Source organism: Caloenas nicobarica, chromosome 36 (genome assembly GCF_036013445.1).
Source record: "Caloenas nicobarica isolate bCalNic1 chromosome 36, bCalNic1.hap1, whole genome shotgun sequence".
NCBI classification, from domain to species: Eukaryota; Metazoa; Chordata; class Aves; order Columbiformes; family Columbidae; genus Caloenas; species Caloenas nicobarica.
The window spans coordinates 572,347-704,029 of NC_088280.1; the positions used below are offsets into that span (position 1 = coordinate 572,347).

At 57.3% G+C, this 131,683-nt stretch overlaps 15 protein-coding genes across 17 annotated transcripts in view; 5 read left to right on the top strand and 10 right to left on the bottom strand.

Moving 5' to 3' along the window:
- Positions 1 to 3,825: 3,825 nt before the first annotated feature.
- CHCHD5 (coiled-coil-helix-coiled-coil-helix domain containing 5) lies at positions 3,826 to 6,445 on the bottom strand. Its single transcript, XM_065655030.1, has 4 exons — positions 6,364 to 6,445; positions 6,143 to 6,283; positions 5,558 to 5,709; positions 3,826 to 4,642 (listed from the first exon to the last, which is right to left on the bottom strand). Coding segments are annotated over exons 1-3 (294 nt in total). The 5' UTR covers positions 6,366 to 6,445; the 3' UTR covers positions 3,826 to 4,642; position 5,558.
- A 113-nt stretch (positions 6,446 to 6,558) lies between these two features.
- Positions 6,559 to 21,851, top strand: ATP13A1 (ATPase 13A1). Its single transcript, XM_065654967.1, has 26 exons — positions 6,559 to 6,883; positions 8,030 to 8,119; positions 8,389 to 8,579; positions 8,904 to 8,976; positions 9,266 to 9,421; positions 9,536 to 9,605; positions 10,202 to 10,308; positions 10,909 to 11,038; positions 11,312 to 11,367; positions 11,915 to 12,041; positions 12,248 to 12,385; positions 12,542 to 12,662; positions 13,547 to 13,704; positions 14,425 to 14,600; positions 14,724 to 14,834; positions 15,340 to 15,465; positions 15,771 to 15,879; positions 16,344 to 16,543; positions 17,202 to 17,298; positions 18,129 to 18,310; positions 18,567 to 18,681; positions 18,903 to 19,099; positions 19,853 to 19,995; positions 20,486 to 20,597; positions 20,816 to 20,959; positions 21,247 to 21,851. Exons 1-26 carry the CDS (start codon positions 6,566 to 6,568, stop codon positions 21,355 to 21,357), a joined length of 3,558 nt encoding a protein of 1,185 aa, XP_065511039.1. The 5' UTR covers positions 6,559 to 6,565; the 3' UTR covers positions 21,358 to 21,851.
- Position 21,852: 1 nt separating this feature from the next.
- On the bottom strand, positions 21,853 to 24,356 carry MVB12A (multivesicular body subunit 12A). The gene is made up of 9 exons (XM_065654981.1): positions 24,262 to 24,356; positions 24,082 to 24,177; positions 23,887 to 23,983; positions 23,658 to 23,784; positions 22,922 to 23,047; positions 22,704 to 22,774; positions 22,269 to 22,333; positions 22,141 to 22,191; positions 21,853 to 22,050 (listed from the first exon to the last, which is right to left on the bottom strand). Exons 1-9 carry the CDS (start codon positions 24,340 to 24,342, stop codon positions 21,988 to 21,990), a joined length of 777 nt encoding a protein of 258 aa, XP_065511053.1. The 5' UTR covers positions 24,343 to 24,356; the 3' UTR covers positions 21,853 to 21,987.
- A 314-nt stretch (positions 24,357 to 24,670) lies between these two features.
- Positions 24,671 to 28,623, bottom strand: DSN1 (DSN1 component of MIS12 kinetochore complex). Its single transcript, XM_065655021.1, is given in 11 exon segments — positions 24,671 to 24,827; positions 24,915 to 25,002; positions 25,092 to 25,239; positions 25,319 to 25,390; positions 25,537 to 25,596; positions 26,010 to 26,097; positions 26,440 to 26,512; positions 26,690 to 26,763; positions 27,116 to 27,448; positions 28,396 to 28,480; positions 28,482 to 28,623. Coding segments are annotated over 11 exon segments (1,218 nt in total). The 5' UTR covers positions 28,590 to 28,623; the 3' UTR covers positions 24,671 to 24,738.
- Positions 28,624 to 28,778: 155 nt separating this feature from the next.
- PBX4 (PBX homeobox 4) lies at positions 28,779 to 40,710 on the bottom strand. Its single transcript, XM_065655020.1, has 9 exons — positions 40,433 to 40,710; positions 36,912 to 36,985; positions 32,422 to 32,663; positions 31,888 to 32,078; positions 31,178 to 31,313; positions 30,799 to 30,955; positions 30,524 to 30,630; positions 30,010 to 30,096; positions 28,779 to 29,623 (listed from the first exon to the last, which is right to left on the bottom strand). Exons 1-9 carry the CDS (start codon positions 40,630 to 40,632, stop codon positions 29,531 to 29,533), a joined length of 1,287 nt encoding a protein of 428 aa, XP_065511092.1. The 5' UTR covers positions 40,633 to 40,710; the 3' UTR covers positions 28,779 to 29,530.
- Positions 40,711 to 47,279: 6,569 nt separating this feature from the next.
- On the bottom strand, positions 47,280 to 56,015 carry LPAR2 (lysophosphatidic acid receptor 2). The gene is made up of 3 exons (XM_065655016.1): positions 55,934 to 56,015; positions 51,263 to 52,005; positions 47,280 to 47,987 (listed from the first exon to the last, which is right to left on the bottom strand). Exons 2-3 carry the CDS (start codon positions 51,993 to 51,995, stop codon positions 47,686 to 47,688), a joined length of 1,035 nt encoding a protein of 344 aa, XP_065511088.1. The 5' UTR covers positions 51,996 to 52,005; positions 55,934 to 56,015; the 3' UTR covers positions 47,280 to 47,685.
- A 6,547-nt stretch (positions 56,016 to 62,562) lies between these two features.
- On the bottom strand, positions 62,563 to 75,647 carry GMIP (GEM interacting protein). Its single transcript, XM_065654956.1, has 21 exons — positions 75,626 to 75,647; positions 71,759 to 71,852; positions 71,600 to 71,675; positions 71,233 to 71,296; positions 70,645 to 70,770; positions 70,330 to 70,394; positions 69,829 to 69,939; positions 69,484 to 69,564; positions 68,856 to 69,044; positions 68,592 to 68,729; positions 68,004 to 68,194; positions 67,463 to 67,584; positions 67,173 to 67,259; positions 66,950 to 67,048; positions 66,724 to 66,863; positions 66,287 to 66,475; positions 66,068 to 66,205; positions 65,789 to 65,985; positions 65,056 to 65,350; positions 63,494 to 63,608; positions 62,563 to 63,023 (listed from the first exon to the last, which is right to left on the bottom strand). The coding sequence occupies exons 1-21, from the start codon at positions 75,645 to 75,647 to the stop codon at positions 62,563 to 62,565; spliced, it is 3,000 nt and encodes a 999-aa protein (XP_065511028.1).
- A 4,097-nt stretch (positions 75,648 to 79,744) lies between these two features.
- NXNL1 (nucleoredoxin like 1) lies at positions 79,745 to 81,033 on the bottom strand. Its single transcript, XM_065654957.1, has 2 exons — positions 80,711 to 81,033; positions 79,745 to 80,036 (listed from the first exon to the last, which is right to left on the bottom strand). The coding sequence occupies exons 1-2, from the start codon at positions 81,031 to 81,033 to the stop codon at positions 79,745 to 79,747; spliced, it is 615 nt and encodes a 204-aa protein (XP_065511029.1).
- Positions 81,034 to 82,420: 1,387 nt separating this feature from the next.
- On the top strand, positions 82,421 to 91,603 carry SLC27A1 (solute carrier family 27 member 1). Of its 2 annotated transcripts, none has more exons than XM_065655033.1 (12): positions 82,421 to 82,723; positions 83,994 to 84,388; positions 84,892 to 85,053; positions 85,974 to 86,043; positions 86,113 to 86,204; positions 87,162 to 87,271; positions 88,051 to 88,260; positions 88,401 to 88,527; positions 89,450 to 89,587; positions 89,891 to 90,055; positions 90,442 to 90,588; positions 90,988 to 91,603. In XM_065655033.1, the coding sequence occupies exons 1-12, from the start codon at positions 82,557 to 82,559 to the stop codon at positions 91,143 to 91,145; spliced, it is 1,941 nt and encodes a 646-aa protein (XP_065511105.1). In that variant the 5' UTR covers positions 82,421 to 82,556; the 3' UTR covers positions 91,146 to 91,603. The 2 variants fall into 2 exon arrangements, with proteins under 2 accessions (XP_065511105.1, XP_065511106.1); XM_065655034.1 differs by having other exon boundaries at positions 89,935 to 90,055; positions 90,988 to 91,080.
- A 155-nt stretch (positions 91,604 to 91,758) lies between these two features.
- PGLS (6-phosphogluconolactonase) lies at positions 91,759 to 94,080 on the top strand. Its single transcript, XM_065654920.1, has 5 exons — positions 91,759 to 92,022; positions 92,169 to 92,276; positions 92,830 to 92,931; positions 93,436 to 93,576; positions 93,698 to 94,080. The coding sequence occupies exons 1-5, from the start codon at positions 91,759 to 91,761 to the stop codon at positions 93,884 to 93,886; spliced, it is 804 nt and encodes a 267-aa protein (XP_065510992.1). The 3' UTR covers positions 93,887 to 94,080.
- A 981-nt stretch (positions 94,081 to 95,061) lies between these two features.
- On the top strand, positions 95,062 to 104,485 carry COLGALT1 (collagen beta(1-O)galactosyltransferase 1; the record flags this gene model as incomplete). The annotated part of the gene is made up of 12 exons (XM_065654908.1): positions 95,062 to 95,340; positions 96,353 to 96,463; positions 96,757 to 96,874; positions 96,956 to 97,090; positions 97,346 to 97,550; positions 98,473 to 98,592; positions 99,385 to 99,461; positions 100,140 to 100,246; positions 100,338 to 100,470; positions 101,572 to 101,699; positions 101,770 to 101,976; positions 104,251 to 104,485. Coding segments are annotated over exons 1-12 (1,833 nt in total), but the record flags the coding sequence as incomplete, so codon positions are not given.
- A 217-nt stretch (positions 104,486 to 104,702) lies between these two features.
- Positions 104,703 to 113,929, bottom strand: PRKCSH (PRKCSH beta subunit of glucosidase II). Of its 2 annotated transcripts, none has more exons than XM_065654919.1 (17): positions 113,877 to 113,929; positions 113,195 to 113,298; positions 112,383 to 112,499; positions 112,199 to 112,294; positions 111,330 to 111,387; positions 110,974 to 111,091; positions 110,241 to 110,370; positions 109,802 to 109,874; positions 109,628 to 109,706; positions 109,457 to 109,543; positions 109,095 to 109,232; positions 108,907 to 108,991; positions 108,240 to 108,309; positions 107,867 to 107,956; positions 106,873 to 106,947; positions 106,661 to 106,760; positions 104,703 to 105,731 (listed from the first exon to the last, which is right to left on the bottom strand). In XM_065654919.1, exons 2-17 carry the CDS (start codon positions 113,286 to 113,288, stop codon positions 105,594 to 105,596), a joined length of 1,548 nt encoding a protein of 515 aa, XP_065510991.1. In that variant the 5' UTR covers positions 113,289 to 113,298; positions 113,877 to 113,929; the 3' UTR covers positions 104,703 to 105,593. The 2 variants fall into 2 exon arrangements, with proteins under 2 accessions (XP_065510991.1, XP_065510990.1); XM_065654918.1 differs by having other exon boundaries at positions 109,802 to 109,877.
- Positions 113,930 to 115,107: 1,178 nt separating this feature from the next.
- On the top strand, positions 115,108 to 126,908 carry EPOR (erythropoietin receptor). Its single transcript, XM_065654946.1, has 15 exons — positions 115,108 to 115,165; positions 115,273 to 115,365; positions 116,204 to 116,518; positions 116,812 to 116,949; positions 117,527 to 117,660; positions 118,658 to 118,949; positions 119,643 to 119,691; positions 120,906 to 121,022; positions 121,467 to 121,596; positions 122,405 to 122,583; positions 122,900 to 123,051; positions 123,725 to 123,878; positions 124,437 to 124,524; positions 124,607 to 124,694; positions 125,446 to 126,908. Exons 8-15 carry the CDS (start codon positions 120,920 to 120,922, stop codon positions 125,839 to 125,841), a joined length of 1,290 nt encoding a protein of 429 aa, XP_065511018.1. The 5' UTR covers positions 115,108 to 115,165; positions 115,273 to 115,365; positions 116,204 to 116,518; positions 116,812 to 116,949; positions 117,527 to 117,660; positions 118,658 to 118,949; positions 119,643 to 119,691; positions 120,906 to 120,919; the 3' UTR covers positions 125,842 to 126,908.
- SWSAP1 (SWIM-type zinc finger 7 associated protein 1) lies at positions 126,854 to 128,953 on the bottom strand. Its single transcript, XM_065654949.1, has 2 exons — positions 128,323 to 128,953; positions 126,854 to 127,690 (listed from the first exon to the last, which is right to left on the bottom strand). Exons 1-2 carry the CDS (start codon positions 128,557 to 128,559, stop codon positions 127,220 to 127,222), a joined length of 708 nt encoding a protein of 235 aa, XP_065511021.1. The 5' UTR covers positions 128,560 to 128,953; the 3' UTR covers positions 126,854 to 127,219.
- A 1,927-nt stretch (positions 128,954 to 130,880) lies between these two features.
- PLPPR2 (phospholipid phosphatase related 2) overlaps positions 130,881 to 131,683 on the bottom strand; it is a 5,687-nt gene continuing 4,884 nt past the window's right edge. Inside the window, exons 7-8 of the mRNA XM_065654948.1 lie at positions 131,241 to 131,369; positions 130,881 to 131,002 (exon numbers count right to left, since the gene is read on the bottom strand). Coding sequence (XP_065511020.1) covers positions 130,970 to 131,002; positions 131,241 to 131,369 — 162 coding nt within the window. The 3' untranslated portion in view covers positions 130,881 to 130,969. The remainder of the gene's footprint in view (positions 131,003 to 131,240; positions 131,370 to 131,683) is intronic.

Genomic DNA, 131,683 nt, shown 5'->3' on the forward strand with positions numbered 1-131,683 from the left:
CGCTTCAAAAAAAGACAGAATATTTATCCTCTGTTTGCCCAAACAGACAAGTTTTAGACCAAGCTGCTGCAGCTGCTTGACTCCCACCTTCCTTGTGTGGTCACCCACCCCTAAGAACCGAACCAGAAAAACTCCTCGAGCCGTATGTTACTTTTAGAGGCTCTTGCACTAGAGACGGTCTCAGTTTAGATTAAATTTTAAGAGAATGTTACAGTGAGCTATGTGCAAATTGATGTTGCTCCCAAATACCAGAGCCGGCTTCACCCACCGCAACCCCACCCTTTCTTCTTTGTGATCTAGTGCTGTGATGTGCCGATGGTTTGGGGGTTTTTTGGTTTGGTTTTTTTTTTTTTTTGCATGTACGTTTGAAAATAAAAGAAAAAACGCAAAAGAAAGGTCAGTGGAAAGCTGCAGGTCGCACGCACGAGCGCTGAGCTGGCTCCCCGCAGTCCCACCGTGCTTGGCCCGGGCTCCTCACCTTTCCCAGGAACAATTGATCCTGGAGCAAAGGAGAACTGGTGCTGTTTGTACCGTCAGAGGCCGCAAACTCAACAGCAGGAGCCACAGGGAGTTGCGGGAGGAGCTAGAACCCCAAATAAATAAAGAAATACAGTGAGGAGCTGTGCTAGACCCGGAGCTGCTGAGGCAGAGGAGTCTGATGTGACAGGAGCTCAAGAGCCAGGGATGAAATTCATACCCCATAGCCAAGGGAAAAAAATCCCCACTTGTTAAATTGCAGCTACTTTCTGATTTTGAGGCCAGATTGTGCCTCAAATGAGCAGAAAGGTGGACGCTGAGCGCCACCGCTGATGCTGCCAGAGCCCAAAACCTCACCGGTTTGCCACGCGAGTCCCACTGCTGCTCTTATCAAACGCCAGAGCTGCTTTTAGTGCCCACGGCCGGTTTATCGGAGCTCGGTGACTGCGGGTGAAGCTGCTCCCAACCGGGAATTCAGTCTCACGGCTGCCGTGGGGCTCGGGGAACGTGAATACTCGAGAGGAAAGAGCAGCAAGAGCCTGAGCTCCGCGGCAGAGCGAGGAACAGAATCACATGCACCTCGCGCAACACCCGCAGGTTTGGGCTTTTTCCCAGAGTCAAGAGACGGAACGATCGCTCTCCTCGAGCGGGACACGCCGCTGGATTTGGGGAGAGTTTGAGACCGCTTGCTGCTCTCCGAAATCCTCCCCTGTGTTTCTCTCCTCCCTTCGCAAACGGGAGAATAAAGGCGAATCGAAACCCCGGCGGGGTGACAGACTGCGGGGTGATAAAAGCACTCCCCTCTGCCCAACGCCGTTTCCCTCGTGCTCACGAGTGGCTCAAAAACCAACTGGACGACAGCCAAGGAAAGCAAACGTGCGCGAGAGGGGAATGCGGGTCCGCACAGCTCGCTGCCCGGCCTGCCAGCGGCACTAAATCTCTCCCCGTGACTGCAAACACCAAAGGAACACGCTGATTTATGGCTCCTTTAAGCGAGAGAAGCAGAGTGTAAAACGAGAATATTTTCTGGATGAAAAATTAAAGAGATGCTTGTGTTAGTTCCTCATTCTGGCATCGGGTGTAATTTGCCTTGTTGGTTCGAAAGTTCCACTTGAAAGGAGAAGTGACATCAACGGGAGTTAAAGCAACAGGCTGAAAAAAAGTCCCGCCGCACTTAACTTCGCATTCGGAGAGATCTAAACCGAAAAGAAATGGAGGAAAAACAAAGCAGAGAATTAACTGACTTAATGATCCTTGGCTTTCTCTTAGTTAAGGACCTCAGAACCCCTTGCATGCATTAATTAATTATCCCTCGTTACCCGCCAGCCCAGGTGTTATTGATGAGTAACCAGAGACATAGAACTTGTTACAATTGGCTTCCAGGGCCACACAGAAAAACGGTGGGTAAGTTAAAACAGAAAACGACCCCCTGACATCCAGTTTGCTTAATGGCAAAACGCGCATTGGACTGAAAACCAGAGTGGAGAAGAATTAAAAGTGGAGAAAACACAGAGCCGGGAGATGGAAACCAAGCAGAGAAGCTTCGTGTGCTTGCTTCCATGAGCTTGTCCTCGCCAAACGAGACCGTATCATAATCCTGCGGTACGAGAAATGAAGAGAACACTTCTTGGGTTCCTAATTTGTTTAATTACTCGGTTTTCAGAGGTGTCCCGTGCCGGTTTACACCTTGTGAAAGATACTGGAGCGGCCGATGCTCCTTTTAGCTTTAATTGCTGAATACGTTTGCAACGGCTGGATGTGGAAACCGCAGTTTTCCCAACACTCACAGGGACCCTCGCTCGCCACATATTTACGGCTTTGCCTTATTTCCAGCGGCCGAGCAGGCCAGATCCACAATTATTGGTAATCCTTGCACTCCGCACAAAGGAAAGGGCCAAATATGCCAGGGCTACGAGTTGATTTAACCAAGAAACTTTTCCAAGGGAGCTGGTAAACCGAGGAAGGAACAATTTCAGGTGTGACCAGCACCCCAATCCTTCCCCCCGCGGGAAGGTTCTGTCCCGTGACGTTATTTTCCACTTATATCAGTAGCGAAAGTACATTCTTTATTCGTATTTTCTCAGAAAGCATTTCTCTCCTCGATCGCAGACGGCAACGGGATGGAGCAGCTTCTTCCCCCTCTCTGCAGTAACAAGTGAACTGAACCCCGGGAGAATTTTGCTCATGGGTGACACCGGCAGCTCGGCGGTTAATAATGTGTTAAAGCAAGAAATAATAGAGCGGCTCAGGCTCCTGAGGAGGAGGAGGACGCAGAACTGGGCTTACGAGGGGGCCCAGCGCACCTTAAACATAATGAAAAATGGCTTTTCTGCTGACAGGCTGACATTTCAATACAATGTCAACAACATGGAAAGCACCTTCGCTCCGTACAGCGGCATCCTTAATAAAGCCATTCGTGGCACAGGCGTTTGTGACTAATGGGGATAAATAAAACCCCAAAGACTCCCTAAAAATAGATTTCTCCTCCTTTTCTGGTAGCACTTGCCCTCTCCCTAAATTCATTTTGAAGCGAAGCTACCGTCACCTTTTTCCTCCCAACTTTTCTGCCAGGGGATAAACCAGCTCTTTGCATTTCAAGCACAAAGGATTTGATAAAAGGGAGCAAAAGGAGTTTTCTACAAGCGTGCATCGATGTTTTCAGACGTCACCCCGGCATTTTCCTTAAGTTTCCGTCGCTGCTGAAATGCAGCCGCTGCCGTGAGACGCCCAAAGCGCCGCCGTTGTAAAATCTCAAAGCGATCGACTTAAATCTGTCGTCCCTCCCCCAGAAGAGTTAAAACTCTGCCCAACTGCAAAATGCCAAGCGGTGTTTGCCAACCGCTTGGGCTTAGGCCTGGCTCAAAGTCAGGATTAATGTGCCCCAAGGAGGGGGTTTGAACCCCTGGGAACCAGGTCAAGCCAAGTTTCCCCATCTGCACCTTGCCCTCTCTTAGAGGTACAAAAAACCCCCTCGTGAACGCGGCAAATCTCCGCTGAACGCTCCGAGAAAGACTCTGCTGGTGCCGTACGTGAGAATTTCTGCTCCCCGCACGCTTCTGGAAACCGTGGGGGGTTTGGTTCCCTGCAATTCTTCCAGAAAACCAAGTTGCTACTGAGGACAGAGGCAAAGCTGCTCCTGGAAAGCTGCTTTTGTACAATTAAGTCGCAGCGGCTCGTTTCTCCTCCCTCAAAGCCGGGCTCGAGTGCCCCAAAGGACTTTGCGAGGTTTCAAACTTTGGCTGGGGGAAGGTTCTCAGCCCCACATCACAGACAAGACATTAAATAACCTCACAGCCCCCCAAAGCTCTCCCTCCCCAGAGCCCCGGGTCTCAATCCACTTGTTAGACCCACCGTTGTTTTCTTGCATTGTTTTAATTTTTCTTGTTTTCCACCAGTTACAGCCCAGAAACTGCCCCTCCTTAGAGCTGGGCTTTATTCCCGGGTGAAAGGACAAGGGAGGTGGTCCCTCCGCTTTGCAAAAATCTCAGCTGCGCTGTGGACGGAGCGGTCGCTGCTCGGAAATCCGCGGTTTTTCTGCCGTCTCCGAGACTCCCTCTGCTGTTCTAAACCAGCAGAAGAGCCGGGGCTACAACCCCGCACGGCACCCCCAAAACCGGGAGCTGCACGGGATGTTTTCAAGCGGGAGATTTACGGGCAAAGAAACGTCTCGGGAGTTGGTTTGGGCTCAGGGAGCAGCTTCTGTCATCGGTGGGAAAAGCCACGAGTGGCTTTGGATCTTGAAAAGTGGGGGGGTTGGTTTGTTTTTAAACATTGTGCTTAATTACCGAAGGAAGCGTCAAATAGACCGCAAAAATAGAGGTAAGGGCTGATTTTAGCTTTCGGTTCTTATTCAAGCACATCTGCAGCTGCTGCTGATCCTTGCGTGTCGCTTCAAGACAGTTCTGTCGTTTATTTACTCCTAAAGTTTTTAGAGGCAACTGGGCAGACAAAACCCAGCGTTACCGGCACACGAGCGCTGACGGGTCAGGAACATCCCGCTCAGCGTCCAGCGCGGCGTGAGCGGAAAAACCAAGAAAACCACGTGGGGCTGCGCTTCGTTTCTCGGAGGGGAAAACCCAACCCGGCCAAGCGCTGGGACGATACTCCAGAGCACAGGAAGATTTTTCGTTTGCTCCTGAGGATGAATTTTAATGCCGAGGGTCCCCTACAAATAAAGAAAAACACAAATAAAAGCATCAGGCAGGTCCGTGCGGGTGCAGCACCCTCGTTATGAGGGACAGGCGATTCCCAACGGCCATTTCTGTACGGTTGGCAACACGTTATTTACTTTAACGTCGCTCCGTAGACATTTACAAGATGCGAGTTGACTTATTCCAACAAAACCGATCCATTTAATTCCTGTACTAAACCAATGACCAGGCTGATTAACACATTTGGACAAAGATCGTTATTTGACCTCCCCAAAGTACTTTCATCCCAGAGCCTTTTGCCGCAGGGTATCGACTTAATCCGACACCGAGAACAAAAATAACATTTAGAGAAAGACGCTGTTGCGTTCACAACCGTAACGGCCCCACACGCATCATGTACAGCCCCTGATAACCCAACGAATTACCGCTTTTAGCCCAGATAAACTGCCCAGCTGCGCTCTCTATTTTTCTAAGACAGGACGGGAAGGCGGGTGGGAGAAAAATAGGGGCCTCTGTGTATTTTAGGCTGAACTGTTCCACTCCAGCTGCTTAAACGAGCAGCTCCCCAGCAGACACGGTTGTCAGGCTCCAGACCGCAGCCTTTCAGTGCTTAAAAGGGGACAGTAAGATGGGGATGGACTTTTAGCAGGGCCTGTTGCGACAGGACAAGGGGTGACGGTTTATAACTAAAAGAGGGGAGGAGATTAGGCTGGATATAGGAAATTTTTTACGTCGAGGGTGGTGAGAGCCCAGGTTGCCCAGAGAGGTGGTGGATGAACCATTCCTGGAGACATCCCAGGCCGGGCTGGACGGGGCTCTGAGCAACCTGAGCTGAAGATGGTGGAGACTGGACTAAATGAGGTTCAAAAGTCCCTTCAACCCCAATTATTCTGCGATTCTGCGAAAACGCCCCGCAGCCCGACACCCACCTCAGGCCGAGCCCTTCACCCGGTCGGCGCAGAGCAGGAAGGCGTTGACGTGGTCGCTGCAGTTGATGACGGAGGCCTCGTTCTCCTTCAGACACTGCTCGAAGGCGGCGAACGGCCCCGCGCAGTCCCGCCGGATCTGCTGCACGATGGGGCTGCGGGAGAACCCCGGACCCTCAGCTCTGGAACCCGACCGGCCCCACGGCCCGGCCCCACCGCCCCACAGCCCAGTCCAGCCCATCCCCACCGCCCCACAGCCCGGCCCCACCGCCCCACAGCCCGGCCCCACCGCCCCACGGCCCGGCCCGGCCCCACCACCTGGCCCCACCGCCCCACAGCCCGGCCCGGTCCCACTGCCCCACGGCCCGGCCCCACCGCCCCACGGCCCGGCCCGGCCCGGCCCCACGGCCCAGTCCAGCCCATCCCCACCACCCCACAGCCCGGCCCAGCCCCATCGCCCCACGGCCCAGCCCCACCGCCCCACGGCCCAGCCCCACCGCCCCACGGCCCGGCCCCACGGCCCCACCGCCCCACGGCCCGGCCCGGCCCAGCCCGCCCCCGTTCCCCCCGCGTCCCTCCCGCACTCACTGCGCGGCGGCGCAGCGGGAAATGCTGAGGCGCAGCCCGTGACAGTCACGCTGCCACGACGCCGGGCTGGCGGCCACGCAGCGCCCGTACTGCTCCATCTCGTCGCGGCAGTAACGCGCCGTGATCTCCAAGGCCGCCTGCCTGCGGGGAGACAGCACTGTTAACGGGGCGGCGCGGCCCAACCGAGCCCGGCCCCCCCGCCGCCACCGCCTACAACTCACATGCCGCCGGTAAAGCGCCGCCGTGCGGACGCGCCGTTTCCGCCGTACGGCTGCGCGGTTTCCGCCGTACGGCTGCGCGCACGCGCAGTCTCGGCGGTGCAGCGCTCTGATTGGTCGCTGCTCAGGCGCCGGACGCCCCGTGCGCCCCCACCTCACCCTCCCGCCGGAAGCGGAAGTGGGTGGCTTGCGGTTTTCTCGGAAGATGGCGGCGGCCGCGCCGGCTCCGGTGGACGAGCTGGTCTCGTCGGTCACTCTGTACCGGCGGCGGCCGCGGCTCCTCCACGGCACCGTGTTGCCCTTCGTGGCGGGGCTCTACCCGGCGTGGCTGTGGCTGTGGGGGCCGCGCGTGTGGGCGGCGTGGGGAGAAGCGGCGGAGGAGGAAGGGCCGGGAGCGGGCCCGGGCCCCGCGCTCCCCGAGGCCGCGCTGCTGGCGCTCGCCGCTATCGGCGTCGTTCATCTGCTCACGGCGCTGTCGGGGCTGTGGTCGGTACACGCTCACTGCGCCCTCACCTGCGTCCGGGTGAGCTCCTGCGGGACGGGCCGCGCCAAGAGGCCTCCGGGGCGGCTCCCGGGGGGCTCCTGCCGCTGCCCCCGGGCTCCTTGGGCGGGGAGGAGCTGCTGAGGGCGCGGGGAGTTCGGGCTTCGGGGAGAGGGCGTTTCTTGTGGCGTGGCAGAGTGGAGAAGGTGCCACGAGGGCCGGTAAGACGCAGGTGCGATGGGAGCGGCTGAGGGAAGTGGGGGGTTCAGCCTGGAGAACAGGAACTGAGGGGAGACTCCATTGTCCACAACTACGTGAGAGGAGGGTGGAGCGTGTCGGGCTCTTCTAAGTGACAAAACAAGAGGAAATGTCCTCAGGTTGCGCCAGGGGAGGTTTAGATTGGATATTAGGAAAAAATCCTTCACGGAAAGGGCTGTCGGACGGTGGTGGAGTTACCATCCCTGGAAGGGTTTAAAAGGATTCTTAGGGACGTGGGTTAGTGCTGGAGTTGCGTTATGGTTTGACTCAATGATCCTGTGGGTCTCTTCCAAGTGAAATGATGCTACGAAACGCTTTGCATGGCGATGCTTCTCCCTCGGGCAGTTAAACAAAACCTTCAGGAAAAGGTTCTTCCCCCGGAGGTGCTGGAGCACCGAACAGGCTCCCCAGGGAGGTGTCACGGCCCCAAGCCTGAGGGGATTTGAGCCGCGTTCGGCCAACGCCCTCGGACGCGTGGTGTGAATTTCGGGGCTGTCGCAGAGACCGGAGTTGGACTTGATGATCCTTGTGGGTTCCTCCACCTCAGGACATTCCGTGATGATTCTCTGGGGGAAGCTGAGTGTTCAGGGCTGGACCCGGCGGCTTTTGCTGGTGTCGATTGTTCCATCTTTTGATGATGGACCAGCCGGTTGCTGTTTTTACCGTTGCTGTTGTAACCGTGTCTCACTGGGAGCTCTGTCTCAACCGCGAGTGAAGCGCTGAATCTATTTCTCGTGGTTGTACGGTACGATTTTGGGGGTGGATCGTGCTAATTGGAACGTTTTTTATGCTGACAACAGCAAAAGCACCTGGCTGCACAGAGCTCTTTTCTCCACGTCTCTCGCCACAATCCAACACGGATTCCTCGCACTTCGTTAAAACCCGGGGCCTGTGATGTGTGTAACGAAGTGTCTCTCGTTTGCGTTGCAGGAGCCTTGCGCTAAGAAAGCCACGTTGGCCAAAGTTGTGCCCACCCCAAACAACGGGTCAGTGGAGCTGGTGCCGCTGCACAGAGACCAGGTGAGGTCGGGAGCAGAACTGACCCTCGTCCCTTGAACCGCCGCGCGGATTATCAGCTTTAACTTCAATAATTAGGGGAAAAATCCATCAAAAGCGTGGACGTTCAAGATCGCGCTGTGTTTCCTGGTGTGCGTACCCCGAGCAGAATCATAAAATGACTAAAGATTTAAGGGGGTTGAGGTTTCTTCCTTTTTTTCACTGCAGCTTTTGAGTGAAGCCTTTGGGGTGTGCTCGACTTGTTTGGTTTGTTTTTCCCCCCTTCCCTGCAGGGTGAGGACGGGCAGGAGGCTCTTTCCTTTGAGTTTCAGAAAATCAAATACTCGTATGAGACAGACGGCAAGAAACAATTTCTTCCTGTGGCTTTTCCCGTGGAACATCCGCTCTGTTACTACCAGAACGCCCGCGGGTACCAGGAGGACAAAGAAATCCGAGCGGCGGAGAAGAAATATGGCACAAACAAGTACGTTTTCCAGAAAGTATCCTGGTTGGTCAGGAAAAACGGTGTTGAACCAATTCCAGTCCTGTTTTTTTTTAAATTTCAATTATTCCCGGCACTTCAAATTCCTTTAAGGACAGAGAGCTGTATCAGACCAAGAGGTTTCCTCCAGGGTGGGCTGTAAATGGGAATTAATTGCATATAATAAATTAACCGAATCGAAGGAGTTGAAAATAGGGAGATTGTGGATTTTCTGGTCTGAGACCTGAGGCTGCAGGTGACTTTTGGGTTGGGATTTTGCGGTGAATCTGCAAAGTTTTGGTTGATAAGGATTCAATCCTTTCCCAGGGCTGAGATGGTGGTGCCGGAGTTCTTGGAACTCTTCAAAGAAAGAGCTACAGCTCCGTTCTTCGTCTTTCAGGTAAAATAACCGAGCAAAAAGAGATGCAAATGCTTCTCCCTGGTAAAAATGAGAGAATTCCTTCAAATCCTGGCTGGAGAGCCATAAATCAACCGGCAGCTTTCTAAAATCTGAGACCGATTTTACTTCTGGGAGTGACCTTGTAGCTTCCTAATGAGTGATTGTGATTTTTTTCTGGCTTCCTACAAGCCAATATTTACCGAGTTAGCGTAAAAATAAATCCCAGCAACGAAAGGCCTTTGTTTTCTGAGGGACGTCGGGGTAATTTCGGCGTCGCGTTCCCCCCCAGGTGTTCTGCGTGGGTCTGTGGTGCCTGGATGAATATTGGTACTACAGCGTTTTCACCCTCTCCATGCTGGTGGCGTTTGAAGCTTCTCTGGTCCAGCAGCAAATGAGGAACATGTCGGAGATTCGCAAAATGGGCAACAAGCCGTATATGATCCAGGTAATCAGACCTGGAGGGGATTGTGCGTGAAGTTTTTGACTTGCTGTTCCCTTTTGCCATCCTTTCCCTCTGATCCTGGTTCCTAAAGTGGTTTTTTTTTTTAATTTCCTACAGGTTTACAGAAACCGCAAGTGGCGCCCGATTTCCAGTGATGAGATTATTCCCGGAGATATCGTTTCCATTGGTAATGGTTTGCTCGATGGTTGTAATGCAAAGCTTGTTTAAAAATCAGGTTCTTTGCGGTGCGTTCAGTTGTGCGGTGATTGAATTAGGTGTAAAATCCTGACGGTCTCGGTCGGGCACTGTTGGGGACTTTGATTCGTAGGTGTCACAGTTCAAGGGTCCAAGAGGTTAATCCGTGTGCTGGATCTCTTGGACCCGCTGGCTGTCTTAAAGGTAAATTCTGAGATTAAATCTGTCTCAGATTCTTCAGATTGTGAAGGTGAAGAGTTCCCTTCCTGCTGACAATATTTTCCTGGAAGGGGACGGGCGGATCTGTCTCTTAACCATTTCAAAGTGGTTTCACTCCCAATTGTGGTGCCGGTCTTTGAAGCCTGAATGACAATAAGAACAAAACGATTTGATTTTATACTTTCCTGGTCTCGACAGAGACCTAATAACCTCCAAACCTTCTCATTTCTCAGCGACGCTGGGGCAGACTTGGGAGGTTCGAAGCTTTAGGGATCTCCCGTCTCTCACCCAAACCGCAGGAGAGCTCTGCCCCGCCACGGCCAAACGCTTCTGCCTTTGAGCTTCTCAGTTTTAATCTGTGAATCGCAGGCCGATCCCCTCACGAAAACCTGGTGCCGTGTGACGTGCTGCTGCTCCGTGGGAGGTGCATCGTGGACGAGGCGATGCTGACGGGAGAGTCCGTGCCGCAGATGAAGGTCTGTGCGACGTCCTCTGCGCCCTCCCCTCGTTGCAACCCGCCCAAGGGAGAATATTCGATCCGCTGCGGCGTTTCCGAGTGCGAACGCATCTCTTGGTGCGAGCGCCGGCCTGAGCGACCCGCTCTGTTTGTTACCGGCTCCCTGTCGGTGATTGATGGGCTCCGGTAAATGAGAAACGGAGACGGCTGGTTCGTCTGGCGCTGTTTCCAGCCCGTGGGTCCGAACTCGGTCATGCGGGCCCTGACATCGCCCTCCCGCGCATTCCCCGCTCTGGATTCCTTCGGCTGGGTAGAGGTGGGAGGAGGAACAAGCGCAGAGCACTTCAAAACCCCAAATCCTCCTTTTTGTGACTTAAGTAATGCTTGCAGAGCCTCTCTTGCCAAATTCAGCGTGCCGAGGGTGAACTAGGCCCTCGAAAGCAGCATTTCCACAGATGCCAGGCCCTAAACCCAGGAGCTGAACGGTCTGTTAAGGTCTAAATTCAGCTTAGGTCGCTTTGGCTGAAGCTGAGAGCGTCACGTGGGATAAAACCAGAAAATAATCCTTTAAATTTGCTTGTTCGGAGCTGTGATTCTGAGCCTGAGCGTTGTCCCGCAGGAGCCCGTGGAGGATCTGAATCCCGAGCACGTCCTGGACATGCAGACGGATTCCCGGTTACACATCATCTTTGGGGGAACCAAAGTGGTGCAGCACATCCCTCCCCAGAAAGCCAGCACCGGACTGAAACGTACGTACCTGCCCGAATTCCCTCGGAGAGGGCGCATTGTGCACTCGCAGATTTATTTCCGACAGCTCGATGCGACTTTTGCAGGGTGTTATCGAGTTATTTTCCTGTCGCTAACAGTTTACTGTCGTTATTTGACTGCCGTGATATTCTACAATATTAAAGTTGACTCCGTCCCCTTGCAAGCGAGAGGAGGGTGCAGCTTTGAGCGCGTCCTCCCTGCGACAAGCCTAGAAAAGATTTGCGCTGAATTTATAATCTTAATTCCCGTTGCAGCCGTCGATAACGGGTGCGTGGCGTATGCTCTGAGAACCGGCTTCAACACATCCCAGGTAAGGCGTGAACGCGCCTTCTCGCCGCAGTGATGCTGGTTGTGTCTCTAGCACTCAAATCCTTGATGTACGGCAATGGGAAATATAAATCAGGGCATTAAAATTACCTGTTTGCAAGAGGAATAGATAAAGTTGGTGAAATAGATACAGAAGCCCAAGGGTTCCTGTTTGTGAGCGGCCACACTCTGCATGTGCTACAGCTCCTGGTTATCCCTGTTTCTGTGATTATAATTGTTAGGAAAGGCCATTTTAGTGTGTGTGTAGAGATTGGAGATATGAAACTGAGCTTTTTCAATTGAAAATCAAAGGCTGCTTTAAAGAAATCATCAACTTAAGTGATGCAGCACAAGTCTGAGGATTTTTTAAGGGATTAATTACCAGCGACTGGGCTGCTGCCTATTAAGAGGATCGCAGAAATGGGAATAATTTTCAGGCTCTGGCACCGAAACACCAGAATGTGCTTTTAAACTTGGGTTTCACCGCTATATTTAACGAACTGCTGCGTGCTGCAGAGCGAGCTTCTTGCCCTCAAGGCTGTTCTTTGCAGGGGAAGCTGCTCCGTACGATCCTCTTTGGGGTGAAGAGAGTGACGGCCAATAACTTGGAGACCTTCATTTTCATCCTGTTCCTGCTGGTCTTCGCCGTCGCCGCTGCCGCGTACGTCTGGATCGAAGGTGAGATTTCTTCACGGCCCTTTCCGGGTCTCGACGTGGGATTTGTACCAAAACTTCTGGGACGGTCGAGGTGATTTCTGAGAGTTAAGGATAGCTGGCTTGGGCTGTGTCGGTGGTTCAGACGAGGTTCTGTGCGGTTCTCGTCTTAGTTCTGGGGGACGCACGGATTAAGGATGAGGGGTACAGGTCTCCATCTCGTTCCGTAGGCACCAAGGATCCCAGCAGGAACCGCTACAAGCTCTTCCTGGAGTGCACGTTAATCCTGACGTCGGTCGTTCCACCCGAGCTTCCCATTGAGCTCTCGCTGGCTGTCAACACCTCGCTCATCGCTTTGGCCAAGCTCTGTAAGTACCGAGCCTAAACGCAGAAACAAAAATAGGATCAACTTCTCGTGTCAGGGATGATGGGAAGGAAATGAGCGTGAAATTACAGCTGCTGAGCATCCCGTCCTGGCTTTTTTGGAGCTGATCTCTCGTGGAATTTCCTCTCCTCTCTCCCAGATGTGTACTGCACAGAGCCCTTCCGCATCCCCTTTGCCGGCAAAGTGCAAGTTTGCTGTTTCGACAAAACCGGCACGTTAACCAGCGACCACCTTGTAGTGAGAGGAGTAGCTGGGCTCAGGTAGGTCCTGCGTGGTTTTTCGTACCTGATTTTTAGAATCATCGAATCGTTTTGGTTGGGAAAGCCCTTCAAGATCATGGAGTCCAACCATAACCCAACCCCGGCACTAAAATGTCCCCAAGAGCCTCCTCTGTTCACCCCTCCAGGGATGGCGGCTCCAGCACTGCCCTGGGCAGCCTGTTCCAACGCTCCACAGCCCTTTGGGGAAGAAATTACCCCAAATTTCCACCCTCAGCCTCCCCTGGTGCAAGTTGAGGCCGTTTCCTCTCCTCCTATTGCTTTATTTTCCTTGTTCTGGGCTATGGGAACCGTGGGGACTCCTCAGACACAACTGAAATCACATTCCCGTGGCGAAGAGAAGATAATCGGGGATTTGGAGAGTGAAATAAGTGGATCAAGCAGGTCAGGACAGACTGAGTGGATCAGGACTTGTAATTTAATTGTGTTAGGGGCTCCTTGCGCAGGGTTTTTCTGTCACCGAGGTCTTCGTGGCTCCTCTGTGCGGTAACATCCTGCATTGTTATTCCGTGGCCATAACGAACCGTCCTCGACGGCTCCACGCCACAGCACAGACGTCCGAGTCCTTTGACTCTAAAGCTACTTCAGTGCATTAATTCAGGCCCCGTTTCTGGTTTTCTGCTCAAATCCAGCTTGCTTTGGATGATGGGCAAAAATTATGGGCTTTGGCGCCGTTCGCAGTTGAGACAGCGCCAGGTTTCCTCCGGCTTTGATCTCCCCGTGAGAAGCTCCGCTGTTTACTGCGTTAGAGCAGGAATTTTTTCGCTGGGAAAAATTCCAGAGTTTGTCCGAGATAATGTGAATGGGCTCCGTCAACACAAATGGTCTCTGTTTGTTTATTTTTTTCCTAATTTTGAACGCTGCAGGGATGGGAAGGAGGTGACGCCGGTGTCTGACATTCCCGTGGAAACGCACCGAGCCATCGCCACGTGCCACTCGCTGGTGCAGCTGGACGACGGGACGCTGGTGGGAGATCCCCTGGAGAAGGCCATGCTGATGGCCGTGGACTGGACCTTAACCAAAGGTAAAACCCGTTTCCAGCTCCGATACCCGAGCCCCGTTTGCGCCGCGGCGGCTTTTTTGGGGAGGCGACGATCGCAACGCTGGTTTTGTCCGTTCCGAGCGGGACGTTATCTGGTTTATGGACATTCGAGGAGTGAATTCCGGCTGGTGCGATGCCAGCAGTGGAAATCCCCGCCCTGCGCGTCTGCGGGGCAGCAAACAGCAGAAATCTGCTCTCAGATCCCTTGTTCTGCAGCTGTTTGGTGTCTTTTAGCTCTCCTTGTCCTGACTCGCTAAAATCAGAGCGTGACCGGCACAACCGCAGCGGTGAAAACACAACAATGTGGGCTTTAGCGTCTCTCGGGAGGCTTTTTGCTCTGCGGTCTTGTCTTTTGCGTTCCTGGGCAGCTAAAGGAAAAATCTGCCACAAATACGATGTACATATCCCGCTGAACCCCACGTTGTTGTGGTTTTTGCTTCTGGATTTTTACCTGTGATGATAATACACGCTATAAATGCACCTTCTGCCCGCCGTGTCGCTGTTCATAGTGACGCACACAGGCGTTCCCATCAGTTATATCCCTTATTTGTGCGCACGAGACTTTCCAGCTCTGTATTATGTCTAAAGAGAGGAAATTTGTATGATCTTGGTGACCTGTGGGTTCCTCAGGGACCCGAAGGGAGGGATGTTGCTTTTGATACCAAGAGACCTTTCAGGATTTCCTGATCTGTTTGTTTCCAGATGAGAAAGTTTTCCCCAGAAGTATTAAAACTCAGGGACTGAAAATTCACCAGCGCTTTCATTTTGCCAGTGCCCTGAAAAGAATGTCTGTGCTGGCGTCGTATGAGAAGATCGGCTCGACTGATCTCTGTTACATTGCAGCTGTGAAAGGGGCCCCGGAGACGCTGCACAAAATGGTGAGCGCATCTCCCTGGGAGAGGAAGGGCCTTTTCTACCTAGTTAACGAGAAACGCTGAAATATCGTACAAAATCACGTCTGGAACTCTATTAACGTGATGTTTTTCCTGCGTCTTTTCCAGTTATCTCAGTGCCCGAGCAACTATCATGCCGTCCACACGGAAATTTCACACGAGGGGGCGAGAGTGTTGGCCCTGGGCTACAAAGAGCTGGGACACCTCACTCACCAGCAGGTATTTCTGTCTCGTTCAGCCTTCAAATCCAAGTCCTGTTAAAGAAAACGGAGATTTTTGTGAGCGGGGAAGAGGGGTTGGGACTCTTTGGGGATGCGGTTGCGCAAAGCTGCTCTGACCACGTTGGTTTTTACCATCTGGATCTTCTCGGTGTTGCTGCGTTGTGCTCCCGGCTTTGAATTCCTGCGCGTTATCGATCAAAACTTCTGTTTCCTCGTTTGTAAAGCAGCGACGGTTCTTTCCTTGTAACAGCTGAGGAGGCTTGATGCTGAAATTTTAGCTGTGAACCCGGTTTTACGTGGCGATGGGCATGTGCAACTGTTTCCAGGGAGCTCTGTGCCAAAGAAGCTTTTTTTCTAGAGCAGCTGCGGATGCTCCGGGCTCGCTCCGCGCATCTCAGAGCACCGGTCGCGTTTCTGGCGATGCTTTAATTGCAACGAAGCGCCCAATTGGGAAAGAAAACAGAGCAGCGGGTAACGCTCTGCTTGCCGATTTGCCTTGGCAGGTGAGAGAGATGAAGCGCGAAGCTTTGGAGTGCGACCTGAGGTTCGTGGGATTCATCGTGGTTTCCTGCCCTCTCAAAGCCGACTCCAAATCTGTCATCAGGGAGATCCAGAACGCGTCACACCGTGTAAGCGGCGGCCTGGGAGCCGTGGACTACGGGATGTGGAATTTCGGGACCGAAAGCCTTTGTGGAGTGAAGACAAAGGCTTCCTCGTGGTGAAAACAGGGAGATTGTGTTGATATGATGTTGGTTTTGCTTTGGGATTTGCTCTGGCCCAAAGAAAAAGCCTTTTGCAGGCGAATTCCACCTCACGGGGAACCTCAGCAGCACCCAAGCTGTGCGGAAATCTTTCCATCCCAAAGAAAAGTCGCCGTGAAGTGCTGCTCACCCCCCCGAGACTGATTTTTTGACCCTTCTCGCTTTCCCCTCAGGTAGTGATGATAACAGGAGACAATCCGCTCACCGCCTGCCACGTGGCGCGGGAGCTGCATTTCCTCCAGAGAGAGCACACGCTCGTCCTGCAGCCTCCCGGGAGCACAGGTAACCCGTCCCGCGCCCAAAACAGCTCCACGTTTCGGGGGACAGCGGCCAAAGTATCCGAGCGATTCCCCGCGTGATGCTGACGGAGGAAACGACTCGCTTGCCGGAATCCCGGATAACCTTCCGTCCTCCCACGCTCTCTTTTGGGGCTTGGGGTGCTGTGCAAGCTGCCAGCTCCGAAATGGAGTTGTCTGAGCACCAAAATCACCGAAATAACAGCAGCTCGGAGGCCTCCTTGCTGCACGGGTTCCGAGGGAAGCCGAGAACCACGTCTGTGATGGCAGAGAAGCCACGTAAAGGCTGTTTTGAGCTGGGAGGTGGAGGTGCCGCCGTCCCGAGAAGCGAAGTGTCTCGCGTCCCTACCACCGAGGGGTTGCAAACGCCAGGATTTGGTGTCTTTTGGGCGGCAGGGAGCGTTTCTCAGGGCCGGGCGGGTTGTCTCGATCTCTCGCTTCTCTCGGCAGGCTCCGGCTGGCAGTGGCGATCGGTGGACGGCGCCGTCGCGCTCCCCGTCCTGCCGGCGTCCCTGCGAGAGCTGACGCAGCGCTACGACCTGTGCGTGACCGGCGAAGGGCTCGCGCACCTCCAGGCTCTGGACAAACAGCGGCTGCTCCAGCTCATCCCGCACGTCCAGGTGTTCGCCCGAGTGGTGCCGAAGCAGAAGGTGAGAGATTTCGGCCGCGCGGAAAACCCCCTTTTCGGAGGGTTCCCCGCAGGGCTCGCGTGGAGCCGCGGAGGTGCCAGCGAGTGATTAACGCTAAAGCCGTTTTCACGAAGCAGCAAGAACCAGAGCTCAGGATGCGTCCTAAGAATCCTGAGCCCCTTCTAGTTCTGAATTCCTAAAACTGAGCCTGAAGGCGAAGCTTTTGGAGGGAGGAAAGGCTGAGGAGCTGGGGCTCTGAGCTGGAGAAGAGGAGACTGAGGGGTGACCCTTCATGGTTGTCAATATGGAAAGGGGGAGCGTCAGGAGGATGGAGCCGTTGGTGACAACAGCGACAGGACAAGGGGCAACGGGTGCAAACTGGAACACAGGAGGTTCCGCTTCAAGATGGGAAGAAACTTCTTCCCGGCGAGGGTGCCAGAGCCCGGCCCAGGCTGCCCAGGGAGGCTGTGGAGTCTCCTCTGGATTCATTCCAACCCGCCTGGTTCTGTGTAACCTCATCAGGGACTGGGCTGGATGAGCTTCCGAGCTCCCTTCCCCTCCCTGACATTCCGGGATTCTGTGTGATTCTGCATACCCAGCGAGTTCCTTTAGAACAGAAGCGCTTGCCCGGGCCGCTGTGCCTTGGAACCGGTTCTCACCGCGCGTCTCTGCTCCGCAGGAGTTTGTAATCACGGCTTTGAAGAGCCTGGGCTACGTCACGCTCATGTGCGGGGACGGGACCAACGACGTGGGAGCTCTGAAACACGCGGACGTGGGTGAGTCCACCCGCAGCCCCTCTCGGGGTTCGGCTGCTGTTCCTCAACGCAAAGCGCTCGTTTCTCTGGTGTTTTGAGGTTTGCGGTCGATTCTTCCTCATCTTTTTTCCCCCCTAAGCTTTACTTCAGCAAACGTAACGCGTCTGAAGTCCCTGCCCTCTGGGTATAAATAGCGGTTGGGACTCCTACTTGGTGAAAATGCTCTGCCAGTGAAGGGATTACACCCCTTTTTCCCTGCAGCTCATGTTTTTACCCTCTTATTAACTCCTTTTTTCCCTGCAGCTCACGTTCTTACCCTCTTATTACTTCCTTTTTGCCTGCAGCTCAAGTTTTTACACTCATTGCACCCCGTTTTCCCTGCAGCTCACGTTTTTACGCTCATTACACTCCTCTTTCCCTGCAGCTGTTTCTATCCTCTTACTACATCCTTTTCTCCCTGCAGCTCACGTTCTTACCCTCTTATTACCTCCTTTGTTCCCTGCAGCTCATGTTTTTACTCTTATTACACCCCTTTTTCCCTGCAGCTCACGTTTTTACCCTTATTACCTCCTTTTCTCCCTGCAGCTCATGTTTTTACCCTTATTACACCCCTTTTTCCCTGCAGCTTGTGTTTTTACCCTCTTACTACCTCCTTTTTTCCCCTGCAGCTCACGTTTTTACGCTCATTACACTCCTCTTTCCCTGCAGCTGTTTCTACCCTTATTACCTCCTTTTCTCCCTGCAGCTCACGTTCTTACCCTCTTCTTACCTCCTTTTTTCTCCTGCAGCTCGCGTTTTTACCCTCACTCCACCCCTCTTTCCCCACGGCTCACGTTTTTCTGCTCTCGCAGGGGTGGCCCTGCTGGCCAACGCTCCCGAGAGGCTCCCGGAGCGGAAGAAACGGCCTCGGGACGGTGCCAGTGACGGGAGATCCGCGTTACCGGCCGCGGCGAGTGGCGCCGTCAAACCCACGTCCCGTGGCGCCAAGCACAGGGTCCTGTCCCAACGAGAGGAGCAGCTGGCCATCCAGAGGGTTGGTAACCACGTTTTTCACTCCTCCTTTCTCTTCGTTCCTCCTCCGGTTTACCGCTAATTGGCGAGAACTGGAAATAACGGCGCGTGCTGGGAAAAGAGCGGCTTTGCTCGGTCGGGCTTTTCCAGCCAGTCCTTGAGAATTCGTGGAGGTTTCTCAGCCTCCCCTTTGAGCGGGGCTGTGGGAGAGGACGGTACAAGATCCCCGTGGATCCCAGGCGCGGTAACCGCCTGGATCTCGCTCTTATTCCCCGCAGGAGCGGATCAGTCAGGTCCTGAGGGACCTGGAGGAGGAACGCGTGCCGGTGGTGAAACTCGGCGACGCCAGCATCGCCGCCCCCTTTACCTCCAAGCTCTCGTCCATTCAGTGCAGTAAGTTTGCGCTGGGCACCCATCCGCACCTTCCCCGCGGGGAGCACATCTAGATTCCAAAAAACCCCAAAACGGAGGGGGCGGGGTGGGGAGAAACGCCCCGCAAAGCCGTAGCGTCGCCCGCTGTGTTTGCGGAGCGGCCCCGGCGACGTTTTTTGGACGGGGGCAAAGCCCCGAAACCAGTTTCATTTTTCCAAACGCCGCTTCCTCTTGCTCCTCAGTCTGCCACGTCATCAAGCAAGGCCGTTGCACGCTAGTGACGACGCTGCAAATGTTCAAGATCCTCGCGCTCAACGCCCTGATCCTCGCTTACAGCCAGAGCGTCCTTTACCTCGAGGGGGTGAAATTCAGCGATTTTCAGGCCACGCTGCAGGGGCTGCTCTTGGCCGGCTGTTTTCTCTTCATCTCCCGCTCCAAGGTGAGGGCAGGACACGCGTCAGGATTGCCCAAGGAATCCCCCTCTCCAAAAGAAAAAAATCGATTTATTTTAACAAGCGAACGGTCCGCAGCGCTGGTCGGGGTGAGGGGGTTTTGTTTGGGTTGGGGATTTGGGTTTGGTTTTTGTTCGGGTTGGGGATTTGGGTTTGGTTTTTGTTTCGGGGTTTTGTTCGGGTTGGGGATTTGGGTTTGGTTTTTGTTCGGGTTGGGGATTTGGGTTTGGTTTTTGTTTCGGGGTTTTGTTCGGGTTGGGGATTTGGGTTTGGTTTTTGTTTCGGGGTTTTGTTCGGGTTGGGGATTTGGGTTTGGTTTTTGTTCGGGTTGGGGATTTGGGTTTGGTTTTTGTTTCGGGGTTTCGTTTGGATTTGGGATTTGGGTTTGGTTTTAGTTCGGTGGTTTATTTTTGTTTTTTTTTTGTTTTGCGTTGCGGTTTTTTTTGTTTGTTTAATTTGGGGCTTTTTTATTGTTGGTTGGTTGGTTTCTTGATGGGTTTTTTGTTCAGATTTGGGAGACTCTCAAACAAAGGAGCAGCTCATGATTTCAGGCTTATTCCTGAACTTTTGTTCAGGTTCTGCGAACGGGTGGGATAAACAGTTTAATCAGGGCTGTCACGAAGCTTTGCGGCGGGGTCTCACATCCACCCAAAGTGAAATTCTCCCCGGCGTTTCCCCCGAAAGGCAAATTCGAGTGGGATTCCGCCTCGAGGTGGTCGAACCCGCTTTTCCTTTCGCAGCCTTTGAAGACGCTTTCCAAGGAGCGCCCGCTGCCCAACATCTTCAACCTGTACACGGTGCTGACGGTGCTGCTGCAGTTCCTGGTGCATTTTCTCAGCCTGGTGTTCCTGTACCGCGGGGCCCAGGCGCGCAGCGGCGCCAGGTCAGTGGTTTTTCCCCCCAAAACGGGACCATTTCAGCGGCAATCGGAGCAAAAGGAGGCCGGAGAGCGGCCTCCCTCACCACAGCGCGCTTCCTGCGAGCGTTTTATCGAGTATTAGGAGCTTCACGCGGTAGGCGCGGCCCAAAGAAGCATTTTTGAGTTGTGCATCAAGCGCGTCGTCAGGCAAAGGTGTGATAAAACCCATTAGAATACATGTAATTTTTCTTTTGTGCAAAAGAACCCTGTGATTAGCAGCGCCCGCGGCACCTGCAGCTCCGCTCTTAGCTGCGCGAGCACGCTGGTTGGGGAGCAAACTGGTTTTACACGAGACTTCGAGAAACCGCGGTCAGCGCCAGGGAAGCTCCGTGTTCTGGGCTGTGCTGAGCCTCGTCCCCCCCGTCTTGTGCCTCGTCCCCCCATCTCTGGCCTTGTCCCACCTCGTCCCCCCGATCTCGGCCTCATCCCCGCTCTGGGCCTCGTTCTCTTGCAGGCAGGAGGAGTTTGTGGATCTGTACAAGGAGTTTGAGCCCAGCCTTGTCAACAGCACCGTCTACATCATGTCCATGGCGATGCAAATGGCCACGTTCGCCATCAACTACAAGGCAAGTCACGCTTAAACTCCCGTCTCCAACGGCACCGGAGAAGCGGTTTTTGCAATTAAGGTGCAATAATATGGAACAAATTGATCTTTAATGAACAAACTACATTTTGTCGATGCTCTGCGGGGGGTAAAACTCTCCTTTTGCACCATTTGGGAAGGGGCCAAGTGTCCCGAGCTGCGTCACGAGCCTCTGCTGATGGTTTCTCGGTGCTGTTTCAGGGCCATCCGTTCATGGAGAGTCTGCAGGAGAACAAACCGCTGCTCTGGAGCATCGTCCTGTCGGGACTCGCCATCGTCGGCCTCCTCACCGGCTCCTCCCCGCAGTTCAACGAGCAGTTCGGCCTGGTGGAAATCCCCACCGAGGTGAGCGGGACAGCGCAAATCTGCGGAAACCGGGTTTGTAGCGGAATATCGGCCAGATAATAACTCGCAGGAGCGCTAATTATAAAAGAGCTCGAAGTGCGAGGGTAGGGCTGCGATCCCGCTGGGCGTTTTTTCTCCAGCGTGCTGTGGAATTTTTTTAGAATTTAGCGATTCATGTGACAGGAGGAGCTTCGAGCTCTAGTTCGGCAGAGGCCGATGGCACCGAGGCGCCAAGACAGGGAGGAAAAAGGGGATTAACGGGGTCGCGTTTTGGTTTTGTTGCCTAGTTCAAGATGGTGATCACGGAGGTGTTGCTGGCCGACTTCTTCCTCGCTTTGTTGGTCGACCGAATTCTACAGTTCCTGCTGGGCAGCGCCAAACTGAAAGTGCCTTCGTGAGCGGGATCCGACTCAGCACGACACCCAGGGCCGCGTTTCGCCGTCGCCGGAATGGTTCTTTCGACAATAATTCAAGTTACCGGGAAGTTTTTCTTCCGAATCACGTGGAAACCACCTCTGCAAACGAGCCCTGACTTTTTAAAATGTTTCTGGGACGTCACACCGAGCGGCAGGGGGTTTTGTACAAACTGCCCTAAACGTTATAAAGGAAACACGCGCAGAATTTGGTAACTAAAAGGAGAATCGCTGTATTTTGAAAAGTGTTTGGAACTTCCTTTGTGGGGGTGTGAGAGCCTTGGGGTGTTTTTAGTGGAGGGAGAGGCTGCGGGGTAGGAAAAAGCCACAATAAACGCCCTCGCGGAGGGAACGACGCTCGGAATAAAGAGATAAAGCGGCTGCGGCGCTGCCGGCCCGTAGAACAACCGCCGAGAACTCCCCGTTGCGCTGCCGTATGCGCCCTGAGTTTCAAAACCATCCCAAAACCACGCAGGCAGGTGAGGAAAGAAACAAATTTATTTGATTCCTCAGCGATTCCTGTCATCAGATACCGATGTGTTTCCTCAGGGACCCTGAACTTGAGCCTGATGAGCGTTTCGGCTGCGGTTTAAACCCTCGAGGTCGAGGCCGGCGCTAAGAGACGCCGGGTGGGAGCCGAGCGGCCGCCGTCCTTTCCACCACAAATGTGTAATTGTACTGAAAACGACCCAAAAATAATCAGTCGGGACAAGATAACTTGAGAAACTCCCCATCCCCGCCATTCGCCACCCCAAAAGAGCCCGTCACCTCTCTCTCAATATCGGCGAGTGATTTAACGCTCAGGTCTGCGAGGAGAGCCTGAAAAAAGGAGAAAACCGTCAGAACCGGGCTTAATTTTGACCGAGGACTAAACAGGGGCTTAAAGAAAAACTCACGTTATTGCCAGAGCTGAGCTTGGGTTCGAATTTGGGGTGTAGGGTGAAGGGGACGCCGTCCATGGCTGGGGAGAGAAGCGGAGACGCTTTAATACATAAAAACCCCATGAAAACACATCCAAAAGAGACAAAAAAATTACTTAATCGCTGCATAAATCAGATGAGCGGAAGGGAACCCCGTAGAGAAGAGTCTGAGCAAGATGATCCAAGCACAGAACAACTTTCAGGAAGGGGAAAAATTCTTTAAGAAAACATCTTAAAAACTGAGCTCAATTCCAGGCTTTCATTTAAAAGGAATTTAATTTAAAATCCCAGGCTCCGCAAAACTCGCGCATGAACCAATTCGGAGCCGGTCTAAGCCTGGTTTATTTTTTTTTAAATACTCTAAATACGGATATTGTTGCTTTACGCAGCTTCCTCGAGGAAATGATTTACCCGAGAGGCCGTAGATGCCGGAGGCGTCGTACAGAGACTCGCGTTTGACGCTTCCTGGAGCCCCTGGCGACCTGGAGCGGGTCAGAATTAATTAATATTGAATCGATTAACGAGCCTCAGATCCGGGGAGCAGAAACCACGAGGTGGCACCAGCGGTTGCGGGATTTATTCCCGGTTTAGGTAAGATCGGTGGGGGATGAAAATGGGTGTTTTTGTACCTGTCGGGCGGCTGGAGCGAGAGCTGGCGCAGGTGGGCGCTGAGTGGCCGTGGTTTGGGGACGGGGGGCGGCACGGGCCGCAAAAACGGCCCCTTCTTACACCAAATGGCAAAACTGCCCATTTCCCTAGGGAAAAAAAGAACAAACAAACCAAGCCCCAGGTTTGGGGGGTCCTATGTGCTAGTCTGAGGTATTTGGGGGAAGCCGTAGCCTGTTTTCAGGTATTGGTGGTTTCCCGTACCCCATTTTGAGGTAATTTTGGGGATCCCGCACCCTACTTTGAGGTATTTTTGGGGCTGCCGTACCCTATTTTGAGGTAGTCGGTGGGGTCCCGAACTCTATCTTCAGGTATTTAGAGGGGTCCTGAACTCTATTTTCAGGTACCAGGGGGTCCTGTACCCCATTTTGAGGTATTTAGGGGGGTCCCGTACCCTATTTTGAGGTAGTCGGTGGCGTCCTGAACTCTATTTTCAGGTATTTAGGGGGGTCCTGAACCCCATTTTGAGGTATTTAGGGGGGTCCCGTACCCTGTTTTCAGGTATTTAGGGGGGTCCCGTACCCCATTTTGAGGTATTATGGGGGGGTCCTGTACCCTGTTTTGAGACACCAGGGGGGTCCCATACCCCATTTCCAGGTCCCGTACCCTATTTTGAGGTACCGGGGGGGTCCCGTAGCCCATTTTGAGGTATTGGGGGGGTCCTGTACCCCATTTTCAGGTACGGAGGGGGTCCCGTACCCTATTTTGAGGAACCCGGGCAGCGTTTTGCTCTTCCCGCTCACTTTCAGGTCCGTCACAACCGTCTCGGCCGCGGCCACCGGCAGCAGCTTCACGTAGACCCGTTTTTTCCGGGAGGCGGCGGCTCCTGCCGGGGGGGGGACACGAGGTGACGGGACCGGAGGGTGTGTGGGGGGAACCGGGGACCGTTCCCGGGGTCCCCCCGACCCCAACCCCCCATGGCACTTACGGGGCTCCGGGAACTCGGGGATGCGGGTGTAACCGGGGGGCTGGGGGCTCCGGTCGCTCAGCACCTGCACGTCGGTCACCACCGAGCCGGGGGCTGCCTGGAGGGGACGAACCCGGTACCGGGACGGGAACCGGGCACCGGGACCCTGGTACCGGCCCCCGGCACGACCCTCCCCGTCCTCCCCCCGCCCCGCACCTGGGCTCCGCCGGTGCTCACGCACAGGTACCCGCCGCCCTTGTGCCCGAAGCCCTTGCCCAGGTTGGCCGCCGTTCCCTCCACGGTACCGGTGATCTGCGGGCACGGGGAGCGTCAGGCCGGCCTGGAACCGGGCACCGCTGCCCCCTCAGCGCTTCCCCCGCCGCCCCCCGCGCCCACCACGGTCCAGCCGGCGGGAGCGGCCTCGGGCGCGGCGGCCCAGGCCACGCCGGTGAGCGGGGACCCCTCCGCCGCCGCCATGGCCGCCGCTTCCGCCTCGGGAGTGGCGGAGCCCCGCCCCTGCTGCTGAGCAACCATTGGACGGGCACAGACTACGGCTGCGGCGATTGGCTGGCGGCTCTGAGCGACGTTCGCGTCGACCACTAAGCGGCGAGCGATTCCCCCTCACAAGGCGCGTTGAAACGCGGAAGTGCGGGGAGATCCAAGCAATGGGTAGGCTCCTCCCCCCTCTCCACTGCTAAGCAACCATTGGGCGGTGCAGGCTACGGCTACAGCGATTGGCCAGTGAGGTCTGAGCGACATTCGCGCCGACCAATAAACGGCGGCCAAAACCCCTGAGACGCGTTGAAATACGAAGAAACCGGGAACCGGAGCCGGTACCGGGTTCCCACGGCCTTTATTGAGAGCGGCACCCCCTCAACCCTCCGGCAGCGGCGGCTTCCTGGGCGGGGTGGTGATGAGCTTGCGCACGGGGGAGTTCTCCAGCTTCCGGAAGGTCCTGGCGGCTGGAACGGGGGAAAAAACCCCCGTTAACCCCCGGTAATGACCCCCCCGGAAGCCTGTACCCCCCGAACCGGGGCTGTCCGACTCACCGAGCTGCTCCGAGAGGCTCCGGAGGTAGCGCTGGCTGTCCTCGCTGAACACCTGCAGCAGCTGCACCGCTTGCTGGAGCTCGTCCAGCTGCAAAACCAAAAAAAAAACCCAACAAACGGAAATAAAATCCCCAAATCTCAGTGTTTTCCACCCCGAAACGGCCACGAGCAGCTCACCACCAGCTCCATGAAGCTCAGGACCTGCCCCTGCTCGTCCAGGATCTGCTGGTAGTTGGGTTTGGTGCCCAGGACGTGGGCTTGAGACGCCTGGAGGGGACTCGAGGGCTCGGCCGCCCCCTGGTTCTGCCTGCGCTCCTCCAGCTGCCTGCGGAAAAACGGCATTTACGGCCCTTTTCTCTTAAAAACACCCCAAACCAGAGAGATCTCGGGGGGGCAATCCCCACCTGGAGCTTTCCTCAGCGCTCTCCTGGTAGTGCAGCAAGAGCTGGTCCCAGGATTGACTCTCGGCCGTGAACCTGCGCACACAACAGGTCTGCACCCGCCGCAAAGCTCAGAAAAACACCAAAAATCATTAAAATCCACCCAAAAGACCCTCTCGGAAGGGGCGTCCAAACCCGTAATGGTCTAAAGAGTTTCAGATCACGCCGGCAGCCGATCCTACCTGGCGATGTGCTCCTTAATTTGGGCCACAGACTCATCCAAAGCCAGGTCCAGCGAAGCTCTAAAGCGGAAATAAAACATCAGCCGGACAGATCTATACATCCCGCTCGTATATCACAGGGTGCTCACGCAGTCGCGCTCAACGCTGGGACTTGCAGGGTATCAAAAAGTTTCCTCAAGAAAGGTGACGGCCCTCAGAATATTCACTGGCCACTGGAAAATAAAATCCCCCCCTAAAAAACCCCCAAATCCTCATTTGCAACAGGGTCAGGTGGCCAATTTAGATGACTGGGTGGGATGTAAAGCGAACCTCCAAAAAATGAACTTCTACTCTACGAGGGATGAGTTGGGCAAGTCCTGGAAAGCCCCCAAAATAACAAACTTATATTTTACGAGGGATGAGTTTGGCAAGTCCAGCAAACCCCCAAAATAATAATTGACGCTCCAGGAGGGACGAGACCGTCGCGTTTTTACCCTTTCGGGTTGTCTACGCAGCTCGTTAACGTCCCATCTCGGTTCAGCTTCTGCACGTAGCGCTTCAGCTCTTCGGAAACCGACTGCACTGGAGACGGAGCACGAAATAAATAAAACGGGATGAAACAAAACTCAGACCCACCGCCTCAGGAATTGCTAAACCAGAGAAACAGAGCCCGAATCTGCAAGAAACCGCCGCGATTCCTCGCCAGGACGTAATCGTAGTTGTTATTTCTAGTGTTTCTAAAGGGATAATTCATCCCCGTGAGCGTTTCTCTTCCTTCCCAGCTGCTGCGGTCACACGCAGCATTTTAAAAACATAATTCACACGGTTTTTGGTGTCCCCGCCCCTTGTGTTGGGTTTGATTTGAGAGGATTTTGGGGGGATTTTTAGGTCAGTTCCCTTTGCTGACACCTGTATCACACTGACCGTTGGCTTTGAAAACCTCGGGGCTAAAGCCATCGGTTTCCTTCAAGATGTCTTCGAATTTCTGTGCTGAAAACTAAGGGACAAAAGGAAAAAAAAAAAGCTCTCAGTGCCCTTTCCTGAGTCGTACAACAAAGTTTGGGGGGAGGATTCGTTATCGAAGGAGAAGGGAGTTAAAGAAATCAGAATATTTAGTGGCAGAAGAAAGGCAAGAGAAAAAGAATTCACTTTTTTTTAAAAGCAAAGACGTTACCTGGAAACTGGACAATAAGAGCAGGGAAAGCCGGTCTGGCTCTGGCAGATCCAGGCTGATTGATTTGCTTAATTCTGAAAAGTCACAACAAAATTGTTTCAGGACAATTAAATTCAGCACCGAGCTGCAAACGGCTGGGATGGTCCTGAGAGACAGTAAAAGCCGATGTTTTATCAGAGCGGGGTTTGCAGGATACAGAAAGAGGGAGAAACAGGGTTCCCAACGAGGAAAAGTCACATGTAATGCTCAACCATGAAAATAAACGGTAAAAAACCCATTAACGCAGCATCTCCCGGACCTCTGAGACCACCCGCATGAATGTCAGTGGCTACTAGGTGGGAATAACACAATTAAGATTAATTACCCTAAACGCCAGGCCACGAAATTAAATTTCAACCGGCTAAAGGGCAGAAGCGGAGCACGTACCGGCAACACCTTGGTGAACGGGAGGGAGAGATTTCCGGCGTTTTGTCCCCTTGAGGCTCGAGCGACGCCAGGAGCGACGCTTGGCTTGAGCCGTGCCGGTGAGGGGTTTTGGGGACAAATTAAAGGAATTCAGCGTATGGTCTTTACTGGAACTGCTTTTCCAGGGAGACAATCGCCCGGGACTGGGGTTTTTCCTGGGGGTCCCATGAGATCTTTTCCTCGTAGCCGCTCTGCTCGTCTCACAGGGACTGACGTTGTTCTTGCTGCCAGCAGATGCGTCAGGCGGCTTTCGGGATTGCGCAGGATCCGCTTGTTGCTCGCCAGGAGCAGATTCTGAGAAATAATAGATACCATCGACACGTTCGCGGGGTAAGAAAAAAGGTTTTTCCCAGGGATTTGAAAGCGCCGAATTTGGGGTTTGCGGTTTGCTTGTAGCTCGGGGCAACGGCAGCTCCCCCGGCACCTCTTGTCCTGTTCCTGGGGAGCAGAACTTGACCCCCCTGGCTGCAACCTCCTCTCAGGTGCTTATAGACAATAAGGTCTCCGCTCAGCTCCTGTTGTCCAGGCTGAACCCCCAGATCCCTCAGCTGCTCCCATCACCCTTGTGCTCCAGCCCCTTCCCCGAATTGCAGAATAGTTTTAGTTGGAAAAGGTCATGGAGTCCAACCAGTAAGCGGCGCTAAAATGTCCCCAAGATCCTCCTCCGTTCACCCCTCCAGGGATGGCGGCTTCACCACTGCCCTGGGCAGCCTGTTCCAACGCCCCACAGCCCTTTGGGGAAGAAATCACCCCAAATTTCCACCCTCAGCCTCCTTCTCCAGCCCCTTCCCCAGCTCCGTTCCCTCCTCTGAACTCGCTGCAGCTCCTCAAGGTTTTTCTTGGCGTGAGGTGATCCCAACAGCCCTGGGGCCGCCGTCGGAGCCCTGAGGTGATTCTGGCGCCATTTGGAGCCCTGAGGTGATTCTGGTGCCCCTGGGGCCGCCACTTTGTGTTTTGAGGTGGTTTTAGTGCCATTTCGTGTTTTGAGATGATCTTGGTGCCCCTGGTGCCACCGTTTTGATCCTTGAGGTGATTCTGGCGCCATTTTGACCCTGAGCTGAGGCCCCAAAACCACCCCCAGGATTCGCATTTTTTCCTCCCCGGTGCCCAGCTCAGGTCACTGCCCTGGTCCCGCTGCCCACAGCGCTGGTGACGCCAGCCAGCATGCTGGTGGCCACCCCCTGGTTCCCGTTCAACACCCCCAGGTTCTTTTCCAGCCGCTCCCCGCCTCCTCCACTCACCTGACACCGCAGCTCCGGCCGGTCCGCCGGGGGAACGCTGAGGAGAAAAGCGATTAGGAGCCTGGCAGCGAGCCCCCCCCCAGCCCAGCCGGGCCCTTTCCAGCGCTCACCTCCCGCTCAGCCCCGCCGGACGATCGCGGTGAAGCGGCGCTGCCGGGCTCGGCGTTTCCCGCCCGCAGCGATCGCTCCGCCATTGCGGCGCCGTTGGGCGGGAAGCGCGGAGGCCCCGCCCACCCGCGCGGGGCAGGGCGGGAAGGCCCCGCCCACCGGGGGCCGCCTCCCGCCTTTCCCGCCCTCCCGCCTTTCCCGCCCTCCCGTGAGGAAAACTGAGAGGAAATAACCCCCCCCCCCACAAAAAAGAAAAAAAAAAGGCTTTGGACGTTTATTATCTTTGATAAAATCTCAACTGAAAGGGGTGGACTCTGCGTTAACACCGGCAGAAATGCACAAAAACCTTCTTATCCGTGGTTTTCCTCACAGAGTTTTTGTTTTCCTCGCGGGGTTTTTGTTTTCCTCGCGGGGTTTTTTGTTTGTTTCACTAGACATTAAATTAGAATTACATGGAATGACGCAGGATGGAAGGTCCTACCCGAGAGCAAAGTCCAGTGAGAGTTTTGGTGAAGCAACGTTCTGATTAATTAGCTCAGAATGGATTCTAGTTAAGAAAAGCTTATTTTCCTATACAAAATTACAATACAGAGAACGCGTACAATTACAATACAGGGGGTTTAACTGTTAGTAGCTATCGACTAGAACAGAAACTTCATAGTAAAAAACTTCATGGAAATTAAAATGAGTCAGTTTTCTCCAACTGTAAAACTTGAGACAAACGCCAAGTTCTAGAAGAGACACTTCCCGATTCTCACCGTAAAATCCAGATCTAAAAAAAACGAATTTGGTTAGGAAAATGAAGCGAGTTCTTTCAAAACAACGTCACATCCCAATGGGAATAAGTAAAAAGAACTGGACTGAGGCTGAGAGGTAGAGAGGTATCGTTATAATCACAATCTTCTATTGGTTCCGGGCTTTGCTGAGGTAATTTGCTGTGTGTCAACTCGTACAAACAACAGTATTGGCAAAACAAGGACAAATTACACTAATGACCTCTTTCCTCTCATCAATAGGTCCTAAAAACTTAATTAGACGCATCCGAATTAACGCTCCCAGGGTCTCCGGTGGGTGAAGTGATGGATGAAGGGGTGGGAGCGTCTTGCCAGCTGCCATTAGCCTGCGGGGAAGAGAAATATAGTCATTAAATCCTTAAAAATCTCCTTGCAGACAGCGAAGTCTGGCTTTATACGCTTACACCTTCTATAAAGACATAACTACGTATCAGCTCTGGCAAAGGAGTCCGTAAATATCCCATAAAACCTCTTCCCCCCCAGATTTTATGGTGTTACTCCTATTCCTTTATGGCAAGAATTAACAGAAGCGCTCACATTTTCCGGTGAGCAAACCAAAATTTTAAATCAAGTCTCTGGGAGGGAACGGCCGGTGGGTTAAGCTATGTATTTTCCAGCTTTTTGCTAGCTGAGGGAAATAAAAAGTCACCGTTTCTTCACCAATTAACCAATCCCGGGCGGGATTTTGCGGTTCTAGCGAGTAACGTCTTACATCGATGCGCTGCGTCGTGTACAAAGGGTTCCCCACGATGGTGTCGTATCTTCCCGTCTGGTGGATGACGTGGTGTAAGGAATCCAGCTGGAACGGCAACGGGGACGCAAATCAAACTAAAGAAACGCAGCAGGATGCTGCGGATCATCTATCGGGCCAAAAATTCTTCCAATCCTGCCGGATTTCTTGCGGAAAGTGCATTTTTCTTTGCGGTTCTTGCAATTAACTGAGCTATCCCCAGTTCGTTATCGAGCAGAATTAGAGCTTATCAGTTAGAGCTTTTATGGCAGGACCGGATTTTACGCAGTTCAGACGGATTTAAAAATCCAGCAGAAAGCTTAAAACGTGGCCATTAACCGTTAACCGGAAATCCTACGCAAAGTTCTACTTGTGTGGAAAAAGATTGACTCAAAAATGAGGAAATACTGATGGATTTCTGTACATTTCAAGGGACCTAACAGCAGTACGTTAATTTAGGCATCAATTATGTATTTTTTTCCCCCTCTTTACTGACCTGGGACTGCACGTTGGGTCCCACTGGGGAGCTCTGGTAGGAACTCAGCGACTGCAAGTTTAGAAACGAATCTCCGGAATTTGTCATCTTGAAAGAGCCAGAGGAGGCTGGAAAACCAACCCAAAACCCGCGTTTTAACGAGGAATAAAACCCACCGCCAACGGTTCGGCGACGAGAATCGCGTGAGTTTAAAAGGAAACCCGCAAACGCTGTTATTCCGCGGTACTAATTGTCACAGAAATAATTAGAATGGACCCTTTGTGGCGCTCGCTCACCTGAATTTGGCGTCGCCGGGGAATTCGCCTGGTTGCCTTGAGCCGCCACGTTCGTCGCATCCACAGCTGTTTTCGCCGCATAAATATTGGCTTCTTCTTGGAACTTCCCCATGTTCTTTTTGTACCGGATTCTTTTGTTACCGAACCAGTTGGAAACCTGGGGACGTTGGATCGAACCGTTACGTTTTCTACTCTATTTGGAAGCTACCAGCAAAGGAGACATTTTAAACTGGGCTTCAAACAAACTACTAAAGCCTTCAGAATAACCTACATCTTACTTAAAGTACAAGAAACTGAAGCCTGTGGCCAACTACGGGGGAAAAAAAAACATTGTTATAGGAAAAAAAAGTGCCTTAATTCCAGATAAACCCCCAGTTACCTGTGAGACGGTGATGCCGCCTTTCTTCGCTAGCTCTTCTTTGGCCTCTTCGCTAGGGTAAGGATTACTCAGATGCGAATAAAAATACTCATTCAGTACTTCCGTGGCCTGTTTGCTGAAGTTACGTCGTTTCCGCCTAGAAAAACACAAGTTGTTCCTGTTTAAATGGTGTTAAACCGTGCGCTTCGGGCTTTTTTTTTTCCCCCCCTCTAAAGTACATTTGGTTACGAGGAGAACTTGAGTGGAATTAGAGATGTCGATGTCAAAGTACATCAAGCAAAATGGGTGGTGAATTCTTAATATTTAAACTCGATCAACACCGGGAGTGACAGACTTGAGATTTCTTATGTTTTGAGCTTTTTTTCCCCTCAAATATATTTGGTTACAAGGAGAACCTGAGTGGAATTAGAGATGGTGACATCAAAGTACATCAAGTGGTGAATTCTTAATATTTAAACTCTATTGACACTGGGACCGACGGCCTGAGATTTCTTACGCTTTGGGCTTTTTTCGCCTCCAAAATACATTTGGTTACAAGGAGCACACAAGAACTGAATGGAATTAGAGATGTTGATGTCAAAGAGCACCCAAGCAAAACGGGCGGCGAATTCTTCACATTTAACCTCGCGAACGACAGATTTGAGGTTTCTCACGCGCTCGAGCGACAAAAGGAGCCGAGGCCTCAGCGCCCGGCGGCGTTTTCGCCGTACCTGGCATCGAGGAAGCGGGAGCGCAGGATCATGACGGCCTCGCACGTGCTCTGCTTCAGCTGCATCTGGATGGTGCTGAACTTCCCGTGGATGATGTTCACCATGCGCTCGATCTCCTTGGGCGAGATGGGCCGCGTTCGGCTCTGCTCCCTCAGCAGGTTCATCACGTGGGTGGTGAACTCGCTGCAGGCCTGAAAACACACGTTTGTCTCGGGAAATGATAACACACCCTCGAGTTTTTTCCCCCCAACGAGAATATATATCGGGAAAAAAAAAAAAAGGACTTTAAAGGAGTTTCCATGTTTATTCTATTTACTCTTTAAAAGGCAACAAAGATAAGCGAGACATTTATTATCTTAAGGTTCACGTCCAGTCCCTCTATCTTCACCTGTAACGCATTTGCAACTGGACTCGGCACCACCTGAATTCATTCTCCCTCCTCTCCTGTTCTCAAAACCGACACCAAAAGGGGGGGAAAAAAAACCGGTTATTTGTAATGGAGATGATAAAAACTCTTCCATGCAGAAAGATCACCTGTTCATATTTCTCTAGCTCAGAGTGGTAAATCTGTCGGATCTGTGACAGCTTGGCCCTGTAGTCAGAGTGCTCAATGCTATTGTCATTTGGACAGCCACCTGATGCTGCTGCTACGGCCACCGATCCTCCTCTTCCTCTTTTCTCGGGCCCGGAGACGCCCTCGGCCAGCAACATGTTATCAAGTCTCATTAGCTGAGCGTCGGGGGGATCTTCTTCCTGAATACCGCGAATACTTAACACTGCATCGACATAAAAAAAAAGAAAAAGGAAGCAAAGCGTTATTTCCGAGGAGGGAAAAAAGAGCATCCGAGCGGTCGCTTCGAATTGCGGCGAAGCGTTTCGGGGCCTTTCGGAGGTTTCGGGAGGTCGAGGAAAATTAAAGGGAGAGTTTGACGACGCGACAAATGTTTTTTGGCGCGACGAACGCCAAAATATAATCATGGGACGTCCCGAGTTGGACGGGACCCACAAGGATCGTCGAGTCCAACTCTCATCCCTACAAGCAAAAGCATAAGGTGACTTTTGAAACGTGCGCGGATAACAAGGCTACTCGGGGTCGCTACATTTAGGAGCTGTTTCAGCAAGAGGTTCTTATGGAGCAGACGCTGGTTTAACTTTAAAAATCTATTTCGATCGATCAGAATCTCAAACGCCGCCAAAAAACGCGCCAGAAGCCGGTTCCCTTCAGCATATATTCAACACACTTAGTCTGTACGTTCACGTTTGATTCCATTTAAAAAACTTCGTTTCCTGGATTTTTTAAGCGCGTTGTGAACTTCCTTCTCTGAACAGCTTAAAAACTCACGAAATATCGAGTCCGTACCAAAAAACGCCAACAGCTTTTTGGCTTTTGACGGCAATTTGAGCTGCGTGAACGGTTGTTCTCAACCTTGCGAAGCTACAAAGCACAAATAACTGTTTCCCCAACGGCAACCGGCAGGTTAAGGGGATATTGTGTTCCCTACCAAAGAGAAACACAAAGGGTCTCTTGTTATGCAAAGATTTGAGCAGGTGAACAACGTAGAGACATTAAACAGATGCATTTATAACCATTTTTCAGCATTTTATGGGGAAAAAGCGCAGCTCATCTTAAAAAATAATAATTTTGAACAGACCGGCAGCCTAAACTTTAAAAAAAATCACATTGCTGAACTTAATGTTTTGCAGGCTCGACAAATTCCGGCACAATTCTGGAGAAAAGGGAGTTTTGGAGCGGCCGCGGCACATCCAGGTCTTGTCCAGAGCGTCGTCGGGGTTTTTGCAAGCGGAAAAGGTAGGAAAAAAAGCAGGAAAAGTGGGGAATTGCTGAGGAATGGGTCGTTTTAAACAAGGGAAGGGTTATTTTAAAGGTTAGTGGCTTTTCGAACTCATTACGGAATTCAAATTAATACCTTTTCAAAAGCCAGCAGACCGACTGCACGCACCCTTTAACGAGTGAACATCACAAGAAATGAAACAAACACAGGAAAAAAAGGTGGGTTTTTTTAATTTGCTGGTGTTTGTCGTTGAAAATCGCTGGTTCTTGATTGCTTTATGGCTTTTTGATCAAACTCACATTAAACCACTCGGGCCGGCGAGCGTCGATTCAGCGGAAACCGGTATTTTGGCGTCGCCTTCTCATCCGAACGTTGTTCTGCTGAACATCTTTTAATGCACATTACGATGCACATCAGGGCACATCGTGCTGAAGTCGAGCTCCCAGCTGCAGCTTAATTTTCTGTCACTTGTCTAATGATGGTAATTAGCCATTAGTTATCATCAATTACACATAAGCTCAGCTCAAGTTGGTGCCGAGGAGCGTTTGTGAAGCACCTTCCAGGGATGACTCCAGATCTAATAAGTCACAAGAAACTAGAAAGGAGCCGACCACGTCTCATAAACTGCATTTCCAACCTCGGAGTTCAAACTTTTACGTTGTAAACGCTCCCAAAGGTGAAGGGAACTACGAACTGATGAGTGCGAGAGGTTCGGTTTGTTTGTCCCGCTCCATTGGGTTGATTTTCAACTTTTGGCGTAACCGCGGCTTCATATATTCTAGGGAAATCAAACCCAACATCTCCTGGAACGGTGCCTTCTGCTTTAACTTTATTTTTACTCCTCGTATCTCCACCTAATATTAGGACAGGGTGCAAGTTACATCAGATTCACTCAAAATTCAGTGGATTTGCAGGTGTTTGCTGCAAGTTGCAGCCAGTTCTGATTGCCAAGAGCAGGAGCTTGTTCATCCACCAACTTTCTAAGCTGATTCTCTCGAAAAACGGTGCAACGGGAGAGCAAAACCAACAAAACGAACCCGCGCTCGCGGCAGCTTCTGCGAGTGTCTTTTGACACTCTGGTAAAACCCATTTCTGCGTCCACTCCTAAAAACTCCCCCAGCAGGAACGTGGGGTCTTGGCCATCGATTTTCTTTGAACTTTCCACGAGTTTAAGAACATACGACAGCTCTGTCAATACATTAAGAGACTGGAGTTGCGCCATACGCACTTCCAGCACATTCGGTGTTTTAAACGTGATTTCAAAAGGAAATCCTTTGCTAAAATCCTTCACGATCCGTCACTTTTATGGATGTTTAGGGAAAAAAAAAACCCCACGCTGGCTCAAAAAGCCCAAAGGGTCCCTGTAGTAAGAACCTGGCACGTCACCTCCCACACGTTCATCAAATACGTCCAATAATTACACCCAGCAAAATGAAATCCGCGTCGTTTCTAATTAATCTCTCATTAAAATACATCGCAAGCTATGGTGCTGAAGCCTCGCTCAGTATGCAAATGCAATCATTGCAATATATTTACATCTCATTAATTAAAGATTTGCGGTTCTGTAATGAACTCTACGAGATCCCCGGAACCAAAAGAAGCGATAAACACTTTGCTTTCCTTTCCAGATTTTCCTTCGTAGGGCAAGCGATGCAGAACGGCGTGATAAACGCATTTATTTGCTATAGAACACACAGAGTTTGAACAAACTCAGCACCGAAGTGTTTTAAGATTTGCTGCATAGATGAAAAATGCTCCAAACGCTTCTGTGAGCCCCAAAAAACCTACAGAGCTTTATTGGATTAGATGCCTCTTCGAATAGTTAAATATTGTCCAGGCACGTATTTCAGACTTGAAAATCAAATAGCTGTTTGTATCGTAACTGGTTTAAAATTTAAAAAATAATAATAATTTGGGGGTGAGGGGGAGCCAAGGCTCGAACGAAATATTAAATCTGGCCCGATCTATTGTAATTTCTTTTTAATTAGAGAAATGGGGGAGAATTTGCCAGCACCTTCAAGCCGGACGGTTTATTTGGAGCTATTGTGAACGACGCCGGCGCCGCAACAAAGAGAGAAACACGGGGAGGGGGAAACGCGTTTGAAACCCATTTCCGAGCCGGAAAAGACGCCCAAAACCTCACGCTACAGTCCGGCCGGGCTTTTGTTCACTCAGAGCCGCGACATCTGCTCCCCGTAATTTAAATAAGGAATAGACGGAGCAACAGACGCTCAAAAAACAACGGCGAGGGCAAAACAAATCCAGCGTCGCCACGATATCGGAGCCTGTTCCTCCGAGTGGGTTTAGCTCGGAGAAGCCCCGGTTTCAATCAATAAATTGATTGCGATGCGGGAAGGGAAAAAAAAAAAAAACAGAGCAAAGAGCCCAAAGGACGGACGGACATAAAAGCGCACAGACCATTTTCCTTCAGAACTTTCAGGAGAACGTAAGATTTGCCACCAAATTCCCCCGAAACGAAGGTATCGGTGATGCCGTTCGGTCCCTCGCAACAAAAAGCGTTGCGAGTTTCGATCCGCTTTTAGAAAAAAGGAATCAAATATAGGTTCGGGACGTTAAATGTTAATACGACTGCGAGTTAACAAACCAAGCGACCCGCACCGTTTTAGTTACAGATAACGGAAGTGGTTATTCTTGAAACAAATGGTGGAATTCTCCATAGAAATGAGATACTCAAACGATACGAAGCATTCTCGGGTGCGGTTCAAACGTGTGCGATCACCGGCCCCGTTTCACAGATCGGCACGGGATGGTTTGGGTTAGAACCTCAAAAATCACCCATTTCCAACCCCCTGCTGCTTCTGGTTCTAATATCCCCAGCCGTTCTGCTTTACTGCCTTGTTTTCTCTGAAATCCACTCATTTATCGGCTTTGGACACTTGCTACCACCACAATTTTGGTACAAATACCTCAAAAAAAAAAGAGCGTAACTACACACCAGGATCCTTCAGGCCCCTCAGAAAAACCTCAACCTATAAATTCTTCACATACAACCAAAAACTTGTTCAAACGAGCAGCGTTTTCCCCAAACCCGCACCCGGCCGGCATTATAAAAACCACATCAAGCCATTTTCCAGCTCACGTGAAACTATTAAGCCCCAAAAATCAGCCCTAAATCGTCGAATCTATCGGGGAAAACAGGGGCCACGTTAAACGAGAGAAAGGCGATGATTGAACGTGGGGGTTTTTTTTGGGAAGCTGAGGCCAACGCACCTGTTTTCTCCTTGATCTCGCAGAGGACGCTGAAAAGAGCCGGTTTCATTCTGTGGCAGTTCAGGGCGTGTTTTCTGAAACGGAACGAGAGAAAATGAGCGAACACCAAGAGGAAAAACCAAAAAAGACGCCGAGACTTGTGAGAACTGGATCAGGACCGGGTTAGTGCACGAGATTAAGAAAGAAACGCGTGAATTCAGGTGATATCTCTCATTTAAGTGCCGTACTCAGGTCAGCACCAGGAGCAAACGGCCGGAAAAAACATGCGGGCCTTAAAATTCAAAATTCCGCGTCGCTTATAGGAGCTGCCAGCGCCGCCACTTCTACCAAAATCACATTTTATACGCGGGGGTACAAAGTTTCTCGCTCGTGTGAAATCAAATCGCGGAATCCAGCCAAAAGGGAGGAAAAAAAAAAGGTGTTTTTAGGGCGTATCGATCCTGACCAGCAGGAACACAAGCCCAGTTTACGCGACGAACGGCCGAGATCGTGTTTAACGGTTTTAACACGACCCCGCGTGCTCGTTTTGCCTTTTTGAAGCTTTTCCTCCCCCTTCTCTCCAGGAAACGCCAACGTCCACCACACCACTCACGCTAAATCCATCCTAATGGCTAATTAAAGCGGATAATTACATCCTGGAGTTGAAAACACACGTGAAGTGCGGTCGGAAAGGTGGAAAAGCAGGAGCTGAGGCTTCCTGCGGTGCGTGGCCGGTGTTTTCACCCAATTGTCGCCGATTTTCAAGGGCAGTAAAGCGCCCGTTGCGCTGAAGTCAGCGGATACAAGTCTCTAACCGCAACGCAGGCCTCGAAGAAAGTCTCTTTTCCTCCTTGCGCCCCTTTTTGTCATTCAGAAATAACATTTCAATCGCTTTCATCGCTAAATTTCAATATATTTCTTATATAAATATGTAATAGGCTTCTGTCTCATGCGCTGGTCGCTCCTCCGGCGACGGCGCAAATTCGACGGCGCGCCGCTGAGAGCCGGTCCTGCCGGAACGCGCGTTTTTCACCAAAATCGCAGGATCTGAACTCGATTTGCTGCCAAGGGGAGGGATGAAACCCGCTCAGCTCCGGAGCTGTCGGGTGATATCGAGCCCGAGACAAACAGGCTGAGAACAAAGGCAGCCGAGCCGGGGGCCGGTGCAGCCCTATTGTCCTTGTTTGCCGAGGGAAAAACGGGGGGAGAGAGCAGGAATTCCGCGCTGCACCCTCCGCTCGGCTCCAAAAAGTGCAATTTAGAGACAGAGACACGAGCCGTGGAGATAATTGCGTAATTAAGACGGCCGCTAACTCCCGCAAAGAGGGCTAAGGGGGATAACGTAGCGGCGTTAAACTCGCCCTGGGTGGATTAATTTCCTCTCGGTGACGCTTGTCACCCAAGTTTTCAACTTGGATTTTAAATATTCTCCTTCCCTGCGCTGAACGAAGCCCCTGGGATCCTCTAGGCGTTAAAATAACGCGTGTGAAAAACGCATCGATGTGCGTTTTTGATACAAAAGAATCAAAGGAATCCCTATTAACGCCGCGTCACCGAGAGGGGCGAAGCCCCGGGTGCCCCCACGTCCCCAAATCCCTCGTGCGATGGGTTTAACCAGGCTCGGCTTTACTTAAGGAGGACTAAGTAAACCCAACAAACTTCTTGTCCGGAAGGAAAAAAGCTTCTTTCATCCAAATCTACCTGAAAACACACCAAAAGTGCTTTAAAATGTGGGGATCTTCAAAGCCGTTGTGCTTCCGGTGGATTTCAACAGTGTTTCTTAAGGAAATCTTCAAATAATTTAGTTTAAATGGCCAAGCCATTTTTCAAAGCCCGTTGCTTAATTATTCTTTGAAACTGAAGTTCCTGGCAAATTTCTCCTGCTCAAAATCACCTTAAATACGAGGTTGGGAGCGAAAACCGTGGCTCATACGCAACATATGGGCAAATCCACACCTATGGAATCCATACGGGAGCTGTGGGCGGTTATTTCCGAGATACAGTGCCACGTAGAAACAAAACCCGTAAGTTTTGGGTCCTGCAAACGCCGCTCGCAGATTTTGGGACCCTACGAGTCACCTGGAAGAGTCGACTTTAAACCCAAATTAGGACGTTTTTAGAACACATGGTTTTTCCTTAGAAAAACTCGAGCATCAGGAATCCATGACCTGTCCTTGCGAGCACAAAAGCAACAGGCAGACCCAAAACCGGCTGAACTTTAGGTAGAATTCAAAACAAATCCAGCCCTGGCCGGGTCTTTTTGGCACGAGCGGGGAAATAAGGGAAAAGCTGGAGCGGCAGCGCCGCATTAACTGGGGAAAAAAAGGCCAGGAACTAATTTTGCTGATTTTTATAAGTGTCCAGTTCTCCCAAAGCTGCTCGCCCAGCGCCCACCGAGGAAGCAAAGTCTGGAATTATGTGGAATTCCACGGAATTCCACAGCAAATCAGGGCCAGAGGCGGCTCCGGAGCACGGAGAACGCACCAGAAGATGCTGAACTCAGTTGATTTCTGGGCTGGTTTTGCCATATAATTATTGACATCGCAATGAAGTCAACAAGAGGGGGGGGGAAAAAACCCCAACTTAATTCTTTTCACTTTAATTATTATTATTATTTAATTATAGAGAAACTCGATGATGGGGGGGACAACCCCCCTGAGCTCCTCTCACTTTCCCTCCTGAGTAAACTTCACCTTTAGGGGGGAAAAATGAAAATGGAAAATGGAACAATCCCGTTTCCAGCGGGACAACCTCGTTTCCACTCGGATAACCTCATTTCCACCGGGACAACCCCGTTTCCAGCCGGATAACCCCGTTTCCACCGGGACAACCCCGTTTCCAGCCGGATAACCCCATTTCCACTGGGACAACCCCATTTCCACTCGGATAACCCCGTTTCCACCGGGACAACCCCATTTCCACTCGGATAACCCCGTTTCCACCGGGACAACCCCGTTTCCAGCCGGATAACCCCATTTCCACCGGGACAACCCCGTTTCCACCGGGACAACCCCGTTTCCAGCCGGATAACCCCGTTTCCACTGGGACAACCCCGTTTCCACTGGGACAACCCCGTTTCCAGCCGGATAACCCCGTTTCCACTGGGACAACCCCGTTTCCAGCCGGATAACCCCGTTTCCACTGGGACAACCCCGTTTCCAGCCGGATAATCCCGTCTCCACCGGGACAACGCCGTCTCCACCGGGACAACGCCGTCTCCACCGGGCTGACGGCTGCAATACCGGTATTTACATCATCCAGGCGGTTGATAACGTGGCGAAAAAGGAAAAAAAAAAAAAAAAAAAAAAAAAAAGAGTCGGAAAATTGGTGCCGAGGAGGCCGAGCATCCCCCCGGGTGCTCGGGGAGGAGTGATCGCTCCCGCCGGGAGGCAAAGCCACGGGAACCGGGAACCGAGCGGGGAATTCGGGGGTGATGTCCCCCCAAAACCCCCCTCCCCGCAGCGCCGGTACCGAGGGTCCCCCCCCGCCCCGCACACCCGCTGAGTCACGGCGCGGGAAGGCGCCGCTCCCGGTGCCGGTACCTGGCCTGGGCCTCGTCCAGGCTCTGGTCGGTGATGGCCATGATCTGCTGCAGGACGTCGCCCGTATCGTGATGCGCGGGCGGCGGCGGCCCCGCTGCGGCCGGATCCCCGGCGGCGGGCGGAGGGGGCGGCGGGATCCCACCGGCTACGGTCACCCCGGCCCCGTGCGCCGCCGCCAGCAGCCGCGCCGGGTCCTCCATGGCGGGAGCTGGGGAGGGGGCGGCGGGACCGCTCCGCCGGGAACGGGCAGCGGCTCCGCACAACAGGGCCCGGCGCCCGCAGCCCCGCCCCGCGACGTGCCACGCCCCCTCCCGACGTGCCACGCCCCCTCCCGACGTGCCACGCCCCCTCCCGGCCGGCCACGCCCCCTCCCAACCGGCCACGCCCCTGCTGGGGTGGGGGGCGGAGCCGCCGGTAGCGCCGCGCTGGGTCCCAGCGCCGCCCGCCCGTTTCCTCGTTCACACAGAATCACGGAATCAATGTCAGGGAGGGGAAGGAGCCTCAAAACCTCATCCAGCCCGATCCCCCCGCCGGAGGAACATCCAGACGAGGTTACACAGAACCAGGCGGGTTGGAACGAATCCAGAGGAGGAGACTCCACAGCCTCCCTGGGCAGCCTGGGCCGGGCTCTGGCACCCTCGCCGGGAAGAAGTTTCTTCCCATCTTGAAGCGGAACCTCCTGTGTTCCAGTTTGCACCCGTTGCCCCTTGTCCTGTCGCTGTTGTCACCAACGGCTCCATCCTCCTGACGCTCCCCCTTTCCATACTGACAACCATTAATGTCACCCCTCAGTCTCCTCTTCTCCAGCTCAGAGCCCCAGCTCCTCAGCCGTTCCCACACGGGAGCTGCTCCACTCCCTCCAGCATCTTCGTGGCTGCGCTGGGCTCTCCCAACAGTTCCCTGTCCTTGGACTGAGGGGCCAGAACTGGACACAATATTCCAGATGCGGCCTCCCCAGGGCAGAGCAGAGGGGCAGGAGAACCTCTCTGACCTACTGACCACCCCCTTCTAACCCCCCCAGGTTGCCATTGGCCTTCTTGGCCCGTTGTTGCCCTCGGGCGCAACCGGCAGCCCTGGCTGCTCCATTTGGGGTGGTTAGTAGGTCGAGAGAGGTTCTCCTTCCCCTCTACTCTGCCCTGGTGAGACCTCATCTGGAATATTGTGTCCAGTTCTGGGCCCCTCAGTTCAAGAAGGACAGGGAACTGCTGGAGAGAGTCCAGCGCAGCCACAAAGATGCTGAAGGGAGTGGAGCATCTCCCGTGTGAGGAAAGGCTGAGGGAGCTGGGTCTCTTTAGCTTGGAGAAGAGGAGACTGAGGGGTGACCTCATTAATGTTCATAAATATATAAAGGGTGGGTGTCACGAGGATGGAGCCAGGCTCTTCTCGGTGACAACCAACAGTAAGACAAGGGGTAATGGGTTCAAGCTGGAACACAAGAGGTTCCACTTAAATTCAAGAAGAAACTTCTTCTCAGTGAGGGTGACGGAACACTGGAACAGGCTGCCCAGGGAGGTTGTGGATTCTCCTTCTCTGGAGACATTCAAAACCCGCCTGGACGCCTTCCTGTGTAACCTCACCTGGGTGTTCCTGCTCTGGCAGGGGGATTGGACTAGATGATCTTTCGAGGTCCCTTCCAATCCCTAACATTCTGTGATTCTGTGGTTTACCAGCAGGGTTTCCCATGATGCCAACGGGATCACATCATCCCTGCCGGAACGTCGGCGCGGCAACCAGCCCTTTCATAAAACTGAGCTGAGCTTTGTGACGCACCGCCTGATTGACCTCTCATTTGTCTAGGCAGACAATAAACAATCTTAACATGCAAATACACATTTAAACGCGGTGCAAAGATTCCGTTCTCTGCCCAGCCACCACTGTGTCTGCCTGTTCCTGATGTCAGGCCAAGCGTCAAACAAACACAGCACTTCAGCCCAGTTCTCTGCTTTTTACCCTCAAAGAGAGCAAAATCTTCCTGATCAATGCTCATGGGATTTCTATTAGTAGGAACTAAGCTGAAGGAAGAATTAAACTCCGTATTTCCTCTTCCTTACTAATAATGTTCATATTTTTGAGTAACCTGAGGAAACTGATTTATTCTGCCCAGTCAGGGCAGCATATGGACCAGAATTTATTTATTCTGCAGCTTCAGAGATTCCAGCATGTTACTTTTCAGTGGAAAAGTTCTGCAGCATCCAACATTTTTTTATTCCAACGTACGCCACAGATTTAGGTCTGGCACAGTCACCCTCAATCGTGACACTGCGCACACACAATCTTTTTCCAGGCTTTATTTTAAGCAGGTTCTTGCATAAAATGGTGGGGCCAAATCCAGTTGTGAGTAACACCCTTTGAAACCCCAAAGAAAGCAAAACGCGGCTCCACACATTCACATTGCCAGGTTTTCACCCATCTTCCCGTGTCACAGGACGGAATGTTTATGACCCTGTGGCTCTGAGAACGCTGACAAATGAAATACGGAGCAGACGCTGCTGAAAAACACACTGTAGCTCTCAGCCTTCTGCTAAAATGATTAATAAACCATCTTTTTGTATTCACAGCCTGACTATAGGGGGAAAGGGAGCCGGATTAAAAGATGACAAGAAATTAAATTGTCTTGCGAAAGTTCTTGCTGATGCAGCCAAGGGAGCGGGCAGAGCTGTCTCCAGCTCGCTGATAAATCGCCCCGTGCGCGTCGATTGGAAATGGACTGGCGTATAATTAGCAAGTGAATTCCCTCCTGTCAGCACAAAAAAAAAAAAGAAAGGAGGGGGGGAAAAGAGTCCAATTTAAAACTAAAGCCAGGACTTGAGATGCCAACTGACGAGTTATAAACAGCCCGCAGCCCACAGAGCATAAATTCCCAGGGAGATTCATCCCCACCGTAGTTTCTACCTTATCTCTGGGCATTTCCACAGCGAGAGCTGCAGCTCAAATAAATGTTTGTGTTGGGACAGGATTAAATTAACGGTGAGACCCGTGATCTCCCCATCAAGAAGCCTGAAGGCTCCTCAGGTGTATTTCGGGGTTCAGCTGGACCAACAGACTGATTTATAAACGCCTCCGCCCACCGGATACGTAAGTTATACGTATATATGTGAAGACACCTGCCTGCTACGCCCGCACGCTGCTCATATCCTTACAGCTCTGACTGTCGCCTGCTGTTGTGTCCTGGAAGTTGGAGTTTCGTGGATCAATCAGACGCTTCGCTCAGCCCCAAAACTCCCAAAGCTGAGGCAGAGAACGGAAAAGGAAGGAAAAGCCAGGCCTAAAGCTTGGCCTACATTGCCTCCTGGTGGACGCTCATCCCCTCCTGCCAGCAAGGGGACTCGAGAGCCACTTCCAAGGAGAATCGTGCACTCACCGTTTCATTTCCAAACACGTTTGTGGAGGTTTCCGTGGGCTCTGGAGAGCGGCATCCTTTCTATTTGTTGAAGCGCCTCCTGGACTCACAGCGATCTGCTCGGGTTTCCAAACACCGGTGGGTTTTACTTTGATTTAGGCTGTGAGCTGAGGCGCCCGTTGCAGCTAAATCAAGTGAATAATAAAAATAAAAGTGATCCAGCACTGAAAGCTGCGTTACACTCACCACAGCCCATGCCAGAAGACATCGAGATCCCAGGGTGCATCTTAGATCTCTGACTATTTGCAATGAACTGTCTGCAAGCACCTTACAAATTAAAAAGAAACACTTGGCCCTGATATTCTGGTATTGCCCAAGGCTCAGAAAAGCACAACTGACGCCAAAAAGCTGAACTTTTGCATTGGCCACGCTCACGGCCCGGCAGAAACTTTGACTTTCATCTTCCATGTCTCAGCAGGTCAGAGATAAACTGAAGTTTAAAAACAGAGGCAGACCCACCAGTGCCATCTTCCCCTTGTTAATCTCATTTCCCCTTTTATTCTGTCTTTGCCCTTCCTGCAGGGTTTTTTTTATTGCTTTTTTTTTAAATTCACTAAAATAAACCTTTGCAGCCCGCCCAATCCCCACAGTATTCGTCTCCAGTGCTCCCCCCCAAAAAACCCCACACCAATAATCCGCATTACTTTTGGCAGCAGCTTCCTGCAGGAATCCCAACCAGCCGACGAGGCACGACCCCTCGTACCGGGGGCCGTCCGGCCCATCTTTAATCGCGCTGGGTGTTCTCCCTTGTCCCACATTTGATCCCTTCGCAACAGTTTTTCGGTGTCTCTTCCTTCCTCTCACCCAACACAAAGTCTGGAACAATCTCATGTGCCTCAAAACAACGAGAAAAGGGCAAAAATCCCCCCAAGACTCCCAATTTTGGTGAGATTTCCTCTTAAAAATAAAAGCTCAGTGAAACCAGGGACGAATTTCAAAGGCGGCTTCATACTGTGAGTTTTAAAAAGACGGGGTCTTGTCAAGCTGAAAAGAGGGATTTTTGCCACGTTTAAACCAGACACACCATAGGCTTGGACTGCGAGTTAAAAACCCAGCTCTGCCATAAACCCGGCAGCATCCAGGTCTGCATAAGCGATCCAGTTATAATTAAAGTCCTCAGAGCAGCGGACGCGTAATGGGAGAACACCACACCCTGCGCTGCAGCGTCGTGTTTAGGACACAAACCAGCAAGTGCACAATACGGTGCAATGCGGTTCCCGCCCCCACCGAGTTAGACCAGGCTTTGTGGTTCCAAATAGAACCAGAAAGTCACATCACGGGAACAGTGAACAGCCCAAAGCTCTTTTTTTGTGTTCTATACACACCATTTGTGTCTCCCGCTCTTCCTTCCCCCCTCTATCATTGCTGGGAGAGCTCTTAAAATCCTCCTTTGCCTCATCGATCCACCATTTCTGCCTAAATCTCACTCAAAATAGCCTTTGCCAGGCAAGTTTCTATGGCTCCTAATTTCCTGCTCTCTAATCTTTTACAGGCAGCTGGGACCAACCAGAAATCCACAGAGAAGAGGAGGAAAGAAGAGGAGGAGGAGGAAAGAAGAGGAGGAGGAGGAAAGAAGAAGAAGAGGAGGAAAGAGAAGAGGAACCTCACTGGAGGATTCCAGGCAGCTCATTCCAGCCCTGCCGTCGCTCAGACAAGCTCCATTCAAGGTTTGGGACTTTTTTTTCCTCCTCCTTACGCTAATCGGTTGCTATTTACCTTCGTTAAATTGTGCATGAAACTGCATTTGTGCATCCGGTCGCCGTTATTCAGACTCTGCTTCTATACAGCATCAGCATCCTCCAGGTAGATGTTCTGCCTGGTACAAACCAGCTGAATCCTTGATGTACTTTCCATCAGCGTTGTGTGTGTCAGTTCTTTAGTATTTATACCAGTTTGACAGTTCGGCTCAATTTAAACAAGCCATTTACACGCACACTCCCCTGTTAAATCAGACTGGTACTAATCCCACAGCCAGGCAATATGAAGTTCCATATTTCCTCCTTGCTAACGAAAGAAAAGCAGAGTTTGGCATGTATTTAATCGTAAAATTAGCTTTGCATGAAGTGGGACTCGTGCACCTCCTGCTTTGGGCTGTTCAGGAAAGCAGAAAAGCTCTGATTTTGTTCTGTCCAAGCTCATCCCTGCCAGTAACAGCTTTCCAGATGTTCACTATCACAATCTTCCTCCAGCTCCTGCTAATTCACCACCTGCTCCCACTACAGCCCACACCTGCATCCCCACAACAGTATTTTCCAGGGAAAGTAGCTAGAATTCTTTGGCAATAAAAATAAAAGCGTGTCTTCTCTTAACCCCACCACCCTCTACACTTTCATGGTGTGAAACATCCCCAAACCAGCCAAGTGTTCACAAGTGATGACCCGAGGCCGTCATCCCTCCCATCCAGCATCACGATGCGCAATGGGAGGATGTTCCTTTTCCCAGGGCTTTGGACTGGGGAAAAAAGGGGAAAAAAATACCCGATCTCTTCTAAAACCCAGGACAAAACATTTATTCAAAAAGTCTCTGGGACACAGAGATGGGAACCGTATTCCGAGGCTGTTTTAGTCGATCCAGGAGACTCGGCTTAACCTGACCGCGTTCGGTGAGAAAGAGTCCGTACACACACACCTGAGTAACGAAGCCTCTGGTTAATTGTCTTCTCTGCAAAGCCAGCAAGGTGGTGCCAGGAAGCTGATCATCTGGCAGAACAGGGCTGCTTTATTTTAAAAAATCCCGGAGTTACTAATTTAGACGATACTTAAAACCTGCTGCCTTCTAACCTCGCCCTGCTCTCACAAACTTAGTCATCGCAAAGTTCATAACTTTGGATTTTGGGGCTGGCACAGACACATTCACACCATTACAAGTTTGACACCATGAAGGTGAAGTGTGGAGAAGTATTTACAGTTTCTCGGCCATGAATATTCATCCGCCAGCAGATTCTCTGCCCTCACAACCAAGTTCTTTGCACGTCAGATGCAGCGAATGGACTCAGAAAACTAGATCCTACGTGCACTGATATTAATACCGCCAATTCCTTACAGCACTTTGCTGAGAGAAAGACATTTGAACAGACTGTCAATGCATTATTTGAACAGTTGAGTATTTAGGTACAACCTCCACTTTAAAACCTAAGGCAGAAATGCCGATTGCCTTGGAATCCAACCTGAGCCCATGCCAAAGGGGTTTGAGTGAGTAGAAAGATGGTTTAATGGGGACATGACTCACTCCACATGTGTGAATAGGCAACGAACTCGTGAACATCACACAGTACCACTTAAAACGCAAACACCTGCAGGTAGTTCCAGCACCACTCTCCATTTTAGGAAAGAATCAGGTGCTCCAAAAGCCCAGAAATTCAGCAAGAGACACTTGGGAAAGCTGGAATCTGCTGCTCAGGCAACGATTCCAACAGGTTCCTCTCGGAAGAGGCCACAAGAAGAACGCGAACCCTGAAGGTGGTGGAACACGACCCAGATCAGACTCTGAGCAAACACTGAGCAGCTCTGTTTAGGAAGCAACACAAAGCTGAAGAGCTTTGGCTCTTTGGAACACGCTCCCACCGAACCACCATTTCTGCCGGCAGTAATACTGAAGTACCAAGAAAATACTTTGCTCGTTGAGAGATCACACGAGATTCCTGTCGCACGCCACGTGCTTCTAGGTGCTGCTAAATCAAATCAACTTGGCATTAGAAACAGCGGTCTTTAATAAGAATACTACTCAGTGTGTTTGTCCTAAACAACGCACCATCCTTAAAAGCATCTCCTCCTTTCCTGACGACAAGTATCTCTGGAAATATTCCTGCTTCAGAAGCAGGTCGCTCTTCTCCGCTCTTCCGCTCGATCAAGAGCTAAATGGAGGAATCCACAGTGAAGTGCCCGTTCTGAGAAAGTGTCCTGCGGTCCGTGGTGTTCAACTTCACCACCGTGGGGGTGTATTTGGAATTCCTGTAACACACGAAGCAGAGGATCCTCCGGAAGGTGCTGCGCATCTCGTTGTCCCTGTAAGAGTAGACGATGGCGTTTATCAGCGAGTTGATCTCCGCCAGCAACAGGACGTATTTCTCCACCGCTAGGACGTTGCAGCTCTTGCAGCCCAGGCCATCCAGGAGGAGCACGACTTGTCCTGGGGTCCAGCAGATGACAAAAGCACCTGGGGAGAGAAGAAACCCCCATCAGAAAATTAACATTTTTAAAAAAACCTCACCAAAAACCCCCCGAAAACCACAAAACCAGGTTCCTAGCCCTGCCCAGTCACTCACCATAAAGATGCTCAATGGAATTGGTTTCTCTCGTAAAAAAAAAAACCCTTAAATGGAGGGGCACGAAGGGGAAACAGTTTCACTCTGTATTTTTGCTTTGGAGGAAGATCAAGGATCCAACGAGCAAATACTAAAAATTGAGACACTGAATTTTTTCCCCCCTACCCTGTTCATTCAGAAGACTTCCAAGCACTTTTCACTCGCCACCCCTCAGCCCCACTGTTGCATTTACAGAGGGGAGATAAAGCGTTTTATTTCCTATTTATGTGCCACTCCCTCCAAAAAGGGGAACAGGCCAGGAAACGAGGGAAGAGTCAGAATGATGCATCTTGAACAAAATAATCTGAGCTCACAGTCGGTGTTCAGAAGAGTCCTGGCCAACGCTGGGACGGAGCCGGACAGGCTCCAGCACCAATTCAGTCGGGCTCACATTATGTTCTTGCCACCACCTGCAAAGCTCTTGGGCAAAAGGATAATTGCTGCTTTGCGTGATGGAGTAGGAGGCGCCCGCGGCTCTTAAAGCCCTTTTTTTTTTTTTTATGGTTGTGATTTTTCAGGCTGACGTCAACGGAGCCCTCGCCCATCGGTGCTCCCGGAGGTCTCGCCGGGTCTCGGATTGCAGGAGCTGCGCCCTGCTGTGCCTTCTGGGAAAGGGCGGAAGAAAACGGCACCAAAAAACTACACCCTTTACCGAAAACCAGCTGGCGGGCGAGTGCAAACGGGCCAGAGGAGCCGCAGCGCAAACCAGGGGCTGGATTTAAAGCCGTTGCTGAGTGAAATGCTGCGCTGGGGAGAAGTCAAAGGCACATGCGGGAGGGATGTTCTGGGTTTTTGGGAGCGCCCCCCATGGACTTTTTAATTTAAAGCGAATCGCGCTCCCGGGTCAGCGCAGCAGCGCCTGGGCCAGGCAGCTTTCCCTGCACTTACAGACACGACTTTACCCCCTTTAAATTTAGCAAATGCACGGAATAAACTCCTGGCTGACATGCAGGAAGGTCCAATAATTCTATCTTGAGTGAGCCTGCAGGGAAGGGACCTCCGCGTTTAGTGATGCAACTTTTTTTTAAGGTTTTTAGCATCCACAAGGAAAGCCATGTTCTTTTGAGACCAGCTCTCAGTGTCACGAAGTAAAACCAGAGGAATATTAAAGATGAGAGGGGGGAAAAACACCAAAAAGAGGTACCTGAAAAGTTTTGGGCCTTTGCCTATAAATCCGGCTGATTTCCTTGCTCCTTAATGCAAGAACAAAGCCCAAACTCTTAAACTACCCAGCGTGGTCGCTAACAACTGCGCTGTGGTTTCATCATCATCGCGCCCTGTGTCGCTCAACTGGTCTGCGGGGAAAATTTGCCGCTGGTTTCCAGGTGTACCTTGGGCTCATTACTGGTTTCCAGGTCAGGTCCTAGACCTGTTCCCAACGCCCAGGACCCGCAGGATTATCCACCTTGGCTCACGCAGACGGTTCCTACCGCACCCTCCACTTCCTCGCGCGCTCACCAGCGGCTACACCCTCTGATGCATCGGGTGCAAACATTCCTCTGTGCAGAGTCCAAGTTTGCAGGAGGCTGGGGAGCAAGGGTGGGGAAGGAATTACACCAGGGCTTTCGCAGGGAGGGAGAAAACCCTCCGCGGCCTCAGCTTTCTGCACGCCGAGTCCAAACGCAAAGGGATTTTCCCCAAGTTGAGCAATTCCCCCCTGCGCAAGGGACCTGTAAAGAGCTGATGCCGCTTCTCTCTGACGCCATCCCGCAGAGGGAGAGAAAAACTCCTGGGTTACAAGATGCAGGCAGGAGGAAAGGGTCTCCCAAAACAAGGTGATGCACCAAATATGAATTGCATTTTCCTCCCTGTCCGGCAGCCCCATTTGACGTTGTGAAGCCCCATAAAACTCAGGAGTCCTGCTGGCACCATGGGGTGACCCTCCGATGCTATTCGGGAAGGAAAAAGGGGAACGAAACTTTTCTCTCCGCTGTGGACTGCGCAAAAATACATGAAGTAAATAACTCCTCAGCCCTGTGCTGCATCTGATCGGCTCCCAGGTGGTAACACAAACCCAGCTGTGCACACGAGGTGGAGAGATTGCCAGGCGGGGAAGGAGACATCACAGCGAAGGCAGGAACAGGCAGAAAACTCCAGTTTCGACGCTCACAAGTTGCAACAGGAGCCGGCAAGCCGGCGTGCCCCTGAGCAGGGACACGCCAAGCGCCGCGCCGGCCCCCCCATAGCTCCGCTTCGCCAGCGGGACTTCACCAGAGTCTTTGTTTGCAGCTCCAGGGTTTCCCTGACGGAGCAAATTCTGCGCTTATCAGGAAAGATTTGCAAGCAAGGGGGTTGCGACCGTCAGCGCAGAGTCGAGCCGGGTTGCGGATTTGTTTCGCTTTAAGGGAACTTTGTTAGACCATTAAAGCACCGCGAATCAGCAGATTAAAGAAATCGTGGAGCGATCAGCTGCTGAAAGCGCGTACCCGAATAAAGCTCAATATCCTGGAGAGGCAGCGCCTGAGCCGCCTCCAGTGACCGAGCGGCACTACAGACAGACGGACACAGCGCTCCATGGGGTTCCTGTGCTCATGGAGAGCAGCTCAAACCGAGAGTTTCCAGGAATATTTACCCCAGCGGACCAAGACCTGGCTCAAAAAAAAAAAAAATCTGAACAGAGTTCAGTGCTTTGTTCCAGTAAACAGGAAAGGAATTTGGACACAACTCCCTCTATTTCTCCGTCACCTCCTAATATCTGCCACAAGCCTCTCTCCATCCTTTAATCAATAAAGGATGCACCAAGTGCTGCTGCTTCTCCAGGGATGGGGCATCTACCACTTCTCTGGGCAACCTGGGCTGGTGTTTATCGAGATTCACATCACCAGCCCCACGCAACCCAGGACAGGGGATTAAAGCATCATTTGGATTGACTACGGCAAGAAGACTTACTTAGGATCCCCTGTCTTGGGTTGCGTGGGGTTGGTGACGGGGGATCAAAGCATCATTTGGATCAACTACGGCACAAGGACTTATTTAGGATCCCCCGTCTTGGGTTGCGCGGGGTTGGTGATGGGGGATCAAAGCATCATTTGGATCAACTACGGCACAAGGACTTATTTAGGATCCCCCGTCTTGGGTTGCGTGGGATCAAAGCATCATTTGGATCGACTACGGCAAGAGGACTTACTTAGGATGATGGTGACCGTCTTGACAAGGCTGATCATGGTCTCCTTGTAGCGGGGGTGGAAGCTGGTGTGCTTGGACATGCGCGTCATCTTCCTCTTGACGTAGATGAAGATGTGCGTGTACACGACCACCATGATGAGGAAGATGACGAGGTTGGAGATGGCCCAGAAGGTCAGGTAGCTCCTGCTGTAGAGCGGGGCCATGCTGGAGCACTTGTCCAGGGCGCAGAGGCAGTGCCAGCCGTAGGAGGGGATGAGCCCCAGGAGCAGAGCCGTGACCCAGATGCAGAAGATAAGGATCATCACGCGCTGGTTGGACATTTTGCTGTGTAACTGCATGGTGAAAACAGTCTGGTGCCTCTCGACGGCGATGGCCAACAGGTTGACCACAGAGGCCGTCAGGCTGGTGTCCAGCAGGCTCTGCCGGATGAACCAGGTCTTGAGGGAGAGCTCCGCGGTCCGGGGCCCCGTGTGGAACATGAGGAACATGTACGCAATGCCGGCGAAGAGATCGGCGGCCGCCAGGTTCCCCAGGAGGTAGTAGATGGGGTAGTGGAAGCGCCGGTTGATGATGATGGCCGTGATGACCAGCAGGTTGGTGAGGAGCACGATGACGCTCACCGTCAGGCCCAGGGCCACCACCAGCACGTCCTTCGTCCTCCAGTACGTGGTCAGCTCTTTGCGGCTGTTGTTGTAGAAGAAGCCCACGGTCTCATTGTAGAAACAGTGCTTCATCGCTGCTGTCCTGGAGAGGGACGAGAGCATCGTTAGCTGCTTGTGCACGCACACACACAACTACCATGAGCTGGGGAGACACCGAGCGCCGCGATAATGCCTTTGACACAGATGGAGCCGGGGAGGAGCTTCAAACACACAGAAACAATCGCGCGAGCAACAGGAAACCACTTCTGTACTCCAGACAAGAGCTACACGTCTCGCAGGCCGAGTCCTCAAAGGCACATTGAGGACGCAGCAAATCCTTGAACGTTCATGGGAGGAGATAAGGTTTGCCAGATCTGATAAAAGATTTTTTTTCCCCATCCGGCCCACGCAGCTTCGTGAGGGTGACAGGCAAAACTATTCTTGTTGTCCCAGATGTCCCACATCGGAAATGTAAAAACAGAACAGCAGCAGAGAAGGTTTATCGCTCAGTTGCTAAACACCACGCTGATGAGGACTATGAGCCTCTGCAGCTGTTGCATCCCCAGGACTGCGGCTTCTGCCCCAGCGAACACACACGGCTCGTCTGTCCTGGGTAGTTTTATTGCTCAAAGGCCACTGTCACGCACAGCTGCTTCCAACCACCCGTCCTGCTCACTCTGCCGAAAACAGGCGCTTCCCAAACTTTGCCAAGAGGCAAAGAGCAGGTAGAGCTGGGCAGAAACAAACTCTCAGCCCAGAGGAGTAAACAGCAGCAAAAGTCAGCACATAAAACCGTGGGGCTGGATCTGGGGAAGAGCTGGATCATCCGGAACCTCCGCAGCGCTTCCAGCGTGTGGGTCAGCACCGTGAGCATCACCTGTGCAACACGGGGAGCGACTCCCTCCTTCCCCTCCAGGCCTGGGACAAGGCTGCAATTCCAAATTTACCAAAATTGGTAGAAAACCCGGAGAGGAAAAGACGTTTAAATCTCAAGAAGGGCTTTTCACGTTTCTTTGACGCACTGGCCATTGCTGGGAGCAAGACCAGACAAGCCATTCGTCTGGATCATAATCTAAAGTCTTAATTTCCAAAGCCCGTATGCCTCTCCGGTAATTAACTCCCCATCCTGCAGACAGCTGAACACGAAGCAGCAGGTTGCGCTAAAGGATGCTTTAACCTTACGGCGTCAGAATTTAAACCTGGTTATTGATGCTTGTGTTATTTGCCCGTGAAAAAAGATGAAAAAGAAAATATACAGCACCACAAACGAACCCAAAGGGCGCAAAGCAGCCCAATCGTTACACCCCCCTGCGGATGTTCACGTTCCTTTCCCAACCGAGAGCGTGGAAATGTCACGCCAGGGTCGGTTTTGTCCCCGTGGGGATGGGCAGACCCAGTTCGGAGCCTCGCAGCACCGAGGCGCTGAAAAATGACACTGTTTTTCCTTCCCCTGGTGCGTCCTGCGCATGGAGTCACCGCTTGTCGCTGTTCTCGTGGGCTCAACCATCATCTTAACTTTAGTCCAAGCTTAACGCAGGCCACGCAGCGCCAGCGCCGTCCTCTTCGGGCAGGGGAAAAAAACCCAGAGCGCCTGACTCACGATTCCCTTTAACCACCCCAAAAATCAAAACGCACCTCAGGGGCCTAATTACTTGCACATTCCTCTGCTCTCCAGAGTTTTCCAGGACGGCTCCGTTTTGCCGGGACGCTCCGGTGGGAGGTCCCGGCACCGCGGCAAACCTGCCGGTGCTGAGAGGGAGGCGACATCGCCACGGGTTTATTGTCACCTGCGCCGCGCCCGTGGTGAGTTGCGCAAACAAGGAAACCTTATCGTACCCGCAGCTGAACTTTTCATCTCCGTCGTCTAATGGGCTCCGTGTCGGGAAATATTCTTTTTACAAACACTGGTGGGGGGAGTGGGGAAAAGGAAAAGGAGGAGAGAAGGAATCAACCTGCCCCAGGGGATGGATTTGCGGGCTGGTACCACCAAACAGCTCCATCTTTCCTCTCTTTTCAGGTCCTGGGATGTCGATGCGGAGTTGTTGAGGAGCTGCGTGGTCCAAACGCAGCGCAGGGGATGGAGGCGACTGAGCGGGTTCTGCATCTGAAGACTTGGCAGGTACCCGGGGACGGTTTTGGCTTGAACAGGGGGAAATTGGTGGAAAAAATGAGGACGGGCTGGGAATAAGAAACACAAACCGCTGTGAAGTGCGGGCAGGTGGGTCTTCACCTGCACCGGGTGCATCTGGGGAAGCACCAAAGGCACCAAATTCAAGGCTCGGCCATTCTTATGTGAAACAGTTTCCGCTAAATATTTTTGAAAGCTTGAATCCCAAATCAAAATGGAAATTGCTGCTGAAGTTAGACGAGACATTTCGCCTTTTTAATACTACGCACGTGGATGCCCGGGGAAGAAAGCGGGGGAAGGAGAGAGACTAAAGCGGCATCGTGGTCCTGAACACCCCGTGCGCAATCCAGCAGGTTTCAAATGCCATTTCATCTCATTCACATTTTCACTGGGGAGTAGGACGTGTTATAAAATTGATAAAGATCGTAACAGAACAGGGACTTGCCTGTGCAGAGTGTAGCACAAAGACAGCTCACACCACGCTTTAATTTTTAAGAAACACTAAAAATACTACAGTGGAAGAACGCGGTGATCGATCTAGGTTGTACTCTCAGTAATTCTTAAGCTGACACCAGCACAAATTAAATCCAGATAAGACCGGCTTTAAAATTACCACTAAATTACAGTGACCAATGTTATTTTGTTGCGAATATTAAAGATTCCACAGCCATGACAGGCCCTGCAAACTTCCTCCATTAGGGTTTCACACTCGCTGGCAAACCGGGAGCTTTTTAAAGAGCATTTTACAGGTACTGGTTCAACGATCTGTTTACTGGGGGCGGGGGGACTGGAGCCACGTAAACCCACAAAGGAGCCGTGTCGTGTGTAATAACCAAATCCAGAAACAGCCCCATAGCATTAATCCCTGTGACAACGCCCAAAAACGCTTCTCTAGGCAAGAGCCAGTTCAGAGCACGATGCGGGGGAAAAGTTGGGGAGTCGCAAATCCCTGGGAAAGGCGCGTGGGTTAGAAATGAAATCGGGGCGATGCTCCGAGCTGGGTGGGGACGGGAGGCACTGACAGGTTAACGCTGGTCCTGGGGCCACTTCGCCGCCACCCTGCAATTAGAAAATTGACCTTGGAGCTGGGCGTGAAGGGCGGCCAAGGCCACAAATCCCAGTTTCGCAGGGCGAAGAGAAACACCCGGCGCGCAGCAACCGGCGGAGAGCACGTCGGGCCGGTGCCATGATGCACAAAGGAGCTGGACGGGTCTATTGTTCGGTGTCCGAGCAACCCCCTGCCGCGGCCTTACGCTCCTCAGCGGGATCTTACAAGATTTTTCCTTGCCAGCCTCGTTTACCGGGTAAAACAAGCCTGTGGTTCCGCGCCGCGGCGATCGAGCTGCCCCTCTCCTTGAGCAATAAGCAAACAGCTCTGATCACGCTGCCTCTAACTCTGCTCCAGCCTCTCCCCCTTCAAAACCCGAGTGCGGCTTTTGCGGTTTGGTAGGAACCACCACACAAAATGAGGGAAGAACGTGTCCTTTCTCCTCCCCGTACGCATTTGCCATCTCCCTTCTTAGTCAGCTAATCACCGCCCCAGGTTCACAGCGAGTTCAGCGAATTTTGCACAGAAAATAAAGGTGGTAAGTGTCCTCCCTTCTCCATTTCCTCTCGCTTGCAAAATGCTGCTGAGCTCCTTGCGAGCCGGGAAGACGTTCAACACTTGGGAACAACCCCCAGCCTGGTGTGGAAGCGAACGGGGACGAACGGCTGAATTTTTTTCCCCCACTAGCAACCACAATCGAGGCAGAACAATGGGTCTAAAGCCTCACAGGGACTCAAACCCCACCTGTTTTACCCACGTCCACTGCACATTTACACAGCCAAACGCCCAAACCGCTGCTGTATTTTTTAAGCCCTAAACAGCGCAAGCTTTCACCCCAACGAGCAGCGTCCTTACCTGGAACCACAACCACCGCATCCGAGCCCGACGTTCAGCACCGACCTCCCCGCCGTGGGAAAGCGGGGCGGCGATCCGGCCGGGAGATCCCCATCTCCGGAGGCGCTTTCCAAGGATTGCAAAAAAAAGAAAAAGCCAAACGCCTCGCAGGGAAGTTTTATCCGAGCGATCCGGCCCCGGAGTCCATCCCGCAGCGCTCCTGGCAGGCAAGTTTGCAAGAGATGGGATGAGCGCAGCCCGTCCCTCCTTGCGTCCTCCCATAGGCGGGTCCTTCCAGGAGCCCCAGGAGCTGTAACCCGAGTCCTCGCCGCCTCCATGGAGGCCAAGAGCCGCTTTCCCAGCTCCTCCGGTTGCGACTGGAACGCGTGAGCTCCGATCCGCCGCCATCGCCCCGGCAAAGCTCGGTCCCGACGCTCCCATGGGGAGGATTCGCTCCTGCTGCTCCGGAACCTCCGCCCCAGCGTGGGATCTTGCCCTGAATAACCAGGCGTGATCCGGCCGTCTCGCCTCGGCACCCAGAGGTGGTTTTCCCAGCCCGCAACCACAGCGCCCGCATCTCGAGGGGCTGTCGGGGCAGGATCCAGCCCCCCGTGCCCGCTGCACCAGCCCCGCTTGCCCGGCGCGATGCAAAAATGGGGAAGGAACAGGGAAAAATAAAATCGTGAGACACAGGGAAACTGAGGCACGGCCTGGGGAGGAGTTTCCCCACTGTAACTTGGTAAAAGGGTGTGTACAGCTAGAAAAGGAGCTCACATTTCTGATGTGTCAGCCTAGCGAGTCCTTGACACACCTGAGGTTCTTAGCGCCGTGCAGATACCAACAGCACGCTCAGTGCTAACAAGCCATAGCTGTATAAATCAAGGGAAAAAAAAAAAAACCCACCCACAGCACCGAGTTTACAACATCCATTGGGTTTGATTTATGCCCCTCGCTCTTGCAAAGGCCCCAGCAATTTCCATTTGACTCCAATTTCCTCCTCTCCCACCCTCCTCCTGCCATCGGCTGTTCCCCAGGAACAATGTTATCACCAGCTCAGCCCTAATCTGCCAGTCGGGACACCGGAGGAGTTTGGCAGAGCAAGCGCTGTGATGTAAAATAGATTTACAAAGCAGCACAAAGGGGAAGGAGATAGGGCCAGAGATCCAAGGACACATTAACAGAGCAGGGCAGCCAAAAAATAAAAGCCGAGCAGTCGTGTCACCCGCAGGAGGAGGATGAGCAGGACAGACAGAGAGCGGAGGGGCAATTATAGAGTCCTGCAAAAACTCAACATTGCACCAGGCTCCGGAAATTCTACCCCTACGTCCTGCAGCCTCCAAAGGGCAAAATCGCGCCAGGAAGCTCAGGAGGGTGACAAAACCTCCGGAAGAACCTGTTACTGGCGCCGCTTACAAATCCTGCACCTTCGGGCCGCGATGCTGCACGCAAGGTGGTACCAGGCACAGGATTTCCAGGTGTGTTTGTAGGAGAAGCAAAAAGTTGCACTAACAGGTATCCCAGAGTCCTTTCTTGGAAAGAAAAAATAAATATATATATTTTTTTGTAGCCAACTTGCTTTCTCATAGCAAAGAACAGCCAAGTTACCAAAAAGTCCGGCCCTAAAGCAGAGAGCCAGAAGTCCTTCCTGCAGCTAGACGGAGTTACAACAACATTACAAGGAGTCACTTCGAATTTGAAGCATCTTCCTCAGGTGACACAGGGCAGATCCTTCACCTTCCCCTGAGCCTTTATTACCCTTTTAGTGACACAATTAAGACGAAAGAGATCCGATTCCCAGCTGCAATCAAACAGCAGCCCCCTCCCTTTTCCCATGGGTTCAATTCTCTGCTCCACGCTGGAGCACTAGAGCAGAATTTGGGTCAGAACACGCGTTTGGCAGCAACTCTGGGCTTCAACGGGCTCCGGACGGTTCTGCGGCCACACGTGCTCCGCAGCTGCGCGGTTTGGGGCGGCAACCGTCTAAAAATCCTTTTTGGTTCACTCGTTCCGTAAAGGTTTCAAACTGGCGCTCGGCTTCCTAAAGAAACACCCGGAGCCATCGGGAGAACAGCCCAGCAGAGCTGGTTTCGGTGTCAACGGTTCATCGCAACAGCTCGGCACGGCAGACCCGGTGAGATCGGAGCACCCGGCGCTGACAAAAGGTCAGAAATACTTTTACAGTTCAGTCCCCACACACACCGGGTTGGGACAAAGGGGGACACGAGGTGTCAGAGCTCACAGACCGTCCCTACCTGCACATGGAGGCGAGAGAATATCGCAGGTTTCAAAGTCCTGACCTTAATAACAGCAATTTTGGGGTACCAAAAAAAAAAACCCACCAGCTTTACTTCTCTGCATAGCAGGAGTTTGGGAGTCTGTTTGTTTTCAGGTTTGGGGGAATATCTGCAGGAATCAAGAGCCAGGGAGTTCATTTCTCCAGCCACACACTACCCAAATTTGGGCCCACGCAGCTTCACCCTTCCAGGGTGGCACCTGCAGAAACTGAAGTCCTTGCACCCAAAAACCTCACATCAGCTTTTGCAACCGCGTAATCACCTTTTAAAAGACCAATCTCAGTTATCCTCCAACAACGATACTTCTGGGAGTGAGTACTGGATGCTGAACTTAATTCTATGATATTTTTTTTGTTTTGCTGAGACCCCTCTCCTGGAATCCCAGGAATGTTAAAAACCTTCTGGATGGAGTCGCGTCATCATCACCCCCCAGCAGATCTCTGCAGAGACCAGTCGCTCCAATTAATACTTCCCAAGTCCCAACCGACCTGGAGATCCCTGGACCCTTGATGAGGAGCACAACAAAACAACAACGCGGCTCTTCCGACCCCAAACAGCCGGAGCTCCCGATGGAAATCTGCATCTACACCAGCGTTAAAAATGCAGGAATTTCAAAACACCCACTAGCGCTGAAACGCAGCCAGCCCCAAGGTGGAGTGGAGCTGTTGTTTGCAAGCCTGCAGTATCAAAGAACACTTTCCAACAAACACACAGGGGAGAAATCCGTGCCCACTGCAGCCTTGCCTACAATAGGAATTTTCTTTCCCTCCAGCGAGCTCGCAACCATTTACAATTACAAAAACCCTGGAAAATTCCTCTCCCCCTTTCACCTTCCCGAGGTTTGGACGCTTAGAATCGAGGCGTTTCCATCTTGTGGACAACACCTTCAGTTAAAGCGGGGAGACCACGGCGACAAAACCTCGCGTTACGTCTTGTCGCCTTTGCCTCGGTGGGCAAGATGGGAAAACAGCTGGGGAAGAGCGCCGGGGATATTTCCTCAAATGCAGACAGGTCGTGGTGAAACAACGTTCTTCCTTCACCAGGTAACAGTCCTGGAAATGGATTTTTGGGGGGGTTAACTCCCTTCTGCGCAGTTCCTGGCTCTCCGGGATGAAAACATTTGTTCTGCAGCAGCGGAGAGCGAACAGCGGAGGGGAGGGACGCCGGGGTTATTTGCTGCGGTGTTTTGTTTGGAGTCGGGATGGTCCAGGGGCCCCTCTGCTGCTGCTCCTCCTAATTCACACAGGAAGAAGGAGATTACCCTACACATAGACCAGCAACCCCGAAGGCGGCAGCGGCAGTTCCGAGGAAGCAAAGCTCGGCCCCCGCGCGATATCACATCACGAGGAGCCACGGCGAGGTTCAAATCGAGTCGGGACGCCGTGTTTACCGAGCGCGATCCGGCCCCGTCCTCACCCAAAGACAACTTCATCTGGCGCTTGGCGCTATTGTCAATAAAAACAAAAACGGGTGGAAATTCCCCTTGTCGGGAACCACATGCCGGCAGCTCCGGCTCTGAGCTCCTCCGATCCTGGCCGGCACCCAGCAGGACGAAACCTCGCTGGAAAAATCACGGAATTTCACAGGCGCTCGAGCGCCGCAGCCTTTGCTTTTACAGGGATTATTCCTAAAAACCGACTTCCCCCCGCGTCTCCGTTTTGGTTTCGTGTCGGCCGCCTGCAGCTTAGGGCTGGAGAGTCATAAAAAGCGTTTAACATGCCTTTCTGCTTAAGTCTCGCAAGAGAAAACAAAACCAATTCAGAAAAAGCCTCCAGCGATGGAACGAGCAGATGCGGCACAACTGCAGCTTTATCTTGCAAAAGTGCATCGGGGACCGACACACAGCGACTCTCCCCAAGCGAGAAAAGGGAGTTTCTGTCACTATTTTCACAGATCCAGGCCCATAACATTCAAGGTTTCCATTACAAATTAAACAGTCTTTTCTACTTTTAATTCCTGAGCTTCTGATAATTTCTGGTGATGTTTTCCAGCTTCCTAAGGCCTTGAGCTTTTAAGTACATTTCTAGTGGGGGAAAAAAAAAAAAAAAATCGCTTCAGATGCTTTCTGCTGTTGCAAAGCAACAAGAAATCCCTTTCTCCTTTGAAGAAAAATATTCCCTTAATTAAGTTATTCTTGTAAAGGGCACGGGAAGTCTGAATGTTCATTTATTAAAGAGATTTGTACTGAAAAATACAACTCGCTTGAAACCAGCCCATAAGATACCAACAAAACTGACCATCTCCGGGTCCCTGGATGCCAAATATCCAAAGCTTGCTGTCTAAGCAAAGCTTGAATTACAGCTCTACGCATCTTTTTTTAAAATAAATGATAGAGGAGAGGAGCCAGTGCCCCAAAAGGCTCTCAGCCACAAGCTGTGGGCCTGGACAGACAGACGTGCGTATTGGATTTAATTTCCTTTGCAAGCGCTTTCCTTGAACGCCCTGAGGTGTGTGACCCCGATGCAAGCGAAAGGACGGAACCACTTCGTAACTCGGCTCCTTCAGCAAAAATTCCCCGAGCAAAGCGTTTGCTGAATTGCAAACGCGGGAGTTCGCGCTGATCGGAAATTCGTACGCCTGGTTGACTTTCTCTCCCATATGGCAATAGATACCACTACTCTTTATGTTCACAAAGCCAAGAATATTACAAAATACACTGGGTGGGGAGGAGAGAGGAAGAAAACAAAAGCTGCTTGTCCGCAGCAGCAGGAGCTCTCGGCAGGACGCGCAGAGGAACTCGGCTCTCAAAAGGAAAATAAAGCAAGAATGCAACGATACCGACCTATCTTCTACCCCGCAGCATTCCAGATGCGTTAACGGCCAAGGTGCGGGGAAGGAATGATTTCATTTGACTCTAAACAGCAACGTACTCAGCCACTCCTGCTGCTAAACCACCTGCTATAGGGCGAGACAACAAAACGGCTTCAGAGGAGGAAGAAAAGTGAGTTTGGGACCTACTGGTGAGCGCTGGATTAACTAAGCGGAACATAAGGGCCTAAGCTGAGAGTAACGGGAACGAAACCTCCCGCCCCGATGCCAGCCGAGGATTTAAGAGGTACCAACAGCTCTGTAACATCTCGCATTTCGAGAGATGAGTTTTAGGAAGTAACACAGACTCTCTAACGTCCCACATTTTGAGAGGCACGGCCTGGTAACCAAGCACATCTTCCCCTCGGAGGATGGATTCTGCAAAGCAGAAAAGCCCAAGGAAACCAGAACTAAACCCCACTGACCTCCCACGTTCCTCCCCAAAGCCTCAAGCCCCCCAACAAGCCCCTCGTCCCCTCTTTATACCCCAGGGATGCTGGTGTGAAGGCTGAAGAGCTGTTAATGCTTCAAAAGGGAGCAGCTGTGAATGAAGCAATTTCCAGCTCACAAATGGCCTGAATTCTCTTTTTCTTTTTTTTTTCTTTTTTCCCAGACTCTCCTTCTGGGGGTGATTTCCAGAAATATCTGACAGGTGTGTTTTAATCTCCATTTACCTCCTCCAACTAGATAATAAGAAACAACAGCACAAAACTTCAGGTTACCAGGGTTCTCATTCCAGCTCTGCTGGTTCCTCAAATTATAAAGTCTTGTGGGCGAGCGTTACCTTTGTTTTCTAGACACCTGAGTGCCCCTGGCACTGTTCACAATAGACCTGTATTTACTCCAGCCTTCCCTATTCACATGGAACCAATACAGGATCAGCTTATAATAAAACACCCCGTAGTTTATTTACAGAAGTTCTACAGTAAAAGATAATGTAGAATTCAAGAATTCGAAGCATTCTATTAACAAATATACATCGCTCCAGAGATGCAAACTCTCTTTAGCCTGAACTGTACAAATACTAAGAACAGATTCGTAGCGTTTCTTCTACAACTTTACGTTTTGGTCCGGTTTCTTAACAGCCTGTTGATGAGACAAAAGAAACGCGTAGATTGTTCAACCTCTCGAGCTGTTTGGGGAAAGCGTCATGTTTTCTGTCAGCTTTTAAATTCATCGGTGCTTGTTGCGGCTGCCAGAAAGTGGCCCATTTCAGAATGTCTTCTGTCCAACGTCCTGTATTTCGGCTGCCTCCACCTTTCCAGCAGCCAGTCCGTGTTTCCCCTGCTTCTTGCGTCGTCCTTCACGCCGAGCAGGGCACGTTCCAGAGACAGAGCCCTTTGGTTCGCTTCTCGTCGCTCCTCTGGGTTCGCTCGCGAATAAAACCCAAATCCCGCGTTAGCTGCAAGCCCGCCGGGCTCCACTCTGCGTGGGAAATACAAACAGGTCGTTTTTCTCACCGCATTGCTATTCCTTCGGCCAGCAGACTCGGGATTTCAGCCCTCTCTCCCTTCCCATCGCTATTTTCTGTTCCCCTCGGGGTTTTCCCTACAGGTACGTCCCCTGGTTGAGCTCCTCCGCTTTCTCCGCAGACCCCGCGCTCTCCGGAGAAGGCTCGGGGGACGCGGAAGCGTCGCCGCCTCTGAACTTGGAGACGATCCTGGCGGTTTCCTGCGTGATCTCGAAACGTTTGAGCTGCTGCCTCCCTCCCAAGCGCTGCCGGATTGTGTCGGTGTCGGCCGAGCTGTCCCCGCTCCCGCTGCTCTCCCCCAGGACGCCCTTTGCCGTGGAGCTGCCGGCAGCGCCGCTTTCTGCACCAGGCTCGGTTGCCACGTTGGCTAACGTGGCGGTCCTGGGGATGACCGCTTTGATTTTCGCCTGCGGTCGGATGTATTTTACAGGTTGCCGGCTGAAATGGCACCGGGGCTGGGTCCCTGGGACTGTGTCCCCATCGCTGTCTGTCTTTTCCTGCAGCTCGTCCAGCTCAGAGCCGATGCTTGTATTCATCTCTGAACAAAAAAATAAATTAGGCAGTTATCTTAAAACGGTGAGACAAGGTTACTACGGCGAACAATTTTGGCTGGTGACTTCTTTTCGTGTTAGAAACGATATTGAAAACCCTCCTGCTTTAACAGGTTAAATGCCTCCCTCTAACGGCTTGGTGAATCGCAAGGTGATGCGTTTGAAAGAGGTATAAGGTATTAATCAGGTTTATATTCTTAAAGCTGCCCTGGATGTGTTAAAGCCAGGAGAGCTGGCAGCAGAGGGAAAACCCTTCCCGAGAACAGCGGAAAACGCGCTCGTGCTTCCACGCGGTTGCTCTGCAGCGGGTTGTCTGCGCAAAGCTGGAGCAGCGATGCTGAGGAGAGCCCAGCTCCGTGTTCTCTGCTGCGACAGGCAGGCAGGAGGGGTGAAAACCGGCAAGCACGGCATAAAACACCCCATAACAGCGTCCCCGTGACAGCGTGGCTTCGTTTACCCAAAGCGTCTGCGCTCAACGGGCCGTGGGCTCCCTCCAGAGTCAGCTCATCGACGGCTTCCCTGGAAGACGGGTCATCACAGTCCGCGTTTAAACCGTGCTCGGAGGAGAAATTCTGTTGGAAAAAGCCGCGAGTGTTTATACGGGGCTCTTATTTGACGTGAAGATACTGGCAGCTCCCACTCGACCCCAAATGCTGTTAGAGGAGGCAAACGCTTGAGCTGAAAATGCCTCGATTTGTCTGAGATGACGCTCGGGGAAGAAGGAGGGAGCTCACAGAGCTCATGGGGCAGGGCCACGAGGGAAAATTACGGTTCGAGAACTGCCAACTCCCGACCCCAGTGCCGCAGAATTCACCCCAAAACGCAGCCGTGTGCTGAGACCGATTCCTGTGTCCTGCTGGATGCTGAAGCCGCCCGTTTCAGAACAAAAAGGGGCAACAGCAGCAAGCAAACCGTTAACTGCAGCACAGTAGTGAGTGAAGGATGAGTATAGTGCCCGGGAGTCACAGTTGGGATGGAACCGGTGTGAGTTTGCACAAGGATCGGTTCGCCTGGGCCGAGGTTGGGTTTATTAATGGCAAAACAAGAGTTTGCCCTCGGAAGCAACTCCACTTTTTCCAGGTTTGCGGCACCTTCTGTGGAATTGGGTCACACTGCAGAAAGAGGTAAAAATGGCTTTGAAAATAGTCAAAGGCAAGAGTTGTGTGTATCTCCCAGTGCCTTCTGCGAAGGTTTATTGATCCCGTAGGAAGGGAATTGTGTCTGCCCCGGGGATTTTATTTCAGCTCTAATCACGGTAATTCTAATTTCTGCTTCCGCAGTGAACCGGACCCGTAAGGAAAGCGCCGTTACTGCGTGTCAGCCGCGGATACGGTCTCTGCAGACACACGCTCTCACATAGAAACACCCCTGGCTCAAAAGGAGGAGGCAGAGAATCCCCAAACCCACCTCTCACCCCCTTCGGTTTAACTTTAGGTAAGCCATTTCTTCTTTCTTGCTCATCAAACAACTGTAAAAAGGGAATAAAAACCCCACATATCCCAGCTCAGGGGTGCTCTGCCTATTTGTGGTTTTAAAGTGCTGTGAAATATTGTGAGGAAAGAGCTGTGAAGTCTGGGGAGAAGGCAGAAAACTCAGTAGCAGGGGGTGAAAGAACCAGTGACCGCTTGGGGACAGGGCGCCACCGGGGATCCGCTGGCTCTTAAACACGCTTCACTGCTTCCAAAGTCGCGGAGCTGTCGACGGGGAGAAACAGCAGCATCCCAAGCAATTTAGAGTGGAGAAACCTACAATTTTTCCAGAATGCCTGGGATCTAAAACACCTGCAGCAAAACCACCACCCAGAGTGGCCTGAGCAGCTGCTGAGTGATCTGCAGCTTATAACCGGTTTCTGTTTCTCCCGCTCCACGTGAAACCAGCTCTTGCTCTTTCCGCTGGGAATAACTCTCTGAGATCAAACGGGTTTTGTTCTCTGTGAAAAAAGTTCTCTTTAATTGCTGGTCCACCTTCCTGGCTCTACAGCAGGGTGAGTAAACCCAGCTCGGTGTCTGGGAGCTCTACCTCTAGAGTCGCGTTCTGGGCCGTGTCTGGGCTCTGAGGTCCTTCATCCTTTTCTGTCGATGCTTCTCGCGAGGGATTTTCACAGCCGAGGGACAAGGACGACGGCAGGTCGTCCATCCCGAACACCCTCTCGTAGTTCTGAATGAGAAACTCCACGATCTGGGCTTGGTACCCGGAGTCCACAAGGCAGGACATGGAGCCGTCGCTCCCGGCGCCCGGCCGGATCAGAGTCGGCCCAAACACTATGCCCAGGTTGTTTGGGGACATCTTGTTCTCTTCGTATTTCTCTGCCACCCTGGGGAGGGGAAACAGGACCGTTAGGGGCTTCCTGGTTCTCAACCCAAACAGAATGCACCGAACCCCCCATTTTCTGGGAGAGAACCCCCGCCTTTTCCGGGGAACAGAGCTCTGCTCTGCGCAGCGAAACTCCCGAGAAAAATCTCAGAAGTTGCCCGGATCTGTTCAGAGCTGGGTGCAAGGGGCTCGATTCCTGTTATTCCTTGACCTCTCGCTTTGCGCTTTATGAAGCGTTGTCACTAAGGACCTTCTGGTCCTTCTCAGTCATTCAGACTTTCTCCTAATTGCTGCAGGATCATTTTTTTACCATCCTCAGCTGCCTTGCTTGGCTCTCCCGGGTCACGGAAGCCCCGACGCTTTTCTTGGGAGCATTTGGTGCAAGATCTCAACGGGGATCTCCAGGGACAACCAACGCGACAACCAACGCGCTCCTCACCTGTACAGGTGTGCGATCAGGTGCCGCAGGGTGTTGTAGTTGCTCCCGGGCAATTTACTCAGCAAGTCCTTCATGCTCTGGACGGGATCGGCGGGGACGCCCGCGCTGTCTGAATTTTCATCCCCAGGTTTTTGCAAATCCTTGGCGAGCGCGATGAGATCGTTGTAGAGCCGGGACAGCAGCACCGGTGCCGAGAGCTGCAGCGAAAGGGGAGGAAAAGGGCGCGTTGCTTCATCCTGCTGATGCGGGGAACGCGGCGGGCTGAGGTTTGGCACCCACCTCCTTCAGAAAATGCTTCAGGACCCCCGTGATGTCGTGGGGGGAGTGCTCGGAGAGCTCTACCAGGCTCCGTCCGTTCTCGAACGCCTGGCACAGCTTTTCCACCCGCGCTTTGGATCCACTTATCCGATAGATCCCCTGCGTGGTCCGGATGGGGACGGGTCAGGAATTTCAGGTGCGGAGAGGAGAAGACCAAAGCAAGAATAACCAGCTCCTCACCTGCACCCCGAGGGCACGGGCTTCGATTTCCGAGGTGCATTTCACCACGATGAAGGGAACTTCTTCTGGGAAATCTCGAGGAACCTGTGTGAAGTCGATGCCGAACAGAGGGACTCGGTTGGGCAGCTTCTTGTGGCCGCAGGTGATGAGCAGGTTCTCCAGACACTTCTTGTGGCAGGCCAGGCAGCACTGAAACAGCAGGACCGCTCCGGTTATGGGCTGGTCGTGGTGAACTGGGAGGATTTCTCCTGTCCCCTCAACCACCAACGTCCCACCAACCCCGAGAGGGTTTTCCCAGGCGAGTAGCAGCTGGTGGCTTTACTCAAGCGCCGAAAAACGTGCTTTTTTATAATGCAGAGGGGCAAAAAAAAGCCCAGAGCTTTGCAGAGGTCCCTCCTTCCCGCGGAGGCGACGGTGCGATGTTTTCCAGCCCTCACCTCCTCGCACTCGAAGCCGCTGACCATGAAGGTGTCGCACTCCCTGCACTTGGACGGGCCGCGCAGTTTCCGCAGCCGGTGGGTCTGCGCCGCACCAGAGAGGGGGACGTTCCTAAATTGCTGCTGGGATGGACCATTTTCTGCAGAAACAGCGTTAAAAGCGTGAAAACGCACCGGTACGTAAGCACGGTTTCCGCCTCGTGAGTCGAAGAAGCGTGCGGCTCACCGTTTTCAAGAGTTTGCAGGGAATCCCTCTCTTCGAAATCATCCGAGGAGGACATGGTGCTGGTGGACGGAGCTTTCAGCAACTTCCTATTAGAGTTTCCTTGAGAGGAGAGAAAATACAAAGCGTTGTTCTTGTCCTCATGATGCACAAAGTGGGGCTGGGTAGTTTACTCCCCGTTTCAGGCTTTTGGGCGATATTAGGCAAGAAATTCTGCGGCTCTCACCTGGGCTGGAACTGGGAGAGTCCAGGGACCGGGATTCGCAGCTGCCCCCGAGGCTTTCGGTGTCGCTGCACAGGGATTTGTTTGCACCTGCGGGAGGTGGAGACGCTAACGGACCATCCCGAGCACCCCCGGGGGCTTCAACATGGGGTCCTCCCAAGAAAATCCAAATTGTCGATATTTTCCCCCGGTCTGTGCAAAGCCTTAAGAATTTGAGAACCTCTCCCGTCTCGTTGGCTAAGAATCTCGAGACTCGAGAGAAAATCGGGTCGTCTTGATGGAATTCAACCTACTCTGTTCGTCGTTGGTGGAGGGCTGCTTTCTGGACCGATCTTCTGGCGTGTTCACATCCTTTGCTGCGGGAGGGGGGCCGCTGGAATGCAGCACCATCTTCTTTCTACCGCTGGGAGGGGACCTGAGAAGAGGTTGCAAAGAATTTCCCAGCATTTAAGAATAACAGACAATATCACATCACCGAGGCGCCTTAGGGGCACCTGAGACAAAGCCTCTGTTTCAGGCAGCTCGCGGGTAGAAGCTTTTGTAACGAACACTTGGACAAAAGTAGGACAACAAATTCGTTCGGTGTGATTCTGCCTTTTCTATTCGCAGGAAAAATTTAGAAATCAGCACCCACGTGAGAAGAGCGTGAGCCAAATCTTCGGCAAACGACAGAAAGAACCAAAGGGCCGCGGTGCAGAATTGCTGCCGTTCTGAAATCAGCCACCGCAACGCTGCTAGAGACTTTGTAAATGTGTTTTCAACTTTTTTTGTTGTTCTGTGCACTGTATATTTCTGACGTTTCAGCTAGGATGGAAGTTTTCTGCACTTTTTTACCTCTGCCCTCCAGGAGCGAGCGGCTCGAACTCAAACACTTCCACGTGAACGTCTCTCTTCTGCAGAGCCTGAATGAATTCCAGGTATTTCTCGCCCGCTTTGTACGGCTTGCAGACCTCGGACAGGTACTGGTATCCCAGCGGAATCTGTTCCGACTGCGCCTGCCGCTGCTTGAACATCCTTAAAGTGACCTGACAGCGAAAGAAAAAGAAAATAATCATTGTTAGGCAAAGCCCGGGAGCTTTTTCCTCCCTTGGATCTCAGCGTAGTTCACGTGTCTTCGGTTTTTCATTATCCAAACTCGATGTCTTCATAGTTCTGCTGAACAGGTCGGATAAAAATTGTCGCTGTGTCTTGCTCCAGGATTTTGTCCGCTGGACTTTTTCAGTGGATATCTGTGTCCTCAAAGCGGTTGTAATTGAAAAATTGATTATATATCTGAGATTTTTTTGGTAGCAACGTCCAGAGCAGCCCCCTCATTTCAATTACTTAGGAATGGTCAGCGATGGGGCGGTGAAATAGCAAAGAGCCTGGAGGTCTCATCGCAAGCAGGGAGGACGAGAGGAGAAATTCGGAGACCACACGTACCCACGTCAGCACCTCATCCCCTTGGTAAATGAGCTTCCGGATGTGGGAGACGATCCGCGCTCGCACCTTCTCCAGCTCCTGTCGCCGAAAGTTGGCGTCGCCGATGCACGCCTTGTACAACGCTTCCGCCTCCTGGACCTGCACGCCGCCAGAAACGGGGCAAAAAGAGGGGAAAAAAGTCACCGGGACGGGCGGGAAGGTGCTGGAAGCGGGGGGGGACGCGAACCAGCCGGGGACACCGGCGGCCCGAGCCGAACGCGTCACCTTGGCCTGCGCCTCCTCGCAGGACCGACGCCGCTTCTCCAGCTGCTTGTTGGCGCTGCCGGGGTTGGCGCCGGCCGCGCTCTGGTGCTCGTCCTCCGCCTTGGCGCTCAGCAGCTTGGCCTTCTCCAGCTCCTCGCGGCGCTGGGCGTACTGCAGGCGCGACTTGCGCAGGGACGACAAGGATTCGTTCTCGGGGAGGAAAAGGGACAGGTTGGGGTTGGGGAAGAAACGGGCTGAGGTTTGGAAAGACCTTTTAGGAAGCCCGGTGAGGAAAGCGCCCGGTTCTGGGTTCAAATGGATGCGATCATCCTCAAACTAAAGCAGTTTCTCCTCGTTTTCAGATGGAACCTCCCGTTGCCTCTAGTCCCATCGTTGGGCACCGTGGAGAAGAGTCTGGTCCATCCTCGTGACCCCCACCCTGAGATATTTATCACATCAATAAGGTCCCTCTGGGCTTCTCCGGGCTGAACAGACCCAACTCTGTCTTTCCTCATCAAAAAGATGCTCCAGGTTACTCCTCCCCAACCTGTACTGGTATCCGGGGTTATTATTTAGCTACCGCTTGTTCATAAACATTTGTTTTCAGTGTTTTGACCCGTGTCCGGCATAAAGGCCTGGCCCATCTTACCATCCTCTTTTGCTCCTTTGTCCACTGATCTTTGAATTCTTTCCTCCATTTCTCAATTTCGTTTTTCTTGGCCGACAGAGGCTGCAGAGGAAGAGAAGTTAAGACGGCAACAGTTCCTCATGGGGAAAAAGCATCTGGCAGATGAGGGCACCGCACTGGAAAGCAAACCTTGCAAAACGCTTCATTTTCCCTTAAACTCGGCGTGCGTTTCCTTCCCTTAAACTCAGCCCACGTTTCCTTCCCTTATCCCCTCCACCCCACGGACCAGGAGAAATCGCTTTGTCAGGTCTCCGTGACGCTCCCGCCTCGTTTTTCCGCAAAATTGTCCGATCCCCGCAGAAATACCTGGTAGAACTCCTTCTGCTGGAGCAACCCCACCGTCTCGCTCGCGGAGCTGCCGACCTTGATGTCGTGTTCCAGGACCAGCGTGTAGAGCGCTCGCAGGGGCATGTTGTGCTGCGGAAACCAAAAAAAAAAAGGCAGGTGTGAAATGATGGGTAATCGCCGCCGCTTTCCTAAATTAAAGAGATTTTGGTAGCGGGAGAGTCTGCGCCGGTTAAATGACGGGGGGTTATTTTGGACAACGCGGTGCGATGCTGGAGGCAGAAAAGCTTTATTGCAGCATTGCGCCGACTCCTTGCCAGCCCATCCTTCTATCGAATTTTCCGAACGATAAGCCCGTAGAGGAAAAGAAGGAACTGGTCCAACGCTGGGGGTTTTAGGGAGGTTTTTGCGGGCGTATTTGGATTTAAGCCGGGCTTTACGAGCTGTTCGCAGCCTGACGTTTGCTCCTCCGCAGGGAAGCGCGCGCGGTGCAGCGGAAGCACCACGAGGACCCGTTTGTACCTGCTGGCAGATGGCGTTTCGCCCCGATTCGGCGATCTTCACCATCCCTTTGGCGAACTCGGTCTCTGGAAAAGGGGCAAAGTGGATCAGACACCAGATCCAGGTTGGTTTTGTCCAAGCCAGAGGCCGTTCCAGTCAATTAGGATCGTTCAGGGAGGGAGAAATTCTAATTCTGTGGCTTTATCTTCAGGAAAAAGCAACTAAAAGTGTTGGTGTTTGGCCCATTTCTCACTGTTACATTTTTGCTCGCGACTGTGTGTTCTTGGCCGTGATTATTATTTTAAAGCTGCCATACGTGCTCCCGGCTGGACTCACCGTAGCTCAGGCGTTTTTCCATCCAGCTGAGAAGCTCTTTGACGTATTTACACCACATTTTGGCGTATTCCAGGGCGGCGTCGATGCCGCCTTCGCATTTGATCAGCATTTCGTCCGCCTCCTGAACTGCAACGGGATAAATCCGGGTTCAGAACGGCGCGAAACCGGAGTCGCGAGCGTTGCTGCTGTGAAATACTCAGATAAAAGCCATAAAAAAGGGGGTTTAACTGAACAAACGTCAGTACAATCGGCTTCACGGCGACCCCGCGCTGTCCCACACGTGGAACCACGCAAGTTCCAGCCCGATTGTACAGGTATATTCCTCCACTTTCCCCCTTTTAACTGAAATATTTTGATTTAATGTGGTTTGAGTTCCAAAAGTGAAGGACCTCACGGCTTGCTGGGGACTTGCAGCAAAGATTCTTGTTCCTTGGCAAATCTAAACACATTTCGAGCTGAAAATTTGGAGAAAGCACCTTAGATTTCTTTTTTTTTTTCCCCTTCATGGGGACTTTATATGAAGAAAAAACCATTTTATGTTGCTTTTCATGACGTCACCTCTTTGATTTTTTTAATTAGCAAGGTTACCTGTTATATCTGCCGGCACTGGCCTCTCCGAACTGGTTTTGCTCTTGCAGGAATTTTCATTCAACTGTGGGGAGAAAAGGAAAAAAAAAAAAAAAAAAGAGGAAACTGGTGAAAAAAATTTCCGCATCTTTTTCACAAAAATATCAATCCAAAGAGTAAATGCCTGAGCGTTTTCACTAAATATTATCTGCTCTGTCGCTGCGTCCAGCACTGTAGGAACCAACTGTTGTGCAGCTCTGTCTGTTCCAGAGCTGTAACTATTTTTTTTCAGATGATTCCCCCAAAAAACTTGGATTTAATAACATGGTGCGCTTTGCCACAGACACTGATAATTCCGCTAATAAAATAGATTTCAGCCTTTTCCTACCGGAACACCCTCTTTTTCTGCGGTCAAGTCTGTGTCGTCGGTGCTGGCAACATCACCAATGAACATATCAACGACCCTGGATAACGAAGAAGAACGCAATTAAATAAATGAAGGTTGTAGAGACCCAGAAAAGCGGCTCTGCCCCGTTGCCCTACGCACGCGTTCCCGATGGAGATCTCGATGGCATCCAAGCTCCGGAATATCTCGCTGTACCGCTTCCTATTTTCAGGTGTCTTCTCTTGGTTGTCGAGACCTGGGGTTGGAGAAGAAAACGGTTCGTGGGATCGTCCAACCCGGAGATCCCGGAGATCGACGGGAGGTGCCGTGCACAGAAAACGGCCGCGATGCACAAGTTGCTCGTTCCTTACGCACCACACGTGCGTGTCGCGATGCTTGATGCGTATATATCTCAATATCACACGTGTTTATTTATGGCGATGAGCTACGTTACAAAATCCCCCGTCTCGCTCGGTCCCCGGCAGGTGCAAATTATTATTATGCAAAATATAAAGTGGGTTCGCCCCCGCGTGTCTCTGTAAACCCTGAGCGTGTTCTGCCCGCGAGCACACGCCTTTTACACGCGATTATTGATGCCGTTCATCTCACTTTCCGCTCTGTCCTGCGCTTGTCACCGAGGCCTGAAACTAAAATCGACTCAGGCCGGAAGTTGCTGTAAAGAAAAAGGGAAAAGAAAAAAAAACTTCAAATCTGAAACTGGGCGCATTTGGCAAAAACAAAAGAAAACTTCACTCTTCTTTGTCTTTTTGACATTCCAAGGAACAGGATGTGGTTGATCGACCTAAATCTAGAGTTGCTTCACTGAGAGTGGAGTTTTCGACGGTGAGCACGTTCTCGCAGACGTTACTCAAATGGTGCTTGACAGAGAAGTCAGTTTGTGTCTCATGTAGTTCTAGATGCCCCTGGGCCTTGTCTCAGTCCTGAAAAACACGGATTTTTTTTTTTTTTCTTTTTCGAGTCAGGTAACTGCAACCTGTGCCCAGCACCTGTCCCGCTCAGTCGTGATAAATCAACATTTCCCGCTCGCTGGGTGACCCGGGACAGGCAATTTATCAAACATCTCATCCCGGTTTTTCTGCCAGAGACACAAATTGTCCCTAATCCCAGCCGTAACAAACCCAAGGCGCGGTAATTTGATTTGAACCCTAACCATTCTCGTTGCTTTGCATGAGCTTTAATTTCTCGTTTAGCACTAGCCGGGGATTGTACAACAGGAAGAAGTGACTCAACTGGTGCAGCGCCAGTGAGGGGCAAAGTGAAACGTTCTTCTTTTGAAAGCAGCGATTGTGAGACAGCGTCAGATAAGAACCTCAGGTTCTCATAAGCCTTTTGTTTCGTCTCGCTAAGGCAATATTATATGTGACAAACAGTCGGAAGGTGGAAAAATCGGACGGAAAAAGCTCCCCTTGCTGTAGCTGCTGTTATTCTCTGCATTCTCACAAATGAGGAGGAGCAGCGGCACCGATTTGTCCCATCTGTTTGAAATCTTTCGAGTGGCTTTTTGGCACGGGCCAAGCAATTCCTGTCCGTAAATTAATTTTTCTTTCGAAGCCCTTTGCCTTGTCCAGCAGAGCATCACTGCAGTGCTGGGATATCGGAGCAAGACACTCAGGCTCTGTCCTTTGCCCGTTCGCTGCAACTCCGCAGCCTTATTTATAAGTGCAAGCTGCAGTTTAAAACCAGTTATCGCACTGGGCAAGCCAACTGGAAGGCTGATCTAGAAACTAACTCTCCTGGGGATTAAAAACCACCTATATTTCCTGACGGCGTGTTCTTATTCTTCTTATCTTAGGCAATTCCAGCAGAAACCCCGTCCAGCGTCGGCACTAGACCTGCATGCCAAAGGAAACCGCGTCTCTGCGTGGCCGATGTGACGAACCGGCTGTCGTGTCGAGTTCTGTCCCGTCCCTGGATGGATGAGACTCGTCTCATCTGCATCGTGGACCTTCTGGAAAGCTCCTGGCTCTTCTCCATGGAGATGGAGCTCCCGCAGTGGTGGGTGTGCAGAGCCCGGGGGGTATTTTCGGCAGGAGAAGCTCTGGTTCTGCCGTTCAGCAGAAGCGGCACTTCCCTTTCAGCCACGGTTACTGTGAAATGAGGTAAGTGTCGAAAAGCCGACCTCAGCGGGGGCACCGTTGCCAAACCTCGGTATCACAAGCCCGGTTTTGGTAGCGCCTTCCTCTTCTCTGCGCCCGGTCTTGCGCTTTGCAACGCGACATCTGGATTTTTCCGCCAGCGCGAATCTCCCGTTTCTGCAGAAAAGGACTCGCGCTTCTTAGCAGCGTGCATCTAAAATCCTCCGCTTGCTGAGCCACAACGTGGCCTGAACCCAATTGGGCCGAATGAGTCTGAAAACTCCCAAATTGTGTGAAATCCTCTTTAACTGAGATATTCTGCAGCGAGGCTCCGGTTGCAGCTTGGACGCTGCTCCGGGCGCCTGGATCAGCGTCGCTGTCCGGCTGAGAAGTAACAGTTTAGGAACAAAATAATCCAAATTACTTGACAACCATTTTGCAAAATCAAGAGCGCATCCCATCTCATCTTCTCTTCCCACCTCAGTGGAACAAAACCCCCGGCAAAAGCCGAATTTACAAATTATCTCGTTTTGAGGAGGTTGGGACCGCTACCGAGCAGCAGCATCACCCACAACCGACAGGAAATATTAGCGGGGTCAGACGTCCTGGATAGCTGTACGTATTAACGAGGGGATAACAGACACACGCTGTGGGGAGAAGGAGAATTTCCACTTAATGCATCAGTTCATTAAAAGAAGGAAGTTTGCGTGCTGCAAGTGTGTGTCTGACAGCAAGAGCCGAGTGCGGGCGCGTTGGTTCGCAAAAGAAAAATGAGGTGGTTGCCAGCTTTAGAGGAAAATATTAGTAAAACTGACGCGTCTTGATAGATGGCAGCCCCCTGCAGCTCTTTGTTAATGAACCTTGCTTATTAAATAAGGAAAGTATGGTATATTACACTTCTGGCTGTTTGTTTCCTGAATATTAAGAATAAGGAAACGTTAGCGATGGTGAGAAGAATTTAGACTGAGAGCGAAGCTCAGCAAATCCTTCCCATACTGGAAAGCAGTAAAAAGACCTCCCAGTTAACAACAGAAGGATGAATTTAGGACACTTAGAGGCTGAAAAATAAGTCTGAACAAAATAATTTATACCAGTCATCTTGGTTTTGCAAAAAGCTGCCAAATAAACCTCCTTAACGGATGAGATTTGGCTGATTTCTCAAGGGCGTTTGACTTTTACAGTCACATCACCTTACGGGTTTTACTGACAAACCTAAAAATACATCTTTAATCAACATACGGGGTGGTCTCTAGAGGGATCTCAGAACAGATTCGTGCTTTTTGATGTGTTTATTAAATGACCTGACTCGCGTCGTCACCTCTCCTGGTAAAGCGCTTGACGAGACCAAGATTTGCAGACCGAGAACTAAGGCAGCTCTTTATTCCGGAGTCTGGAAGCGGCCCCAGAAATGGGGGGCAGCCGAACATCCACAAACTGGAGGCTGGAGCTCCCTGCCCCGAAAATCAGAGGCGAACACGACGGGTCGTTGCCCGACACGAGCGTCACACGCGGTGCTGCTACGGACCAAAGGGGGATGGTGGGGCAGAACCGCTCCGATCCCAGCTGCTGACGCTCATCGTTAAGGTTGTTGCCTTTGAGAACAAGGACTTAAAGCAGATTTTTGCCAGAGGGACTTGAGCTGCTGATGCGCGAGCCCCAGATTACATGCGAGGAAGCGCTGCCCTCTCCGCCTCCTGAAAAAGGGGCTTTGCGTCCTTTCCTCTTGCACGAGTGTACAAATGCATCAAATAACTCCATCTGTCAGAGAAAGAGAACTGAACAGCCGGGTTTTCAATGGAAACCCCAGTTAGAGGAACTTAAAACCTATTTTCTAGCACCCGTATTTCCTCCGTGGCTCGCAGGCCTGAGATAAATCCTGCCCCAAAAGCTCACAGGACAAACAGAAAAGGTTGTTTCAAATGCCATCACGTACCACTCGCTTCTGGGTCTCCCATGGCCGAATCTTCAGCGTTTCGCTCCCAAAGCGGCAGAATCCCGAATCACTCAGCGGAATTTAAATAAAACCCAATTCCTCGGTCAGATCGGACGTGAAGAACTTGTCCGGAGGCCCATGAGAGCTGCGGGTGAAGCCAACCCGCCCCAAATAACCGGCGAAAGCGTCGGTGAGCCGCCGAATCTGCTTCCTGCAGACGCGCTTCCGCGTGAGGAAATCGCATTTGTTTGATGTGCGATTTGCATAACTCAGAGATGTGGTAATTGGTGAAGAAAGGGTGGGTTTTGAGTCTCCTGGCCTCGGCGCAGCCATCAGAGCAGCGTCGGATTTTCCACCCGGGGGGCTCCTCTGCTTCCCAAGAACCACCCGCGTTTCCAAATATACCGAGCGAGCCGCTAAGAAACCGTCCAGGGTGAGGGAAAAGGGGCGTTAGGTCGAAATTTGGGCCAGAAGAAGGGGAAAAAAATGATCATTTTGGGCGGGATGGTGGTTCCTTGCTCTCCTCGCCGGTGCGTGGGTGTCACAAACCCTGCCCGAGTTCACCGAAATCTCAACTTCGGAGGGTTTGTCTCTTCGGCAAAAACAACTCTTGGGTTTTGTAGGTTATCGATGAGCTAGGGGAACATCCGTCGCCTGCGTCAAGATGTTTTTCAGCCTAAGGATGTTCTATAAGGCTTTAAATCTGACCACCCGTCACGCTGCACGATGCACCCCAGCGTCTGATTTACCGCCTGCAAGCGCGTAGTTACTGTCGCTGTCGCTAAAATTGGTGAATTTTGCCTTCAGTTTAGGAATAGCGGGGGTGATTTAGCGATGAAACTGTGCTACGGGAAACAGAAAACTTTTATTCGAAGGCGACGGATGGAAGCGAGCAGAAACCCAAGCGAACTTTTCCATCCGCAGATTACAAAACCAACAGCAAAAATGTGACAATCAGCAAACGCGCGCTCGGCGGCGAAGCTGTTAATTTTTAGTCAAACGATTGAATAATTTTTTGAAATCTACGTTTTCTCATGCAGAGCAGAGGGCGGGAGCTACAGTGCATGTTCGGGGTCTCTAAGGTGATGGATTTACCGTGGATATTGGTGATTAGAGCGGCTACAGCGACCCGAACGGCATCCCCGGCCAAAGCGGGACACGCGTTCATAAGGGAGGAGACGCTTTGCAGTAAATCCACCAGTTTGGCTTCAACGGAAGCTGAAATATCTCCTAAAATTAAGAAGGAGAAAAAAAAAAATAATAATAATTTTTTTGCACGCCGTGTTCTTAATCCTCAGTTCAGGTCTATTTACTTCGAGCCGCTTTAACCCGCTCGTAGTTGCAGGTGCTGTCGTAGCGCTCCAAGTGTTTTTCGTTGGAGGAAACGTGTGCTTAGATGGTTAAGTGCTCTGAAATTTTATCTGTGGATGCAATTCATTGTAGGAAAAGACGTTTGCATAATTAAATATTTACACTGAGGGAAGCCACTCTAAGTTGTCTGAGAGTTGTCCAAATTCGCCGTTCTAAACGAATAGCGCAGCAGGAATGAGCCGGGGCCGCTTTTGCTGAGCGTGAGCTGCTTAAATAAGTGGATTAAAAGTTCTTTACCTTTTTGGAGGAGCTCGCGGAGGTTCTGCAGCTCCCCGTCGATGTTCCGCAGGTGTTTGGTGATGGGGAGAACCTGGTCCCCCGCGATCCCAGCGCCGTCCCGGGCTCCCTTCATGGCCTTTTGCTCAGGTTATGTTTTGGGGCGCACGTCCCCCCCGGTTGCCCCCCATCGCAAGCAGCGTTTTGCAAAAACAACCGGAGACGCAAGACAAAACACGGGGGGGAAAAAACCGGCAGGCGTGGGGCGAATTCTCGCGCTCTCGGCGTTTATTCCTTTTCGAATAGTTGGCGACCGGTGTTTTCCGGAGCAAGTTGGAATTGTCAAGTTTCTTCGCACCCTTTGCAGCAAATGAGAACCCAAATTTAGGAAACTGTTTTCTTAAGGTTTGGATACCAAAAGCAAGCCCCAAATATCCATATGCAGCAGCGTCGCGTTTCCATGCTGGTCTCTGTTATTTACCATCGCATCGGCAAGTACGAGTGTTGGTTTAGGCGAGCTGGAGAGAGCATCTTCCACCGCTTTCGTTACAAAAACTAAAACGCGGACGAGGAAAAAGCCGTCGCCTCTCGGGAGGAACCTCTCGGTTTATCCATAAAGGATAAGCGTGTTGGGATTTGCTGGTGAAACCCGAAAACGGGGCTGGTTGGGCTCCCGAATCTCTGCGGAGACGCCGTCTGCGTGGGACGAGTCTGCAACCCCAGGCAGGTGTCATCGTGCGGATTTTCCACATTCCTCTGTGGCTTTGCTGTGAAATTACTCCCTTCCCCAGGGGATCAGCCCCGTTTTCCTCCTCCTCCCCGGCTTCGTTAACTCTGCGCTGTCTGAAACGCGCTTGTCGCGGAAATAATTAGAACGACGAACCTGGGAAGCGTCTTCGTGCTTCCACGCGCATCGGTTTATTTTATTTTTACAGAACGAGGAGATCGTGGGACCAAGCAAAATGAGAATGACGCGGAACAACTGCCAGGGAGCGTGTTTGAAAAACTAAATCTACCAGAAATTGATTCTTTGCATAACAGATAAATAGATACTGCCCTAAGTGGTCAAATGTCCTATAAATAATAATTAATAAGCCCCATGCAGGAAAGCAGAGCTGAACGTCTTAGCAGCCCCGTGCGATGGATCCGTCATGAGGATTTTCATCTCCGATGGAACTAGAGATGGAGAAATGATCTTTGCGGCCGTTTGGAGGATTTTTTGCGTCCCGCGTCTCCCGACCCGCCGAGCGGCTCCTTGGTTTGCTTCATTGGTTATAAGAAAAGAGTTTTGAACAGAGAAAAATATGATGGTTAAAAAAAAAATAATAAATAAAGGTAGGGCTGGTAAAAGTCCGCGATTAATAATTGAAGACATAAATTCAGGTGGAGAGTTTCCTTTTATCGAACATCAAAGTTCCGTGGGGAGAAGCGGCACCCGGTCAACAGTTAATGACAGGTGAAAATGTCACCTTTTGCCTCCCTCCCATCGTTCCAGGTTCCTAATTTGTGATTTCTGGCTTCTTTAATTAAACACAGCTGTGCTGGCCGCTGCCGCTGCCCGAGGGAAAGGCAATATCGTCCCGAAATGCAATATCGTCTCGTTAGCGACCGTTCCTCCAGCAGGTACGTCACCCGAAAGCACTTTTGGGTTCGATTTGTGCCTTTTCGCGCGGTGTCCGTGCCCTGCGGAGCATCCTGACGGAATTATTCTGCTGTTTCTGTTCCAGGACTTCTCCTCCTTCCCTCCTCTACCTGTCGGACTTGCCGGGCGAATATGGGGAGGATTAAGTGAGAAAACAAGTTGAACGAGCCGCACAGACAGCTCTGTCTGTCCTCAACGTGCAGATCCTACCCGGATCCTCCGCTCATCCCCTGGCGAGACAGCACAGAACAGGGGGGACCAGAAAATAGCAAATTATTCGTCCTTTTCTCCCCTTTCCTCCCCACTTCTCCCATTCTCTTGATTATGGGAAGCACGGGATGTGCGCAGCAGGATCCGTAAATGAGGTTTTTGTCCAAAATGGAAATTTTCAGCGGCGTAACGTGAGCAGCGACATGAGAAATGTCTCAGGACTTGGTGTCAGTCCCTTAAAAAACCCTTTATCGGCTTCTTGTAGGGACTCTGTCCCTGTTGTCATTGTCACAGCTGCTCTGTAGCTCCCTTCTGTGGGGTTTTTTTTACCACAATTCCCATTTTTAAAACTGTTTAGCAAGTCATTTACTGAACGACAGTCTCTACCGGTTATTTTTCTATTCGCTTTTTTGGTAAAGAAATGACAAAGGCGTAACCGTGAGGTTTTTACGACGCTAGGGAGACAAAAAGCGAATGTAACTCGGTCAGGACGGGAATATCCTTATTATCTAACCCAGTCTCCCGACCCGAAAAGCCGCGCGTGGGAGTGGAGCCGCGTTTGCCTTAAAACAATTCACCCGTTGGAAAATCAGTGAGGTTTTTAGCGGAATTCTACGACACAGACACATGTTGCTGTTCGGAGACGACAGCGACAGAGGTGATCGCGACCTCCCGAGTGCCTACGACGCCTCCTCATCTTCCTCTTCCCCCTCCCCGACCTTCGTCTTCTTGTCCAGCTTGTACTTGAGGCGGCGCAGGGGGTCGGTGACGCTCCTCCTGCTCCATTCCTCGAAATCCTCGGCCAGCAGGAAATTCCGATCCACCAGCTCGGCCGCCTCCTGCCAGTTTCGGAAGCAAGCGGGACCCGCTCTCCGGATCTCGTCCACGGCGTTTTCGGCGATCACGTCCCCATTGGGCTTCAGCACCACCACGGCCGGCAGCTCGGACACGGCGAAGCGCAGCTCCAGCTCTCTGTCGGGGCAAAAAAAAACGGGGAAAAAACTCAAATTGGGAAGTGGGGAGCGATGCTCGACGTTCCTCACCCACACCGCTCCTCGTCCTCGCCATCCAGAGGGATTGCCAGCGTTCCCGGTTATGCCAAGCCTATTTACTGGGCTTAATCCGCTCGTTTGGCCGCTGCCGGTAATTAGAGCCTGACGAGGATCTCACGGGGCTGGTGAAGGGGGATTTCGGGTGTGCAAGACACCGAACGGCTGCCGGGACCTTACAGCAGTTAAACAACAGCACGCCTGAGATTTTCGCATCCTCCACGTTTGCCCTCCGAAGGAGCCGGGAATAATTCTCGGTGTTAATTGCAGTGCTAATGAGGTCCGTGTGTCCAATCCGCCTGGCTGCGTCTGTCGTTCACGCTCCGTTCTGCCCGCGGGGCCGGACGAGGTGGCTTTTAGGGTTATAAATAGCGCGTTAGAAAATCAGAATACGAACCTTATCAGCAAAAAAGCCAGATGGAAGGAAGAGAAAGTGCTTTTGCTTTACAAATCGGTGCGGCCAAGGAGCGTCAACGTTTTTTCCGTTAACGCACCGCGCTCGCCGCGCCAGCGGGGACTGAAAATGAGGGGAAAACGTCTGGGAAAGGGTTTGAATGCCCGAAAATGCCGCTCCGAGAGGGGTTTTGCGGGCCGTACCTGCTGAAGGCGTCCCCGAAGGGCAGCGCCAGCCAGCGCTTGGGCATCGTCCTGAGGAAGCGGCTCTGCTGCTCCTCGGTCTCGTCCCGGGACACGTAGACCAGGCCCAGCTGGGACGCCCGTTCCACGTAGAACTGGTCGGTGAGGCGCAGGAAGAAGTCGCGGAGCAGCGGGGCGAAGCGGCGGCAGCGCGGGCACTGCCCCGACCCGAAGAACAGCAGCAGCACCTTGTTGTCCAGCGCCCGCAGCAGCTCCCGCTCCGTGTCCAGCTCGTCCCGTTCCCGGTTGGCCAGCAGGACCTTCCCGGTGAACAGGGCGGCCATGGGTGGGGGGCTCGGGGGGTGCTCGGCGGTGGGAAGGGGTGCGGAGCCCCCCCGGAGTCCCCCCCAGGAGCCTCCGATCCCGGGGTTAATGAGCGCGGATTTGCCCGGAGCAGCCGGTAATCGGCTTAACCGGGGAGGCCAGCGCCCGGGGGGCGGTGCCGGAGACCCCCGGGCGGGTGAGATGCACGGGGCCGGGGGAACGTGGGCAGCGCCGGTTACGGGCTATGGGAACCCGGCTGTTCTGTCCCGGGTGGTCCCGGCGCTGTGGGGTCCCGGTCGGTGCCGGTCCCGGGGTCCCTGGGTGGGGATGTGCAGGGCCGGGGGAACGTGGGCAGCACCAGTCCCGGGTGTGCGGGTCCCGGGCACAGCCGGGGTCGTGGGGTCCCGGGTGTGTCGGTCCCGGGGGTCCCCGCGGGGAGGGTTTCGGGGCCGCGGGAACATGGGCTGTGGGAACCCGGGTGTGTCGGTACCGGTCGGTCCCGGTGCCACGGTCCCCGGGGAGAGGGTTTGCGGGTCCAGGGGAACGTGGGAAGTGCCGGTCCCGGGTGTGGGAACCTGGATGTGTCGGTACCGGGGCTGGGGGTCCCGGTCGGTGCCGGTCTCGGAGCCGTGGGGTGTTGATCCCAGGGCTGGGGGGTCCCGGTCGGTGCCGGTCATGGGGCTGGGGGTCCCGGTCGGTGCCGGTCTCGGAGCCGTGGGGTGTTGATCCCAGGGCTGGGGGGTCCCGGTCGGTGCCGGTCTCGGAGCCGTGGGGTGTTGATCCCAGGGCTGGGGGGTCCCGGTTGGTGCCAGTCGTGGGTCTGGGGGGTCCCGGTCGGTGCTGGTCCCGGGTCTGGGGGTCCCGGTCGGTGCCGGCCCCGGGCCGTGCCTAAACCGGGTGTGCGTGCCAGGTAGTGCCGGTCTGGGGTCCCCCGGGGTGTGCGTGTTCTGGGCCGTGGGAACGTTTGCGGGCGCCACGCGGTGCCGGTACGGACACGAACGACGGGTTCCCAAACCGCCCGTTAAACCCCGGGAAGACAGAGACCCGCCCCGCGGTTCTGCCCGTCCCGGGGCTGCAGCAGCGTCCGGCCGGGGTGACACCGGGAGAAACGGGGGGCACCGGGAGGGGCGGGGCGATACCGGGAGGGGCGGGGCGATACCGGGAGGGGCGGGGCACTGGTCCACTCCTCTGCGCCCCGCCCCTCCCGGTGTCGCCCCGCCCCTCCAGGCGTTGCCCCGCCCCTCCCGGTGTCGCCCCGCCCCTCTGCGGCAACGCCTCGTGGGCGTTCCCCACGCCCCTCCGCCTCGCCCAATCCGAAGCCAGCAGCTGCACCGCCGGCCAATAGCGCATCGCGTTTCCCCCCAGTCCCGCCCCTCGGAGGGGCGGTGACGTCTGCGTGAGGGGCGGGGCCGCAGCTGAGGCGGCGGCTGAGGCGGGAGCGGGAGCAGGTGCCGCTGGCGCCGCTGAGGTAACGGGCCCGGGGCGGCCCCGAGCGGCTCCGCCGCCCTCCCGAGCGCTGCCCGCCGGCCCGGCCCTCCGCAGCATGCACCCGGCGGGGGTCTGCGCCGCCTCGCTGGGCTCCCTGGGGCTGCTGCGCTTCCTGGGCGCCCCCTGGCCCTGGAGCTTGGCCGCCACACTCGGCGTGTGCCTGGGCGGCGGGGGATGGCGGCTGCTGCGCCTGCTCTTCAGGACGGCTCCGCGGGACCTCTTGTAAGTGCGGGGGGGTGGTGTCGAGCCGGGTTCGCTGCCCTTAAGCCCGACCTAGGCTGGGCTTTACCTGCTCGGCCTCGGGAGCAGCGAGCGCAGGGACGCGGGACCTTCCCCTGTGGAGGGAGCCGGGGGGTGATACCGGGCCTGGCACCCCCTGAGCTCAGAGAGGGGGTGAACCCGTCCTAAAACACTTAGTCTAGACTAAGAGCTTATGGCGTGAAGGGCCGGGAAGTCCCCAGCGGCCTCCGCGTCTCCTGGGAACCCGTCACGCTTAATTCCCTGGTTTTTTAGGCCTCGGGGAGGATCTGCCTTTATTCCCAAGGACTCGGGGCTCCTGCCAGCTGGGCCGTCAAGAGCTGTTTCCTCCCATGGCCTGGCCAGCTGGGAATAATGGCAGAAAAGAAACCGGACGGAATAAAGCCCTTGAAGGCTCTGGAAAGCGCAGCTCCGCGGTTCAAAGGCTCCTCTGTTCTGCCTTTGGCACAGCCAGCGTAAGGTCACCGGGACAGTCCCGCTCGGCCGGTGCCAGCGGCTCCTTTGGGCAGCGCTCCCGTCCCCCCCGCCGGGGTTTGCCTGCGCTAATATTAAACGACCTTTCAAGTTTCTGGGGATCCTTCCAAACCCCTTGTTGCACAATGATTTCATGTTTGAATGGTGGAAAAACACCGCCTTCCATCTTCCTCCAGGAAGGAAAGGGGGTCTGTTGGGTTTATCCTCATTCTAGTATAAAATTTATTTTCATATCTAAGTTATAACTCGTAGAAAAAGCCAACGCGCCCCTAAAAATAGTTTCCTCCAGGACAACATAAGTTGAAGTTCAAACAACAACTTTCGCTGCTTGAACTGTGTCAGAGTTTAACTTGCAGCTGCTGCCTTGGAGACTTAAAATAATTATGTAAATTACAGAAGATAAAAAAAGTCCCATTACAGCAGTTTGGTTTGTCCTTTTACTGAGGAGTTGCTCTTCATTGTATCAAATACCCGCAGAGGCTGCCATTCTTTCCTTGGTGAGGCACCACCGTCTGTAAACTCTGTTTGAGCCACTGTCAAGGTGAAGGTAGATTTCCCGTGATTTACAGCGTGAAAAGCACCAGAGGGTTGTTGTATACTGTTTCTTTAACGTTAAAATTGTTGTTTTCTGTAGAGCAGCAGCGATTCCAAGTCCCAGTTCCAGGGGACTCTCACGTGGAGCACGTGCATCCTGCCCGTGTCCCTTCTAACCCCGCAACTGCGCCGAAAATTAACACGTTGCACTCTGTCTTTGCTGCAGCGGCCTCGTGGTGCTGCTACAAGTCAAGTACGAGTTGCGAAAGCACCAAAAAGCCAAAAGCACCGTCCCCAAGATGTTCCAGGATGTCGTCCGCAGGCACCCTGACAAAACAGCCCTGATTTACGAGGCGACCGGGGAGCACTGGACCTTCCGGAGGCTGGATGAATATTCCAACGCCGTGGGCAACTATTTCCAGCAGCAAGGCTTCCTCCCGGGCGATGTGATCGCTGTTTTCATGGAGAGTCGCCCCGAGTTTGTCGGGCTCTGGCTGGGGATGGCGAAAATTGGCGTGGAGGCGGCTCTGATTAACTTCAACCTGCGGCTGGACTCTCTGGTTTACTGCATGATGACGTCAGGCGCCAAGGCCGTGATTTTCGGCGCGGAGCTGTCGTCAGGTGAGACGCGACTCGTGTTCGCTCGGGCTTCAGTAAATCGGAGATCGACTAAACTAAAAAAAATCATATCCGACCGTGTGAAAAGCTAAAGAAGGCACTAAATGTCCCGGTTACAAAAGGCAGAAGCGTTTGGTGAGTATCCGAGGAGCGTTTCGAGCGGAGTTTGGTTTTATCTGCTGGCGTCTTCCTGATTTTGTGGTGCCCAAAGTGACCTCGTTGCTTTGTTGGATCTGGAAAAGTGAATCGAGAAGTGGAGGTACGTGCTGCAAGGCTCCGTTTTCTTCTGCAAAGCCACAAGGCTCATTTTTCATTTGCTCTGTTAATACTCTTTGCTGAACGCCGCATGTTCTGCCGCAGGTTTGTCGGTGACTGCTGGTTTTAAACACATCCCCATTTCTCTGATCAGCCCTGGTTTTGGGGTGCAATCAGACATTCCACGGATTATTTTTGCCAGCGCCTAAAGCGTTATGTTTGTTGCAAAAGCGATTTGTTTTGTCTTGCAGCCATATGCGAAGTGAACGGGATGCTGGGGAAGAACATGGCCAAGTTCTGCTCCGGCGACTACAACCCCGACGTCGTCCCTGCGGAGACGCAGCATCTTGATCCTCTCCTGAGCGCGATGTCGAAATCGCCCCCGGCTCAGATTCCACTCAAAGGTTTAGACGGTAATTTTATCTGTGAATTTTATTTCTCGGCGTGATGCGTGCGAGAGCTGGACAAGGTGACAGCAAAATGAGAAAACTGAAGCAAGAGCCGGGGATTAAATCAATCCAGTTTGAGGTCACAAATAGAAGAAAGGAGAAAAAAAAGAGATTAAAAAAAATATAAGGTCCCAGTTCTGGGGTTCTCTGGGTTAAGTTCCTCATTGTCCGAGATTTCCAAGCTTTATGTAATTAATTTGTTTAGTACCTGGAGGAGGGAAATTGGTGCCTTCCCAAAGACAACGGGAACTCCCACCAGAGTTACCCCTCCCTTGGCAAGCTTGGCAAATCCACCTCATTTGTCTGTAGCCTTAAAACCCAAACCAAAACCCAAGCCCAAGCCTAGAACACAAACCAAAGCCCCAAGCCCAAGATCCAAAGCCTAGAACACAACCCAAAGGCCCAAACCAAAGCCTAGGACACAACTCAAAGGCCCAAACTCAACCCAAAGCCTACAACACAACCCAAAGACTCAAACTCAACCCAAAGCCTACAACACAAACCCAAGCCCCAGATCCAACCCAAAGCCTAGAACACAAACCCAAGCCCAAGATCCAAACCAAACCCAAGCCACAAACCCAAGCCCAAGACCCAATCCAAAGCCTAGAACACAAACCCAAGCCCAAGATCCAAACCCAAGCCTAGAACACAAACCCAAGCCTAAAACACAAACCAGAGCCCCAAAGCCTAGAACACAAACCCAAGCCTCAAACTCAAACTAAAGCCTAGAACCCAAACCAAAGCCCAAAACCCAAACTGAAGCCTAGAACCCAACCCGAAGCCCCGAACCCAACCCAAAGCCTAGAACCAAACCCCAACCCAAACCCCGTGGGGGTTTCCCGGGTGGCTGAGAAGGGCCCGTCTGACGCCGCTTTCCCCTCCAGACCGGCTCTTCTACATCTACACGTCGGGGACCACGGGGATGCCCAAAGCCGCCATCGTGGTGCACAGCAGGTGAGGGCACACGCGGCTCCGGCGCCCCGGACCCCTCGTTCCGCCCGTCATCGCGCCGTGTCCTCGCAGGTATTACCGCATCGCAGCCTTCGGCTACTACGCCTACAGGATGCGGCCGGAGGACGTCGTCTACAACTGCCTCCCGCTCTACCACTCCGCAGGTGAGCGGCTTCGCCCTCCTCCTCGCTCGTCCATCTGTCCTGGCCGCGGGACGGATGGACGGATGGACCTCGCTGTCCCGTCCCAGCGGGCAGGTTTAGGGACGAGTTTGCTCTGAACGTGACGCGCGCCCTGAGTTAACTCCGGGTATTTCTGCGCGGCGAAGCGAATGACAAACGATCGCTCCAGGGGTCCAATTCAATAATGGATTTACTAAAAGCACGCGGTGGGCTACAAATTACAGCAATTAGCGACTCGCCAAAAGTATAACGTCACAAAACTTGTCAATACATTGACAGCAAAAGCTCTTCTAAAAAACAGTGGATTGGCAACAATTAGTAACTATAATGCGAAACTTAACAAGACTTTAGCAGCAGAACTTACAATGATGTTACCTTTATATGTTCAAGAAGAAGGAAAAGAGAGAGAGAAGGAAAACTAAGATATCAGAGTGAGAGATCAGCGCTCCACAGGCCGATCGCTCCTGCGACGTCCTTGTTGATGATTTACACGTGAGAGGTCGTTTTATAACCCAGTTCATTGACACATGAGACAGGAGAGGGCGGTTCGTCTCCTCCCTTGGTTCGCCCTTCATGCTAATTAGGGAAGACTCTTCTGGAAGTGGGTCTGGGGTCTTCAGACAAGGGGAACATTCACGGTACTGACCAGAAGGGAGTTGTTTTACCCGTCAGGTTCGTGGTTTCTTCTGGTAGTTGGTTGTCCAACAGGTGGTTTCATTTCCATCATCCCAATTAGGCCGCGAGGCCTTCACAGCGACGCTGTTAATTACCTCTGTCTTAAAAAATCTTTCACGAAACCTTGGGAAAGAAAAGCCAAAGGGTCTGAATCCACAGCCCAAAGTATCAAAACCGAGATGTTTAAGGTGTAACGTCGTTCTTTGTTTCCACTGGGATGGGGGCAGCGCTTTGAGGCGGTGACGCTCGCACCGTGTTTTGCAGGGAACATCATGGGAGTCGGGCAGTGTCTGCTCCACGGCCTCACCGTGGTCATCAAGAAGAAGTTCTCGGCCAGTCGCTTCTGGGACGACTGCGCCAAATACCGCTGCACGGTGAGGGCTCCGCCGGCGCCGCCGTATTGCGGCCGATGTTTAATTATCCACCTCCAGATCGTTCCCTGGTCATATATCAAAGTGCCCACGTCATGGCGGCTTCAAACTGCCGCGACCACTTTAGGCACGCGGGACTTTTTCTAAAGCCTTTTCTCCATCTCCTGCTTCCCCTTCGTACCGTCGTCAGCTTGAAAAACACAAATTTCCCTCCCGTTCCGCTGCGGGAAAGCTCTGCCAGGATTTACCCACTGCAGGGTGATCCACAGAGGAATTCTCCTGGCATTTCGCAGCCCATGAACATGGATTTGTGTTTATATCAGTGTTTACCTTCTAATTTAAGCAGCTCTTTCTCCTCCCCGGGGTTTTCTTGCCCTTCCCCCTCCCCTGGCAGTATTTATTTACTCAGAGCCAGTAATTGGATCTTCACTCCGACCGCGTTGTGCTGCATCCAACTCTTAGTTTACGATTGACCGCTCCTCCCCTTAACCTTCCTCGAGATCTTTTCGTCGCCGATTAAAGTGCGAGGGGTTTTTATTTGTACGATATCTTTATTTGCACCGAGGGATCCCTCCTCCTTTTTCCTTGCGGCTTCCAACGGGCGCTTGGACCGTCGCCTACGCTTTGTGGCCAAAAAAAAATCCCACCTTGAACTTGCAAAACCCCCACGCTTTACTCAAATCCGTGTTCCACGCGGCGCGTCGGCCTCGCGCTCGGCCTTTTCCAGGGCGCTGGAAGCGTCGCCCAAAGCCTGAGCGATGTTTTTGTGTTTACCGCTTCAGATTATTCAGTATATCGGGGAAATCTGCAGGTACCTTCTGAACCAGCCGGTGCGAGAGGCCGAATCGCAGCACTGCGTGCGGCTGGCGGTGGGCAACGGGCTGAGACCCACCATATGGGAGGATTTTACCAAACGCTTCCGAATTAAGCAGATCGGGGAGTTCTACGGAGCCACCGAGTGTAACTGCAGCATCGCCAACCTGGACGGGAAGGTGAGGAGGAGGAGCCGCAAGGGGAAAAGCTCCGCCAGCTTCTCCCACTCCCCGTCTGGGGTGGGAATTTGGGGTGAAACACAGAAAAACCCGGGGAAAAGGTCTTCCATTTGTTTTTTTCCTTCTGTGTCTTTCGGAAGGTCGGTGCCTGTGGTTTCAACAGCCGCATTTTGCCCAACGTTTACCCCATTCGTTTGGTGAAGGTGAACGAGGACACGATGGAGCCGGTCCGGGATTCTGGCGGGTTGTGCATCCCCTGCGGCCCAGGTGAGCATTAAACCCACACTCTAATTGCGAAATTTTGTTCTAAAAATATATATATTAGAAGCTCCGGCTGGTTTAGAGGCTTTCTAGGTCATTTTACGGGTTTTTCACTTCCGAAGATGGCTCAGTTCAGTGACTGAACATCTTTTTGTGCGCACAACGCGGAGCTCGCGGCGCGGGTGATGATTGTCCCGTGATTGTCATCCTGTGACTATCGTCCCGTGACGATTGATGGTCCCGTGATGATCGTCCCGTGATGATCGATGATCCCATGACAACTGATCATCCCATGCTGACGGTCCCATGATGATCATCCTGTGATTATCATCCCGTGACGATGGTCCCGTGAGGATCGATGGTCCCATGATGATCATCCCGTGATGATGATCCTGTGATGATCGGGATTCCCGTGACGATCATCCTATGCTTATCATTCTGTAATTATCGTCCCATGACGATCATCCTGTGATTATCATCCCATGACGATGGTCCCGTGAGGATCGATGGTCCCATGATGATCGTCCCGTGATGATTGTCCTGTGATGATGATCCTGTGATGATCGGGATTCCCGTGATTATCATCCTGTGATTGTCATCCTGTGATTATCATCCCGTGACAATGGTCCCGTGAGGATCAATGGTCCCATGATGATCGTCCTGTGACGATCGTCCCGTGATGATGATCGGGATTCCCGTGACGATCATCCTGTGATTATCGTCCCATGACAATGGTCCCATGAGGATCGATGGTCCCATGATGATTGTCCCATGATGATGATCCTGTGATGATCGGGATTCCCGTGACGATCATCCTATGATTATCATCCCGTGATGATCGATGGTCCTGTGACGATCGTCCCGTCATCCCGGGACGATCGATGATGGTCCCGGGACGATTGCCCCATGCTGATCCCATTCCCCGCAGGAGAACCGGGGCTGCTGGTGGGGCAGATCGACCAGCGGGACCCGCTGCGCCGCTTCGACGGCTACGTCAGCCCCAGCGCCACCAGCAAGAAGATCGCCCGCGACGTGCTGCGCAAGGGCGACCAGGCCTACCTCTCAGGTACCTCCCGCTGCGCTTTTTCAGACAAACCACCCGCTTCAGCTTCTTTTCCAACCAAAACAATAATTCCCTAGATGCGTCAGGGTTTAGAAGTCACCGTCTGTTTCGGATTTTAAAGAAATCAATGTTTCAAAGAGGGAGAGATTTATTTTTCCCCTCTTTTCCTGCTGTCTGCCATAACGAGGGTGGGATGTCATTCTGCGCTCCCCTGGGACGAAAAACGGGGCGACACTGAGCAGACACAACCCCGAGTGCTGCCCAACTTGAACCCTGAGGTGGTTTTGGGTGTTTTCCCCGTTGCAGGAGACGTGCTGGTGATGGATGAGCTGGGTTACATGTATTTCAAGGACCGCGGCGGGGACACGTTCCGCTGGCGCGGGGAGAACGTCTCCACCACCGAGGTGGAGGGAACGCTGAGCCACATCCTCAACCAGACGGATGTCGCCGTGTACGGGGTGGAAGTACCAGGTAAAACAGCGAGTCGGAGCTCGCGGGACTCGGGGAGGAAGGAAAATATTGGGTAAACGCAGCAGAATCGGTGTCAGAACAGCTGGAAATCGGTAACCCAAAATATAACCCAAAAATGAAAAGATAGGAGTCAAACGGTGGAGTTTGACGCATTCTGAGCAGCAGCAAAAAAATCGAAAGCTGGCGGCGCAATTCGATTTGTGTCTTAAAAAGGATTTTCAGTCAGCTCCGAAGCTCCCGGGGCTCTTGGATCGTCCCGGGACGGGGCGTCGAGGGGGGCGGAAAGGTGAGAAAACCGATGGAAACACAACTGGAGGAGAGGCGGGAGGGAAATCCCCGCGTCCCCACCCGTTCCGCGTCTCGCCAGCTCCGCTGTGTTGTTGCAGGGGTGGAGGGCAAAGCCGGGATGGCGGCGATCGCCGACCCCAAGGCCGAGCTCAACCCCAAGGTCCTGTACCAGGAGCTGCAGAAGGTTTTGCCGTCGTACGCCCGGCCCGTCTTCCTCCGGCTCCTGCCCCAGGTCGACACCACAGGTACCGGCGATCGGATGAGAAATCAGCATTTCCAGCCCCGTATTATTAAAAAAAAAAAAAATTATATACATATATACACATATATACACATGTATATATATATAAAGATAGAGGAACAACTCCACCCAAATCAGCTGCTCTTTTGCTGCTGCGTTTTCTGTTTCCGATTTCCCAGGAATTTTACTGGGTTTTACCACCCCCTGTGTGAGGAGGATGAAAAATCGCACCGAGTTTATATAAGAACTCGGTAACGATCAGGCTAACGAGCTTTGGGTTGCCGAAATGCCGAGGCAAAACTGCAGAATAGAAATAAACGCCGCCCCTGCCGTTTCCTCCTCGCTCGGATGACTAAGACGTCTTTTTGACGCGGTTTTATTTTTTTGTTGTTCTTTTTCGAAGGTACATTTAAGATTCAGAAAACCCGCTTACAGAGGGAAGGCTTCGACCCCCACCAGACCTCGGATCGCTTGTATTTCCTGGATCTAAAGCTGGGAAAATACGTCCCGCTGGACGAACGCCTTTATGAGAGGATTTGTTCTGGAAAAGCCGCTTTATGATCTGGCGGCGTTTGGCTTTTTCGAGGAAAACTACGACTAATGGGAGGGACGGGACGGATTCCCGCGAGGTCCTTCCCCGGGGAAGCTCCTGACCCGGCGTCTCCCCGACTCGAGTGCATTAACCCGACGTCCCATTAACCTCTAGAGAGTATTTTTGTAACCGCTGCTGCCGGAGTTATTCACCGAGGTACCCGCGGGGGCTTCTTGCTGCTCCGTCTCCCAGCTCTACTCACTGACTTAGACGGTTTTTAACCTCACTTGTGTTAGGTCGCGTTTTAACCACCCGCGGGCTGTGCCCTTAGGGCGTTTAAAAAAATAAATAAAGGACTTTGGCGGGTGCGGAGGGTGGTGACAGCACGGGGGCTGGTGGCTGAGGCCTCACCGAGCCCGCCTGGGCCTTTGTGCTTGGATCGTGGACAAGCGAGCACCGGGTAAAGCTGCGTGAGCTCCGCCGGCCTCCGTCTCCCTTTTTCCGCCGGGGTCTTTACGCGAGGCCGGGGATTGGGGGGGGGAGGACTAGGCCGCGCGTTGCTAGGGAACAGAGCGGGGCGTAGCGCGCTACTTCCGGCGCGCAGACAGCGTCACTTCCGGCGCGCCGCTCCCCGCCGGTGCTATGGCGGGCCGCGTCTCGGTGTTCCCGTCCCCGCAGGCCCTGGGCCCGGCCCTGGCGCGGCTGGTGGCCGAGCGGGCGGCGGCGGCGGGCGGGCGCTTCTCGCTGGCGCTCTCGGGCGGGAGCCTGGTGGGGCTGCTCTCCCGGGACCTCCCCGCCGCCGTCGCCGCCGCCGGTCCCGCCGCCCCGGCCCGCTGGCTCGTGGCGTTTTGTGACGAGCGGCTCGTGCCGCCCGAGCACCCGGACAGCACGTGCGGGGCCTACGAGGTGAGCGGGCCGGGCCCCCGCCCCCCGGGCCCCCCGGGCCCCCCGGCCCGGGCCCCCCGCCCTCCCCGGGCCCCCCCGGCCCGGGCCCCCCGCCCTCCCCGGGCCCCCCCGGCCCGGTCTCCCCGCTCACCGGCCGCTCCCCGCAGGCGCAGCTGCTGCCGCGGCTGCCGGGCCCGGGCCCGCGGGTCCTGAGCGTCACCCCCGGGCTGGGCCCCGACGCCGCCGCCGATGACTACGCGGAGCAGCTGCGACAGGTACCGGCCCCGGGACGGATGCGTTAACCCCCCCCGGCTCCAGCGCCCGTTCCCCGGTTCCGTGTCCCATTTCCCCCCCGGGTTCCGTGTCCCGTTCTCCCCCCCGGGTTCCGTGTCCCGTTCCCCAGTTCTGTATCCCATTTCCCCGCCGGGTTCCGTGTCCCATTTCCCCCCCAATCCCGTGTCCCGTTCTCCCCCCCGGTTCCCTGTCCCGTTCCCCAGTTCTGTATCCCATTTCCCCGCCGGGTTCCGTGTCCCATTTTCCCCCTGGTCCTGTTCCCCCCGCCCAGTTCCGTGTCCCGTTTTCCCCCCGGTCCCATGTCCCATTCCCCGGTTCCGCGTCTCACTTCCCCGCTCAGTTCCATGTCCTGTTTCCCAGTCCCGTGTCCCATTTCCCTCCAGGTCCCGTTGCCCCCCTGGTTCCATGTCCCATTTTTCCCCCAGTCCCGTGTCCCATTCCCCGGTCCCATGTCCCGTTTCCCCCCCGGTTCCGTGTCTCGTTTCCCCCCCGGTTCCGTGTTCCGGTCCCCGGCTCCATCTCTCTCTCCCGCAGGCGTTCCCGGGCCAGGACGTGCCGGTTTTCGACCTGGTGCTGCTGGGCGTGGGGCCGGATGGACACACGGGATCCCTGTTCCCGGGGCACCGGCTGCTGCGGGTGAGCGGGACCCCCGGGACCCCCGGGACCTGCACCGGGAACCTGCGAACGGTGTCAGGACGGCGGCTCCTGGTGTCGCGTGTTAACAAATGACGCAAAAAAACCTTTTGTGGGGAAAAAACCCCGACAGACACGTTGGGTTTGGCTCATCCACTGGGTTGTTTCTTGCAAAATTTGTCCTGATCAGGGGAGTTTTGGGGTAATAACAATATATATAAAGATATAGGAACAACTCCAGCTAAGTCAGCTGCTCTTTTGCTGCTGCATTTTCTGTTTCTGATTTCCCAGGAATTTTACTGGGTTTTACCACCCCCTGCCTGAGCAGGATTAAAAATCACACTGAGTTTATATAAAAACTTGGTAACGATCAGGTTAAGGAGTTGGGGGGGCTGGAGACCCTCGGTCACCCCAACAACCGCTGCTCCCCCCCAGCCTGGCTTTTTCTGACGCTGCTTTGGGGTTTTTTTTCCCCTCTTTTTTATTTTTATGTTTCTGCTCTTCCAGGAGACGCAGAAAATCGTCGCCGCCATCACCGACTCGCCGAAGCCGCCGCCGCAGCGGGTGACGCTGACGCTGCCGGTGCTGAACGCGGCGCGGACGGTCGTGTTCGTGGCCACGGGGGGGGCCAAGGCCGCCGTCCTGAAGGTTCGTACCCAAAAACCGTTCGTTTTAACAAAACCCCCCGGGGCGTTTGGGGGAGACGGGGCGGGGTTCAGCGGCCGGGGGGCGGTTTGTGTGTCCCTGTCACCGTCCCCTCTCCCGGCAGCGTATTCTGGAGGGGGGGCAGGACCAGGACGAGCCCCTCCCGGCCGCGCTGGTGCGGCCGCGCTCGGGGCAGCTCCACTGGTTCCTGGACGCGGCGGCGGCCGCGGCGCTGACGGTGCCGGTGGAGAAACACCCCGGGGACGCGGTGGAGAAACACCCCGGGGACGGGGATGGCGGCGCTGGCCGGTGACGTTCACCCCGTGGCACGAAACGTTTTTCTTTTAAACTCACTCTGGACCAAACGGGGCTTCGCCGAGCGCGAGTTCCCACGCGACGATTCGTCCGGTTCGGCGGGGCCGGGTCGGAACCGCGGGGGTGACGGGGACGAACGGTTCGTTCCGGTCGCTGTGGCGCAAAAGGGGGCGGGACAGTAAACGGGCGGATTCCGGGTCTTTTTTCGTCGTTATTTTTCCTCCTGGCTGCGAAAATGAGACGGGGTTGGGGAGGGAGACGGGGGTGGGACTGGGGACAGGAAGGGGCAGGGGACACGGATTTGGGGACAGGGATTTGGGGACACAGGTTTGGGGACGGGGGGGCTGGGATGGGGCAGAGGACACAGATTTGGGGACAGATTTGGGGACACAGGTTTGGGGACAGGGAGGGGCCGGGGGCACAGATTTGGGGACAGGGAGGGGGGCACAGATTTGGGGACACAGATTTGGGGACAGGGAGGGGGACACAGATTTGGGGACACAGATTTGGGGACAGGGAGGGGCCGGGGGCACAGATTTGGGGACAGGGAGGGGGGCACAGATTTGGGGATGCAGATTTGGGGACAGGGAGGGGCCGGGGACACAGATTTGGGGACAGGGAGGGGCCGGGGACACAGGTTTGGGGACAGGGAGGGGGACACAGATTTGGGGACACAGATTTGGGGACAGGGAGGGGCCGGGGACACAGATTTGGGGACAGGGAGGGACTGGGGACACAGATTTGGGGACAGGGAGGGGGACACAGATTTGGGGATGCAGATTTGGGGACAGGGAGGGGCCAGGGACACAGATTTGGGGACAGGGAGGGACTGGGGACACAGATTTGGGGACAGGGAGGGGCTGGGATGGGGCAGAGGACACAGATTTGGGGACAGGGAGGGGGGCACAGATTTGGGGACACAGATTTGGGGACAGGGAGGGGGGCACAGATTTGGGGACAAGGAGGAGGGACACAGATTTGGGGACGCAGATTTGGGGACAGGGAGGGGCGGGGAGGATGGAGGCAGAGGAAGGGGCGTGGCCACAGCCGGGGGGCGTGGCCAGTGCAGTGTCCGCCCCCCAGCGAGGGGGCGTGGCCAGCGCGCGCTCTGCCCATAGCGGGCTCTGCGCGGGGGCGGGGGGCGTGGCCGCGGCGGGGGCGTGGCCGCGGCGGGGGGCGTGGCCCGAGGCCCAGCATGGCGGCGGCGCGGCCGTGGCCGCTGCTGCTGCTGGCGCTGGCGGCGGGGCCGGGGCCGGGTCCAGGCCCGGGGCCGGGCCCGGGGCCGGTGCCGGTCGGCGGGTATTTCCCCGAGGAGCGCTGGAGCCCCGAGTCGCCGCTGCGGCCGCCGCGGGTGGCGATCGCGCTGCTGGCGCGGAACGCGGCGCACGCGCTGCCGGTGGCGCTGGGGGCGCTGGAGCGGCTGCGGCACCCCAAGGAGCGGACGGCGCTGTGGTGGGGGGCACGGGGACGGGGGGGGACACCGGGACAGGGGGGACACGGGGACGGGGGGGACACGGGGACGGGGGGGACACCGGGACAAGGGGGGGCACGGGGACACGGGGGGGGGGGACACCGGGACAAGGTGGGGACACGGGGACAAGGGGGTGACAGGGGGGACACGGGGACGGGGGGGACACGGGACAGGGGGGACACGGGGACGGGGGGGACACTGGGAGAAGGAGGGACACCGGGACAAGTAGGGGGACACCGGGACAAGGGGGGGACAGGGGGGACACGGGGACGGGGGGGGACACGGGACAGGGCGGGACACCGGGACGAGGGAGGGACACTGGGACAGGGGGACACCGGGGAGGCCCGGGGCTGAGGGGTCCGGTGTCCCCGTGGGCACCCGAAGGAGCGGACGGCGCTGTGGTGGGGGGGACACTGGGACAAGGGGGAGACACTGGGACAAGGGGGGACGATGACAACGGGGGAACGGGGGGGACACCAGGGCAGGAAGGGGGCAGACCCGGGGCTGACGGGTCCGGTGTCTTCGTGGGGACCCCAAGGAGCGACCGGCGCTCTGGCTGGGGAGTGATGGGGACACCGGGGAGGGTGACACGGGGACAAGGGGTTCCCGAGTGACACGGGGTGACCTGGGGACAGGGGGTCCCGGGTGACACGGGGTGACCTGGGGACAGGGGGTCCCGGGTGACACGGGGACAAGGGGTTCCCGAGTGACACGGGGTGACCCGGGGACAGGGGGTCCCGGGTGACACGGGGTGACCTGGGGACAGAGGAGTCCAAGTGACACGGGGACAGGGGGGTCCCGGGTGACACGGGGTGACGTGAGGACAGGGGGATCCCGGGTGACACAGGGAGACCTGGGGACAGAGGAGTCCAAGTGACATGGGGACAGGGGGGTCCCAGGTGACCTGGGGTGACCTGGGGACAGGGGCGTCTGGGTGACGCAGGGTGACCCGGGGACAGGGGGGTCCTGGGTGACACGGGGGTGTCCCCGCAGGGTCGCCGCCGATCACAGCGTGGACAACACGACCGCGATGCTGCGGGAGTGGCTGGGCCGGGTGCGGGGCCTTTACCACCGCGTGGAGTGGCGGCCGCAGGAGGAGCCGCGGTGAGGGGGGACCAGGGGGGACACCGGGGGGGACACCGAGGGATGGGGCGGGGAGGAGGCCGGGGGGACACGGGGAGAGGGGACGAGGTGGGGGGGGCACCAGGGGGGATGCTGGGGGGGGGATAACGTGGGGGACACCGGGGGAGGGACCGGGGGGTGTTCGGGGGGGCAGCTCAGACTCCTGAGGGCCATGGGGGGGCAGGAGGGCAGTGGGGGGTTTGGGGAGGTTTGGGGGGGCAGTGGGGGGTCAGGGGGGCAGCTCAGGGGCCTGAGGGCCGTGCCTCCCCCCCCAGGTCGTACCCCGATGAGGAGGGTCCCAAGCACTGGTCCCCGTCCCGTTACGAGCACGTGATGAAGCTGCGTCAGGCGGCGCTGGACTCGGCCCGCGCCATCTGGGCCGATTACCTGCTGGTGAGGGGGGATCCGGGGGTCCAGGGGTCCGGGGCGGGGGACACACAGCCTCGCGGTGACAGTGACGGTGACATGGGGCAGTTCCTGGACGCCGACAACGTGCTGACCAACCCCGACACGCTGGCGCTGCTGATGGCCGAGAACAGGACAGTGGTGGCGCCGATGCTGGACTCGCGCGCCGCGTATTCCAACTTCTGGTGCGGGATGACGGCGCAGGTGGGGACGCGGCCCCGGGTCCCCTGGGTGCTGGGTCCATGTCCCCTGGGTGCTGGGTCCCCTGGGTGCTGGGTCCATGCCTCTTGGGTGCTGAGTCCTCTGGGTGCCAGGTCCCTTGGGTGCTGGGTCCCCTGGGTGCCGTGTCCTCTCGGTGCCGTGTTCTTCTCCACGTCCCCGGGCGCCGTGTCCTTCGGTCGCCGCGTCCCCTGGATGCCATGTTCTCCACGTCCCCCGCGCGTCGTCCCCTGTCCCCAGGGCTATTACCGGCGCACCCCAGCGTACCTGCCGCTGCGGCGGCGCGAGCGGCGCGGCTGCTTCGCGGTGCCCATGGTGCACTCGACCTTCCTGCTGGACCTGCGGCGCGAGGCCACGCGGGCGCTGGCCTTCTACCCGCCCCATCCCCACTACACCGGCGCCTTCGACGACATCATCGTCTTCGCCTTCTCCTGCCGCCAGGCCGGTGAGGGGCCGCGCTTGGGCTTGGCTTTGGGCTAGGCTTAGACTTGGCTTGGGCTGGGCTTAGACTTGGCTTGGGCTGGGCTTAGACTTGGCTTTGGGCTGGGCTTAGACTTGGCTTGGGCTGGGCTTAGACTTGGCTTTGGGCTGGGCTTAGCCTAGGCTTGGGTTGGGCTTAGACTTGGCTTTGGGCTGGGCTTAGCCTAGGCTTGGGTTGGGCTTAGCCCTTGGCTCAGGCTGGCAGTACCTTGGGCTGGGCTTAGACCTGGCTTGGGCTGGGCTTGGCATTGGCTTTGGGTTGGGCACAGCGTTGGCTTGGGCTGGGCTGGGCCTGGTCTTGGGCTGGGTTTAGTCTTGGCTTGAGCTGGACTTGACCCTGGCTTTAACCCCATCTTGGGCTGGGCTTATCCTCAGCTTGGGACTGGCCTGAGCCGTGGCTTTGGGCTGGCGGTGACTTTGGGCTGGCTTTAACCTTGGCTTTAGGCTGGCCTTCACTTTAACTCCAGTTCAGCATTAAGTTCACCCCAGCTTAACTTTAACTTCAGCCCGGTGTTAACTTCAGCCTGGCTTAACTTTAATTTCTGCCTCAACTTCAATTTTAGCCTTGCTTAACTTCGGCTTCAGCCTGGTGTTAACTTCAACCCGGCTTAACCGTAATTTCATCTTGGTGTTAACTTCAGCCTGGCATTACCTTCAACTCCAGCCTGGTTTTAACTCCAGCCCAGCTTAACCTCAGCTTTAGCCTGGCTTAACTTCAACTTTAACCTGGCGTTAACTGTAGCTTGGCTTAACTTCAACCTCCCTTTGCTTAACTTTGTTTTAGCCTCCCTTAACCTTAACTCCAGCCCAGTTTAACTCCAGCCCGGCTTAACTTCAGCTCCAGCCCGCTCTTGGCCCAGCGCGGCCTAACGGGTCCCGCTCCCCAGGGGTGCAGATGTTCGTGTCCAACCGGGCGCCGTTCGGGTTCCTGCCGGTGCCGCTGCGGTCGCAGAGCTCCCTGCGCGACGAGGCCGAGAACTTCCTGCACGTCACCCTGGAGATCATGGGTGGGGACACGGGGACACCCCCAGGTCACCCTGGAGATCATGGGTGGGGACACGGGGGGACCTGGAGATCATGGGTGGGGACACGGGGAAACATGGGGACACCCCCAGGTCACCCTGGAGATCATGGGTGGGGACACGGGGACACCCCCATGTCACCCTGGAGATCATGGGTGGGGACACGGGGGGACACGCCCAGGTCACCCTGGAGATCATGGGTGGGGACATGGGGGGACATGGGGACACCTCCACGTCACCCTGGAGATCATGGGTGGGGACACGGGGGGACCTGGAGATCATGGGTGGGGACACGGGGGGACACGGGGACACCCCCACGTCACCCTGGAGATCATGGGTGGGGACACGGGGACACCCCCAGGTCACCCTGGAGATCATGGGTGGGGACACGGGGGGACCTGGAGATCATGGGTGGGGACACGGGGACACCCCCACGTCACCCTGGAGATCATGGGTGGGGACACGGGGGGACACGCCCAGGTCACCCTGGAGATCATGGGTGGGGACACGGGGGGACACGGGGACACCCCCAGGTCACCCTGGAGATCATGGGTGGGGACACGGGGGGACACGGGGACACCCCCAGGTCACCCTGGAGATCATGGGTGGGGACACAGGGGGACCTGGAGATCATGGGTGGGGACATGGGGACACCCCCAGGTCACCCTGGAGATCATGGGTGGGGACACGGGGGGACGGTGGTGACACCCCCCACACCCCACTGGAGTTCACGGGGGACACACACCCAGCGGTGTCACTGTGTCGTCCCCCCACCAGTGAAGAACCCCCCGGCGGAGCCGACCCCCCACATCTGGGTCCCCCCAAAGGTCCCCGACAAGATGGGATTTGATGAGGTGAGAAGTGGGCGGGGCCTGGGGTGGGCGGGGCCTGGGCGGGTGGGGCTGAGGTGGGCGGGGCCTGGGGTGGGCGGGGCCTGGGCGGGTGGGGCTGCGGTGGGCGGGGCCTCGTGCGGGCGGGGCCAGACCCCATTGGGAGATTCCCCCCCCTTTTTGGATTTTGGGGATTTTTCACCCTTTTTTGGATTTTTTTTTTTTTTTTTTTTTTCCCTCTTCTCTTGCATTTTCAGAGTCTGTTTCTCCTTTTTTCTAGATCCCTTCTCTGAATTTTGAGGGGTGGGGTTTTTTTCTCCTCTCTTCTGAATTTTGGGCTCTTTCTCCCTGATTTTCAAACTGTTCCCCCCCTGATTTTTGGGCTGGTTTTCCCCCTGAATCTCGGGCTCTTTCCCCTGAATTTCAGGCTTTCCCCCCCTGATTTTGTTGCCATTTCCCCGATTTTTGTGCCATTTGCCCCCTGATTTTCATGCCATTTCCTCCCCGATTTTCGTGCCGTTTCCTCCAATTTTCGTGCCGTTTCCCCCGATTTTCATGCCGTTTCCCCCAGTTTTCGTGCTATTCCTCCCAATTTTCATGCCATTTCCCCCATGATTTTCCTGCCATTTCCCCCCCGATTTTCCCGCCGTCCCCCCCGTTTTTCCTGCCATTCCCCCCAACTTTCCTGCCGTTCCCCCCCAGGTTTTCCTGATCAACCTCCCGCGCCGAGCCGACCGCCGGGCGCGGATGCTGCGGACGCTGCACGAGCAGGAGATCGCGGCCAAGCTGGTGGAGGCCGTGGACGGCAGGTGAGCCCAGGGGGGGTTTATCTCCCCCTGGGGGGGGGTTTATCTCCCTCGTGGGGCGTGTTTGACCCCCCCGGGTGTTGTGCGTGTCCAGGGCGCTGAACAGCAGCGAGGTGGAGGCGCTGGGCGTGCGGATGCTGCCCGGGTACCGGGACCCCTACCACGGGCGGCCGCTGACGCGCGGGGAGCTCGGCTGCTTCCTCAGTCACCACCGCGTCTGGCAGGAGGTGACGGGGACCCCAAAGCCGGGGGGAGATGGGGGGGCAGGACCCCCAATCCCTATGGGAATGGGAGGGGGAATCCCTAATCCTGGGGGAATCCCTAATCCTGGGGGAATGGGGGGAAAATCCCTAATCCTGGGGAGAGATGGGGGGCAGGACCCCAATCCCCATGGGAATGGGAGGGGGAATCCCTAATCCTGGGGGAATGGGGGGAAAATCCCTAATCCTGGGGGGAGATGGGGGGCAGGACCCCAATCCCCATGGGAATGGGAGGGGGAATCCCTAATCCTGGGGGAATGGGGGGAAAATCCCTAATCCGGGGGAATATGGGGGGGCAGGACCCAAATCCTCATGGGAATGGGGGGGGGAACCCCAAACCTGGGGGTATGGGGGGGGTCAGGACCTGAATCCCCATGGGAATGGGGGGGAAAATTCCTAATTCTGGGGGACATGGTGGGGCAGGACCCGAATCCCCATGGGAATGCAAGGGAACACTCCCAATTCTGGGGAGACATGGGGGGCAGGACCCGAATCCCCATGGGAATGGGGGGGACACCCCAAATCCTGGGGGGATGGGGGGGGAGGGGGGGGCAGGACCCGAATCCCCATGGGAATGGGGGGACAGGAACCTAATTCTGGGGGGAATGGGGGGCAAATCCCTAATCTTAGGGGACATGAGCGGGCAGGACCCGAATCCCCATGGGAGCTGGGGGGGGAGACCCCAATCCTGGGGGCATATGGGGGGGAGAATCCCTAATCCTGGGGGCGATGGGGGGCAAATCCCTAATCCTGGGGGACATGAGGGGGCAGGACCCGAATCCCCATGGGAGTTGGGGGGGAGACCCCAATCCTGGGGGGATATGGGGGGGGAATCCCTAATCCTGGGGGAGATGAGGGGGAGAATCCCTAATCCTGGAGGCGATGGGGGGCAAATCCCTAATCCTGGGGGCAGTGAGGGAGACGAGACCTTAATCCCAATGGGAAGAACAAACCCCTAATCCCGTCCCTCTGCCTCGGCGGGATAACCGGGTGGATTTTTCCCGCAAACCCCCCGCGTTTCCCATTGACCCCCCGTTAATTTACTGTCCCCCGTGCCCCCCCCCGCAGATCGCGGCGCGGGGCCTGTCCCGCTCCCTGGTGTTCGAGGACGACCTTCGCTTCGAGATCTTCTTCAAGCGCCGCCTCACCACGCTGATGCGCGAGCTGGAGGCGGCCGCGCTGCCCTGGGACCTCATGTGAGCATCGCTTCCCCCCACCATCTCCCCCTCATTAAGCCCCTCGTTAACTCACCGCCGGCTCCCGCAGCTACATCGGGAGGAAGCGGATGCAGGTGGAGCGGCCGGAGAAGCCGGTGCCGGGCGTGCGGAACCTGGTGGAGGCCGATTACTCGTACTGGACGCTGGGCTACGCGCTGTCGCTGCGCGGCGCCCGCAAGCTGCTGGCGGCCCGGCCGCTGGGCAAGATGCTGCCGGTGGACGAGTTCCTGCCCGTCATGTTCGACAAGCACCCGCTGTGAGTCCGGGGGGGCGACGCGGAGGGGCCGCCGGCGGCTGCTTTCCCCTCGGTGGTGGCTTCGTGGCCCTTCGGAGGTGGTTTTCTTGGCCTCGTGGCTGCGTTTTCTCTCCGGAGAAGTTTTGTCGTGTCTTTGTGTTTCCGTGTCCCCTTTCAGCCCGTTCCGTGTCCCCTCGAAGCCGTTTTCCGTGTCCCCCCGGAGCCGTTGGTGACAGTCCCGTGTCCCCTAGGAGACAATTTCCCGTCCTTTTCGATCCATTTTGTCTCAGAGACGGTTCCGTGTCCCTCCAGAGCAGCTTTTTCTTGTCCCTGTGTTTCCGTGTCCCCTCTCAGCCCGTTCCGTGTCCCCTCGGAGCCGTTTTCCGTGTCCCCTCGGAGCCGTTGGTGACAGTCCCGTGTCCCTTTGGCAACGGCTTCGTGTCCCTTGGGATCCTTTTTCTCTGAGATGGTTCCTTGTCCCTTTGCAGATGTTTTTCTTGTCCCTGTGTTTCCGTGTCCCCTCTCAGCCCGTTCCGTGTCCCCTCGGAGCCGTTTTCCGTGTCCCCTCGGAGCCGTTGGTGACAGTCCCGTGTCCCTTTGGCAACGGCTTCGTGTCCCTTGGGATCCTTTTGCTCTCTGAGGCGGTTCCGTGGCCCTTCGGAGGTGGTTTTCTTGGCCTCGTGGCTGCGTTTTCTCTCCGGAGGAGTTTTGTCGTGTCCTTGTGGCTCCGTGTCCCCTCGGAGCCGTTGGTGACAGTCCTGTGTCCCCTAGGAGACAATTTCCCGTCCTTTTCGATCCATTTTGTCTCAGAGACGGTTCCGTGTCCCTCCAGAGCAGCTTTTTCTTGTCCCTGTGTTTCCATGTCCCCTCTCAGCCCATTTCTTGTCCCCTTGGAGCCGTTTTCCGTGTCCCCTCGGAGCCGTTTTCCGTGTCCCCCCGGAGCCGTTGGTGACAGTCCCGTGTCCCTTTGGCAACGGCTTCGTGTCCCTTTGGATCCTTTTTCTCTGAGATGGTTCCTTGTCCCTTTGCAGATGTTTTTCTTGTCCCTGTGGCTCCGTGTCCCCTCTCAGCCCGTTCCGTGTCCCCTCGGAGCCGTTTTCCGTGTCCCCCCGGAGCCGTTGGTGACAGTCCCGTGTCCCCTTGGCAACGGCTTCATGTCCCTTGGGACCCGTTTTCTCTGAGACGGTTCCGTGTCCCTCCAGAGCAGCTTTTCCTTGTCCCTGCGGCTCCGTGTTTGCCCCGGTCACGGTCCCTTTTCCCCACTGCCCCAGGCCCAGAGCCGCCAGCCCTTCCCTCCCCGTGACCAGGCCGCGTTCTCCGCTTATTTTCCCCATTTCTCCCCATTTTTCTCCCCATTTCTCCCCATTTTTCTCCCCATTTCTCCCCATTTTTCTCCCCATTTCTCCCCATTTTTCTCCCCATTTCTCGCCATTATTTCTCCCCCGGGCCCACGTACCGACAGCACTTCCCTCACCCTGAGCTCCTGCTGTTCTCTGCTGGTGTTTTTCCCCATTTCTACCCCCATTTTTTTTCCTCCGTTTTCTTAACTTTTTCCGCGTATTTCTTCCCCCATTTCTCCCCATTTTTACCCCAAATTTTCCCCCATTTCTCCCCATTTTTTCCTTATTTCTCCCCATTTTTACCCCCATTTCTCCCCATATTTACCCTAATTTCTCCCCATATTTTTCCCCATTTCTCCCCCCATTTCTGCCCATTTTAACCCCCATTTTCCCCCATATTTCCCCCCATTTCAACCCCCATTTCTCCCCATATTTCTCCCCATTATTTTCCCCATTTCTCTCCATTTTAACCCCCATTTCTCCCCATATTTTCCCCCATTTCTCCCTCCATTTCTCCCCATTTTAACCCCCATTTCTCCCCATATTTCCCCCCATTTTCCCCCATTTCTCCCCATTTTAACCCCCATATTTCCCCCATATTTCCCCCCATTTCTCCCCATTTTAACCCCCATTTCTCCCCCCTATTTCTCCCCATTTTCCCCCATTTCTCCCCATTTTAACCCCCATTTCTCCCCATATTTCCCCCATATTTTCCCCCATTTCTCCCCCCATTTCTCCCCATATTTCCCCCCATTTCTCCCCATTTTAACCCCCATATTTCCCCCATATTTCCCCCATATTTTCCCCCATTTCTCCCCATATTTCCCCCCATTTTAACCCCCATATTTCCCCCCATTTCTCCCCATTTTAACCCCCATTTCTCCCCATATTTCCCCCCATTTCTCCCCCCATTTCTGCCCATTTTTTCCCTGATTTCTCCCCATTTCTCCCCCAGCCCCGAGTACCGCCGGCACTTCCCGCGCCGCGACCTGGCGGCGTTCTCCGCGGAGCCCCTGCTCGTGTTCCCCACGCACTACACGGGCGACGCCGGGTACGTGAGCGACACCGAGACCTCGGTGCTGTGGGACGACGAGGCCACGGCCACCGACTGGGACCGGGGGCGCGAGCGGGGGCGCCGGGGGCTGCGCAACGTGGGGGGCGCGCCGGACATGGGGGGGTCTCCGGACATGGGGGGGACACCGGACATGGGGGGGTCTCCGGACATGGGGGGGTCACCGGACATGGGGGGGACACCGAACATGGGGGGGACACCGGACATGGGGGGGCCGCGCCCCCCCCAGCACCAGCCGGCGCGGGACGAGCTCTGACCCCCCCCCCGCCCTGCACCTTTAAAGTCTATTTTTTATTTTTATTTCTTCAGGTTTCTTTGGTTTTTTTGGGGCGGGGGGGGGGGGGGGGGGGGGCGCGGTTCTCGGGGGTGGAGTTTGAGTTTGTTTCGTGGGGTTTATTTGGGGTTCGTTTCGTGGGGTTTATTTCTTGGGGGTTATTTCTTGGGGTTTATTTTGGGTTCATTTCTTGGGTTTTATTTCAAGTTCATTTCTTGGGGTTTATTTTGGGTTCATTTCCTGGGGTTTATTTTGGATTCATTTCTTTCTTAGGGTTCATTTCCTGGGGTTTATTTCTTGGGGTTTATTTCTTTGGGGTTTATTTCTTGGGGTTTATCTTGGGTTTATTTCTTGGGGTATATTGGCGTTTATTTTGAGTTTATTTTGGATTTATATCTTGGGGTGTATTTCTTGGGGTTTTTTTCTCTCTTGGAATGTATTTCTCGGTTCTGTTTGTTGGGGTTTTATTTCGGGTTCATTTCTTGGGTTTTATTTCAGGTTTATTTCTTGAGGTTCATTTCTTGGGGTTTATTCCTTAGGTTTTTATTTCTTGGGGTTCATTTCTTGCCGCCACCCCCCTGCAGGGACTCCATTGTGGGGGGGACATCGGTTGGCATCACCCCGGCCCCCCCCCCCGGCTCAGTCACAATATCCTGTCCCAAATACGTGTGTCCCCCTCTAAAAAATGTCCCCCCCCCCCCCCAAAAAAAATGTCCCCCCGAGGGTCCCGGCAGGGGGTCATGGTCCCAACCATTGGGGAAACTGAGGCAGGGGTGGTGTCGTCACCCCCCCCCGGGGACAACAGCAATGGGGACGGTCCCCGGAGGCCAACGGTTCAACCCTCACCAGGGGAAACTGAGGCACGGCCAGATGAGGGGGGGTCCCCGTGCGAGGCCGGGGGGGGTCCCGCGGTGCCGGGGGGGGGGGGCGTTGGCCGGGGGTCCCCCCCGGGTCAGAGCTCGTCGTGGTCGTCGTGCGCGGGGGGGGGCGCGCGGCAGGCGGCCGGCGTCACCAGCTCCATCAGGTACTCGCAGCGGCTGGGCTCCGTGGTGGCCGTCACCGCCGTGGCCGTCCCGCACGACAGCTTCACCTGGTGGGAGGGGGTCAGCGGGGTGGGGGGCGGGCACGGGGACACCCCCCCCACCCCACCCAAGGGACGGGGACACCCCCCCACCAGGGGACATGGGACGCCCCCCACCCAGGGATGGGGACACCCCCCCCAAGGGACATAGGGTCACCCCATGGGATGGGGACACCCCAGGGACACCCCAAGGGGACAGTGACCCCCCCATGGGATGGGGGGACCCTGGGGACCACAAGGGGACAGTGACACCCCATGGGATGGGGACACCCTGAGGACCCCAAGGGGACAGTGACCCCCTCCCAGGGGACATGGGGTCACCCCATGGGATGGGGACACCCCAGGGACACCCCATGGGAGGATGGGGACACCCCAGGGACACCCCAAGGGGACAGTGACCCCCCCATGGGATGACGACACCCTGGGGACCCCAAGGGGACAGTGACCCCCTCCCAGGGATGGGGTCACCCCATGGGATGGGGACACCCCAGGGACACCCCAAGGGAACAGTGACACCCTGGGAGGACGGGGACACCCCAGAGACCCCAAGGGGACAGTGACACCCTATGGGATGGGGGGACCCTGAGGACCCCAAGGGGACAGTGACCCCCCTGCCAGGGGACATGGGGTCACCCCATGGGATGGGGACACCCCAGGGACACCCCAAGGGAACAGTGACACCCTGGGAGGATGGGGACACCCCAGGGACCCCAAGGGGACAGTGACGCCGCATGGGATGGGGGGACCCTGGGGACCCCTAAGGGGACAGGGACACTCCGGGAGGATGGGGACACTCTGGGGACCCCTAAGGGGACAGTGACACCCCTCCATGGGATGGGGACACCCTGGGGCCCCCCCAGGGCCACGACATGGGGCACTCTGGGGGGGGTGGGCAGGGGCTGTTGGGGACCCGGCTGGGGACAGGGGGGGACAGTCACCGTGGTGGCGCGGTTGGGGCCCTGCCAGCAGCCCGTCCCGTGCTCGTACTTCATGGCGCTGAACCGATCGTGCTCCGGGCCGGCCCAGGCGCCCCACGTCCTGGGGGGGACACACACACAGAGACGTCGCGGCGGGGGGGGACATTGGGGACACACACACGCACCCCAGGGTCCCCCGGGGGGTCCCCAGGGGGGTCCCCGTGTCCCCTCACCCCAGGTTGGTTTCGGCGCCGCCGTGTTTGGGTTTCTGGGAGACGCGTTTGAAGGGGCAGAGGCGGTAGATGTACCTGGGGGGGGGACACGCGGTGACGGGGGGGACACAGGGGACCCCCAGCCCCGCCCCGTGTCCCCCAGAACCAGCCGTATGTCCCCACCTGTCCCCACATTTGGTCCCTTGTGACCCCCTCCGTGTCCCCCATACCCCCCCAATGTCCCCATTAACCCCGTGACCCCTCCATATCCCACCCCCCCGGAGCCCCCCAGTGTCCCCATTACCCCCCTGTGACCCCATGTCCCCCCACAATGTCCCCATTAACCCCATGACCCCCCCCATGTCCCCCCAACCCCAGAGCCCCCCAATGTCCCCATTAACCCCCATGTCGTCCCCCCCATCCCAAGCCCCCCAATGTCCCCACACCTGGTCCCTGATAACCCCCCCATGTCTCCCATACCCCCCAATGTCCCCATTACCCCTTCTGTGACACCCCGTGTCCCCCCCACCATCCCCATTACCCCCCTGTGACCCCATGTCCCCCCCCAATGTCCCCATTACCCCCCCTTGTGACCCCCCATGTCCCCATGACCCCCCCATGACCCCCCCATATCCCCCCCCAAACCCTCCAATGTCCCCATTGCCCCTTCTGTGCCCCCCCCGTGCCCCCCCCACCATCCCCATTACCCCCCTGTGACCCCATGTCCCCCCTCAATGTCCCCATTACCCCCGTGACCCCCTCAATGTCCCCATTACCCCCCTGTGACCCCCGCAATGTCCCCATTACCCCCCCATAGCCCCCCCCGTGTCCCCCCGCAATGTCCCCATTACCCCCCTGTGACCCCCCCAATGTCCCAGTTACCCCCCCATAACCCCCCCCATGTCCCCATTACCCCTCCGTGACCCCCCCAGTGTCCCCCCCATCCCCACGTCCCCCGATGTCCCCCCCCCGCCCCGCCATGTCCCCCCTCCCTGACCCCCCGGCCCCCCCTCACTCGCTGGTTCCCAGTTCGTAGCACTGGTTGTACAGGTACGAGAACTCCCCCTCAGGCCCAAAGTCAAAAGCCAGTTCCTGCTCCAGGGCCCTGCGAAACGGGGAGGTCATAAAGATGGGGGGACCCCCCCCTGCACCCCCAGACCCCCCCACACCCCCAATTCCCCCCCCACCCCCCAACCTGGGGGGAAACTGAGGCACTAAAGGGGAAACTGAGGCAAGAGGGACACAAAGGTGTTCACCCCCCCTCAAAATAAGGGGGTTTGGGGTGTGTTTCCCCCCCCCATAAGGGTTTTTGGGGTGTCCCCCCCCCAGGAAAGTTTTTGGGGTGTCCCCCCCACTGGGTGGGAGGATTTTGGGGTGTCCCCTCCCACCTGATGGACTCCTCGGTCTCTTTGAGGGCTCGTTCGGCCTCTTCCAGTTCCTGGCGGGCGCGTTGGGCGGCTGGGGGGGGCCCCCAAATTATGGGAACAGCCCCCCCCAGATTGCAAACAGCCCCTCACCCCCCCTCAAAAACCACAGAGGCCCCCCCCAATTCTCCCAGTGTTCATAAATTAACCCCCCCACAGGGAACCCCCTTTGCCCCAGAAACCCCCCAAAATCCTGCCCCCCCCCAATACACCCCAGATCTCCCCAGTGCCCCCCCAGCCCCCAAAATGCCCCCAGTGCCCCCTAGCACCCTCAAGTCCCCCCCAGACCCTCAGGACCCCCCGAAACACCCCCGGGCCCCCCCAAACCTCCCAGGTCCCCCCAGGACCCTCAACCCCCCCCAAATCTCCCCAGGACCATCAGGACCCCCCCAAACCCCCCAGGGCCCCCCAAACACCCCCAAGTCCCCCCTGGACCCTCGGGACCCCCCGAACCCCCCCTGGGCCCCCCCAAACCCCCCAGGACCCCCAGCCCCCCCCCAAACCCTCCAGGGCCCCCCCCGGACCCTCAGGACCCCCTGCAAACCCCCTTCCCAGGACCCTCAGCCCCCCCCCAACCCCCCCCCCCAGGGCCCCCCCAGGACCCTCAGGACCCCCCCAAACCCCCCCGTACCATCAACCAGGGCCTGGGCGGCCGCATCAAGGGGGGGCAGCTCCTCGGGCCCCCCCTTTTCCTCCGGGGGCTGCGGGGGGGGCACCTGGGGGGACAGTGGGGTCACCAAGCCCCCCACGGCGAGGTGGGGGGGGTACAATGCAGGGGGGGGGGCCCCAGTTGTGTGTGTGTGTGTCCCCCCCAAAAACCTTCAGCTCCTCGTCGGGGCCTTCGCCCTCCTCATCCTCCTCCTCCTCTTCGGCCTCGTCCTCCTCGTCCTCCTCTTCCTCAGGGGGGGTTTCTTCAAGGGGGGGCTCCGGGGGGGGCGGGGGGGGTTCAGTTTGACCCTGTGTATGGTTGCGGTGCGGGGGGGGGGTCAGGCCCCCCGGATGCCTGGGTCCCTCCCCGGACGCCTGGGTTCCTCCCTCCCGTGCCTCAGTTTCCCCTAATACAGGACCGACCCAAACATGGGGGAGGTAGCGACAAAGTGACACCCCCCCAAAAAAAAACAGGGACCCCCCCCAAAGGGCAAGGGACCCCCCAAAAGCCAGGGGAGCCCCCCCAGACCCACCTGCGGCCGGTAGCGCTCCCTGAGGGTGGCCCAGAGCCGGTCCCGGAAAGCGGCTGCGTCCAGGGGGGCCGTGTCCCCCAGCAGCACCTGGGGGGGGGGGGACACGGGGTGGGGGGGTCACCTTCCCGGACACCTGGGTCCCCAAAAGCCCCAGGTTGGGGGGGGTCCAACCTGTGCCTCGTCCTCTGAGACGGCGCCGTCGCCGTCGGTGTCCAGCTCGGGGCGCAGGCGCAGCTCGGCCATTGTCACCCTGGGGGGGATGTGGGGGTCAGGGGGGGTCCCGGTGCTGCCCCCCCCCCACCCTTCCCCAAATTGGGGACCCCCCGCCCTGCCCCGAGCACTCACTGCCCGTCCCCGTCGCTGTCCAGCTCGGCAAAGGCCTCATCCGCCCGCGCCGCCTCCGCCGCCGCCCGCTGCTCTGCTGGGGGGACCCAGGCGTCCGGGGGGGACCCAGGCGTCCAGTAAGGTTCCCCCCCCGACCCCTCTTGGGGGGGACCCAGGCGTCCGGGAGAGATGCCCCCCACCCCTTCTTGGGGGGACCCAGATGTCTGGGAGGGATCCCCCCCACCCCTCTTGGGGGGACCCAGGCGTCCGGGAGGGACCCTCCACCACCCCTCGGGTGGACCCAGGCGTCCGGGAGAGAACTCCCACCCCCTCATGGGGGGACCCAGGCGTCCGGGGGGGCCCCTGCACACCCCTCAAGATGACCCAGGTATCCAGGGGTCTCCCCACCCCCCTTGGGGGGACCCAGGCGTCCGGGGGGGACCCAGGCGTCCGGCCGTACCCTCTGCCCGGCGCCGCTGCTCCTCGCGGGCCTCTCGCTCGGGTCCCTCGGCCACCTCCTTGGCCGCCCGCAAGGTCCCCACGCGCTGCTCCAGCCCCCCCCGCGCCTCCTGCAGCCCCCCCAGGCGCTCCTGCGGGGGGGACAACACTGTCACCCCCACCCGGGGACCCCCAAATCCCCCCGCGAACCTCAAACCCCCCAGGGACACCCCAAACTCCCCTGGGAACCCACGAACCCTCCTGGGAACCCCAAACCCCCCCAGGGACCCCCAAACCTCCCCTGGGAACCCCCCCCCAGGAACCCCAAGGCTCCTCAGGACCCCCCTAAATGCCCCCCAGGACCCCCCAAGTCCCCACAGGACCCCCCCAGGACCCCCCCCAAGTCCCCTTGGGACCCCCCTAAGTCCCCCAGGACCCTCTAAAAACACCCCAGGACCCCCCTAAACACCCCCCAGGAGCCCCCAAGTCCCCCAGGACCCCCCAGACACCCCCAGGACCCCCCTAAACACCCCCCAGGACCCCCCCAAGTCCCCTTGGGACCCCCCCCAGGATGCCCCCAAGTCCCCCAGGACCTCCCCAAGTCCCCTTGGGACCCCCCCAGGATGCCCCCAAGTCCCCCAGGACCTCCCCAAGTCCCCTTGGGACCCCCCAAGACCCCCCCAGGACCCCCCTAAACACCCCCCAGGACCCCCCTAAGTTCCTCCAGGCCCCCCCAGCCCCCCCGGCCCCGTTACCTCCTTCTCCTTCCTGGCGGCCGCCGCCTCCTGCACCAGCCGCTCCCGCAGCGCAAACCCCTCCCGGGCCACCTGCGCCCGGCGCTGCTGCTGCTCCCGCTCCCGCCGGCCCCGCTCCCTGAGGGGGCCCCAAATCCTGACCCCCCCGGACACCAACAACCCCGCCCCGGACCCCAAAAATCCCTCCCAGGTCCCAATAACCACCCCCCAGTTTGTCCCAGTTCCTCCCGGGTCACCTGCGCCTCATGTTCCCACTGGCCCCGCTCCATGGTGGGGGGTCCCCAAATCCTGACCCCCCCCGGACCCCAACAACCCCCCCCCAGTGCTCTCAGTCCCTCCCAGTCCCCCCAGTTTACCGGCACGTGTTCTCGCAGTTGGCGCCGCTCTCGTACTCGTCGGTGCCGTCACAGCAATCTGGGAGGGTCGGGGCGGGGGTCAGCACCCCAATAACCCCCCCAGGACCCCAATAACCCCCCGGGGAACCCCGATATCCACCCAGGGACCCCAATAACCTCCCAGGGACCCTGATAACCCCCTTGGGGACCCCGATAACCTCCCAGGGACCCCAATAACCACCCAGGGACCCCAATAATCCCCTCAGGGACCCCAATATCCACCCAGGGACCCCGATAACCCCCCCAGGACCCTAATTTCTCTCAGGGACCCCCAAGAGCCCCCCCAGGACCCCAAAACCTCTCAGAGACCCCCAAGAGCCTCCTGGGGACTCCCCGAACCTCTGAGACCCCCAAGCCCCCCCGTCCAGGGACGCCAGCACCTTGTGGGGACCCCTAGAAACCCCCCGGTGACCCCAAAATCTCCCCCCAAGGCCCCTCAGGCACCTTCCTGTGTCCCCCCCTGACCCCACAGAATTTTGGGGGCCCCCAGACCCCCCTAGGAGCCCAAGACCCCCCCAGTAACACCCTGACCCCCCCAGGACTCCATTGTCCCCCCAGGGACCCCAAAACCTCCCAAGGCCCCCCAGGGACTTTCCTGCCCCCAAAAACCTTTGGGGGGCCCCCAGACCCCCCAGGAGCCCGAGACCCGCCCCCAGTCCCACCCTGACCAGGACCCCATTGTCCCCCCAGAGACCCGCCCTTGGGACCCTCCCGTGCTCAGGACCCCCCCAGGGACCCCAAAACCTCCCCCAAAGTCCCCTCAGGGACCTTCCTGTGTCCCCCCCCGACCTCACAGAGTTTTGGGGGCCCCCAGGCCCCCCTGGACCCACCGCAGATGCCGTCGTTGACGTGTGCTGAGGGGATGCTGTGGGGCCGGTACCCGGCGTTGGCGCAGTGGAAGTGGCCGTTGGGACACGCCGCCGTCCCTGGGCGGGGGGACGGGACACACGGGGGGGGTCACCGGCATGTCGGGGTCCCCTGGGGGGGGTCCCCGCGATGCGGGGGGGGCCTCACCGGGCTCGTCGGAGCCGTCACGACAGTCGCAATAGTCGTCGTTGACCCAGGAGAAGGCGATGGTGGCCGAGCCGTCCAGGCACGTGAAGGGACCCAAGGGCTCGTAGAAGTGGAGGTCTGGGGGGTATGGGATCTATAGGGGGCTGCGGGGGTCAGGGGATCTATAGGGGGCTGGGGATCAGGGGATCTGTAGGAGGCGGGGTGCATATGGGATCTATAGGGGCTGGGGGATCAGGGGATATATAGAGGGGTCTGGGGGGTCAGGGGATCTATAGGGGGCTGGGGGGTATGGGATCTATAAGGGGCTGGGGGGTGAGGGGATATATAGAGGGATCTGGGAGGGTATGGGATCTATAGGAGGCTGGGGGGTCAGGGGATATATAGAGTGGTCTGAGGGGGTATGGGATCTATAGGGGACTGGGGACATATGGGATCTATAGGGGGCTGAGGGAGCAGGGGATATATAGAGGAGTCTGGGGGGGTATGAGATCTATAGGGGTGGGGGGTATGGGATCTATAGGGGACTGGGGGGGTATGGCATCTATAGGGAGCTGGGGGGGTATGGGATCTATAGGGGACAGGGGAAGCAGGGGATCTATAGGCGACTGGGGGGGTCAGAGAATATATAGGGAGGTCTGGGATCTATAAGGGACTGGGGGAGTATGGGGTCTATAGGAGACTGGGGGGCCAGGGGATGTATGGGGAGTCTGGGGGGGAGGGATCTATAGGGGCCCGGGGATATATGGGGGGCAGGGGATGCATGGGGGGGTCAGGGGATGTATGGGGATGCCAGGGGGGCTCTGGGGACTCACTGGACAGGGAGACTCCGCGGGGCCGCGTCACCTCCACGGCGCCCGGCAGCACCAGCGGCAGCAGCAGCAGCAGCAGCATCACCAGCGGCAGCATGGCGGGGGGGCTGGGGGGGTCAGACACCCTATAGAACCCCTACAGAGCTCCCCATAGATCCCCCTGTAGAGCTTGGCCACGCTCCCTGGGGGGGTCTTCCCGCCCCAGCATCTCCTGCATCCCCCATCAGCCCCCCCCGGGAACGCTATAGACACCCCGGGCACCCTATAGACCCGCCCTGGGCTCCCTATAGCCCCCGCGAGGGCCCCTATGGATCCTTTCAGAGTCCATAGAAGCACCCCGAGGTCACCTACTGACACCTCCAGGTCCCCTATAGACACCCCCACGTCCCTTATAGACACCCCCAGGTCCCCTATAGACCCCCTCGCTCCCCTGCTGCCCCTCCCCGAGTCCCCTATACACCCCCTGACCCCTATAGGCCCCCAGAGCCCCCTCCAGGATCCCCCATACGCCCCCAGGACCCCCTATAGACCCCCCAGGACCCCCCACATGCCCGCCACGACCCCCTATAGGCAGCCCCAGTCCCCTATAGGCCCCTCAAACCACCCACAGGCCGCCCAAGTCCCCTATAGACCCCCCAGGTCCCCTATAGGACCCCCCCGGTCCCCTATAGACGCCCCTCGGTACCGCGCGGCCGGTCCAGGGTCCACACGGCGGAACCGGAAGCGCCGGGGGCGGAACTTCCTGTCGCGCGCCAGGAGGGGAGGCCGCGTCCGGCCGCCGCCGCCATGTTGAGTGTGGCGGCCCCCGCCGGGCCTGCCCCGCTGGGCGCCGCCATCTTGAATGTGGCGGCGCAGCCAATGGGCCGCAGCGCGTCCGGTTGCCATAGCGACAAGGGGGGGACCACGGGGCGGCGGGAGCCGGGGCAGCACGTGCGTGCGGGGCGGGGGGAGAATTTGGGGGGGTCCCAAAGGGCCCCTGGGGGGTGTGCGGAGCCCCCCCTGACCCTATGGCGGCCCCTCGCTGCCTTTCTCGGCCGTCCCACTGGGGGACGGGCCAGGACACAGGTACGGGGGGGGGACTGGGGGGGCCGGGGGGGGTCTGGGGGGACTTGGGGGGGTCTGAGCCTTTGCCCCCCCAGCTCCCCCCTCCGCCCGGGAGCTGCGGGCCCAGCACCGGCAGCTGCAGCGGGACCTGGCGCAGGCGCTGATGGTGGGTGAGACCCATCTAGACCCCCTGGGTTACCCCTCCCCCGGGACCCCCAGACCCCCTCGATGACGTCTCCCCCCCCGTGACCCCGCAGGGTGACGAGGGGACCCTGCTGGAGCTGCTGCAGCGTCGCCCCGAGGGCCGGGAGCTGCTGCGCCTGCGGGAGCGCGGGGTCAGCGGTCACGGGGTCAGGGGTCGCAGGGGGTCCCGGGGGGGTAGTCAAGGGGGTCACAGGCATCAGGGGGTCACATGGGGGAGGGAGTCGCGGGGTCACGGGGGTCACATGGGCCGGGGGGTGTCACAGTGGTTGGGGATCACAGGGGTCAAGGGGTCACAGAGGGTCACATGTGGGGGAGGGAGTCAGGGGGGTCACAGGGGTCAGGGGGTCACAGGGGGGAGGGAGTCGGGGGGGTCACAGGGGTCAGGGGGTCACAGGGGGGGGGGAGTCGGGGGGGTCACAGGGGTCAGGGGGTCACAGGGGGGAGGGAGTCAGGGGGGTCACAGAGGTCAGGGGGTCACAGGGGTCGGGGGGGGTCAGAGGGGACCTGGGGGTCTCAGGGGGGTGGGGGTGCTCGTACAGGGGGTTCCCACCCCCTCCTCATTCCCCGCCCCCCCAGCGCGCGCGTTCGCTGCTGTGCGCGCGCCTGTGGCTCCAGCGCCGCCGATTGGACGCGCTGGGCCCCGCCCACCCCGTGGGGCCGCCCCGCCCCGCGCCCCCCCCGCGCCCCCCCGCCGCTCCCCAGCACCGGGACCGCGACCGGGAGCAGGTGAGTGCGACCCCCCCCCCCCCCCCGCCCCCAACATGGCAACATGGGGTGTTAACCTTCCACCCTCCCCCCCCCGCGGTGTCACCCCCGTGTCCCCGTGTCCCCAGGCGCTGCGGGGGGGGCTGGGGCGGCTGCGGCTGCGCCTGGAGGAGGCGGCGCGGCTGACGGCGCTTTACCGCCGCCTGGGGGCGCACCTGCAGGTGAGCGCCGCACGCCACGCCCACTGCCCCGCAGCTCCGCCCATCGCCCCGAAGCTCCGCCCACAGCCCCGCCCACAGGCTGGTCACAGCCCCGCCCACCGCCTGCTCACAGCCCCGCCCACTGTCTGGTCACAGCCCCGCCCATTCTGGTCATAGCCCCGCCCATTCTGGTCACAGCCTGGTCACAGCCCCACCCATTCTGGTCACAGCCCCGCCCATTCTGGTCACAGCCCCGCCCACTGTCTGTCACAGCCCCGCCCACTGTCTGTCACAGCCCCGCCCACTGTCTGTCACAGCCCCGCCCATTCTGATCATAGCCCCCCCCATTCTGGTCACAGCCCCGCCCACAGTCTGGTCACAGCCCCGCCCACAGTCTGGTCACAGCCCCGCCCATTCTGGTCACAGCCCCGCCCACAGTCTGGTCACAGCCCCGCCCACAGTCTGGTCACAGCCCCGCCCATTCTGGTCACAGCCCCGCCCACAGTCTGGTCACAGCCCCGCCCACTGTCTGTCACAGCCCCCCCCCACTGTCTGTCACAGCCCCGCCCAGTCTGGTCACAGCCCCGCCCACTGTCTGTCACAGCCCCGCCCACAGCCCCGCCCTGCACCCACGTGGGGCCAGGACCGTGACCGTGACCGGGCTTTGTCACCCGTGGGTGGGGTCACGAGGGTCCCTCAGGTGCGTCATCCCTGGTGGGGAGGGGGGATCCCCGCGTGTGTCCCCCCGGGGGGTGGGGGTCACTGTGCGTGTGCCCCGGGTGGGGGTCCCTTGTCCCCCGGGTGTCCCCCGGGTGTCCCCCGGGTGTCCCGCCGGTCCCGGTGCTCACGGGCCGGGCAGGACGAGGCCGGGGCCGCCCGGGGCCGCCTGGAGCAGCTGGAGGCGGAGCTGGAACGGCGGCGGCGGGAACTGCGGGACCTGCGGGCCCGGGGGCACCGGGATCGGCCGGACCGGGGGGAGCAGCTCCGGGCCCGGGGGGAGCACCAGGACCGGGGGGAGCAGCTCCGGGCCCGGGGGGAGCACCAGGACCGGGGGGAGCAGCTCCGGGCCCGGGGGAAGCGGCACCGGGACCGGGGGGAGCGGCCGGAGCGGCGGCAGCCGCGGACACCCGGTCCCCAGCGCGGGGGGCGCCAGGGGGGACCCGGCCGGGACAGGGTATGGGGGGGGGTCCCGTGGGGCTGGGGGGGTCCCCGTGTCCCCAGCTTGGGCCGGGCCGGGGGGGCCGGGAGGAGTTGGGGGGCAGGGGGATGCTGGGGGGACCTCGAGGGGACATGGGGGGGTCTGGAGGGGACATGGGGGGGGTCTGGAGGTGTCTTGAGACATATGGGGGGCTGAGGAGGACCTGGGGGCACACGGGGGTCTGGGGGAGACATGGGGTGGTTTGGGGGTAAGGGGGGGACTGGGGGTCCCTGTCCCCAACCAGACTGTGCCGTCTCTCTGTCCCCCAGCCCGACCCCCCCCAGGAGCCCCTGGAGCAGGGGCAGGATGGGGGGGAGCCCCCCAGTGTCCCCCCAACACTTCCCGCCAGTGCCCCCCCCTCGCCTCCCCCCCGCCTGCCTGAGTCCCCCGGCAGCACCAGCCCCCAGGTGAGGACCCAGGTGTCCGGGAAGCCCAGGGGTGGGGGTCTCTCTGCCCCACACCCAGGCACTGCCCCACGGCCCTGTGTCCCCATGTCCCCCTGTCCCCATGTCCTCATGTCCCCCATATCCCACATCCCCATGTCCCCACACCCGTGTCCCCTGTCCCCATGTCCCCACATCCCCTTGTCCCCCTGTCCCCATGTGCCCACATCCCCTTGTCCCCATGTCCCCACACCCGTGTTCCCTGTCCCCACATCCCCTTGTCCCCATGTCCCCACATCCCCTTGTCCCCATGTCCCCATACCCGTGTCGCCTGTCCTGACATCCCCACATCCCCTTGTCCTCCTGTCCCCACACCCGTGTCCCCTGTCCCCACATCCCCCTGTCCCCATGTCCCCCCACCCATGTCCCCTGTCCCCACATCCCCTTGTCCCCATACCCGTGTCCCCTCTCCCCACATCCCCTTGTCCCCATGTCCCCCGACCCCTGTCCCTGGTCCCCCCACCCTGCCTGTGTCCCCACACCCGCGTCCCCTGTGCCCACATCCCCTTGTCCCCATGTCCCCCCACCCGTGTCCCCGCAGCGGTCGGTGTCCCCGGCGCTGGCGGCGCTGGCGCAGGAACAGGCGGTGGCCCTGGCCCAGCTGCGGGCAGAGGTGACGGCGCTGGGGGAGCAGCTGCAGCGGCTGCGCTACGGCGGGGAGCGGCAGCGGGAGGGGTCAGTGGGGACAGTGTGGGGGACAGCGGGGGGGACAGCGGGGTCCCCTGCGTCCCCATGGGTGGGACACCTTGGTCCCAAGGTGCCCGGACGCCTGGGTTCCTGTGGGTGCCACAATTTTGCCCCCAAGGAGTGGGAAACTGGGGTCCCCTGGGGGTGGGACACAGGGGTGCTGGGGGACATGGGGGGTGGTGCTGTCCCCACGTGGGGGTCCCAGCAGGGGGGTGACGTCCCCGCACGGGGGTGTGGAGGCGGTGGGGATGACACTGTCCCCTGGGGTGGCTGGATGGGGGGGGCAGGACCCTGTGTCCCTGTCCCCAGGGCGGTGTGGGTGACACTGTGACACTGTGCCCCTGTCCTTGGGTGCCCCTGTCCCCAGGACAGTGGGGTGACCCTGTGTCCCTGTCCCCAGGGTGACCCTGTGTCCCTGTCCCCTGTCTTTGTCCCCAGGACAATGTGGTGACCCTGTCCCCAGGGTAGTGCGGGTGACCCCGTGCCCCTGTCCTTTTCCCCTGTCCCTGTCGCCAGGGCAGTGTGGTGACCCTGTCCCTCTCCCCTGTCCCTGTCCCCAGAGCAGTGGGGTGACCCTGTCCCTGTCCCTATCCCTGTCCCCCTCCCCTGTCCCTGTCCCCAGGGCAGTGGGGTGACCCTGTCCCTATCCCTGTCCCCTGTCCCTGTCCCCAGGGCAGTGTGGTGACCCTGTCCCTCTCCCCTGTTCCTGTCCCTGTCCCTGTCCCCAGGGCAGTGGGGTGACCCTGTCCCTCTCCCTCTCCCCTGTCCCTGTCCCCAGGGCAGTGGGGTGACCCTGTCCCTATCCCTGTCCCCTGTCCCTGTCCCCAGGGCAGTGTGGTGACCCTGTCCCTCTCCCCTGTCCCTGTCCCCAGGGCAGTGGGGTGACCCTGTCCCTCTCCCTGTCCCCTGTCCCTGTCCCCAGGGCAGTGGGTGTCCCTGTGTCCCTGTCCCCAGGGGAGCGGGTGACCCCGTGTCCGTGTCGCAGGTCCCAGCGCCGTGCGGCCGATGCTCAGGAGCGGCTGCGTGCGCAGCAGCAGCGCAGGGCCGGTGCCCAGCGGGCCCTGGCCGAGGTGACCCGGGTTCTGGGCTCGGCCACCGCTGGCCTGGGCCACCTGGCCGGGCAACTGGGCCACCTGGGGCTGGGGGCCGGGGGGGCCCCTGTGCAGCCCCCCTCGGGGGACCCGCAGGTGTTGCTGGCGCAGACCCGGGCCGGGCTGGCGGCTCTACAGGGGGGGTCCCCCTGGGCCCTGCGCCCCCCACCCAGCGCCCCACTGCAGGTGGGAGAACTGGAGGGGCCCGACCCCATCTGGGGGGGGTGTGGAGGGGGGTCCTGAGCTGGTTTGGGGGCCCAACCCCATCTAGGGGGTGACTGAGATGGTCTGGGAGGCCTGGAGATCATCTGGGGGGGCCCTGAGCTGGTTTGGGGGGGTCCCAACCCCATGGAGGGGGGTCTGGAGGGGGGACTGAGATGGTCTGGGGGGTCTTGAGATCAACTTGGGGGACCCTGAGCCAGCCTGGGGGGGCCCAAGCCCATTTGGGGGTTCCCTGAGTTGGTTTGAGGGGGGTCTGGGGGACCCCGAGTCCAGCTGGAGGGATCTGGGGGGGGCCCTGAGCTGGTTTGGGGGCCCCAAGCCCATGTAGGGTGTGTATGGGGGGGTGACTGAGCTGGCCTGGGGGGCCCCAACCCCATCTAGAGGGAGTCTGGGGGGGCCTGAGCCCAACTGGGGTTCCCCGAGCTGGTTTGGGAGCCCCAGCCCCATGTAGGGTGTGTATGGTGGGGGGGACTGAGCTGGCCTGGGGGGCCCTGAGCCCATCTGGGGGACACTTGGGGGGGGCACAAGCCCATTTTGGGGGATCTCCGAGCTGGTTTGAGGGGGGGTCTGGGGGACCCGGAGTCCATCCGGGGGGATTTGGGGGGATCCTGAGCTGCTCTGGGGGGGCCCTGACCCGTTTTGGGGCCCCCCCTGCAGCAACACAGCCGCCACCGCCCCGAGGAGCCCCCGTCCCACAGCTCTGACGGTGAGGGGGGTGCTGGGGGGTCTTGGGGGGGCTGACGGTGTTTCTTTGGGGGGGCCATAGGGGTTTCGGGGGGGATTGGGGGGGCTGTAGGGGTTTGGGGGGGGGATTGGCGGGAATGCAGGGGATCGGGGGGGTGTAGGGTTTTAGGGGGTCTGGGGGCCGTGGGGCGGCCGTGGGGCAGCCGTGGGGCTGACACAGGTGCCCCAGAGGACGCCCCCCCCGCCGGGGCCCCCCCATCCCGCGCCGCCATCAAGCGCCAGTCCCGGCTGATCCTGGAGGGGCGGCGGGGGGGGCGGGGCGCGCGGGCCCCCCGCCCTGTGATCCCAGTGCCAGCCCAGGGCCCCCCAGCTGCTCCCAGTGGCCCTCCGTAGCCTCCCAAGTTGCTCCCAGTATCTCCCAGTGTCCCCCCAGTATCCCTCAGTGTCCCTCTGTACCCCTCAGTGTCCCTCCGTACCCCCCCAAGTTGCTCCCAGTGCCCCCTAGTTTCTCCCAGTACCCCCCTGTTGCTCCCAGTACCCCCCAGTTCCTTCCAGTATCCCCCAGTGTCACTGCAGAGCTCCCAGTGCCCCCCCCAGTTGTTACCAGTATCTCCCAATGCCTCCCAAGTTCCTCCCAGTCCTCCCCAGTGCCCCCCATACCTCCCCTGTTGTTCCCAGTGTCTCCCAGTTGCTCCAGTGCCCCCCAAACTCCCCTGTTGTTCCCAGTGCCTCCCAGTTGCTCCAGTGCCCCCCATACCTCCCCTATTGCTCCCAGTTGCTCCCAGTGCCCCCCACACCTCCCCTGTTGCTCCCAGTGCCCCCTACACCTCCCCTGTTGCTCCCAGTGCCTCCCAGTTGCTCCCAGTACCCCCCAGTCCCCCCCAGTGCCGTGTGTGGCCCATTAAAGCCCCCCCAACCCACCCGCCTGCGCCTGCTCTCTGGGGGTCGTACCGGGGCGGGGGGTCACTTAGGGGGTTCCTATGGGGACCCAGGCGTCCGGGCCGCCCTTTTCCCCCCCCCACCGCCCCGTCAATCCATAAACACCCCCCTCCCCGCCCCCCGGGCCTTATCTGCCCCCCACAGCCCGGGGGGGGCTGGCGCTGCGCCAGGGCCCCGCCCGGACGCCTGGGTCCCTATGGCAGGGTGCGGGGGCGGGGCGGGAGGGGGTGGGTCGGGCGTTATCAGCAGGTTTGGGGGTGGGGGGGGCAGTCAGGGCCCCCATTGCCGCCCCGGCAGCAGCCGCAGCCGCCATGCCAGGCCCTGGGGGGCTGCTGGCCCTGGGGGGGCTCCTGGCCTGTGCCCGGGGGGGCGCGGGGTGTGGCACGGCCGCTCCCCCCGACTTCGAGGTGGAAGGTAAGGGGCGGGGGGGGAATGGGGGTGAACGGGGGGCTGGGAGCAACTGGGGAGGTCTGGGGGCAACTGGGAGCAACTGGGGGGACTGGGAGCAATAGGGGAGGTATGGGGGGCACTGGCAGCAACTGGGGGGACTGGGAGCAACTGGGAGGCACTGGGAGCAATAGGGGAGGTATGGGGGGCACTGGGGAGGACTGGGAGCAACTTAGGGGGCATTGGGAGATACTGGGAACAACTTGGGGGAGGCACTGGGAGCTCTGCAGTGACACTGGAGGATACTGGAAGCAACAGGGGGGTACTGGGAGAAACTAGGGGGCACTGGGAGCAACTGGGGGAGCAACTGGGCGGGGCTACAGAGGGCCACCGGGGGCCACTGGGAGCAGCTGGGGGGCCCTGGGCTGGCCTGGTGCCCCCCGGTGGGCGCTGACCCCCGTGCCCCCCCAGCGGGGGTGCTGCTGGCGGAGGAGCCCCTGGACCCCAAGTGCTTCTCGCGGCTCCTGCACGACCTGACCTGCTTCTGGGACAGCGACCACCCCCCCGACCCCCAGCACTTCCGCCTGCAGTACCGCCTGGAGTGCGTGACCTCTGACCCCCACCCTGACCCCTGACCCCAGTGCCCCTCGCCCCTGGTACCCCCTGCCCTGGGTGCCCTTGACCCCAATGCCCTGTGGCCCCTGCCCCAGTAACCCCTGACCCCAGTGCCCTGTGACCCCAGTACCCCCTATGACCCCTTGACCCTCCTGACCTCGGTGCCCCCAGTACCCCCTGACCCCAGTGCCCCCTTGACCCCAGGCAGGGCCATGCCCTTGACCCTGGTGTCCCCCCTGAGCCTGGGCAGAAGCCCTGGCAGGGCTGTGCCCTTGACCCCCCTGACCTCAGTGCCCCCTTGACCCCGGTGGTCTCCATACCCCCTTGACCCCAGGCAGGGCTGTGCCCTTGACCCTGGTGTCCCCTGACCCCAAGCAGGGCCATGCCCTTGACCCCAGTGCCCCCTTGACCCCAGTGCCCCCTTGGCCCCGGTGCCCCCCATGCCCCCTTGACCCCAGGCAGGGCTGTGCCCTTGACCCCTGTGGCCCCTGACCCTGGGCAGGAGCCCTGGCAGGGCTGTGCCCTTGACCGCCCTGACCCCGGTGCCCCCCTGACCCCAGTACCCTCTTGACCCCTGGCAGGGCCGTGCCCTTGACCTCAGTGCCCCTCGTGCCCCCCTGATCCTGGTGCCTCTGACCCCAGCGCCCCCCATGCCCCCCTGACCCCAGTACCCTCTTGACCCCAGGCAGGGCCGTGCCTTTGACCCTGGTGCCCCCCTGCCCCCGGGCAGGCGCCCTGGCAGGGCCGTGCCCTTGCCCCCCCTGACCCCCGTGCCCTTGCCACGGTGCCCCCAGGCAGGAGCCGTGGCAGAACTGCTCCCTGGCCGCCATCCCGCTGCCCCGGAACCGCTCCCGGTTCTGGTGTTCGCTCCCCGCCGAGGCCGCCGTGGCGTTCCTGCCGCTGGAGCTGCGCGTGCTGCCGCGCCCCCCCGAGCCCCCCCTGTACCGCCGCACCCTCTACATCGACCAAGTCGGTACGGGGGGGGTTTGGGGTGGGGACTGGGGGGACCTGGGGAGCCCCAGGCAGGGCTGGGCGGTCTCGGGGAGGGGGGAATGGGGGGACCCAGGGGATTGGGGGTACCAAGGGATTTGGGGGGATTTGGGTGGTTGGGGGGGGTCTGTGGGGGTCCAGAGGGTTGGAGGGGATCCTGGGGAGGGGGTCTGGGGGGGCCCAGGGCTTTGGGGGACCTGGCCACTTGGGGGGACCCAGAGGGTCACGGGGGGGGGCAGAGGGGATTGGGGGACCCGGGGGGGCTCCTTGACCCCTTCCTCACTCCACTTCCCCCCCAGTGCTGCTGGGCCCCCCCCAGAATGTGTCGGCGGAGCCGGGGGGGGCGCGGGGGCAGCTGTGCGTGCGCTGGGTGCCCCCCCCCAGCCGCTACCTGGAGTCCAGCCTGGTGTTCGAGCTGGTGCTGCGCGCCCCGGGGCTGCCCCCCCGCACGGTGCGATGGGGGATCCGGGGGATCGGGGGGATCCGGGGAATCTGGGGGAGTCCCAGAACATGGGGACGGGGGAGCCCCCCTGGGTGATGGGGCCCTGGGGATCCACTGATGGCAGGGGGGAAGTGGGGAGGAGGATCCAGGGGGGATCCAGTGTGTCCCAGGGGGGTGGGTGAGGGATCCTGTGGGTCCCACGGGGGATCTGGTGCCTCTCAAGAGGGATCGGGGGGTCCAGTGGGGATCCAAGGGGGGCGGGTGGTGAATCCAGAGGGCCCAGGGGATGTGGGGGGGCTCTGGGGGGCTGTGTGTGATCCAGTGAGTCCGGGGGGGATCCAGTGGGTCCCAAGAGGAATGAGTGGGTCCGTGGGATCCTGCAGGATCCAGTGGGTCCCAGGGGGGTCCAGTGGGTCCCAGAGGGATTGAGTGGGTCCAGGGGATCCAGTGGGTACCCAGGGGGGATGAGTGGGTCTGGGGGATCCTGGGGGATCCAGTGGGTCCCCAGGGGGATCAGATGGGTCCAGGGGAACACGGGTGGCTCCTGGGTGCGACCACCCAGCAAGGCCCCAGCTCTCCCGTGCTGGGTCGGTGGGGGGGTTGTTGGGGATCCAGCCGGTCCCGGGGGGGATCTGGGGGGTTCCTGGAGGGATCCCGGCCTCCCCCTGATGCCCGTGTGCAGGTGGGGGTGGGCGCGGGGCGGCGGGAGCAGCGGGTGGGGGCCCTGCGCGGCAGCACCCGGTACAGCGTCCGCGCCCGCACGCGCCCTGACGGCCTCAGCTACGGCGGCTACTGGAGCCCCTGGTCGCCCCCGGCCACTGCCGTCACCCCCCCTGGTGAGCGGGGACACGGGGATGAGGGGACACACAGTTGTCACCCCTCTTAGTGAGTGGGGACATGGGGGGACACGGGGATGGGGGAAGCAGGGGGGGACATGGGGGAGAAGGGAACATGGGAGTGCTGGGGGTGAGGGGGACATGAGGGGGACTTGGGGACACAGGGGGATGTGGGGACACAGGGATGGAGGGGACACACAGTTGTCACCCCCCCAAATGAGTGGGAACATGGAGGGACACGGGGGACATGGAGGGGATGGAGGGGGATGGGGGTGAGTGGGACATGGTGGGCACAGGGAGGGATGGGGGGACTTGGGGACACGGGAGGATGTGGGGACACAGGGTTGGGGAGTCACACAGTTGTCACCCCCCCAAATGAGTGGGGACATGGTGGGGGAACACATGGGAGATGGGGCGGAGCGGGGCAGCCCTCAGCCCTCTGTGTGCGGACACATGGGGGGCCATGGGGACACACAGAGCCCCCCCCACCCCCGTGGTTGTGGGGTCCGGGGGGGCCCCTCGGTGACACCCCCCCCCCCCCGCCCCGTGTGTCCCCAGACGTGGACCCGGTGACGCTGGGACTGTCCTGCCTGCTGGCCCTGCTGCTGCTGGGGCTGGGGCTGCTGGGGCTGCTGAGCCACCGCAGGTATGGGGGGGGGGGCCCTGGGGGGGCTCTGGGGGGCCCGGGAGGGCGGGGGGGCACGGGGGTGACACCGTCCTGTCCCCAGGGCGCTGCGGGAGAAGCTGTGGCCGGCGGTGCCCGGGCCCGAGCGGGAGTTCGAGGGGCTCTTCAGCGCCTACGGGGGCAACTTCCAGGTGTGGGGGGGTTATTGTAGGACCTACAATAACGGGGAAGGAAGCGGGGGGGGGGTGTTTGGAGGCGGGGTGTTGGTTTGGGTGGGCCCTGCACTAATCACGGGGGTTTGGGGGGGGCTAATATGGAAGGGAAGGTATGTTATTGTAGGTCCTACCCTAATGCAGGGGGTTTTGGGGATACTCCAAAGGGAGGGGGTGTTTGGGAGGGTGTTACCCTAAAGGGGGGGTTAGGGGGAATTTGGGGGGGGTCCCCCCTGGGGAGGAGTTTGGGGTGCCTGGGGGGGGTTGGGGGGGTGTTACCCTAAAGGGGGGTTTGGGGGGGGGTCTTTCCGCACCTGGGGTGTTTTGGGGTGCCAGAGGGGGGCTTGGGGGGTGTTATCCTAAAGGGGGGTGGTTAAGAGGTTTTAGGGGGGTGTTATCCCACTGGGGGGGTAATTGGGGGTGTCTGGGGGTTTTGGGGGGATGTTTGGGGGTGTCTGGGGGTTTAGGGGGGTCGGGGGGTTGTTTGGGGGTGTCTGAGGGGGATGTTTGGGGTGTCTGGGGAGTTTTGGGGGGATGTTTTGGGGTGTCTGGGGAGGGGCCAGGGGGATGTTTGGGGGTGTTGAGGGGGGGTCAGGGGGATGTTTGGAGGTGTCTGGGGGGTCTGAAGTGGATGTTTGGGGGTGTCTGGGGAGCTTTGGGGGGATGTTTGGGGGTGTCTGGGGGTCTTGGGGGGATGTTTGGGGGTCCCTGACGCCCTGTCCCCCCCCAGCTCTGGCTGTGCCAGGGGGTGGGGGCTCCCTGGGCCCCCCCCGCGGTGGCCGATGCCGAGGAGCTGCCCAGCGCTGTGGAGGAGGTGCCGGAGCCCCCCCCGGACAAGGGGCCCCCCGCCGAGCCGCCCCCCCCCAGCGCCCCCCCCGCCGGCCCGTCCCCCTCCCCCAGCTTCGAGTACACGCTGTTCGACCCGACGTCGGCCCTGCTGTGCCCCCCGCCCCGCAACCCCCCCACCCCCGACAGCCCCTATGCCAACCTGGCCCCCCAGAAAGGGGCCCCCCCGGACGCTGACACTCCCAAATGGGTCCCTGAGAACGGGGCCCTCCCTGGGGATGGGGACCCCCCCGGGCTGGGCCCCCCCATTCTGTCCCCCCCCTACGTGCTCTGCTCCTAAAGATGGGGGGGGGTGGGGACACCCCCACAGCGGGGACATGGCGGGGGGGTCCCCAGGACACCCCGGAAGAGGGAACGCGTCGCTGTGATGTCACACGGAGACATGGCGACGTCACGACGGAGGGGACGCGTCACACGCTGATGTCGCACGGAGACACCACGGCAGAGGTGACAGAGGGGACACGTCACAGGGGTGTCACACAGACACGCTGTGACACTGTCATGGAGGGGACACGTCACAGGGATGTCACACAGAGATGCTGTGACACCATCATGGAGGGGACACGTCACAGGGATGTCACACGGACACGCTGTGACACCGCCACGGAGGGGACACGTCACAGGGATGTCACACGGACACGCCATGGAGGGGACACATCACAGGGATGTCACACGGACACGCCATGGAGGGGACACGTCACTGGGATGTCACGGGGACACGTCACAGGGGATGTCACACGGACACGCTGTGACACCGTCATGGAGGAGACACGTCATAGGAATGTCACACGGACACGCCACCGAAGGGACACATCACAGGGATGTCACATGGACACGTCACCGAGGGGACATGTCACAGGAATGTCACACGGACACGCTGTGACATCAGGATGTAGGGGACGCATCACAAGGACACACCGTGACATCGCAATGGAGGGGACATGTCACGCTGACCTCGCCCCGTGACACATGGACACAGAGCGGACGCGTCGCCTTGGGACACAGTGACGCCGAGGGGACACGTCACATGGACACACCGTGACACCCCGACTTGGGGACACGTCCCACCGGTGTCACACGCACACCCCGCGACATCCCCGCGCGGGGGACGTGTCACCACAGGACACAGGGAGGCAGAGGGGACACCTTGCGGGGACATGCCGTGACAAGGAGGGAACACATCACCCGCGGCACATTTGTGCCACCTCGCGCAGACACACAGACACGTGGGGACACACAGACGGAGGGGACGCACTGTGTGGGAACCGTCCCCATCCCTTGGTGGGGGGCACTGAATTTTCTTGGCTTTAGGGGTTTTTTTTTTTAATTCTGTTTTGTACAATAAAGCAGCGTTGGCTCTGCCGGACGCCTGGGTCCCTCCCGGCGGGATTGGGGCGCTAGGCCGGACGCCTTGGTCCTGTGCCGCCCGGGGGGCTGATAAGGCTTATCAGGACCCCCCAGGTGCCGGGTGGGGCCATCGCGGGGGGGGGGCCCGTGTCACTGTCCATGTCCCCAAGGTCCAGGACCTGCGTCACCCTTGGGCGGCGGCCAGTGTCCCCGTCAGCCCTGCGGTGTGCGTCACCTCGATGTCACCACAGCCTCCTGGGGTCCGTGTCCCCCCCAACACCCTGGAGGGGGCGGGTGGGTGACAGCCGAGCTCAGCCCCAGGCCTGGTCCCCGTCGCCGTCCTGCTCGGGTTCGGTGTCCTCGTCCCCCTCGCTGTCCCCGTCCCCGGGGGTCACACGGAGCCGCCCCTGGGGGCCGAAGCAGAGGCGCCAGCGGCGTGGGGGGGCCCCGGGGCGGGTGAGGCAGGCGCGGAGGCGGGGGGGGGGCCCGGGCCGCAGGCGGCACTCGGCGGGGAAGTAGCGGCGCAGGGCGGGCAGGACGTGCAGGCCGGGGGGGGGCAGGCGCAGGGAGGCCACAACCTGCGCGGGGGGCCGGGAGGGCCCGGGGGAGCGGGCGGCCTCCAGCAGGAGGGCGGCCAAGCGGGCGGGCGCCCCCGGGGCCCCCGCCAGGTACCGCTCCAGCCCGTCCAGCAGCAGCAGCCCCGGGGGCCGGGGCCGGGCCGGCAGCGCCGCCAGCTCCCGGGCCAGCGCCGCCGGGGACGGCGGGTATCGGAGCTCCAGCCGCTGGGGGGCACGGAGGGGGGGTCAGGCCACGCCCCTCGGCGGCGGGACACGCCCCTCGGCGGCGAGAGGCCACGCCCCCGACATACACATCGGTCAGCGGGAGCCCCGCCCACACGCGGAGCCCCGCCCCTGCCGCAGGCCCCGCCCACGCGCGGTGCCGTCCTCCGGACATGCTCAGCCAAAGCCCCGCCCCCGCCGCTGGCCCCGCCCACACACACTACGCCCCGCCCACTGCAATTGCACCGGCACGACGCCCCGCCCTCTCCAGCCAACACCACCCACATGCAAAGCTCCGCCCCCTGCCGCAGGCCCCGCCCACTCGCACCATGCTCCGCCCCCTAAGCCAGCACGGCATGCTCACCTAGAGTCCCGCCCCCTGCCGCAGGCCCCGCCCACTCGCACCATGCTCCGCCCCCTAAGCCAGCACGGCATGCTCACCCAGAGCCCCGCCCCCTGCCGTAGGCCACGCCCACACGCACGACGCCCCGCCTACCAACATCGCGCCGGCTGCAAAGCCCCACCCCCTGCGGGAAACCACGCCCCCGCGCAGCCCCGCCTCCCTCCGCATGCCCCGCCCACTCGCCGCCAGCCCCGCCCCTCCCGGGCCGCCCCCGTCCCGGCGCCCCCCTCACCTGCAGGGCCCGCGGGTCGTTGCCGCCGTCGTCACCGTCGCCGCCTCCCGGGAGCCGCGGGAGCGCGCTGGGCGCCAGGAATAGTGCGCGGGGCCCGTCACCGCCGCCCGCCAGCGCAGCTCGCAGGAGCAGCGCCGTCCGGCCCGAGCCCGCCGGGCCCAGCACCAGCACCGGCAGCGGCGCCGCTGCCTCCCCGGCTGTCACCGAGCCCAGCGCCCGCTCCAGCGCCGCCGCCATCGCATCCCCGGCCGGAACACCTCGCCCGCCCCGCGGATGACGGTGAGTCAGGTGAAAGTCCCGCCGCCGCGCCACAGCCAATCAGAGGGGAGATTCCCTCAGCGCCGCTCCCGCCCACGGCGGCCGGCGAGCGCTTCAGCCAATCAGAGGGGAGATTCCCTCAGCAGGCTCGCGCGGGCGCCTCAGCCAACCGGAGGCGTGACGCAATACCCTCCCCGCGGTCCCGCCCTCCCCCGGCTCCTATTGGCCGCTCGGGCCGCCAATCCAGCGCCGCCCCGTCTCCTAATGAGATTCAGCGCTCCTCCCCTTTACGCGCCGCCCGGCCAATGGGAAGGCGGTGTGCGCCGGCCGGGGGCGTGGCCAGGCGGGGCGGGGGGCGGTGTCCGGCGCTGTCAGTCACCCCCCGCGCTGCCAGGCAACGCGTTGCCAGGCGACGGCGGGCGGTTGCCGGGAGACGGGGGCGGGACGGGGAGGGGGCGGGTGGGAGGGGGAGTGAGACACGCGCGCGCACACGCGTGTGCAAAGCCTCGTGCACCGCCCCTGCGCGTGCAAATGCGCCCCCCACGTGCACGCACCCACCCTCAACTCGTGCACACCCCGACGCATGTGCACGCGGCTGCGCACACCCTCGTGCACGCGCGCCCTCGTGCACGCGCTCGCCCCACGCGCACGCGCGTGCAGTCGTGCACGCCGCGCTGCTCGCGCTGGCCCCGGTCGCACACACGCGCGCAGTCGTGCATGCCCCGCTGCTCGCACTGGCCCCGTTCGCACACACGCGTACAGTGGTGCACGCTCTGCTGCTCGCACTGGCCCCGTTCGCGCACACGCGTACAGCCGTGCACGCCCCGCTGCTCACACTGGCCCCGTTCGCACACACGCGTACAGTGGTGCACGCTCCGCTGCTCGCACTGGCCCCGTTCGCACACACACGTACAGTCGTGCACGGCCTCATGCACGGCCCGGCGCGGGGCACACGCAGACTCGTGCGCACCCGTGTGCTCTGCACCTGCGCGCGTGCAGGGTGGCGATCGGGGCTCCCCCGGAGACCGCGAGGGCGCACGAGGCTGCACGAGGGTGCACAAGGATCACACGAGGATGCACGAGGGTCACATGAGGGTGCGTGGGGGGGGTCACACAAGGTTGCACAAGGGTCACATGAGGATGCACGGGGGTCGCACGAGGCCTCACCAGGATGCACGAGGCGGCAGGGGCCGGGATGCACGAGGGTTCACAAGGGCTCACGAGGGCCGGGGCGGGGCGTCCCCTCGGCTACGCGTATTCTCAAGCAATAACAGCGCGTCCGTATTATCCGCCCGAGAATACCCGTCGCCGAAGGGAGCAGGGGGCCGGCGACTGGGGGGACCCCGGCGTCCGGGGTGGGGGCAAGGAACCCAGGCATCCGGGAGGGGACCCAGGCATCCGGGGGAACCCAGGCATCCGGGGGGAAACCAGGCGTCCGGGGCTGCCCCGCCCCTTTCAGCACCGCGGTCAGCTCCCCCCTCCCATCCCCGCTCTATAGGGGCTCCATAGGTGCTGCCCGCCCCCAGGGGCTCCGCTATAGGGCGTGCGGCCCCACACGGCGCGATGCAGCCCCACGGCCCGGCCATAGGGCCCCTCCTATCGGCTTCCCACAGGCCCCAGCTATAGGTCGCTCCTATAGGCCCCGTGCACAGGCCTCCCCCCTCCCCGTCCGGCCCGGCCATAGGTCCCTCCTATAGCCCCCGGCCCCCCCGCCCCACTCACCGCCGCCGCCGCTGCCGGAGCCGCCGCCCGCCCCGCCGCAGTCCGAGGGGGCGGGGCCTGGGGCAGGACACGCCCCCAGCCCAGCCCCGCCCACGGACGCCCCGCCCCTTCTCCTGGCTCCACCCCGCCGCAGTCCGGGGGGCGTGGCCTCGGGGGAGCGGGAGACGCCCGCAACAAGCCCCGCCCCCCAAACGCTCCGCCCCTTCTCCTGGCCACGCCCCCTGGACCCCTCCCGCGCCCCCATAAGGGCCTTATGGGCATCCTATAGGAGCCCTGCGGGCACGTGGGTTGTGGACACGCCCTTCCCGCCCTATTGGCTGGCACTCCCAGCCCCTATAGACACCCCACAGCCCTATAGATCCCCCCAGCCCCTATAGATACCCCACAGCCCTATGGACAACCCCTATGCCCCATAACCCCCCCCATATTCGCTATAGCCCCCCCCATGTCCCCTATAGCCCCCCCCATACAGACGCAGGGACGTCACACGCAGCCACTTTATTCCCCCCCGCCATGTCACAGCGTGTGTCCCCCCCACCCTCCCCGTGGGGACTGTCCCCTTTGTGTCCCCTCCCCTCCACATGCTCATGACACTCGTACAAGGGGGGGTGACAATTCCCGCCCCCCCCGCAGTGTCGGGGTCCCCCCTCAACGTGTGGGGGGACACTCAGGTGACAGCTGGGAACTCGGCACGACGCGCCTGGGGGGGACACAGGAGGGGGGGTCTGCGGGCTGCACGGCCCCCTCTGCCCCCCCCAGCACCCCCAGAATATTGGGGTCCCCCCCCACCCCTCTATGGGGCTCAGTGCCCCCACTCATGGGGCCGGGGTCCCCGCAAAGAGCTCATGACCCCCCCCATAACTCCCCCAGTTTTGCGGTGCCCCCCCCATGGGGTTGGGGTGCCCCCCCCTCCCGGTTTTGGGGTGCCCCCCCCTCACCTGGGTGACGCTGATCTCCTCCAGGGGGGGCTGGGAGGGGGGCAGCTCCTGGGGGGCCCTCAGGGGGCCCCCCCCGCCCCCCCTCCCCGACCCCCCCGTGCTCTGGAAGTTCCCAACCACGCAGGTCACCTGGGGGGGGCAGTAGGATTTTGGGGGGGCCCTTGGGGTTATGGGGGGGTCAAGGGGTTCTCAGGGGGAAATAGGGGGTCACAGGGCAGGTTGGGGGTTCTGGGTGAGTTTGGGGGAGCCCTGAGGGGAGGTCTTGGGGTGTTGGGAGGGGTGGAGGTTCCGGGGGGTCCTGGGGTGGTGGGGAGGGGTCCCCAGACATTTGGGGATCCCCAGGAGATTTCAGGGGTTCCTGGAGCTGCTTAGGGGGGTCAGGGGGGCCAGAGACAGAATTTGGGAGGGTGTTTGGGGCCTGGGGGCAGGTTTTGGGGACCCCC

Coding starts and splice junctions, on each gene's coding strand:
- PBX4 (XM_065655020.1), bottom strand. CDS start 40,632: ATGGAGGACCCGGCGCGGCTGCTGGCGGCGGCGCACGGGGCCGGGGTG. Junction 32,664..36,911: donor CGAGATCAAGGAGAAAACAG/GTGCGTTGGCCT, acceptor ATGTCGATGCAG/TGTTAAGTATTCGCGGTATT. Junction 32,079..32,421: donor AGCTAGAGAAATATGAACAG/GTGATCTTTCTG, acceptor GTGTGTTTTCAG/GCCTGCAGCGAGTTCACCAC.
- GMIP (XM_065654956.1), bottom strand. CDS start 75,647: ATGGGAGACCCAGAAGCGAGTG. Junction 70,395..70,644: donor GGAAAAACGCCTGAGCTACG/GTGAGTCCAGCC, acceptor CCCCTTTTCCAG/AGACCGAGTTCGCCAAAGGG. Junction 66,476..66,723: donor GCGGCTTCGAGTGCGAGGAG/GTGAGGGCTGGA, acceptor CTGCTGTTTCAG/TGCTGCCTGGCCTGCCACAA.
- NXNL1 (XM_065654957.1), bottom strand. CDS start 81,033: ATGGCCGCCCTGTTCACCGGGAAGGTCCTGCTGGCCAACCGGGAACGG. Junction 80,037..80,710: donor TTCGGGGACGCCTTCAGCAG/GTACGGCCCGCA, acceptor TTGCCCCGACAG/AGAGCTGGAGCTGCGCTTCG.
- SWSAP1 (XM_065654949.1), bottom strand. CDS start 128,559: ATGGCGGCGGCGCTGGAGCGGGCGCTGGGCTCGGTGACAGCCGGGGAG. Junction 127,691..128,322: donor ACGACCCGCGGGCCCTGCAG/GTGAGGGGGGCG, acceptor CGTGCCCCCCAG/CGGCTGGAGCTCCGATACCC.
- CHCHD5 (XM_065655030.1), bottom strand. Junction 5,710..6,142: donor TCCCGCTGCGCCGCCGCGCA/GTGAGTGCGGGA, acceptor GTTCTCCCGCAG/CCCCATCGTGCAGCAGATCC.
- MVB12A (XM_065654981.1), bottom strand. CDS start 24,342: ATGGCGGCGGCGGAGGGGTCCCCGCTCACCGGCGTGGCCTGGGCCGCC. Junction 23,785..23,886: donor CCCCGAGTTCCCGGAGCCCC/GTAAGTGCCATG, acceptor CCCCCCCGGCAG/GAGCCGCCGCCTCCCGGAAA. Junction 22,775..22,921: donor TCGCTCCAGCCGCCCGACAG/GTACAAAAACAC, acceptor GACCCGCTCCAG/GTCGCCAGGGGCTCCAGGAA.
- PGLS (XM_065654920.1), top strand. CDS start 91,759: ATGGCGGGCCGCGTCTCGGTGTTCCCGTCCCCGCAGGCCCTGGGCCCG. Junction 92,932..93,435: donor CGGGGCACCGGCTGCTGCGG/GTGAGCGGGACC, acceptor CTGCTCTTCCAG/GAGACGCAGAAAATCGTCGC. Junction 93,577..93,697: donor CCAAGGCCGCCGTCCTGAAG/GTTCGTACCCAA, acceptor CTCTCCCGGCAG/CGTATTCTGGAGGGGGGGCA.
- LPAR2 (XM_065655016.1), bottom strand. CDS start 51,995: ATGAAGCACTGTTTCTACAATGAGACCGTGGGCTTCTTCTACAACAAC. Junction 47,988..51,262: donor GACGGTCACCATCATCCTAA/GTAAGTCCTCTT, acceptor TTCTCTCCCCAG/GTGCTTTTGTCATCTGCTGG.
- EPOR (XM_065654946.1), top strand. CDS start 120,920: ATGCCAGGCCCTGGGGGGCTGCTGGCCCTGGGGGGGCTCCTGGCCTGT. Junction 121,023..121,466: donor CCCCGACTTCGAGGTGGAAG/GTAAGGGGCGGG, acceptor GTGCCCCCCCAG/CGGGGGTGCTGCTGGCGGAG. Junction 123,879..124,436: donor CACTGCCGTCACCCCCCCTG/GTGAGCGGGGAC, acceptor GTGTGTCCCCAG/ACGTGGACCCGGTGACGCTG.
- PRKCSH (XM_065654918.1), bottom strand. CDS start 113,288: ATGCTGCCGCTGGTGATGCTGCTGCTGCTGCTGCTGCCGCTGGTGCTG. Junction 112,295..112,382: donor TGACGGCTCCGACGAGCCCG/GTGAGGCCCCCC, acceptor CCCCCCGCCCAG/GGACGGCGGCGTGTCCCAAC. Junction 111,388..112,198: donor CGTCAACGACGGCATCTGCG/GTGGGTCCAGGG, acceptor CGACCCTCCCAG/ATTGCTGTGACGGCACCGAC.
- ATP13A1 (XM_065654967.1), top strand. CDS start 6,566: ATGGCGGCGGCCGCGCCGGCTCCGGTGGACGAGCTGGTCTCGTCGGTC. Junction 12,386..12,541: donor CATCGCTTTGGCCAAGCTCT/GTAAGTACCGAG, acceptor CCTCTCTCCCAG/ATGTGTACTGCACAGAGCCC. Junction 18,682..18,902: donor GCTCTCGTCCATTCAGTGCA/GTAAGTTTGCGC, acceptor CTTGCTCCTCAG/TCTGCCACGTCATCAAGCAA.
- SLC27A1 (XM_065655033.1), top strand. CDS start 82,557: ATGCACCCGGCGGGGGTCTGCGCCGCCTCGCTGGGCTCCCTGGGGCTG. Junction 88,528..89,449: donor GTGCATCCCCTGCGGCCCAG/GTGAGCATTAAA, acceptor CATTCCCCGCAG/GAGAACCGGGGCTGCTGGTG. Junction 90,056..90,441: donor GTACGGGGTGGAAGTACCAG/GTAAAACAGCGA, acceptor GTGTTGTTGCAG/GGGTGGAGGGCAAAGCCGGG.